This window comes from Schistocerca americana, chromosome 3 (genome assembly GCF_021461395.2).
Source record: "Schistocerca americana isolate TAMUIC-IGC-003095 chromosome 3, iqSchAmer2.1, whole genome shotgun sequence".
Taxonomy (NCBI): domain Eukaryota; kingdom Metazoa; phylum Arthropoda; class Insecta; order Orthoptera; family Acrididae; genus Schistocerca; species Schistocerca americana.
This window is the reverse complement of record NC_060121.1, coordinates 777,216,668-777,336,785: the sequence shown is the minus strand read 5'-3', so window position 1 is coordinate 777,336,785 and position 120,118 is coordinate 777,216,668. Positions and strand designations below refer to the sequence as shown.

The following is a 120,118-nucleotide window of genomic DNA, read 5'->3' as shown; positions in this document are numbered from 1 at the left end:
TGCGTTGTAGAAGTGGCACATGATGACAAAGACAGTCCAGTTCCCTAGGCTCAATGACGTTAACGAAAGTGAGAGATGTGAAGAGTTCATTGTGGCCTTGCAAGAATTTCAAGAATAGTTTTATAAAGGTTTTGAGGACACTGTCAGTCTTACATCTGTTTTTGAGACCGTTTGCTGTTTCAGTTAAAAGCTCCCCTGTGCATGTGCGAATGTAATTGCTAGGTAATTCCAGTTTTCATGACAAATCTTTTTACATTAAAACTAACCAGGACCTCTGCATTGCTTTCCTCAGGTAGATTTTCAAAGTCTCCATAATGAGGCTGCAAAAGTGCCACATTATTTCGAACGACATATTTATGTGTAAGGCCTTTTTTTGATTATAAAATTAAAATATTCACGATTACATGGCAACCGTATGCCAACTCTTCAGTGGGCTAAAAATAATTAATTAAAACTGAAAACTTGTTTTGTTTGTGCTCTGTGCTGTTGAGAATTGTGAAATATAAACTCAAATCTATGCAGTGTGACTGCATTGCCAGTTAAATGAGGGACATTCACTGTTTTCCACTCTTCTCCCTTGTAGCGCTCAGAAAGGGTGGTGTGGTGGTGGGAGAAATGAGCAGTGAAGCCAAGCACTTTGGCACTCGGGCTCTGGCGTGGCTTGCGAGCCGAAATCATTGCCATCCCTAATCTAGGCCAAGCATCTGTAATTTACATCTACACCTACATTCATACTCCGCAAGTCACCCAACGGTGTGTGGCGGAGGGCACTTTGAGTACCTCTATCTGTTCTCCCTTCTATTCCAGTCTCGTATTGCTCGTGGAAAGAAAGATTGTCGGTATGCCTCTGTGTGGGCCCTAATCTCTCTGATTTTATCCTCATGGTCTCTTCGCGAGATATGCGTAGGAGGGAGCAATATACTGCTTGACTCCTTGGTGAAGGTATGTTCTCGGAACTTCAACAAAAGCCCGTACCGAGCTACTGAGCATCTCTCCTGCAGAGTCTTCCACTGGAGGTTATCTATCATCTCCGTAACACTTTCGCGATTACTAAATGATCCTGTAACGAAGCGCGCTGCTCTCTGTTGGATCTTCTCTATCTCTTCTATCAACCCTATCTGGTACGGATCCCACACTGGTGAGCAATATTCAAGCAGTGGGTGAACAAGTGTACTGTAACCTACTTCCTTTGTTTTCGGATTGCATTTCCTTAGGATTCTTCCATCTTCCAATGAATCCCAGTCTGGCATCTGCTTTACCAACGATCAACTTTATATGATCATTCCATTTTAAATCACTCCTAATGCCTACTCCCAGAAAATGCTGGCTAACTGCTGAAAAGACTTGTAAAGTGGGCCTGGGACCAAGAAGTAGTCAGCATTGCCATTCTTCCTGTACACGCAACTCTCATCGGCAGCCACAAGGCAACCTGACCTGCGCCACAAGAGGTCACGGTGAACATGGACCTAATTTCCTCTGCATAACATGTGACTGGAACGAGTCCACAATGTATCCTGCAGTGGGCATCCTATGCACTGGGCAGCCCATGAGCTTTCATACTGCCACCTTAAGGACTCTCCTCCAGGAGTTGGATAGTAGACTGAGAAACTGTCATGTTCGTCCTGCAAAACAGCCATGTTTGCACCTAACAGATGTGCATATCGAGACTGTAGCCAGTTTACTGGCGAGTGGGGAGGCTGTGGCCAAGATTTGTGCAACTGAGGAGCTGTTCTTGGTGCTTCACTTGCCATGCTCAATTCTTATCTTGCCGCTGTCGGGCATCCTTCCTGTTCCTCCATAGGGAATTTGCAGGCCAGGACCAATTACACTACATGGACACCCACATCTGTTGAGGTGTAGTAACTGGCTCTGGTGTGGTTACCTGTCATCTGTGGAGATGACCCATGGCGGCACCAAAAACTGACTGACTACTAGTATGGGTTCGATGGAAAGTTACAGGGAATCCTCATCATTACACCACTGTGGCACTCGTCAGTGAACCTGCAGCCAAAGTTGTGCCACATAAACTGCAGCTAACACAAACAGGGTGAGGGTGCTGATGGTGCAGGAAGTTAGTTGTGATTAAGAAATGCTCATTATCGATGAGACAGGAAAGAGTCAGATAGTGGAGGAGAACTGTAACAGCAGGAGCAGATCATGGTTAATGTACAGACTGCGAACTCATACTCCACCCTGGAAAATGAGGACGTGGAAGGCAAGAGCAAAGTGCAGATGGTTAGGCATAAGGCAAAGGAGTGGGTACTGCCAATTGCCTACATTACGAAGGGAATCTCAGTTTTTCTCAAGAAGTTGCAGGAGGGGATGAAGGGGCAACTGACGCCGGTCTACCGCCCTATGACAACAAAGATACAGACAGACACCGTTGAGGACTATCAAAAGGTTAAAAAAAAAGAGACTGAGTTCCACAAATATTCGATAGACCCCAAGTAACCTCTGAAAGTAGTACTAGAGAATCTATCTGTTGGTGCTGAGGCGGAAGAAAGAGTTAATAGAGGAAGGGTTCATGGTGTCATCTGTACACCAATTCTCGAAACTTGCCTCGATAGGAGAGGAAAATTAGAGCCACAATAGGGATCTGGTCTTCTTGGAGGCATTAGACAGTAACGATGAGGCACAAAGAGTTTTTAAATTGTGACACCTACTGAGCTTCTGGATAACGGTAGACCAGTACAATGAGCCTGAAGGTCACTCTATTAAGAACAGCAACCTACAGCTGAGGTGTGTTAAATGTGCAACCCCCACCTCGCCAAGCTATGCAAGCAGAAGAGTGTAGCAACTGGGGCTGTTGATATTTTTTGTGAAGAAATAGCACATTAGCTGCATTAAAATTTTGTTTTTTAATGGAACGGGTGTGCTAGTTCCTCACATTGGAAAATTTGTTATTACATTCACACCTCCACCCCCAGTGCAATCAAACTTCTTCTTTTGTGCCACATACACTTGTTTCACACAGACAAAGAGAAATACTGGATGTGATGAAAGCTCAAGAAGTAGTAAGACTCCTGCACACAGTAAAAGTAAAATTATGTTCTACTACAATTTCAAAAGTACAGCTTCAAATACGTACCAAAAATTGTGAAAAAAATATAATATAAAACAGAAATATTGGCACTCGATATTGCAATTTTAATATCAATATATTGGGGGAAAATATTGATATTTTATCAACAGCCCTAGTGGCAACCTCAGTCTGTGCCAGCTGTAAAGGCTCTCACCCAGCTGACTACCATGACTGTGAAGTATGTCAGACATTGATACAAAACCATAGGGTGTGGAAAACTGCCCCTACAACCACAGCTGCTTCAAGTTTGCATTCAAACTCGCCAACAGGCAAAATTCCAACTGTGACCTGGCTAATTCCCAACTACAGCAGAAGGTAGAAAAGCCTTTACACCCCCCCCCCCCCCCCCACTGCTTCTACTGCAGTGGTGCCCCTTGTGATTGTACAGGAGACAACCCTGCCCCCACCGTCACCAATATGTACCACACCCACACCATAGATATCACCACCACACAAGTTCTAAAAGAGGTCGCTGTAGCAGCAAATGTTGCAACAGTCACAGTACAGGAGACATCTCAGGTGGACAGCAATCTCTGAAGTTTTCCAAGGGAACTCAGATAGAAGTTTTCCAAGGGAACTCAGATACATTGGGACACTGTTTGCAGGGCTCAGTCTGGGAGCAATAGTCCAAAAAGTGAGAAGAATGATAGCAACAGACTGTGTTGTGAAAACTGATTGGCAAAAATGCTGATAATTGTAGAAGCTGCTATGTCACTGTTCTTTAATGGACTGAAACGGAAGAAGAGAGTTTAAACTATTAACATGGAATGCCACAGCATATTGTCCAAAAACACGCAGTTAAGAGTTCTTTCTAGAACGGCACGCCAAAGATGTTGCCTACATACAAGAGACACGTCTGACTGATCAATTTAAGGTGTGTAATTACTCTGTCCACAGGGTCAATTGGCAAGTTCACACAGGTGGAGGAGTCACTGTACTTGTGAGGTGGAGGATTTGCCACCAAACAATCGATATGCAAAATCTGGCCACAACCGAGGCGGCCGGAATAGAACTTAAATTGGCAAATTATTAAGACAGTCTTGGGATACAAACCATCACAAAGAAATTATGGTCCACAGGACCTTCAGAGTTTGTGCGGCATTGATGAAAGAGTTATAATAGCAGGGAACTTGAACTCCAGAAATGTGGAGGGGGCTGCAACACTGTAAACGGTGGTGGTTGGAGATTGAAGTGGTTTATTGATGCTATCCCCAAGTGGGGATAATTGCTCCTGATGAGCCTACTCACATCCCATGTAACCCTCACTGTACACCAGGAATCCTACATGTCTTCCTGTGCAAGGGTCTGCCATGGATGGCTGCGCCACTGGTCCATTATAAGCTGAACACAAACCACAGTTTGGTTGTCCTGGAATGTGCCAATGTCAAAGACACAGACTGGAGGATGGCAAAAATAATGTAACAAATTAACAGGGAACAGTAAACCACCCTGGTGGGATACCACCTCCAGGAAATACAACAAATGTGAAATGAAAGAGAGGTGGACACAGCTGTCAGACAAGCACCAGGCTGACCACTGAACCTGGTGCCAGGGACCTGTCCCCTGATATCTGAAACCTGGCAGTCACTAAGCGCTACATGGGGAAGGACTGGTACCGCTACTGCGATCCTGCCAATTGTTGCTTGCTTAGGCAGCCTGAAGCCCAGGTAAAACAAAAGACTGATAAGAGTACAGAGGTCTCTACTGGGAAGAGAAACTCAGGAATGCCTAACAAGATGTAAACCATGTATGGAAGATAATGAAAATGCAGAAGGCTACTCCCAGGGTAGACAGGCCACTCTACGGCCCAAATGGACAAGTATATGATGATGAGGAAAAGGCATAAATACTGGTGGCATCACTAAATTCACGGTTCCATACTAACATCGTTGAAGATGACAAGAGTGACAGGCAGGAAGAAATAAGTCATATGAGCAGCTCAATGGAAGCAAGAGAAGGCAGAGACACAATTTACACTGGTTTCTGATTGATTTGTGTGTGCCTAAATCAGACACTTAGGGAACAATAAATCCTCCAGTCTGAACAAGGTCTGCTTCCCATATCTGAATCACCTGCCTCCTATCACAATCACATACCTCACCACACTATACAACCAGCGCCTCTCCCTAACCTACTTCTCAACTGCCGGGAGAACCGCTCAGGTCATAACCCTACCTAAACCCAATAAGAACCTTCTCTCTCTGCAAATTGCTATTGACCCATTTCACTCCTGTGCTTTCTAGGGAAAGTACTAGAGAGCCTTATCCCACAGCCCAATCAAAATTCCTACAAGGCAATAACATTTTCATTCCCGAGCAGTTTGGATTCCATTACAAACACAGTTCCATCCACCAACACCTGCATCTGGTCGAACACACGTGCATGATAAGATACTGAAAACAAAGCACAGGAGTGGTCTTTCTTGACATCGAGAAAGCATCTGACAAAGTCTGACATATTGGCTTAATTTACAAGTTATTCCAGTTAGACATTCCAGGATGTATGGTCAACATGACTGATTCATTTCTGGTGAGTAGGCAGCACTACATAAGGTGCGGCAAGCACTTAAGTACAACCAGGGATGCTGTGGCAGAGCGCTCAGTTCTGGGCCCCACGTTATACACTCTATAAACCAAGGCTGTGATAAAGTTGGCAGTTGGTGAGATAGCATGGTACGGCAACAATATGGTGGTTTACAAAATTAGCAGCAACCTCAACTTGATAGCAAGAAAACTACTGGAGGACCTTGACAAAACTGTAAAACGTTGCAACACATGGAAAATCAGGATAAATCTTGAGAAATCCATAGCTGTTGTGTTCATGAGAAAGTTGACACTCCCAAAAAAAAGACAGATTTCCGCAGCCAACAAATTAATAGAATGGAGCAACTCAGTTGCTTATCTTGGGCTTGTGCTGGATAAATGCTTAATCTTCACAAAGCAGATAGATAGATCTGGGAGCAGAGATTACACTGCTTTTATCCAACTATACTCACTCCTAAAGGGTTTGGGGCTTAACATAGAGGCGAAACAAAGAATACACAGGTCTGTTATCCCCCCTATTTTCCAAGGATCTGAGGTTTGGTCAATGGCTACAGATTGGCACCTTCAAAAGCTTCAGAGGCTCCAAAACGGAATTTTCCATCTCATCGCCAACACAGACCGATGCACTTCAAACACACATATTGAGGACGTCTTATAAGAACTGTTGATCCCACTTACATCAAGAGGAAGTCAGGAAAACTCTGTGAGAAGGCTCCCACATCGACCCACCATGTAACTCACCAGCTAGGTACACAATACCCTGACGCTTAAGATAGCTAACCAGACAATTTATGGCATAGCAGTTGCAGACAAATGGTCACACATACAAACATCATTTGGATAAACACACAAACGCTATTTCTCAAAATACCATTCAGCCATACTAGAGGTCAGACAGGCAAATCCTTGTGGTACTTCAGTGGAATATAAATATAGATAGGCAGAGGCTGGAAGGTGTTCACACGAAGTGAATCGCCTAAACCAGGGATCGAGAGATTACACTCTTCAGCAGTCAGGTGCTCCTTCCAGTGCCATTGTAACAGCCATTGCACTGTCCACTGTCAGCATACCTCCGAGACGTCGACCCAGGAACTCTTCATGTCCTCGACCATCCATTAAGGTTGCATGGTCTCCGATGCCACACATGAAGAAGCACCAGCGATATTATTTTGTTGTATAACGGGGAACAATGCTTTTTTTCCCCACATTCATTATTGTGGGCCTGAGAACCAGCCAGTAGATCAGTTACTTTATATGTCAGAAGAGACACTGTGTTGGCAGTTTAGAGTTAATCAAATCGGAACTACTTCTGTTCGTAGTCCGTGTACATAGCAAAATGGATGTAAAACTTTTTTGTAAACACATTACTATAAACTAAGTTTTACTGTGCGTTCTTGAGATGCATGGGGGAGATGTAAAAGCATGGGCTGTAAATAGTAGACTAATGGACTGTGATGCTGTGAACAATTTCTAAAGAAAAGGTTAGAGAATATGTGATGAGAATGTGGGACAATGATGAACACACATCGATAACAGTTACTGCATAATAAAACTAACAGTATGTTAGGGTGTGTTGACATGGACCACAAAAACTGAAAGACGGGTGCACATTCTATGATGTATTTTGAACTTACCTGGGGATGAACCGTGCTATATGCTATCTGCTCCTAGCATAGTGCTGGATGATGGAGTTTACAGTGTATGAAAAGAGACACCTGTTAGCACACTTCACTGACACACACACTAAGGAATTCACAGTTTCGACATGCGAGAGTCAATGGTACACTGGCGTGTTCCAACTGTCTTGAGATGTGGGATGGCACTCCTAATTTGTCACTGCAAATGCTTTATTTGCCTTCATTATAGAACTGAATTATATGTTTACAACAATAAAACGTGCCCTGGAGAGAGACTCACATTGTGCATGTTGTGGACATTAATTACAAAAGTGATTCGATTTAAAAAACTCATTCGCCACAAACTTTAGTAGTTTAATTTACTGTGGAATGAGCAATGAGCGCTTTGTAAATGAAACACAAACAGATTCTCCTATGTTAAACATGCTTCCATCTAGTATATTAAAGTTACACCTTGTTCTTTACTGTGAAAATTTTTTATTTGTGTCCTAATAAGAATATCTTTCAGTATAACCTGTATAGGTCATACACTACATAGTAGTAATTCAAATATAGCACTGCTTCATGTAACCTGGTAATAATGAAGTGAGGAAACCTTGACATTTAAGGAGAGTTGAGCAGATACTTCCTGCCTGCTGTTCAGGTCAATGACATTTCTATCCATGGACTGATCACTAAGATGGATCCTACTACAACTGATGATGTCGCATGCATTTCATCCTCAGATCCGTTGCACTGCATCATCGCTTACCACAACATCCAACCACTCCTACTACACAGCATCTAACGAACTGTAATTTCTATTGTTTGACAAACCAAAGTAACAATAATATTCCTTTTCTATTGTGACAACTTTGTGTATCATAACCCAGTGACTACGTTGCTTATAGAAATGGTTGAAATGTTAAATACTCATTGTAATAACGAAGCACATAAGATGTTTGCAGTTAACAGACTTATTGCAACAACTCAAACTGCTACAGTACAATGTGTTACGTTAATAATTGTAAATCACATACAGCAACTTGTCTTCAAATGCTCACCTACACAGTCTTGTGCTAAATTAAAATTTCAGCAATTCGTACTAAGCCATGACACCTAATTTTCTATAAAATGTTAAGCAGTCCTTAATGATTTCCTTGTCTAACCGAATGTCATGATAAGAGAATCGCTTCTTCTGCGTTAATTGTCTACAAGTATTTACATAAAAAGGGGAACTATTATGTGACAACTTACAAACACTTGATAAAGCAAATTCATACTTCCTACTAACCATAAAGATAACATGCTGAGTTGCAGACAGGCACAACAAAAAAGACTGTTACACACTTAGATTTCAGACACAGCAGTCTTCAGAAAAGGATATACACACACATTCATTCATACAAGGACGCATATCTCACGTGTACATGACCAACATGTTGGACTGGAATGCCAACCTGGAGTTTCCATTGTTTGATATCAACTTCATACCTCATTACATGTAGCTACGTAATTACTGCCTCAACATACCAACACTGTAATTAAAAAACAGCCCCTGCATAGCACAACTGAACAACTCTTCCAAGATCTGTAACAGACATTGCCTTAGTTGTTCAAGGGAGCATTGTAACAAAGTAATATATCTCACTATATTAGAGATCATATTGTAATTTGTATTGTTGCAAATGATTAGCATCACCTCTGTAATTCCATGTTACATATTTTTCACAATAACTCCGGCACAGAAAGTGTCATTATTACCATTCATCTCGCGACTGCATTTCTTTATTGTCTGTAATAATAACATTATCTAAGCTCATTTATGTTTTTATTTAGAAGCAATTAGTACATATTATTTTACTACTGTATACAGAATTTTACTACTGTATACAGAATATGTTTGTCTTTCTGCTATTTAACTATATTAGGAAGCCATTGGTTTGGTGACGTGTCAACTGCGCACCATCTACATAGAGTTCCTTTTCTATAAATTGAACTTTGCAACCTAAATTTATTAATAAAAAGTTGACAACTGTTTCTGTGTAATGCAAATCATTTATTGCATTATACTTTATATTATCATGGTCAGCTGTCACCAAGCTTTTCAGCTCCCCAGTGATGACACTGCTCCTGAAGAAAATAGCAGGTAATGGAGCAGTCTTTGGCCTAGTAGGAGTCTTAATACAAGTTAACATTAAAATTTTGATTATCCATATTTCTTACTGTGCTACTGCTATGGTCACTGTGATGTGTTCCACCTCAAACAATTAGCTCTCAGAGGGTTAAAGTTAAGTCATTTCATAACACATTTGTTCTTTGAGACATACATTACACCAATCTCTGTAGTAAAACACATTTCAGGTTGTTGTAGTCTCTGAAGCTTGCCCTAATATTAGACAACTGATAAGGCTAACCACTCCTTTACTAAGGAACTGCTTCTCAGGTACAAAGAAGCTTTAACAGTCACTTGCAGCAGGCAAAAGACAGTAAAATAGAACTTTACTCAATGCCCAAATTCTCTAGTTGTCCAAAGTGAATAACAAACACTTTTCCCTAAAGATTGCAGTTTGAAAATATACCTTTTAAGAAAAGTCAGTTATTCTTCTACATTTGATAATTTGCAATGTTCCACTATTGATATTTCTTGGAGCTACTAAGAGATTCTCCATAAAAATTGGTAAAGAAAGTCCTGTACTTACTCAACATTGTATGGATACTTAGAGCCAATTTTAAGAACATCTAAAAACCAGTTGAAACACCTGTAAGGACACCAAGATGGACTGACAACACACACAAAATCTTGACAAATGTATTTTGCAACATTGTAGGACAAGCCATCTGCAGTTAAGAACTTTGGGTTAGTCATCAGCCATGCAAAACTACAGAAAATGAGTATGAATGTAGTATACCTTCCCAAATATTATACTGCCTCAGATTATTATTATTATTATTATTATTTTTTTATACTCGCAGGCCTCTATCTTATCTAAGAACCATTCGAAAGAAAAGAAAGTAATGTCGGGAATGTCACAGTGAAATATAGTAAGGCTGAAATACTCTTAAATAACAATCAATTATTTGTAAGTGCCGAGAGCAGCACACACTGAGTTTGCTGATGATTCTGTTCTCTTATCAGTAAGTAACTGCATGGAAATTGAGATCAATCTAGATAAATTATCAAATGGCAGTGTTTCTTTAACGCAATGCAGAGAAATGCACTTTGACTGGAGAAATGAAATGTGGCTGCATTGGAGTACAACATTAGTGGTATGATACAGAACTCAGTGGTGTTCACTACGTATCTAGAGATAACGTTGCAGAATATTATGAAGTGGAGCAAATAAAACAAAATCAGTTGCAAAGAGAGAATGCTGCCTGACAGAATTCATCGTAAGTTTAAAGTATTTGGAAAGGCTTTCCTGATGAAGGGTAAGGTGTGATGTATTCTTGACACTATAGAATGACTGACTGTTAAACACAGCAGAAGTACTTAGGATTCAGAGTTACAATAAAAGGAGAGTTTGAAAGAGTTCAGAGGCTTAATCACTGTAACTGTAAGTAACTGATTCAGTTTACTATAAGTAAATTAAGAAAATACGTGGCAGCACCAAAGGAAAAGGGATCCTTTTGAGGTTCTTAATACTGTAAAATTCATTCATTTTGATACAGAAAGGTTACTAAGGCTAAGACAAGAAAGAAGGCACAGTATAAAGAGGCACACATATAATTATTTCTGCTGCGCCTCATCTGAATGTGGAACAAGAAACGGGGTAGCTAACATTGATATGAAGTACCCTCTGACATGATTCAGAATTATATTCGTACATGTAGATGTGAATTCTGTGTCCTTTGTGGTATGCCCACAAAGAAATGTACATTCGGAAAACATGAATAAAGGTAGTAAATATTTAGACAAAGATAGAGCTAGTGGAAAGACGAGGGCTGGGGAAGGTCATTGGAAAGTCAGAGAGGGGGATTGGTTGAGAGAGGAGACTGTTAGAAAAATGAATTAAGGTCAAAGTTTAATGCCCCACTGACAAGGTAATTACAGACAGACCACAAGCTTAAATAGGCAAAGGTAAAGAATGAAGTCAAATGTCTCCTTTACAAGCAAATTACATTAACTTTTGGCTTAATTGACTTGAGAAAACTACACCACCCCCTTGCTTAGTGAAATTAACACAGGATCAAATAAGATTACGGAAATTTAGGATGTACTATACGAGGCTGTGCTGAGGGAGATTCAATAAGCATGGCTGTTGTAGCACCTCTCAATTCCTCAGTGTTGAGGCGTACGTGTACAGCAAGGGTATGTTACAGTTATCACTTAGCCGCTATCTCACAGTGACCATGTACGCAAATTTACAACTGGCAGGCTTCACAAGGAGCGGCAACTTATCTTGGATAATTCTTTCCTGTGACTGGTCTCCAACACAAAATGGGTTTACAGGACAGGTCCTATGATATTGTCATTCACAAGAAAATGACCCTTCGAAAGCAGGGGGGCATCGAGACAGTCTATGTTATTGTACAGACAATGGAATGCCATTTTGGTGTGTGTTTATATATTTAAGAAACATGAGAAGCCCTAGTGAAGGACATGACCAATTTTTTAAGACTGTCATTATATATAGCTTGAGCATGCCACAGGGTTACGAGTAGCACTGTCCTCCGTTCTTAAAGAAGAATACTACAGTGTCATACGTAGTTCATTTATTGTATCATACACTCCTGGAAATTGAAATAAGAACACCATGAATTCATTGTCCCAGGAAGGGGAAACTTTATTGACACATTCCTGGGGTCAGATACATCACATGATCACACTGACAGAACCACAGGCACATAGACACAGGCAACAGAGCATGCACAATGTCGGCACTAGTACAGTGTATATCACCCTTTCGCAGCAATGCAGGCTGCTATTCTCCCATGGAGACGATCGTAGAGATGCTGGGTGTAGTCCTGTGGAACGGCTTGCCATGCATTTCCACCTGGCGCCTCAGTTGGACCAGTGTTCGTGCTGGACGTGCAGACCGCGTGAGACGACGCTTCATCCAGTCCCAAACATGCTCAATGGGGGACAGATCCGGAGATCTTGCTGGCCAGGGTAGTTGACTTACACCTTCTAGAGCACGTTGGGTGGCACGGGATACATGCGGACGTGCATTGTCCTGTTGGAACAGCAAGTTCCCTTGCCGGTCTAGGAATGGTAGAACGATGGGTTCGATGACGGTTTGGATGTACCGTGCACTATTCAGTGTCCCCTCGACGATCACCAGTGGTGTACGGCCAGTGTAGGAGATCGCTCCCCACACCATGATGCCGGGTGTTGGCCCTGTGTGCCTCGGTCGTATGCAGTCCTGATTGTGGCGCTCACCTGCACGGCGCCAAACACGCATACGACCATCATTGGCACCAAGGCAGAAGCGACTCTCATCGCTGAAGACGACACGTCTCCATTCGTCCCTCCATTCACGCCTGTCGCTACACCACTGGAGGCGGGCTGCACGATGTTGGGGTGTGAGCGGAAGACGGCCTAACGGTGTGCGGGACCGTAGCCCAGCTTCATGGAGACGGTTGCGAATGGTCCTCGCCGATACCCCAGGAGCAACAGTGTCCCTAATTTGCTGGGAAGTGGCGGTGCGGTCCCCTACGGCACTGCATAGGATCCTACGGTCTTGGCGTGCATCCGTGCGTCGCTGCGGTCCGGTCCCAGGTCGACGGGCACGTGCACCTTCCGCCGATCACTGACGACAACATCGATGTACTGTGGAGACCTCACGCCCCACGTGTTGAGCAATTCGGCGGTACGTCCACCCGGCCTCCCGCATGCCCACTATACGCCCTCGCTCAAAGTCCGTCAACTGCACATACGGTTCACGTCCACGCTGTCGCGGCATGCTTCCAGTGTTAAAGACTGCGATGGAGCTCCGTATGCCACGGCAAACTGGCTGACACTGACGGCGGCGGTGCACAAATGCTGCGCAGCTAGCGCCATTCGACGGCCAACACCGCGGTTCCTGGTGTGTCCGCTGTGCCCTGCGTGTGATCATTGCTTGTACAGCCCTCTCGCAGTGTCCGGAGCAAGTATGGTGGGTCTGACACACCGGTGTCAATGTGTTCTTTTTTCCATTTCCAGGAGTGTATTTGATGATAACTGTATTATTCTAGTACGTCAACGGTGGGAAGTATGATGTTGCATTCGTTGTCATGCAAATAGCATGTGACTTGCTGAAAAAAGTGTACTCACCACTTGGGTCCACAGAGAAATGACACTGCCCTCAAAATAAAGAGAAAAAACTGGCCACCTGGAATCACCATTATTTATTAGAATTTGTACAACAATGTTACAGGCAATGAAAGCGCTGTTCATTTTGCAGGTAATGGGGTTTTAGTTAGTTGATGAGAGATGTTCAGGAGCAATCTCAAATGTAGTAAGACAAAGCAACCATTTTCAGTAAAATTTTTATCTCCTGCCAAGCAGATGAGTACCAACAACTACTATTAAATGTTGGTAAAGTTTCAATGGGATCTGAAACTATAGGAAAGACAAAGTATGTAATTGGATTCAGAGTTTTGAAATGGTGTAACGATATTCATTGAAGACTTAATGATCAGTTAATTTCTCATCTTTGACTGAAAATAGACCTCATTATTAGTTGATGGAAGACAGATACCAAGGAACAGCTGAGAGACTATAACACTTGAACGATACTTTCATTGTCCTCAACTGCTGGCTTAAGGAACTATCAATAAATTTTGTATTGGAAGCTGTTTAGTGAGAAATATGTCTGAAGTGGTGAAGTTTCATTTTCTATTTTAGTAATGTAATGGTGGTAGAATTCATTTGGTTTATAAATTCATGACCAGGATAATATTATATGAAAGTGTATTATAGTGAATGGTTGACATGTCTGGGTGCAGTACAAGAAAGGAAAAAAAATGTCCTTGTTACTTTTTAACATAATTACCTGGTGATTAATCTGACTAGTATGTATTATTGAATAATATTAAAATATTATTTCACAAATGAAAAGGGGTAAATATAGTTGGTTGGCGGCAGTATTGGTAGTAGTTTTTATGTGTGTGTGTGTGTGTGTGTGACATAGTAAGTGTGGGCACTTGCATGTACTTGTCTGTCTGTCTCTCTCTCTCTCTCATTGGATATGAGAATCAGCTGTAGTAAGCATTTTCTGACAGTTATACGATTTGTAACTGCCGGAGTGATAAATACTACCCTCAAGTTACTCATACATGAGATTTTTTGTGTATCTGATTTTAAAAGTACCAGAGGAGGGATCAAAAGGTCTCAGGTCGAGTCCTCAATCAGTCCCAGTATTTTCTTCTGTCACTGATCACTTCTTTCATCGCTGGCCATAACGTGAAAAATATCAAGCTGATTTCACGGTTCACAGTGCCTGTTACACTGTGGACTGCGTGTCAATTCAAAGATCAGAAGGAAACAGCTTGCCACCTCCTGTGAGACCATGCCCAGTAAAGCCCTGTGGTGTTCAAACCAAGCTTTACTTTAGTTAATGAGTAATATTTTCAACTATTGGACTTATTTGTTGCAGTAATATAGCATATATGGATGTTCTATAGAAGTAGGTTTAGCAGTTATAATCTCTATTTACTATAGCACACTGCACTGCCAGTGTATTTCTGCTGTTCACTGTAGAGGCAGCATTCAAAAGTGCCCAAGTTAAAAGGGGAAGGAATTTCTGACTTTGGGTGGGTCACAGCTGTTAAGTCAGGGATACTCTTCGTGATTAATCGTTTGACAAGAACAGAGGTTTTTATGGAGCTATCAGAGGGCAGACATCAACATTCAGGGAGGTAGCTCGCTGAGCTGAGAAAGTCCATGTGAAGCACTGATCAAGCAAAATCTGTTCTAAAATAGGTTTTCAGGTTCTGGAGGAAAGAGCATTGGGTCTTCTTACCATCGTTCCAGGTCATGAAGATGCCAATGAATCTAAGCCAGATAATACACACATACCAGCTTCACTGCATCTTATCAGAGAATTTTACATGGTAATGACCACCAACCAGCTGTCCACCCATATGAAAGGCTACCTTCACACTTTTCCCCCATTTCTGTCAAACAGTAATAGATGAGATGTTCTGAGGAGACTGAGCAGCCACACCCAAGGAAAAATAAAAACAAAAGAGGCTTGCAAAACACGTTTTATTCCTGGTGGTCACAAATACACACATTCTTTGTTATATATGCTAATTATTAAACAATTTAGTGAAAAATATATACCACCAGTTAGGCTCACAAAACAAAACAAATTTTATTTGTATACCGTGGCAAGACAAATTAATCCTGTACTTCAATAAAATTTTATTGCTAAATAATAATTTGCATGTTTTGGGGTGTTACTTGGCTTAGTCAATTTCAATTAATAATATTTTAAAGTAGCAGTTTTCTCATGCAATAAGATGATTATTATTTAGGGCTGAATTCCTCAAACAACAATGAGTTTAATTCAGAAGTAGCTGTCACCAGCAGTACATTAAACATTCATTCTAGGCAGGTGTTCCAGAAAAACATCTCATCTCAATATTTCCTCCCTACTTAACTCTCATACACTTGGAAGTGCTATGTACAATGAAACTTGAATTAACAATTATATTTGTGTAAGACATTTCCAAATACTGTACAGTCTACCGAGTTAAACCTAACACCTGCAGGCCAATGACATACACATATTCAATGCTATTGGTGTCACATCTTATCTTTAAAATGATCAAATATATAAACTGTAGCTTCAGCTGCAATTCAAAATCAATTTCATTAAGTGGTTCATTAACCACAAATTATCTTTCCTTTGCGATGAGTAGCACAAAAACTACGGAAAAACTTAATAACTGCTTGACCTTATCCTTTATTGTAATGTTATCTGTCAATGAAATCTCCTTGGCACCTAAGCTCCATCAGTTCTTGTTATATATTCAGCCTTTTAATAGGCACTACCATAATCTTCTCCAGAAGATGCAAATCTCTCACTATTGTGAAATCTTCATTACAAAGTGGAAGCTTCAAGCCCTACAAAGGAGGAAGTGGGAATCCAGTCTTTGCAACTGTGTGACATGCATTTTCCTTAATTGATCTCATGGAGACACTGAAATATAACAGATCACTTCACTGTGTTCCAACCTAACATCTAATTTATTACAAAAGTATATAACAATGAATATTTCCATGTTCTTGTCACATATCAAACTGTTTAATGAATATATAATGAAAATCAGTTAACTGGTTTTTATGAACATCAGTAAAATGCCTTTTCAGGTTTACCTGCACCACACGAGAGCCAAGCGATCTCCAGTGACTATAAACTACAATTCAAACTGAATCAAGTCACACAAAACTACAAAACACACAGATCAAATGAAATTATGGCAGAGCTAACTACACAATTTCCTTTACACTCTATCACAACCATCAAAGTAGGCTGTATTCTAAAGAAGTGTGGAGTTGTATTTACCACACACATTTTATAAGACAACGAAATACATATATCGAAGTTATATTGATATATAACAGTCACAATGGGCATATACACTAAAATTTAATGACCTGTGGATCCTGATCCCACACTGCAAAGCTGTCACCCTATCATTGTCAATATTCCAGACATCTTTATCTTACTATTTTCCACATAGCACAATAACTTGCTTAGATTACTTTTACCTTGGCTTAGCAATGCTATTATCGATTTTGCAAGTGAGGGACTGACAACCTTGTTGTTATCTCCATGCAACCAACCACCCAGCCAACTTCAAGTCTCACAGTCAATGCCAATAATGTTGTGGATAAGCATACTCTGCACCAGGAGAGAAGAGCTCAGACATTTAAAGGCGTATTTTGGATCACAGGTCTTTCATTACACTATTACACAAGGTCAAGACAGCAAAAACTGAAAAATTCTGGTGACTTGACACTCTGCAGCAACCCTAGAATGAAATGCGTAAGAGAAATCTGAATTGATGAGGATGTCTCCAGTACCCCCTGTCTGCCTAGATCGATGTTTGGCCATATTCAGTCTGTTCCAAAACAGTTTATAAAATTTCAAATATACCACTGCAATGAGGTTATCTACTAATCAAACATATCTACAGATCAAAGCAAACTCTTTATGCTAAGTGACTGTAACGATCTACATTCAGCTGCCTGAAGGTGTGTTAATGGCTGTGCCAGTGGTGGTTCTGTACTTACATCAACTACACCTATTTGTCCAATGGAAGGTACCATCATTATTTCCACATGAAAATTTTGGACACACTATGGCAAGAACTGGTGATACTCACCAACACTGATTATGACAGAGGTAGTCACTACTATAAATGTTCACTTAGAGCAGAAATGCCATAAGAAATAAGATTTTATTAACCATAACACTTCAGCAGAATGTGTGTAAGAAGGCAGGCACATCAAATGATATTCACAGTGGTGCTTCAAACTATATGGAGACACTTTTAACTTTCTCTCAGTTAAAAATCTCACACTATGTTACTTATGAATCCACTCAACCTGAGAATTAATAATAATTGTTACATTTGTGAATAAAATCTTCGATTTTCAAGTCACATAATTTCAAATAAAACACTTGAGCTTTGATGACTAACTCTGCCACCATCAAGTATTTTACTCAAAATGCCATTGCTTAAAAACTGAGAAATTTATGTCCACTTCTTCTAGCAGGCTCTTTTTTGTTTTTATTATAATTTTTATTCTCCTGTGAAATTGTTGTGCTGTATATTACTCTAGCATGTGCAATATTTTTAGTAGATTTGTGGACAGGAGCCACCTCTGAGATGACATGAGCAGGGGAGAGGGAGTAGTATAGGGACAACTTGTGTTAGTTTTGCAGTGAATGAGACAAAATATTTTTTCTAGCATGACTGTGTAAGTCTGTCTGTCTGGTGAGGTAAATTACACAGCTGCAAAGTTCCTAAATCACTACACTGCCACCTGCCAATCTAAGATTTCACAAAATTGCCCTGGCAAAGGAAAACCTTACAGTCACGGATGATTAACTTTTTTATGAATAAGACAACAAAATTCCATTTGCATAAGTGTCAAAAACGAGAACTATCACATCTCAACACATCAGAAGTCTCTTCTCCATCAAAAGTCCAGCACAGGGTAAATGTACCAAATCTGCTGGTAGGAAAAAACAATGTTGAAGTTAGACAACAAACACTAGTACCCTACATCAAAGATTTATTGTTTCTGTGATTTCCTGCAGTACATACTTATAACTGGCTGGATAAATCATTCACACATACACGAGAACACAATGAGTTAACTGTGTAAAAATGAAAATTCAACTCCGAAACCTGTTAAAAATCACTAATAGGAATAAAGACTGGCCAATACTTACCTTCACGAGAGAGATCTCCCAGTACAGTTGATAACAACACTTAATTAGAACACAATATATTAATATCTGGAACATGTTCCTTCCCAGGGAGGTGAAAGGATGTGGTCTGGGGGAGGTTGGAAGGTGGTCTGGGGGCAAATCACTTACAGCTGAGGTGGGTCCCTCTTTAACTTAAGGTCCCAGTGATCTGCCCCTTTTCTCAACCTGCCCCAAAGAATTCCTCTTCCTTCTCTAAAGAAGATGCCTTCTTTTCCAAATGTTAATAACACTGCATTCTATTTGATGTTTATCTATCAGTGTCACTGGGAATTTCATCTCCAAAAGATAAGTACTGTCAAGGCTTAATCTGTCTGTGGTTTTAATACAACGTGTTGCCTCCACAAAGGCAGCAAGACTTTTGTGCCTAGTAAAATGCAGTGATGAAATGTTGATGCTGTTGTTGTTGACGATGATGATGACTGGTTTATGGGGCGCTCAACTGCGTGGTCATCAGCACCCATAAAAAGTCCCAATTTTCCCACCGTCCAATTTTCACACAATCCAATCGAGCCACTGTCACGAATTATGATGATGATGATGATAAAAGGATGAGGACAACACAAAAACCCAGACCCCAGGCAGAGAAAATCCTCAACTCAGCTGGTAATCCAACCCGGGACCCCGTGATCCAGATGCAGCAATGCTAGCCACTAGACCACGAGCTGCGGACATGTGATGGTATGTTTCTCAGTGTTGGAGTTGCGTGATGAGCCCTTGGGTGTTCAAGACACTGCTACTGAGCTGTACAATGAGCAAATCTACTATCATATGTTATCTGCATCTGAAAGAAAACTAGTTTCATTGAGAAAGAACGAGTGGACATGAAAGAATGCCTACTTAAAATACTGTGTACCTGTCATTATGATCTGAAAATAGCATGTGTAGGTAAAAAATAGAGATGACAAGACAGACAGAATAGGGCCTATGTAAGTATTTACTTTTAGTTTATGGACTTACTTACAGAGGTAGAAACAATTACTTTTGTACATGAGAAACACACACAATAAATATGGGCAGTTAAATAATCAAGTATGAGGAAATTATTCAGCTCATTAGTCATCATACAGCTGGTTATAAATTATCTATGTCCTAAAACATGAAGTATAAGGAATTTTCTTCGGATTATGAAGCTTTCCATACATATAATGGAATAATGATAGAAAACAATTAATACTAAGAATAAGGCTAAATTGCACGTTACACAAAAGTTGCATTCTTTTTAAACCTTTGTAGCAGATTAACACACTGTTCCAAAATTAGCCTTTTGATATATTAATATTTCCACAAAATGTTCTAGGATAATAGGTGGTGGAGTAACAAATGAGAATGGCATAAATTTGGGTTGAAGTTCAAATTCAGAAAACAATTTAAACTCATATGAAGGTTTAGAACAGTGAACACTTCACTGCAATCTAAGAGGATTTCGGTCTAAAGCAAAAGTGAGCCTGGTGACAGCCGTTAAAACACAAGACACTGAAGCTCTCAGAATTAGTTTTGTTTGAATGCAACTTCCTACCATACCTGTCAATCCAGTCAAATTTTTGTGTGCCGTTTATACGGCTATTTCACATTTTCTGAAGTATTCTTTTTCAATAAGTATTTTTCCTTTATTCTTAATTACAGGCAGTGAAATTACATTTCCCAGCCAGTGTGTAAACAAGTAAAATAATGTTGCAACACAAACACCAAGAACAGTACTTTCACAGAGAAAACATTTATTACACGTATTTACAACAGTATCTGCAATTATTTTATTGTAAAATTATGTTGCATCCAGCTCACAATGTTTAAGTATTTTTACAAGCCAATTCTTGACTTCCACAATACACTTTTTGTTACAAATGATGCACAAAAATTAGGTGGTCAATAACCTTATCCCCCACCATTCTTAAGAAGAAATAATCAATTATGGTAAGTAACAGATTGTTAAAAAATGCACTTGGAGGGGTTCTGAAATTGCCTGATAGTTTGTAGTAATCATATCCAAAAACATCATAGATTAGACATATAAGATATTCGTCTGATTATAACATTCTCAGCGTGTTGCAGTTGCTGGACGTGGCAGTGTGAGTGCTGGTTGTGTTGCTGTTACAGTCAACTTCAGGCGTTCTCCATTCTGTGTCTGCATATGAGCATGCCACGACAAAGCAAGGCAATGTGAAAATGCTTTTTCCTCACATTCTTGGCAGACGGGGGGGATATCACTTGCAGGAGAATCAGCGCTTCTTGTAACAGCTTTTCCACACACCTGAAATGGCATGTAATCAATAAAATTTCAGCAACAGGGAACAAGAAGAAAGACTACCACACAAAGATAAAATTTACTGATACTTCAACCACGTAGGTTTGTTCGTGAAATCAAAACAAATTGTAAGACTTGTGTATATAGGATTCTTCTCACACAAAATCACCAAACGCAAAATGTTCAAATGTGTGTGAATTCCTATGGGACCAAACCACTAACGTCTCGGTTCCTAGACTTACACACTACTTAAAACTACCTTATGCTAACACCACACACACACACACACACACACACACACACACAGAGAGAGAGAGAGAGAGAGAGAGAGAGAGAGAGAGAGAGAGAGAGAGAGAGAGAGAGAGACTTGAACCTCCGGCAGGAGGGGCCGTGCAATCAGTGACATGGTGCCTGTAACCGCACGACCGCCAAACGCAACATACTGACTTACTTCCCACAAACTTTTCAAATCACTGGCATAATAGTGTTAAAGACAGAGAATATGAACTTCATTTTAATATGTTTTAAGAAAGAGATCAACTGTTTATTTCTTATGTATGTTCCTTAATGCTTGAGGAAGTGCTTATTTGTCTTTTTTAAACAGGTCAACAGTCTGGAGACAACATATGCTAGCAGCCTAACTTAATTTCTCCAAATACCTACTTCTACTGTTAGCAAACCATAAACAACACACCCATCACTAGTCTTCTCCTTTTACTTACAATTTTGTGCATTTCAGACTTAAGCTTTATGAGTACACTAGTGGACAAACCTGGCTTTGCCCAGGATTTATTTATAACTGCGTGCCCACTCCCGTCCCATGTCGCTTCTGGCATTGTGCTAAATGTTTATGGCATCATATCTCATTAACTGTGTTTCGTACAATGATATCATATTGTAGTTTCATTCAATGGCATATTTGGATACTGTCTACAAAACTTATTGCGGATACGGTGAGTAGCAAAGAAGTAATGAAGTTAAATATCATTCATGATACAGCAGTTTTATACTGATCTCACTGTGTATGACATCATACCTCCTGAAATATACAGTGTCAAATGATATAATTTTGCATTTACATTCAGTGATATATATACATACTGTCTGTAAAATGTGTTGCGAATACAGTTAGTAGTACAGAGAGAATCAATACATATTATAAAAGTAAGTTCATAATGTGCGCACCACTAAAACTCAGAAACGAGTCCCAGTAAGATTTTGTGAGTTATATGGTGTGGTAGCCCTCAATTCCCCATCCATGAAGAACGTTCCTGTTTTTATCTGAAGGGTGTACTTTTGAAGATATAACGGCTGTGAAGTTTCAACCTTTTGAAATTTCCAAAACATTCTGGAATGTTCCACAATGATCCAGGACGTTCTGGAATAGTCTGGAACATTCGGGAAGATTCCAGAATGTTCGGGATCATCCCAGATTATTGTGGAACATTCCAGAACACACACTAATGTTGTGGAATATTCTGGAATACTGTGGACCATCTGAAGCCTTTCTGGTATGTTCAGGAATTCGTCACTGATGGGACTACCAATTGTTAAGGGTATATAAAGCAGAACCCATCGTGGGTTTGAAAGTTAGTTTCTTATCAGTGATGAATGAAGGAATCAAAAAAGTGGTGCAGTGAGTGAATAAAAACAAACAGTGAAGTGTGAGTAGTCAAACTGACAGTGATTAAATATAAACTGAAAATAAAATGTGAAAAGCATCTAAAGCATACTTAGTGTATTTGTTAGTAAAAAGTTGATTTGATTTATATTTTAGATAATGCTCAAATGTAAAAGAGGAGGCGATGTTGCCAAGTCTGAGGCATAACAGCAGAAACAGAAAGAACAGGGGAAAAAAAAATGAAACAGACTAATGGCGCAAAGCACGCTGAAGTTCCCGACAAATGACAATGAGCACCTTGAGAAGCAGAACAACCAAAGAACAATGAAATGAACGGATTGAACAATCTAGAATTGCAACACTATCTTGTAATAACAGACTGTGAACTCAAGCCAGTCCTGAAAATATCACCCTATGAAAAGTGCGGATGAGGAGAAGTAAATAGTACAACCTAACAAATGCAGCATTCCACTACGACCCGGTGAAAGAATATAACACACACAAAATAATTAAATACCTAACAAACAAAATATATTGTGGTAAAATGACTAATTCCTATTCCGTGAATAAATTACAGTGGCATTACCCGTCCTCGAGATAATACCGTCACACTTCACTACATGGCGGGACGAATGAAGACTCGAGACTTTGACAGAAACATGATTGTTTATTTATTGAATAGTTTCATTTGTTACATATGACGTAGACACTAGAAGATGTTTCAATCTGTTTTTCACAGTTACTTTTATTATTAATTCGTCAGAAACACTGTGAGATACATACTTCTAAATGTAACAACAGATAGCACAACTAAATCTTTTCATACAGCATATTTTAAGAGTCAAAACATTTCTTGTGGAAAATGTAGAGTATTGAAATGATAAAATTCTGTATTTTACAGTTGATTTTAGGCACATTATGCATTACAGATATACGAGGGTTGACTGAAAAGTAATGCCTCCACCTTCGTAACTCTTCAATAGTTGGCAGAATTGGTCCCGTAACCTCTTCTCTACAGCTCCAGTTGGCGAGAAGCCTTAGCCTTGAACGATTGTGTTGTTACTATGTAACGTTTGGAACCCTGTGCAGACTGTCGGTCAACACAATTTAAGCAATGTGCAGTCATTGAATTCTTGACAGCAGAAGGTGTCACCCGAAAGGAGATTCATCAAAGAATGAAAGCAGTTTATGGTGACTGTGTTGATGTGAGTACTGTGCGTCGTTGAGCCAGTAAGTTTAAAGATGTGGGGAAATTTCAAGTCTGTGCGCTTTCATTTCAGGAGACAGCATCCAGGGCACCCACTGCGCACAGGTCTTCCGATAGCCAAGCGAAGCAATAATGTGACCAAAAATTTTTGTGAAATGCTGATTGTGCTTGCAATTTCTCTCTCCGAGTGATACGACGATCATCCTGAATCAATCTGTCATCATTTTGCTGGTGAAACTCTGCAGCTGCTGTCACAGGACATCCAACACTGTTTGTCACGCAGGTCAGATGTTCCCGCCTCAACATCTTTAAGCTTACTTGCCCAATGACGCAAAGCACTCATATCAACACAATCACCATAAACTGCTTTCATTCTCTGATGAATCTCCTTTGGTGACATCTCCTGCTGTCAAGAATTCAATGACTGCACATTGCTTAAATCGCATTGACCGACTGTCTGCGCAGGGTTCCATACTTCACATTGTAACAACACAACCATTCAATGCTAAGGCTTCCCACCAACTGGAGCAGTAGAGAAGAGGCTACAGAATAAGCCAGTAGCTGCCACATACCAATGCTACCAACTGTTGAATAGTTACAAAGGTGGAGGCATTACTTTTCAGTCAACCCTCGTATTACTTTAATTTGTAATTTAAAAAGGAATTAAAGCACAATCTAGGAAGCAACTGTTATTACTAAACTTTTGCTCTGAAATTGGTGTATATTTGTGAAAGTCAGAACTGGAAACCTAGAACCCCATACTATGAATGCCACAGGTGATCAAGTATTCTTTCGACGCATTCTGTTGAAACCCAGTGATTCAAACATGTGCTTCGATTTAAAGCGGTTGCAGTTACCCATGTGGCTTGCAGTCGCTGTTAAGTATCAACAAGGCACAGGGCCAGTCACTTTCTGTAGTAGATATAAACATCCTGGGCAACTCTGGGCACTGCAGCTAGTAAATTACAATGTTACGTCTCATGCAGTACATTTATGGCATGAATATGGGAAAGTAGGAGGTGATACACATTTTTCCTTCCATAATTTTGCATATGTTATCAGCAAGAAACAATTTTGTAAAGGTTTGAAATTGTGTGTTAAGTTTGTTGAAGCTTGCTAAGTACTTTCATTCTCAAATACTGGATGAGTAAATTCTGGGAACTCCATTGTTCCTTTTTCACCCCCACACCTTTGACAGATACTTGGTTGCTGCCTGACAGTTTTTTTACACGTACCAAGTTTGGTTGAAGATTCTGACACAATATAATGTTAATACAGAGATATGAAAACAAGTTTTTAAACTGCAAACCCTTTCAAGGAGCAGACGTGGTCTTTGAGCATGATTTATTAGTTAATAAATGTAAATTAAAGTGGAAGAAATTCCAGAAAGGTAGAAAGTTAAAGGAGATGGGACCCGGATAGGTTGAAAGAACCAGAGGTTACAAAGAGTTTCAAAGGGAGCATTAGGCAACCACTGGCTCAAATAGGCATCAGAAATACAATAAGATGAATGGATTGCTGTGAGACATGAAACAGTGCAAACAGTAGAAGAATACCTAGCAAAAAGACATGGCTGAGTATGAATCCTTGCACAAATTACATTAAATTTAAGCGATGAAAGAAGAAGATACAGAAATGTGGCAAGTGAAACGAACAAAAGAAATACAGATGTCTAAATATGAGATTTGTGTAGAGGCAAAGCAGTAGTGGCTAGAAGAAAAATGCAAAGAGGTAGAAGCACCCATGAATATAAGAAAGACACTGCATATAGCAGTTGTGTGAACAAGAGCTCAAATGGCAAGCAAATAAAGAAAGGTTAAAAGGTGGAAGGAATGTATATTACTATATGAAGGAAAAAACTTAAAAGACAATATTATGGAAACTGAAATACATAACAGAGGTGTCGGAGGCACAATATTGTGAGAAAAATTTGTAGCATTTGTAGGTTAGATAAATGTTTTTGACAATGTTGATTGTAATATACTCTTTGGAATTCTGACATTATCAGGGATGAAATCCTGGGATTAAAAGGTCATATACAAATTATACAGAATCCAGACTGCTGTTCTGAGACTTAAAGGGCATGAAATAGAAAGCAGGGATTAGGAAATCAGACAGGCTTGTACCCATATCCCTCGTGTTATTCAAATCGATAGAGAGAGAAAACATTAAAAGAAGCCAGCGGGAAACTTGGAAAATAAAATAAAAGTTCAGGGCAATGAAATAAAAACTTCAGGGTGTCTTCATGACACACTAATTCTGTCAGAAACAATAAAAGATTTGGATGACTGTTTAAATGGGATACATAGTGTTTTAAGATGATCAACAACAACATTGCAAAATTGATAATAAAGTGAATCAAATTAAATCAGGCAATGATGAGGGAATTAGAGTAGAAAATATGACCTTAAAGCCATAGATGAACTTTGCTATTTGGGTAGCAAAATTAACAGACGATGGATGCCACCAGTCAATAGAATATAAAATGAAGACTTTAAGAGGCAGGGAAACTATTTCTGAAAAAGAGAAATTCACTAACAACAAATATAAATTTTTCTGTTAGGAAGCCTTTTCTGAAATTATTTGTATGGAGTACTGCAATATATCAAAAGACAAAGAGTACAGGCAAGAGGAGAACAGAGATGTTCGAAATGCACTGCTACAGAACAATGCTGAAGTTCTGATTGGCAGATCCAGTAACTTATGAAGAGGTGGGGCATCAAGAAGAGAGTTATATGGAAGAACTTGGCTAAAATAAAGGACAGGTCACAGCCTAAGGCACAGAGGAATAGCTGATTTGTACAGGCTACACTAACTTGGAGAGCTGCGACAAACAAGTCTACAGACTCAAGACAACTACTACAATTAAACTCTATTACCTCTTCTTAATCCATGACAAGGAACAATGAACAAAGGTAATAGTCATATTCATTTACAGGGCTGTTTTATAAGTTGTTCACTTTATTTGAAAATCAGCATTGCACATAGATCTAAATTTCCAAACTGTATGGAAGAAATGTGAGAAAACAACTTTCAGACATCAGCTGCTGCAATTCCAAAAAATAACAAATCTAAATTAAGAAAAAATGTGATGAGCACAAAGGTTCTCCAAGTACCTGGCAATGCAAATTGCATATTTGCTGAGAAAGAAGAAAACATTATTATCTAAAACTGTAGTGCAATCATGGGGGGACATTTGCCATTAGTCTTGTATAATAAATTGGAAAAGTCAACATTTCATAATTTGCAAGTTGTATCTGAAACACTGCAGTATAAAAATCTTCCGATTTGAATTTTAATGTACCATGCTTATGGAAAGGGTGGAGAAAATAAGAAATAAGGACGATCATTAAGTTAAAAGCTCTCTGTCTACGAAGATATCATTACAAGTAACTTCACTGTCAAATTGCTTTCACACATTCAGCAAACAATGTACTTTTCTGGCAATTGTTACGAAACTAGCTGTTTCCGGCCACGCATTGCTGCGGTTGAGTCCGGTTAATTGGAGAAGTAAGAAAAGGGAAAGCATACATTTCTAATATGAATTGGAACTTCATATACCTCTTAATCTCCTCCTCCCTCTCTCTCTCTGTCTGTCCATATCCTCTTCCCTCTCTTTCTGTCCAACTCCTCCTCCTTCCCCTTATCCCTGTTAATTAGTCCTCCCCTTTTTTTATTTATATAGGGGACAGAAGGAACTGCCATATATTTGCCAGTGTCACCACCTACTTTTTTTGCTGTTCTTTTTTCATGGAGGATTTCAAAGAATGAGTGCTGAACAGGGCCTCCGTCCATACATCCTGTTTCTGCAATTACACAGATTACACATTTCGTTTTGGCCCCAATGCGGTGAGATGCTGCAACAGTTCACTGATTACGTGGATAGTATAAACCGAACATTATATCTAAAATTGGAAACAGAAAAGGATACAATGTTGTCTTTCTTAGCTGGGGTGGTTGAATGGAAACCAGATGGACAGCTCAACCACTCTGTGGCTCGAAAGCCGATGCATATCTCAGGAAGCACAGTGTTCACCACTGAGCTCAGAAGAGAAATGTGTTCAACACCCCAATACACAGCACAAGGTCAATTTTGGACAAGCTTTCTTGGCTGTGAATGTACTCATCTGACGAGTGTTCAGAAGGATTGGGTATATAGTCTGTGACATTACAAAACCAAGACAGTACCTTTCAAAAAAGCCAGAAGGGCTTACACACCCCCCATGGTGCAACAAATAGAAAGATAGATAAAGTTTTTATCAGGCAAGACATGATACACCAGATCCGTATTCAACAATGTGTTCAAGCAGGTATTTATCAAAGACAGGTCACAGAGGAATACATTGAACAGTTTAATATCCGATATGAGCAGTGATGCTACAGGCTACATTGGCCCATGAGCACAAATGCTACCTCTGGGTGCAGAGGAAACTATATCACCATTTGCCACCTCCATGATTCCACAATGACATCTACATCTACAAACATATTCCAAAAGCCACCAAGTTGTGCACGGCAGAGGGTATCTTGTACTATTAGTATTTATTCCCTTTGCCATTCACATTCAAATGGCGTTGCCAGTTCCTTGTACTTCTCAATAATGTTTCACGAAAGAGACTCTTCCCTCCAGGGATTCCCATTCGAGTTTAAGAGCATTTCCATAACTCTTGCACATCAAGCGATCCTACTGGTAGCAAATCAAGCAGCATGCCTCTGAATTATTTTTATGTCTTCATTTAACCCGACCTGGTGGGAATCTCAAACACTCTAGCAATACACAAAAATGGGTTGCGCATGTATTGCATACATGGTTTTCTTTATAAATGAGCTACACTTTCCTAGATTTCTCCCAACCAACTGAAGTCCAAAATTTGTCTTCCTTACCACCGATCTAAAGCGCTCCTTCCATTTCGTATCGCTTTGCAATATTATGCCTTGATATTTAATTGATGTGGCTGTGTCAAGCAGCACACCACTAGTTCTGTATTCAAACCTTACAGGACTGTTATTGCTACGCACCTGCCGTAACTTACATTTTTCTACATTCACAGCAAACTGCCATTCATAAAACCAATTAGAAATTCCATCCAAGTCATCCTGTATTCTCCCCGTCACTAAATGACGACATTTTCCCAGACACTACAGGGTCAGCAGCACATAACAACAGACTGCTACATGTATCGTTTATCTGTAAAGGGAAGAAAAGTGGTCCTATCACACATTCTTGGGGCACCCCCGAAAATTTCCTCGTGTTTGAGGACACTTGCCGTACAGGACAACATAATGGATTCTATAACCTAAGAAGTCTTCTAGACGCTCATAGATCTGATAACCTATTTTACATGCTTCAACCTTCTTTAATAGTCTGCTTGTGGCCTTCATTCATGGTTTGCATGATGTGCAAGAAAAGAACAAACCGACTTTTGCTTAAGTGATTCTTTCTAAATCTATGCCGATTTCTGATCAGAAGCTTTCCTGCCTCAAGCAAATTTATTAAATTTACTTAAAATACGGTCAAGAATTCTGCAGCAAACCAACATTTAGCTTTGTACTTTACACCCAGAGATTTCTGATAAATGCAAGCTAAGCAAGGGCCCAATGGTAAATTCGAACTGGATTCCATACGGACCTGGTGACTTACTGGTTTTTAACTCTTTCAGTTGATTCTCAGTGCCAGGGACACCTATTTTATGTCCCTCCATACAGGATTCTGTGTGATGGTCGAACTATGGTATGTCTGAGCAATCCTCGTGTGCATTGATTTTTTTAAATGCAAAATTTTAAACTTCAGCTTTCCTTTTCCTGTCTTCTTTAGCCACACCAGACAGGCCAACAAGTGAGTAATTTTATATAGGATCAGAAATTTCTCCGCTTCTTGGCAAGGTATTTCGCTAAGCTGGGCAATCAGATTGCTTTATCTGGGCACGAGGTTGACTGGTTGCTTCACCAGTTTCATAACAGCCTGACTTTGCACTGGCTATAATGACGAAAACTGTCATTGAAATGTATGACTTATCCTAATTTGACATGGAAAGTTGACTAAGAACTTTTTATTCAGGACCCTAGCACATTAGACCATGTAGACGAGTTACCCTGTTGCCCGGAAACACACACATCTACGACCCACAAGCCACTTTACATTCTGGGGAAGAAAGGGGAGAGATTGATGAAGACTATTTTACTACTGTACTTTCCCCCTTTCACGTCTGAGTCACAGGAAGAAAAACTTTTGGCAAGTCTCTTTATGAGCTCTGACTTCCGTTTATTTTCCATCTCATTATTTTGGAAACATATACCAAGTTTATAATATGACCGAAAAATACAAAACATCTATTAATACAAGAGCTTACCTTATTTGAAAGCTGTTTTTTCCCAAAACTCAGACTAGATCTGAAGTCTACAAACAAGCCACGAATTACTCAAGGAAAAAGGTATATCAAATATTGTAATACAGACAGTGCAGCAAACCCATTAAGAAAAAAAAGGTATGTCAGGTAAGAAAGACAATATGGGATATACGAAGATGGTATGTGTTCTTTCAGACATGTCTGAAAGAACAGATACCATCTTCATATAGGTAAGGCTTACCGGCCACTGATCTTCTTCAGTGCAGATGCCCTCACATTGACCAAACTCTTACGGGAATCAGTAGATTGACTGCCATGAGTAATGAGTATAGTGGGCAGGGGACTACAAATGTAGTGTGTGGACAGTATGCTGGAAATGTGAGTCTCACGGGGAGTGTGCCAGAGATAAGTCCCTGCAGTTGCACTATCCTCTGTGTCCTCAGTGGCTCAGATGGATAGAGTGTCTGCCGTGTAAGCAGGAGATCCCGGGTTCGAGTCCCTGTCAGGGCACACATTTACAACTGTCCCCTTTGATATTTATCAATTCCTGTAAGCAGCTCAAGGTCTGAATTTCATTGTAATTTCAATATGGGATGTAGTGAAGGAGGTGGCTTGCATAAATATAAATAAGAGGAGCAGATACCTTTAGAAGTAAGCGATAGACTGGTAACAGATGTAATGCAGTGTTGCAAAACTAACAGGCATTTCAAAACTGTTACTGAAAAGATAGAGTTGTCAGGTTCAGCAGATGCTACTGTGGACTATCTCACACCACCCATTCATTCAAAATAACTTCAGTAATACAAATATGATCATCACAACATGAGAAGTAGTAATGCCACCACAAAATGTTTAAAATAAAAAAAAGAAGTCTTGTGGTTATGATGAAATAACAACAAAGTTTAAAATTGTTGTTCTGAATTTTATAACATACCAACTTACTTGTGTTACCAGTCATTTATCAATGGAACATTCCCTGACTGACTGAAGGAAGTTTAACTTAACCTTCTTATATGAGAAAGAAGATGAAGAAATACTGCCAGTCTTCTGCGCAGTTTCATTTTAGCCAGTTTTTTCAAAAATTCTAGGAAAGGTATTACATGTGTGAATTCTTGGCCATCTAATACAAATAGTATGTTGTCAAAGTTCATATTTTGAAAGGTTTCCAATCTTGAGATGCTGTTCACATGTACAGTGAGGATGTACTTAACTCGTTAGATAAATTACAAGCTACTATAGTTCAATTCTTTTATCTTGGCAGCTCGCGCATGCCCACCCAGACGCGGGAGGTTGCTGCGTTGCCAGTTGCACACGACGCACGCGCCAAGAGAAGCAGCGCCATAGTATAGCATAGTTCGCAAGCTTATGTTTAGGGGGGAGCGCGCAGTTCATGAAGTAAAGCCACCACGGCCGCATTAACCCTTTCCCTGCTACAGAGACGTGCTCCCCTCATTCCGCGCTGTGCGCGATTTTGTCACTGCACTGCTCGCCTGTGCTGACACATGGTGTTCCGACTGCTTTGATACTCTTTATCATTCAATTCCACAAAAACTATTTGGCCTAAAAATTAGATTTTTACACATCTTCTTGACTGATACCTTCCCCCATAAATGACTTAATTTTGTTTCAATGTTCAATGCCGTTATTATGCAGCATTAAATATAGTAAACCATCGCACGAAATTCTGAAGAGTTTGCAGAGGTAAAAGTCCATAGAGTATACTTTCTGTATGGTCGATTTTAGTTGCCACAATGTTGAGAATGAAATGTGGACAAGATACCTAAATTTCATATAAAATTTACTGTATAACTATATCTCATTTAATTTAAGTACCACATAGGTGTCGTATGTAATATTGTGAAATATTCCGTCTTTCGCGACTGTAACAAAAGTTTTATTTACACCGGACACGTTTGGCTTTATTTTAAAGCACTTCAATCAATGAAAGGTATGGCACACACACACGCTATGGACTTTTACTTCTGCAAACTCTTCAAAATTTCGTGCAATGGTTTACTACATTTAATGCTGCACAATAACTGGGTTGAACATCGAAACAAAATTACGTCATTTATGGGGGGAAGGTATCAGTCAAGAAGATGTGTAAAAATCTAATTTTTGGGTCAAATAGTTCTTGTGAAATCGAATGATAAGTGTGTCAAAGCAGTGGGAACACCATGTGTCTGCACAGGCGAGCAGTGCAGTGATGACAAAATCGCGCACAGCGCAGAATGCGGGGAGCACGTGTCTGCAGCAGCGAAAGGGTTAATGAAGAGACAAAGCACTAGAAATTTCAAAAATTTTCATTCAAACGAATAAAATTCGTGCAGTAAGACACTTCAATATTGTTTTTAAATAAAGAAAATATCAAGCACTGCACAGGGTTTGAACTCTTCACCTTTCGCATACTAACCCAACACCTTAACCGTTACGCTAACGCAGCTTGTCGTACAATGTAACTCCATGAGGATTCTAAGAGGACACACAAAATACTGACAAACACTATTGGTATGACTATGAATTACTCAAACTTCATCGAAGTACAATAGGAAATAAACAATTACCGCTGTTCTTTCTTGCGAAAAGCGGTTCGTGAGATTGATGCAAACACCTTTCCTTGCCATCGCTTGAATTAGGAGTCTTATTGCTTGTTTGGTTTAATTAATTAATAAAATATGAAGCAATTGGTATAAAGAATGCTTTTTCGAAACTTTCTATAAAAGAAATCTGCTACCAAGACATTGCTTTTGTTCTATTACTTTATTTATGACTGAACGTTTCTAAATCTGAAGACACTCGTCCGTGCTCTGCTCTGCAGTCGAGATTTGGCAACGTCGTTCTCTGTTCATTGGCTGGCTGTGTTATGTGAAGTCAGATGCGCAGAATGAACCTAAACTCGGCCGCCAACATAAATGACGCGCACTTTAGCATGCTCCGATATGCCAAAGACATTTTAATATGCAAATCACAATATCTTTCAAGCAAATTACAGTATTATGTTGCAACAGGAAATGCTGCAAATGATATTTCTCTGGGAATAAATGAAGTGGGCCTTCAGAAAACATTCATGCAACTTAAACCATAAATTTTCACTCTATGGGGACTATTTAAAAGTGTCTGATAAAGTTCCATTCTGGGCACCCTACTTTCCCTTGTGTGTATTAACAATCTTTCATCAGTACCATTACTAGACACCAAGTTTGTTTTGTTTGCAGATGATGCAAACATTCCAATAACTACCAAATGAGTATAGTTTTTGAAAGACCGATTAATGAAATTTTTAGGAACATTAATAAATGGCTCTTGGCTAATTCTTTGACACCAAACTTTGAGATGACACATTATATGCATGTCTAAAATATGACTACAAGCAGATAGAAAAGGTTGACAGCAGCAAATTTTTTGGAACGTAGCTTGTTAAATACAACTGGGAGGAGCACACCACAGAACTGCTGAAGTGCATAAACAAATCTTTATTTGCAATGCTGTTAACAGACATAGGTGATATGAAAATAAATAAAAACCAGCATAATTTTCTTACTTTCATTCCATTACGTCACACGGAATCATATTCTGAGGTAAGTAAATTTAAAGTTTTCAGAATCCAAAACTATTTAACATGAATTATTTATGCTATGAACCCAAGAATGTCCTGCAAAAGCCAGTTCAAGGAAATGGGGATACTAACTACCGATTCCCAATACGCACAGTCCAGTCACATTACTGTGACCAAAGCCTACACTTGATTTCAATGTGCAATAGCCACTCACAGACAGCAGGCGGCAGCACTAGCAGTGGAGGATATATAAAGTGTATCGGACGGATGAGGAAAACAGTGCAATCACTGTCGCAATTTGGAAGCAGAGCAATTTACCTGATATCCAGTAGGGCATGATCATTGGCTTTTGGGCCCCGGATGGAAGCATTGCCAAACTGTTCATGGGCTGCCACAGCTAAAAGTATACTGCGTGTGGCAAAATGGTGCTCTCTGAAACCAGTGCCAAGGCAACTGTGGTGCACCACTGGTGATAGATGACAGGGGTGAACAACCCAAGTGGAGAGGTGTATGGGTGAGCAGACATGCAACTTTTGAGTAACTGACCACTCAGATGAACCAAGGGATTACCAACAGTCTCCTTAATGACAGTTCAGTGAACACTGCCGCATATGGGCCTCCGCAGCAGGAGAATGGTTTATGCACACGTGCTGACTGCTGTTCATCGGCAACGAAGACTGGAGTTTGCACATCAATACCGCAACAGGACATCCACTGAGTGACAACGTAAGGCCTTTTCAGATGAATCACGTTTTATGCTCCATCAGACAGATGATGATGGTGTGTACGGCATGAAACATCTGAAAGCAAACACCTTGCAACAATCTCTGGAAGAGAGAGCCTTGTGGTCTGGATTATGCTTTTGTGGCATTCCCTGAGTGATCTCGTCATTCTGGAAGCACACTGGATCAATACAAGTATGCATCAATCCTTGGGGTCCACGTCCAACTTCACGTGCAATTTCTTACTCGTAGGTGTCATGGCATGTATTAGCAGGGCAACGCAATGTCACACACAGCTCACATTGTATGCTTGTGGATCGAAGAGCACCAGGACAAGTTTACGATACTCCTCGTCTCCAAACTCTCTGAATTGAAACCCAAAAGGTGGTTACTCAGCCCTTTGAAAGAGGGACACAATAATGCGACTGAACAGCGTATTTAATCCTTAACGAAATTTGTCATAAATAATACATCTTTATTTCAAGCAAACAGCTCAGTTCCTAGAACAATACCAAAATAAGAATAATCCACATACAGTCACATACTTTGGTTTAGAAAGAAGCCCATCACTCAGAAACACACAAACTTACCAACAGTCGCAAAAAATTTAGCTACTAATAAGTTTAGCTTAAGAGGAGTGTAAAGAATTTATTTGTAGGCAACTCTTGCCCCACGAATGTTTTTTTTTTGTGCAATCAACTGATGTATGTACAATTTGTAACATCAAACAAGAGGAGTAATGTGATCAATATATCTAAATGTTGTAACTGACTTTTGTTTGATGATTGTGTGCCTACAATAGCATAAGGATCTCATAAGCACTGCAGTGTACTAGAAATTTATGTACGAGGGTCGGTCAAAAAGTAATGCCTCCCATTTTTTTTCTACTTAAAGAAATTAAGTTAAGTGAAAAATTTGAATTTGGCGCCATTCCTCAAACCTTCTTCTGCAATCCACTGCAGTAGTAACTTTCTGTGTCAACAGGTGGCAGCACAGCAGAAGTTTGTAAGATGGCCGACATCGATGTTCGTTTGAGACAGCGTTGTGTGATTGAATTCTTGAATGCAGAAGGTGAAACGCCCATACGCATTCATGAAAGACTGAAGAAGGTGTATGGTGTTGTGACAGTGGATGTCAGCGCTGTTAGACGATGGGTTCGTCGTTGTAAGGAAGCTGAAGGGCAAACACCGTTGACTGACGAAAAGCGGAGCGGCAGGCCGGTGAGTGCAGTGACTCCACACAACATTCAGCAAGTTGATGACATCATTCGTGGTGACCGTCGGGTGACTGCAGATGAAGTGTGTCGCATTATTTCTCTTAGTAAAGGCAGTGTGATCACGATTATTAAACAATTGGGGTACTCAAAAGTTTGTGCACGGTGGGTTCCAAGAATGTTAACCGATCAGAATAAAGAGGCAAGGAAAACAATAGCCTCCCAACACTTGCAGCGCTTCCGTTTGGAGGGAGATGAGTTTCTGAAAAAAATTGTGACCGGGGACGAAACATGGGTGCATTTTTTTGAACCCGAATCAAAGAGGCAGTCAATGGAGTGGCGTCACACAAGCTCGCCGAGGAAGAAAAAATTCAAAACTGTGCGATCGGCAGGGAAAGTTATGGCAACAGTTTTCTGGGATACAGAGGGTGTGATTCTGGTTGATTTTTTGGAGCAGGGATGCACAATAAATTCTGTTCAATACGTCACAACCCTTAACAAACTTAAAGCACGTCTTCAGCGAGTTCGCCCAACAAAATCAATGGCAGATGTTCTTCTTTTGCATGACAATGCAAGACCACACACCAGTCGTCACACCTCTGACGAGATTGTCAAAATTGGATGGGAAGTTTTGCCTCATCCCCCATACAGCCCTGACCTGGCACCATCAGACTTACATCTGTTCGGGCCACTAAAAGAAGCTCATCGTGGGATTCATTTTGAAGATGAGGAGGCCGTCAAAACATCCGTGCGTCAATGGCTTAGGAAGCAGAGCTGTGATTTTTACCGTGCTGGGATACATGCCCTTGTTCAAAGATGGACCAAAACTGTAGAGATGGGCGGAGATTACATTGAAAAATGACAAAATGATCCTCAATGTTGTGGTTTTCAACCTATGTAATTGCATTTAAATTTCCTGACAATTAAACGTAGAAAAAAAAATAGGAGGCATTACTTTTTGACTGACCCTCGTATTTTGTAACAAGTTTGTTCTCTTTATAACATCCTTGTGGACAATTTCACATAAGATCTGTGGAAGGAACACTACTATCTCTCTCTTTTATCAACAAGTGATCTTATTTCATGATATTCTCTTGCAGCCTTCAGGTTCTCCTTCTTGTGGACCTGAGGAAGTAATACACTGCTTCACTCTTCTTCGATTATACACTCTAAGAGTATGAACAGTAAATCTTTTTGTGTTGCACAATGCTTCTCTTGTATCTGCCAAAACAGCTGATCTTTTATAGAGCAAAGCACACCAAACTAACCATATACCAGAATGTTTAGTACATAATGAATAAGAGAGAGCAGTTGGGTGCGTAACTACACGAAAATAACCACATTTCTTCATAGCGTATGAACTGGGTTGTAAGGAAGATGAACATATAGACAAATGCTAAATAATTACAAGCTCATAAACTTGTTCTGTAGGAAGACGCATAAAGGTGATCAGGTAGGCATTTACAGTAAAAGTGATATAGCAGGTGAAAAAGTCACATGGACTGACAACCTGGGCAATAAAATGGTACTAGAAGTTGCAGCAATAAATTTAAAGCCAGGGAACAACAACCTGATTATAGCAGCTATCTTTATGTCACCTGGAAGCAGCACTGATAATTTTTTAATTGGCTGGAGGACTTGCTGGAGAAGAATCAGTGTATATCAAACATGTTGTGTGTTTTAGAAATCAACACCGACCACCAAACACAGAAAGTTAATTTCCGAAGCAATGATATTGAGAGTGTGTTGTGCTTTTGTAAGCTAATCACGGCTCAAGTAACTTGATCTCGCCAGCCAATGACAGCAGATATTCAGAGCATAGGACACGTAATGTAGTCACGTAGCAGCAACAGCATTGTTTAGTAGTGCAAACAAACGAATAGAAAAGTTAAGGGTTTGAATTGATATACATAGTGTAGCTGCAAGAAAAGCTAAGCTTTCACATATAATACTGGTCTAGAACATTAATAGCTACAAGAAAAGCTATAATGTTGGTCTTTTATTGTGTGTGTTACACTTCAAGATACATTACACAAATGTATCCAAAAATTTTAAATAATGGGATAAATGTCTGGTCTTCTGGGCTCGAAATTCTTTTACATGGCTGGTTTTCAAAGAGTTAAGTTTTAAATGAGAGTCAAACACACTGTGGTTTAAGAAAGCTATCGCACATTCTCATATGTAACACAATACATACTGCATAAAAGTAAATTTACTTTGAAAGTAACAGTTTTCAAACCACCACAGACAATATTTTCCTGCGGCCTGCTAGAAATACAGGGTGAGAATTATTGAACTATATGAAAAAACTATATTATTTACAAACTATGGTGTGCACACACTTTATTCAACATGTAAATGTCACTACAGATATTCGAATTTAGGTTATTACATGTTAGATACGCCTCGCATCATTGGCAATGACGTGGCGCGCATGACTAGCGCAATTCTGCGTGACCCGCTGGAGTGTCTGAACATCGATGCTGCCGATGACCTCCTGAATGGCAGCTTTCAGTTCAGCAATGGTTTTAGGGTTATTGCTAAACACCTTGTCTTTAATACAGCCCCACAAAAAGGAGACACACGTGTTCAGATCTGGAGAATATGGCAGCCAATCGAGGTCCTTCCAGTGGCCTCTGGGTACCCCTGAGCCAGCATGCGGTCCCCAAAGTGTTCCTGCAGGACAACAAACACTCTTCTGCTTCGATAGGGTCTGTCACGCACGAACCACATCTTGTCAAAATCAGGGTCACTTTGGATAATGGGGATGAAATCATCTTCCAAAATCTTCACGTACCATTCAGTAGTCACTGTGCCATCAAGGGATATTGCACAGATTATTCCGTGACTGGACATTCCACAGCACACAGTCACCCGTTGAGGGTGAAGAGAGACTTTTAGATCGCGAAATTGGGTGCTCAGTCCCCCAGATGTGCCAATCTGGCTTACTGATGAACCCATCCAAATGAAAGTGCACTTCGTTGCTAAACCAAACCACATAGCCCACACTAATTTCCATCATGCCCTGTGGACAACTGTGAAGTTTGAACATCTTAACACAAACCATTCAGAAGTCATGATGATTTTATTTCACACAGTTTAACAACTGTCACTCTGTAGGTTCATTTCAACAGTTGCTAGAGAGCGCCAGAAAACAGGCGCCTCTGTATGTGCGCAGCCACCATGACGTAGGAAGCCTGTATGTATGTATAAAGCATTACGAGATCTTACATCATGTCATAAAGGAAACAGGTCATCAGAGGATACTCCAACAGCACCGGAATTTCGTAAACCATACTAGAATGGATAATATGGCTTAAGGTGCACATTTGTGTGTCCATATTCATGAAGACATAGGCCCCAACTTGATATTAAGCTTTTCAATGTGGTTTTGGGATGTAAATTTTCTAGGAGTACCAGTACTGTATTATCTCGTGTTTGGTTCTTTATTACGGCACAATACCATACGTGCTCTTGAAATTCAGCGAACAGTTGAAACTAGCCAGTAGTACGGAATGAAACACTTCATTTCAAATAACCTGACTGCCTCGAAGAGATTAATAAAAGCCAAATTTCTTTATCAGACTGACAGAAGTGACTTCATTGTTCTGCAAGGTGAGTTAGGTCAAGCATGTCATACCCAAAGTGTTTTGAAGTGCTGATTATTGAATGTCATCGTTGCCACACAAACATTTTGTACACCCATATGATAGCAAAGTACTGTAAAAATTTCAACATTGATGTTTGACTGTGAACAAAGATATGAATTCTTGAAAATGATGAAATAATTGACATTACACTACAGTTGATCTTATGGTTGTTGCCTATGTAACTGGCTTATTGCTTCATTGTAATAAAATTTAGTTGGAACTTATATTTAGCTGACACTATCACCCTGTATGCAATTAGTATTATTTATTATAATAATAAAATACTGAACAATAAGAGTTTTTGTTTCAGTTCTATGTTAAAAAATTTGCCCATTTACATTTAGGTTTATTCTCAAATTATGAAAATGATAAAAGTAAAATAATAAACTTGTGAAATTTGTCTGTTGTTGAGAAGGCTACAGTTTTGTGCACGAGTTTAGTCCTCAAGAAAAGTGTTTACAAGAGTTCAGTCAACAGGTTTACAAGTCTACGCAGGAGCCCAGTAGTCAGTGGCAAGTGTCTACATAAACTGTGTACACCCACTACATTTGCTGAGTGTAGTGGTGTTGTCAGTCTGTTCAGAAACCTCTGTTAGAGTGGATGCATGCACTTAGTTGAGAGTGTAGAATATTTTAAATGCTTCTCTCGTGAGTGTAATTTTTAAATTAATTAACATAATTTTAAAACTTAATATTAAATAAAATTGAATGACTAACTGGAATGCAATGAAATGGCCGAACAGAGCTCTATTGTACAACAGTAAGTGAGTGTGCCACGAAACAGTTTATGGGTTCAGTTTCAAAAAAAACTTAAAAAATGTTAATTACTTTCATGAAGAGAGATAAAATTTGTTTAAATTACGAGTTGGTTCTTCTGTATTAAAATTTTTGTGGGTATCATGAGAAAAAAATATATTCTGAAACGCAATCACATTTTTTGTAAAAGAGCAGTTATTAAAGCTTTGAGGGAAATAAAACTTGAACATCTGTTCTTGTGCAGTGCAAGTAAAACAGCTTCCCAAGAGAAAGTTAATGTGATTCCTGGAAATTCTCTGTGCTCAAATTTTGACTTAAAAGTACTTATCATGAATCCAGGATCAGAATCGTATAACCTTGTCAATGACATTTATATTCCTAATTACGAAGCTAGTAGCAATTTGGATTTGGATTGTTCTAATTTACAGTTATCTCCTACTTTGCAAATAAAAAAACTGAGTAGCAGAAACAGAAAAGCAAGGTGCAATAAATTTCAGACAAAATTAGAAAAGACAAACAGTAAGAATCATGCTATAATAATGCAGATACCAACAGTATTTCTAAAAAAGAAGAAAACCTACCTCCAGGATGACCCAACACTGAATATTTGAGCTTAATTCAGAAATTGAAAAGCAAGCGTTCAGTGACACCTAAAGAGGAAAAAGTTAAAATTTTAAGTTTGCTCCCTGATTCATGGTCAAGAGAAAAAAATGGTTCACAAGTTCAACGTTGTTGATCATTTGGTTCGATTAACCCGAAAATTAATGAAAGAGCAAGGCAATCTACCAGTTTTAGGAAAGAAGATAGGAGTAGATGTTAAGTGAAGAAACAACTGAAAAGATCCAGCAGTTTTTTTGAAGATGAAAATGGACCAATGTGCTCAGGCAGCAAAGATAGCAAGAGTTGTTATAAACAAAGTAACAATGCGATAACGACTACTGCTCTAAAATTTAAATGAACTTTATGTAGCTTTCAAAAATGCTGATCCTGAATGCAAAATTATAAGGTCAAAATTTTGTGACCTTCACCCTATGTGGTTTATTTTGACTGGATCTTCAGGAACATACACTGTACGTGTTTGCTTATATTCTCAAAATGTAAACTGATGACTCCAGGAGCAAAACTCAATGATGTTAGCTACAAAAAGTTACTAGATTTAATGGTCTGTGACACTAACAACTGTGACTTCATGATGAGTTTGTATGATAAATGCCATGGTAAAGAAGCTGCTTTTGAATTCTATAACAACTATGAGGAGTTACCTTCGAACAGTGGATCACAACTGACAGGGCTGAAATGATAACAGTCGTTAAATCTCAGGAAGATTAATTTGAATCTTTACTTGATAACTTAGAAAATCTCAACACTCACCACTTACGTTTCTAAACTCGAAAGCAAGTTTTTGAAGGACAAAAAGGCACAACTTTATGAAACTGAATGCATAGTCTTAGCTGATTTTGCAGAAAACTTTACATTTGTGGTTCAAGATGAAATAGAAAGGTACCACTGGGTCAATGACCAGGCCAACAGTGCATCCATTTGTTCAGTACTTCAAAAATGAGAGACAAAGTTTGCAATTCATCAATTTGCATTCTAAGTGACTACTTGGAGCACATCACTTCAGCTGTCCATGTGTTTCAAAAGTATGTAACAAATTACATTAAAAAATTTGCCCAAGGTTGAGGAGCTCATATACTTCTCACATGGAAGTGGTGGTCAATACAACAACAAAAAGAATTTTTCAAATCTTTGCAAACAAAAGCAGATTCCAGGTTGCAGACCAAATGGTACTTTTTGTCTCTTGCAATGGTAAAAATGCATGAAATGGAGGAAGAGATACAACAAAATCTGAAGTGAGTAAAGCCAGCTTACAAAGAAAGAATGCAGACCAAATTCTTACAACGGAGGACATATATATGTGTTTTCCAAAGATAATACTAAAGGCATCACATATTTTCCCATCAAGAAAGAAGAGGTAGTTCTTCATATCAGAACAACACTTCAAACCAGATTTGAAATCTGTATATCAATAAAAGAAACAAAGCAATTCTACAAATTCCTTGGCATTGCTGAAAACTTAGTTCAATGCAAAGAAACATCAGAAACTGAAATTTAAGAGGACCACAGTGTCGGCAAAATTAATCTCAGTCTAACACTGAATGACACAGTGGCATGTGTGTATGATAGACAATGGTGGTTTGCACAGATTGAAAGAATATATTTGGAAAACGGTGTTTTTGTTCATTTTTACCACCCTGCCAACCCATGATCATCATTCAAAAATGTACTAGTAACGAAGTTGGGTACCAATGAAAACCATTAAGAAAGCTTGAACTTACCACAGCAACTGGGAGGCCTTATTCTATATCACTAAAGCTCTTTGAAGAAATAAGTGTTCTTAACAGTCACTCCTAGGATTAGGAAACACCGCATCTCGAAAGTATGGTAATTGAAAAATACAGCTTTGCCATCATATAGACATAGAAAATGTGCAAAATCAAATTTTTATAGTGAGTCCCATCAGAGATAATAGGCCCCAAACTTCACAAACAAAGATTTTCAAATTTCAAAAATTTATAAAAAATTAAGGAAACATTCGTCAATTTTCATGCTCTGTATAAGTCTATTAGTTTACGATATCTAACCAGAGGGAAAAAAATACACTCTGATTGATCACTCCTTCGTTGTTATTTTTGGGTCTAAAAAGGGCAGTTTCCAAGTTTTCAATACCAAAACTTTTGGAGGTCATTTTGACGGGTTATTTTTGAATTTAGGGTATTTTGAGTAATAAACACTGTTGTAGAGGAGATTTTCCTAAAAACAATCATGTCAACTGCAATGCTGTGACTTAGCTCAGTGCAGAGATATTAAAATTAACACTAATGTCTCAAAATTGAAAAACTGTTGTGCACTTGCAAGTAAAAATGGTGTACGGTAAAATTTAAAAAAGTACTGAACTTCACAGTTATAGAGCAATCACACATAAGAAAAGCAAAATATTTAAAAATGGTCAAGAAGCCAACTTAATTTTTAATCTATCACTTCACATGGATTGACATTTGATGATAACACAGTGACTGGCTTGAACTGTCTTGATATCCAGGAGATGTCACTTTTTCCACAACTTCAAGAGGACTACTGATTTCACGCCCCAACAGGATGGAGCCTCACCACACTAACAAGAAAGTACACTAATTTTTCAATAATACACTGCCACATTGAGAAATCATTGTGAAAACTGCTTCAATTTGGTAATGTCTTAAGTGCCAGTTTGCACTGAGGTTTGGAGTCCACATTAAGCTGTAGGTGGGGAACTGTAACTGGGTAGGCAAGTAAGATCAATAGCCATGTGAAGGCAAAGGCGGATCATCTCCAATAGCAACATGCTTAGTAAATCGTTGTGTACAAACCAACAGTCAGGTTGATGACAGCTGAATGTTACATTGTCTCCATGCAGGATAGGGTGCACAGGAACCCACAACATCAGTCTACATTCTTGGCTTTCGAGATGGCAAGGCATGATCCCATGTGACTTTTTCATATGGAGATACATGAAGGAACATTCTCACTTCCCCTTCAACTTGTGATGTTAATGAGCTCAAAAACAGAATACAAATAGCTGTTACTTCTGTTGAAGAAATCTTACATAAAGATTAGCAGCTGTCTACACACTGACCTTCTGGTTGATAGTGGGCACACAGCATTTGTCGTAACACAGCAAAGAACAATTTAAAACAAGTTTGTTCTTTATTACCAGACTGTACTTAATAAGGAAACACATTATTCAATGCAGAAACTTTAAAGTGATTTTCTTCTTAGACAGTTTGTGTCTTAAAGTCGCAATCATGAAGACCTTTACTACGAAATTTTGGACTATGTATATAATACCTTGGGTCCAGTCAGATAAAACTGAGTAAATTGGGAGCTAAACTAATTAAGAAGCTCTGTTTGGTATCACACTTGAGAGCATCTGCTGTATGTTTGGTTGAAGACAATGGAGTTAACTCATCTAATATTTTCACTATCTGATGTCTCATGGCATTATCCTGGGGCAACATAGCTAAACTAAAGAAAGTATTCATTCAATGAAAGTGTGCAATACGGATACTGTATAATGTAGACATCTACAAATCTTGCAAAGACCTTTTCATTTATCTGTTTTTACATGCTCCTCCTTGAACATTTCCTCTTCAACTGACTACAGTTTGGCGTGAGTTTAAGCGCTCGAGTGTTAAATTCTTCAACATGTAACCCAATGCATGAAATAGCGTCTGCTGCATAACAGTTGTGATTACGAAAAATTTTTTACAACTGCAGCGACGGCCAGTAATAATAATAATAATAATAATAATAATAATAATCTGATGAAAGAAAGACTTGTTTTTGTGAAATTTTATTGTTTTGTACATAATTTAGTAGGGTTTCGGACAAGAGCAAAATAATGTAAAGTTTTCACTACTAACAAAGATAGAGGGGCTGGCCAGTACTTACCTCAGCTCAGTACAGCCGATAGATACACAAAACAGAACAGAAAATTTACGTATCCTAGCTTTCGGAACTTTGTTCCCTCGTCAGCGAGGAGAGAGGGGAAAAAAGGGGAAGAAGGTAAAGTGGATTCAGTTACTCACAATCCAAGTTATGAAGCAACAGGGGAAAGGTAAACAGGGAGGTAAACCTTTCCCCTGTTGCTTCATAATCTGGGTTGTGAGTAACTGAATCCACTTTCCCTTCTTCCCCTTTTTTCCCCTCTCTCCTCACTGACGAAGGAACAAAGTTCCGAAAGCAAGGATACGTAAATTTTCTGTTCTGTTCTGTGTATCTATCGGCTGTACTGAGCTGAGGTAAGTACTGGCCAGCCCCTCTATCTCTTTCTTAGTATTTGTTTCACACCTTTATGTGAGATTTTCCATTAATCATTAAGTTTTCACTACTCTCCATCTCGTCAGCTAAATATTACTATTGCTTAAGTTTTATCACTCACCAAATCTCAGTTTCTGAATCAGGGAACAGGCATAACCTCTTCTTACGAAATGTCCTATTCTTCCGTATAGTCCACACAAAAGTTAATATTAATACACATTACACTGTACTGTAGGTATATATTAAACAGAGAAAACTACACTGCAGCATGACTGACATTGCCTATTTATAAAGAAAATCCATGCGTCTGTTTTCTAATCGAGCAAATGTCTCAATCACTCTATGATTGAAGTCTTTAGTATGATTAACAAACTTTTTCTCAATTGCGAGCATTGCCAATGCCGAAAGCCTGTTCTCTGTCACTGTGTTTCGAAGAAAGGTTTTTATCCTTTTCATTGTTGAGAAACAACGTTCAGGTTCAACTGTTGTAAGAGGAGTAGTTATAATTATCCTCATTAGTTCACATAACTGCGGAAAAGTGTCTAGATCCAATTTGTTGTCTAATAGAAGCTGTAGAATTGCAACAGCACCACCTGCGCGTTGGAAGTCTTTTCTACTATAGAGTACTTCTAGCTCTGTTCTCAGCTGCACCTTCGATAACCATGGGTACATTTCAACAGTAATATCAAGTTCTCTCTCAGGAAAATTTGTCGAAAACAGAGAAAATGAGCTCACATCTAACAATTTTGATGCCACAAGGTGATCAGTGAATGAAAATCTTTCATTCATATGACTTATTATGGCATCACAAACTTCCTTCGCATCTTCTACTTTGGTTTCTGATTTTCTTTTCTTCTGAATTTGTTCTTCACACGATGACGAAATTTCTTCAGTGGCAAATGAAATTTCTTCAATGGCAGTATTTCTTATTCTTGTAATTACATCTTCAAACTCCAATAAGTATTGTCTAGCAGTTATCGCTTCAACATTCTGTTGTTGTAGTTTCCTGAAGAGTATATCTGCATGTGGCATGATCCTATGAAAAAATTCTAGCCAAAACAAGAACTCAGGATTTTTCAAATTGGAGAGGAGGCCATAACTTTCTCGTCTGGTTTTGTCATCTACACGATCAGAGAGGGTAATTTCTCCTAAACACTCTATCATACTTTCCTTGTTCTCTCTAATTGTGTTGACTGTCTGAATGTTAAACACCAATCTTGTAGCTGCTATCCGTGGTAGACTAGTTTGCACAACTCTGTCTAGCACACATGTTCCGTGTGACGACCGGGAGAAAAAAGCTGGAAAGCCTGAGAGATTAGAAAAAAATATTCTAGCAGATTTGTTTATAGATGCAGCTTTTTGCAAAACCGGATTAAGTTGATGAGCGTAGCAGTGAATGTAATAAGCCCTTGGATACATCTGCTTAATTCTTGCCTGAACACCATTGATGCCTCCACTCATAACAGCAGCACCATCATAGCATTGTGCGATCACTTTTTCCTTCTTTCCATCTGCATGCTTTTGCAATTCAGACTTTATCACCTTAAATAGCGTCTCAGCATCCTGTGTGTCAGGGTTAAAGAAGCCCCAAAACCTCTCCACAACAGAGCCATTAAGTTCGTATCTATACACAATCACCAACTGTTGCATGGTGGACACATCTGTTGTTTCGTCTGCCATTATAGCCAAATAATGCGCATTTAAAATTTCTTGAGTTATAATTTCTCTGCATACACTTAGCATACAATCCAGAAGCTCATTTTGAACTGTTCTGGATGTACCTTTAAATACAGTTGCTGTTTCTAAGTGCTCCTTCATTGAGCCATCAATAGCACTTACTAAATTTACAAGCCCATGGAAGACTCCTGGGTTTTCTGGATCTTCCCTTTCATCATGACCACGTAAAGCTAACTCAAATGCCCCACAAAATTTTATGCAGTCTATTAACCTGGAGAGGATATGTCTATTCCTGTCCACTTGCTCATTATGTTTCCTGACAGACTCTCTGTATACACTGTCAAGCTGAGTACTGATGTTCACTTTACCAAGAACTGAGAGTTCAATGTTTGCATTTTTGTGTACATGGGATTTTTCATGCTTTTTTATTTTTTCAGACAAATGTACAAGATCTCTAACACCTTTATTGGTCCACGAATTGACTTCTGGGCTGAAAATCAGACATGGGAAACAATACAGTGCTTGTCTTAAGTTGCACCCACACAGCCACTTATGCTTATCATACAATTCTTTGTTAAATGTTCGCTTGTAGTCACGCTTAACTGATTTTGTCACATTCTCAATCAAGAGATCTGGTCTAGGGGGCCCTAGTTCCTTTGCAGCTAACTTATCCTGGTAATTTAGTTTTCGGTTAGCTCTTAAAATAGATTCAACAGAGTTCATCTTGACCCTGCACACAAAATCCGATTCACTGTTTCGTGTCCATACTGTCACCCACACAGCACCAAATCAACTTCAAACACACACTGTCTTTTATGGAACTGATTAAATTCAGGTAGTACACCTTAATGTCTATCAACATGGTCACCTGACTACAGGTAAATGAAACCAACTAAATTGATCTACTCTTCTGTTAGGAATAAAAAGGATAAATATAAGATACAATCCAAAACTTAATATATATATAACTCATTCAGAAACTCACGTAATAAGTTTTTTGTCAGTATAACTACAACCTATACTGACGTCCGATTTAATTTACTATACACCGAGTGAATTGGCACATCTGACAGGTGTGCTAGCACCTAATGGAATTGCCAAGCGAATGGAAATATGTGGGCGTATCTAGTGGCATTGACGTAAACTTCTAGTTGAGATGTAACGCATAGAACAAACCGTGCACACTGTTCATCTGATTCGCATGTATTTGACCCATAAGGCAATTGCGTCGGGCCAGTCGCGCATGCGCAGAAGCTGCTTAACACGCGCACAACAGAAGGTGTGCTCGCGCCCCTGACGCCGAATTTCACGGTACGGATAGGCTAAAATGCGATTTTCCGATATCGGTGATTTCTGTGAATGTTAGTTTTCGGTACTGCGATTTGTCACAATTCAGGATCGCAGTTAACGAATTCGCAACTTTTCTCCCTCCGATTTCTACCAAGGCCGTGCCCTAAGTGAGCGACAGAAGCCACCGACAGAGCGCGACAGCTTGAACACAACCGCATGTATAGTTCTAGAACGGACGCGACACTAGCTATGGAATACTATCATCCGATTTCGAGAAAACTGTTCGGTGAAAAAAATTGATTCTTCCGCATCTTATAGCTTGACATCTTTGCCCGATAAAGGTCTGAATTTATTTTCGTTATTCGTCATAGTTACTGTGCTGCACGAAACTGTGAAAACATGGCTGCACGAAATTTTTAAGAATTTGCAAAGGTAAAATCACACTGTGTAGACTATCCGTATAGCTCATTTAAGGTCATACATTATTGCGTATGAAATGTGACCAATATATCTAAATTGTATTTAAAGTTGAGACCGGAATGGTACGTCTTTTCGTTCTTGAGATATTGGCTGTTATATCCGCGGATGGGTCGCTCGCGGCGCGTCCGAATCCTTTCCTGCGCTTCGGGAATCAAGTGGTCGTAAAAATCGTCGTTATCTCCTAAACGGTTCGAGATATCGAAACGACGTTTTTTGGGAATGACAATACGCAGAAAGTGCTATTTTTATCATATGATAAACACTCGATAAGTTTTTGTAAACGAGTGAGCTGAGCGAAAACATGGCTCCCTATAAATTACAGCATGAAGTTTTGTCCGAATAGACCTCTGCGATCTGAAATGTCCGATAAGCGATGGCGTCCCGGCTGTTAAAATTTTCTAGACCTGCAACTTTATCGACTTTAGGTCCACGTACTAAATAAACTTCCCTCTCCTTATCCTTACAAAAAACTACACATTACCTATTGCATCAGCCACACGGCATTGACTCTGTGTGAGCGTTGACCTCAGTGATTACGTAACTGCTTATCGCTCTCTGTTTACAAACATGACAAGCGCAGACGCGTACTGCTATAAAGACTACTATAGCACGCGTCCGGAATAACATCCCAGACTCTGGGCTTAGAAAATTCTGACCGCTAGCGTTAGCCGAGAACCGCAAGATGTACATCGAGAACCGGGAGGCTCGCCGTGCAAATACAGTAAGAAATATATTCTCGCCTGTATAGGCGATTACCTGTCAGGACCTAATGTTAACGTTTCAATAACCCAACTGACAAAAAGTTACATGAAATGGTATTTCCATCGATTCTTCCACAGCTATTACATGATATACGAATGATACGCTTGCCCAAAGACAAAATTTCATATTAAAAAAAAGTCAATAGTAAGTATGTTTTACTTATGTTCTTCCTTTGACTTTAATTTTGTATTAATGGAACAAGTGTGAAAATACTGATAGAGTGGTGTTGAGAATCTTAACACAAATTACTACATCTACATTTATACTCTGCAAGCCACCCAACGGTGTGTGGCGGAGGGCACTTTATGTACCCCTGTCATTACCTCCCTTTCCTATTCCAGTCGCGTATGGTTCACGGGAAGAACGACTGCCGGGAAGCCTCCATGTGCGCTCGAATCTCTCTAATTTTACATTCGTGACCTCCTTGGGACGTGTAAGTAGGGGAAAGCAATATATTCGTTACCTCATCCAGAAACACACCCTCTCGAAACCTGGACAGCAAGCTACACCGCGATGCAGAGCGCCTCTCTTGCAGAGTCTGCCACTTGAGTTTGCTAAACATTTCTGTAACGCTATCATGCTTACCAAATAACCCTGTGATGAAACGTGCCGCTCTTCTTTGGATCTCCTCTGTCAACGCAACCTGGTACGGATCCCACACTGATGAGCAATACTCAAGTACAGGTTGAACAAGTGTTTTGTAAGCCACCTCCTTTGTTGATGAACTACATTTTCTAAGGACTCTCCCAATGAATCTCAACCTGGCACCCACCTTACCAACAATTAATTTTATATGATCATTCCACTTCAAATTGTTCCGTACGCATACTCCCAGACATTTTACAGAAGTAACTGCTACCAGCGTTTGTTCTGCTGTCATATAATCATACAATAAAGGATCCTTTTTTCTATGTATTTGCAATACATTACATTTGTCTATGTTAAGGGTCACTTGCCACTCCCTGCACCAAGTGCCTATCCGCAGCAGATCTTCCTGCATTTCGCTGCAATTTTTTAATGCTGCAACTTCTCTATATACTACAGCATCATCCGCTAAAAGCCGCATGCAACTTCCGACACTATCTTCAAGACCATTTATATATATTGTGAAAAGCAATTGTCCCATAACACTCCCCTGTGGCACGCCAGAGGTTACTCTAATATCTGTAGACATCTACCCATTGAGAACAACATGCTGTGTTCTGTTTGCTAAAAACTCTTCAATGCAGCCACACAGCTAGTCTGATATTCCGTAGGCTCTTACTTTGTTTATCAGGTGACAGTGCAGAACTGTAACGAACGCCTTCTGGAAGTCAAGGAAAATGGCATCTACCTGGGAGCCTGTATCTAATATTTTCTGGGTCTTATGAACAAATAAAGCGAGTTGGGTCTCACACGATCGCTGTTTCCAGAATCCATGTTGATTCCTACAGAGTACATTCTGGATTTCCAGAAATGACTACCCATGCTCTTTTCCAATCATTTGGAACCTTCCATTCCTTTAGAGACACAGTACATGGCTGTTAGAAGGGGGGGGGGGGGGGCCAACTTCTTTCACATACTCTGTGTAGAATCGAATTGGTATCCCGTCAGGTCCAGTGGACTTTCCTCTGTTGAGTGATTTCGGTTGCTTTTCTATTCTTTGGACACTTATTTCGATGTCAGCCATTTTTTCGTTCGTGCAAGGATTTAGAGAAGGAACTGCAGTGCGGTCTTCCTCTGTGAAACAGCTTTGGAAAAAGGTGTTTAGTATTTCAGCTTTATGCGTGTCATCCTCTGTTTCAATGCCATCATCATCCTAGAGTGTCTGGATATGCTGTTTCGATCCACTTACTGATTTAACATAAGACCAGAACTTCCTAGGATTTTCTGTCAGGACGGTACATAGAATTTTACTTTTGAATTAACTGAACGCTTCACGCATAGCCCTCCTTAAGCTAAGTTTGACATCGTTTAGCTTCTGTTTGTCCGAGAGGTTTTGGCTGCGTTTAAATTTGCAGTGAAGCAAATTACAACACAGTAACATAAGAGTAACAGGTTTAGAATACGGATTCTAACCACATTCTTATGTTCACAGGCACCTGAATCACATTTTTCTGTTGCACAATATACCGATAATTTGAAATACCATTGGCAGAAGAATTGGAGAAGTTGCCACAGCGTCCTTACAACTTCTTCATCAGAAGTAAGGTTAGTTTCTAAGTTCATAAAATAATGTAGTGATATCGTTTATGCAAAGTGTGAAATCCCCCCACTCAACTTCTTTCATTACCAGACATATTAGCAGTTTTATAATGTAAATTATATTGTTAGCAATTAAAAGCAGTATAAAAGTTTAATAATTCCATGATTTTCCAGACTCATTTCCCATCTTGATTACTGGCTGCTCTATGTACCTCTCCACATCTAGAAGAGAGAATTGTGAAGATTCAAGACGACTCTTGAGGAACTCACAGCTTAAGAGAGCCATAATTTATAACATAAGTGTGCAAAATCAGTACTGGTATAGTGGGTCACTGAAGTCATTATGTGATTTGAAAGGGATAATAATTAAATGTGAAGTACACCTTATTTAAGTCACCCTTTACCACAGAATTTTCTGCTGTGATAATGACTTGCTAGTGTGTGATATTGATCTGTCCATCTCTCCCACCTTGAAATTGTGGTTGTGATAACAGACTGACCAGCCATGGTCTATGTTAGGTTGGAAGACTGCGTGTTTTAAGGTTGATAATGTGCAAGAGAAAACAGTGGAAAATACTGATCTTGCAGTTAAAAGTTGGCACTAGATCAAGTATTTATGCAATATTTGAAAAATACAGACAAATGTTTAACTACATATTGTACTGTCTGAAAAAAATATCCGCCTTGTGAATACAGTTGTTAAAACATTTGATAAATTTACATAATAGACACCAGATTGCATTTTTAGTAGTTTATGTTCGACATATGTGTGTAATATGCATCAATATACTCATCAGAGCCTTATCCATTACCTGTTTTCTGAAATTACCCTACAGTTTTAGCTTTTATTATGAAAAATATGTTTAAACATGTCAAGAAAATTTCAGGCTACACTATAGGTCTACTTATTAGCACAACCTTTATTTGGCTTTCACACTCATTGGTTGCACCAATTCTCAACCGAGTATAAAATTTGTCCCAGAGCAAATTAGCATCTTGGTTAATTTCTTCGAGCATAAGTACGTAATACATCCATATCATGAGACACAAGGTTCTTAGAACGAAATACGAATGTAGGTCAACAGATGCCATATGGCATCTAATATTAACTGCACTTTTTAGTTGCTACTTGTGACTTGTCACAGAAATCACAGTTAAGACTCGATAGCATGTTGGAAAGAAATACAGTAGTACGAACTTAAGCCATCAGATGGCACATGGTGTTGAATGTTAAATGCCCTTCTTACTATTTGTCACTGAAATCCCAGCTAGACTCCGTAGCATGACGCAAGGTTCACAGAAAGAAGAACAAAATTTGGCCAACAGACGGCACACTGCATTTACTGTTAAACGCTACTTGCGACTCCTAGTTGTGACTGAAATTGTAGTTAGAGTCTGTAAAGTTGTTATTGTGATATTTGTAACAGATACGCGATTTTGGTTCACCCCTATTTCAAGGAGTTTAGAGTTGTAGTGCAGAAGATTTAAGAGCCGTATATTCCAGGTTACTGCATCTGCATTACGTTTAACAGCAGTCAATGAAAAGTAACCAATAGATCCCAAAGTGTCAAATGTTTGGGTGTTTATGTGCTCTTACACAGCAGCCACTGTTGGCTACAGACAGTTTTTTCTACACAGGAATTTACTAAGATATAAAACCTTTCAAAGATATATAGCTTAATCCAAAAAAATAGTGATCGCCAGCAAACTGAACCAAAATAATTAAACACCTTGCAAGATGACAATGTAGTTGTACTGTGGCCATGCTGCTGCTGCTGCTGCTGCTGCTGCTGAAGGTGTGATCTGGCATGCTCAGCCAATTTTGTAGCTGCAGCAAAAGCTCGAGGGCAGCAAGGGCAAGCAAATGCCCTTTCATCCTCCACACCACCATGTGTGCGGCGGTGGGCAGCAAGATGTGAAGAATGAGAGTAGGTCTTGCCACATTCTGAGCAGGAATATGGACGTTCTCCTGTGTGAGTACGTGAATGTTGTGCCAACTTTGATGATTCTGCAAATGCCTATGGAAAGAAGTTAATATGCAAACTTAAGTATCAGTGAGATATGAGAGAGAGAGAGAGAGAGAGAGAGAGAGAGAGAGAGACACACACACACACACACACACACACACACACACACACACACACACACACACACACACACACCCCTCCCTCTCCCCCTCTTAGTACAACACACGTCAGTACATATTACACAGGAGACTGCAATTATGGGCAAGTATTACAAATTGGAAGTAAAACTTGCCATGATAAAATTTAGTGGAGAATAGCCACACAAGGCTGACTCTAAAACTGTTCTGCCAGCTGAGCTACCTGTGAATGTGCACCGCCAAGTGAGACAAAAAATTTAGTGTAATTACTTCTTGACTACTTAACATATTAGGCTCATGCTGCTTAGCTAACCACATATGTTTATACCATAGGGAGAAAGTCTTGAAAAGAGTACTGCATGGACACAGTTCAAGAGTTTACTTGACCCCAAGTTCCATGCTGTAATTTCATTGCCACATCCTGTCAAATCCCTGGGAATAAAACTTATATGATGAATTCCATTAACATATCAGATATTTACTGCTTTGCGATAAACTTGCATGATGCGTACACACAGGGCCTTTTTCTGTCCAACTTTCCTCATGTGGATGAAATTGTAAACTACCGCTTCTGTTTTGCTCTTTTCTGCTGATGGGTAAGCCTGTGAGCCGAACGTATAAATGAAAAATTTTGCACAACGGATTTTACAATGCTAATTTGTCACCCTGACACTTATGCACTCTCCAGAAGGGTAAGTTTATCCTTTGCTCTGTATGTGACATCAAGTAGTCGTATGCAAGTCTGGTTGGTTTCTAACCATATCCTCAGTATATGCTAGAATGTTCAGATGTGCTGACCTGCAAACACTGCCTCCACCAGATGGTTGCAAACATGAAATACACAAATAAAGAGATAATAAAATGAAAAAGGAAAGTACTAGTTATGAAATGATACACTCAGTAGTGTTAAATTCTTTACTGTTCTGCAATTTACTCTATACAAGATTACACAGTACGAGCAACATTTTAGTTCTGCCTATTCACATTTGGCAATCGCTCTGTCTGGCACTGTCCTGTGATATATTCGCAGTCGTTAATTCAAGTGCGGAATACTGACATCAGCTATGGCAATTGCAATTATATTTAGAACTACACTCGCGACTAACAACGTGAAGCCTCAGCATAGAATGAAAACGACACGTGATCAGCAATTTACTTTACTTCCCTAACCGCCGTTGCGAATGTACGACCACTACAGTGATCTAATGCTTATCGCTGCAAAGGTTCTCGCCTCAGCGAGATATAAATTCTACCTCGCCAAAAGCTTCGTAGGCACCTCCACGGCTGCCATGGAACACCAAATGATCCTGAGGCTCTCGCTACAAGTACTCTGTCCCAGTAACAAGGTCGCACACCTCGCCAGAACCAACCTCTCTCGTCGACGCCCCAGGAACCAGTGTTTCAAAGTCGCTACGGTTTTTTGTAGCTCCTGTTCTTTTTTCTTCCCCCCTTTAATGTGCGTGGCCAATCATGTTGTTGGAAGGTGTTCGTTTCTGAGCACCGACCAATCTCAGTTTTGCAATCGACCAAAGCTTCTAGAAGTTTCCAGACTGTTCCAGAAGCTTCCGCTCTGACCGTTAGGAAAACCACCTACATGCCGCCACGCGTTTTGTGAACGAGCCCCTGTGTCTTCTCCTTGTCCTCTGCCACGTGGCTCCTGCTAAGCCACGGTCCACCCACCTGGGGTTTCCAGGAGCTTACGTTTGCTGTTGTCTTCAGCTCTTTAGGCCTGCCTGCCTTGGTTGTGTCTTTCCCGTTCTCCTGCCAGCCTCCCATCTCCGTGCGCTTCACTATCGCCCAACGTGCAGATATTCTGTTACAAATTAAGATCCGTAGTCTATGTCAGTATCATTAATGGTTTCCTGTCTTGATGTTTACTATTAAAGGGTCTTCTTTCTGGAGTGGTAGTTGTAATGTTGCTCAAAATGATGCACCTTACAAAATGCGATTTTGCTTGTATTTTTTCCATTTTGTTTCTTTACATATATTTACTACTGTTTATTTTGCGAGATACAGTTATACATGTACGATTATGATGTATTTAGGAGGAAAACACATAAAATAGACACTGTCATTTGTTGCCTAATAAAACAGGGTGTACCACATAACACTGGTATGCCTCACGTACCAGTTAATCATCTCTAGTCGAATTGCCTGTGAAGTGGCAACACTGCCTCAAACATTGGCTACTTTACACTGTGTATTTTATTTAATGAGCTTGCTAAAAAGCAACGTGTATGCTGACAATCTTCATACAATAGACAATCTTAGATGGAACGTAACTACAGAAATTCACATTCATACTATTATCTATTCATTTTCAGTTAGTTCATTGTTACTTGAATCTCGGGTGTGAGGTGTACTAGTTTTATGTGGAACACACTGTATTATTGTTTCTAGTTTCAGTGTACGCTGCAACACAGTACTGCATAGTAAACAAATGGCATTTCCTTTCTTGTGTGACATGGTTGGATGCTAATCACAGCTCCACTGTAACTTTGTTTCATGAAGTTGCAAGTGGGATTTTGCAAGATGGCAGCCTTCGGGCTATGTGCAAAAGCATGTGTGGGAGCTCACTTACAAGTATTTGAATACATATGGTTATTTTTATTTGTCAAACACCCTGATACCACACAAGTGGAAGCTAGTTGGTAATGGATCAAGTCTTTGCATAGTTTACAGAATGCTGATCAGAAAATTTATAAATGAAGTACACAAATGAATTTACAAAATAAGAAAAATATTGAGACAATATACAAATAAACAACACATTGCAGATAAAACTTCTCAACTACCGCAAGGAGTTCCTGTGTCCTGCAAGAAAACCTTTCAACTTGAGTACTTTGAGTTGATCACTTTTTTTTTTCAATTGTACTGGAAGCCTATTGAAAATGAAATCTACTGTACAGCTGCACACCTTTCTGTACTGCCATAGCAAAGCATTATCTAAGTGCATATCGTTTTTCCATCAAGTGTTCACTAAATGTTTTGCATTTTCTTCTTACGAGTCAATACTGAAGATGATAAATTCCATGATGAAATCTATACATAAGATGGCAGAGTTGGGATTCCAAGGCACCTGAACAATAGCCTACAAGAAGTGATTCTTTAAATTTTCCCGGTGTACTGAATTTTTGATGAGGTTTTGGGATTGCAGCCGGATCATGCCGATTTCTTGCCACAATATTTCGGCTGGCAACCATCCAGCCATCTTCAGGCAAGTGTCTGCCACTCACCTGAAGATGGCGGGATGGTTGCCAGCAGAAATACTGTGGCAAGAAGTCAGCATGATCTGGCTTCAATCTGAAATTTCATCAATAGCCTACAAGAAGTTCACAAACCGACACTACAAATCTGTTGTCTGACTGCCCATTTCCGAGTGTTTCTTATAGTGAAAGAAGCAGCATTCAGTTTCTGCACGAGATCTTGAATGTGATTCAAGACAACTTTCCATGTATCCTCAGTCATAAAATTTCTGTTTGCCCATCTTGGGAAATCAGATTATTTTTAGAAGAATTACATGTCAGAAATTGTGTGTATCGTGTCTTGTTGCAGGTAACAGTTAATCTTTTCTCTGAATGCCAATTGCCAACATTGCTGACTAACCCTTTTCCTTTCAGGCACATGGAAATATGTTCCAAACTTTTGCTACATCCCTACATGTGATTTTTTCCCTAGTTGCAAAAAAGGAAACACATACAGTACACTCAATACATTTTTAAAAATTATGGAATGACTATGACATATAAATTTTAGAACTTTATTATGCAAGGCTCTTTAACAGAAACAAGCATAAAGCATGAAATAAAACAAGCTTATTACTCTTAAACAAGAACATGAAAAAACCGCACAAAGTACAAAGAACACATTTTTTTATGTGCAAACTATGATATACTAATCTCACAAAGCTAATCATGTAAGACACTTGCATAGAAACATAAGAACATAGAATTATGGCTCTTAAGCAGGAACATATAAAATAAACAATAACATCAGAAATGTAAAAAGACAAAATTTAAAACTAGTGAGATACTTGTCCCTGGTGATTTTTGCAAAGTAGATCTATGCATGGAGGAACTATTGACACACACACACACACACACACACACACACACACACACACACACACACACCCCTCACTGTCCATGTCCAGGAGCTGAGACCTATAGTCACATTTTATAGTCTTCAACAGAGAGAATCCAGACTCTCACATGGAAGACACTACAAAGGGCAATAAATAACATATAGCTTTATTCACGACACCCAGATATTCATTTTTATTGAGATCCAAAAAACAGAAAGTATTTTCTATAATTTCTCTTTTTTGAAGCTGTTTAATTCTGCTTTGGATAGGTTTTCCTCATCAGATGCAACCAACCAAACTAAGCCAACAGTCAAGATCAAGGGTAAATATTTTGACTTAGGTATGTGCCCTATAGTGTGTTCCTTTATTTGATTTTTTCCTTCTGTATTCAAGTCACTTTATGTGATAGCTGTAGCTGGAGAAGCTGTTAGATTATTCTCTCCTATGTCAGGGAAAAAAAAAACAACCCCATGAGCTGATTTCATCACTTGAGCATAAGATCGTTTCATGCTGTCCCAGCATACTTGAATTCAAAGCATAAAGTTTGTTGAAAATACTGGAAGAGTTCCCCATCTCAGAACAGCAAATGAGGTTTTTGGGGTTGTTTGGGGGAAGAGACCAAACAGCGAGGCCATCGGTCTCATCAGATTAGGGAAGGAAGTCGGCCGTGCCCTTTCAAAGAAACCATCCCTGCATTTGCCTGGAGCGATTTAGGGAAATCACGGAAAACCTAAATCAGGATGGCCAGACGCGGGATTGAACCGTCGTCCTTCCGAATGCTAGTCCAGTGTGCTAACCACTGCGCCACCTCGCTCGGTAAATGAGGTTTTAGGAGATTCACATTAACCAAACTTATCATCATTAGTTTCACAAAATGCAAGTGTTTGTCTTTTAAAACTCTGGTAAGTATCTTCCCTTTGGAAAGCCAATGGATTTTGCTGTGGAATAACACTACGATCCGCATCCATTTCTTGACAAAGTTTCTCAAACAGTCACGATTTTCAAGGACGAGTTTCTACATTATTGGTAACTGAATCAACCATTTGAATGGCATCACCTAAACCATTTCTGTCGGTAGTCTTCAACATCAGAGATAGTATGTAAAAAGCAATGAGTAGTTATTACTGATGGGTTTTTATTCTGCGCAGAAGTTAGAAGCACCTTTGTATTTTCTCTCATTGTAACTATGCCATCAGTACACATAGCAAAGCAATCCATCAACCTTGAGTCCATTATCTTGAAAGAAACTCTGAACAGCAGCATTTACACTGAAGAGCCAAAGAAACTTACACCTGCCTAATATTGTGTAGGGACCCCACGAGCACGCAGAAGTGCCGCAACATGATGTGGCTTGGATTCTACTAATGTCTGAAGTACTGCTGTAGGGAATTGACACCATGAATCCTGCAGGGCTGTCCATAAATCTGCATGAGCATGAGGGGGTGGAGATCTCCTCTGAACAGCACATTGCAAAGCATTCCAGATATGCTCAATAATGTTCACGTCTGGGGAGTCGGGTGGCCAGCAGAAGTGTTTAACTCTGCAGAGTGTTCCTGGAGCCACTCTATAGGAATTCTAAACATGAGGGGTGTCGCATTGTCCTGCTGGAATTGTCCAAATCTGTTGCAATACACAACGGGCATGAGTGGATGCAGGTGATCACATAGGATGCTTACATAAGTCTCTTCTGTCAGAGTAATATTTTTAAGTACCAGGGGTTCCCTATTACTCCAACTACACGTCCCACACCATTACAGAGCCTCCACCAACTTGAACAGTCCCCTGCCGACATCCAGGGTCCATGGATTCACGAGGTTGTCTCCATACCTGTACATGTCAAGCTGCTCAATACTATTTGAAACGAGACTCATCCTACCAGGCAACATGTTTACAGTCATCAACAGTCCAATATCGGTGTTGGGGGTGCCCAGGCGAGGTGTAAAGTTTTGTGTCGTGCAGTCATCAAGGGATACGAGTGAGCCTTCAATGCCGAAAGCCCATTTCGATGATGTTTCATTGAATGGTTCACAAGCTGACACTTTTTGATGTCCGAGCACTGAAATCTGCAGCAATATGCAGAACCGTTGCACTTCTGTCACACTGAATAATTCTCTTCAGTCATCATCGGTCCCGTTGTTGCAGGGTCTTTTACTGGCCGTAGCAATGTTGGAGATTTGATGTTTTACTGGATTGCTGATACTGATAGTACACTTGTGAAATGGTCGTACAGGAAAATCCCCACTTCATCGCTACCTCGGGATGCTGTGTCCAATCGCTCGTGCGCCGACTATACCATAACATTCAAAATCATTTAAATTTTGATAATCTGCCATTGTAGCAGCAGACTGCGCCAGACACTTCTTGTCTTATATAGGTATTGCTGTCTACAGCGCTGTATTCTGCCTGTTCACCCATCTCTGTATTTGAATATGCATGCCTATATCAGTTTTTTTGGCACTTCAGCGTGTATCAGTTCCAGTGGGGATTGTTTCCGGTTCTCGACAAAACAGGAATTGCTCAATAACTCCTGATTTACACAAAAAAAAAAAAAAAAAAAAAAAAAAAAAAAAAAAAAAAAAAAAACCCCCTCACAAGATAATAATTAAGTGTTTTTAGAAATGTCACTGCTTTCATTTAACTGTAGTGCAAATTACATGTTAAGTTTTCTCTAATGTTACTCTGAATATCAACTAACATGCCCACAATGCAGCGATTAACTATATCATAGAAGTATTTTTGAAATCTATTCCAACTGCTTCCTGTCCCAACCCAGGGACAAAAATCTCTTTACATGCGAGTAAAATAAGCTTGCCGACATGTTGGGGTTTCTGTTTCTTGTCAATCATTTCAGAAATTTTGAATGATGCCAGAAGGACTTCACCTGAGAGTTTAACTCTTATTTCCATCATGACAGAAGATGAATGAATGTACACATATGTTGAAAATACTCTAGTGGTTGTTGATAGATGGTTTTGTTGCCAATGCCTTTTCAGCTTGTTATGTACCATAAACCCATTTGACAACACCACATTACACCAATCATTTTGATGTAGGCTTGCTTGCCTCATCTGTCCACGTAAATTTGAAATTTATATATTCTTTATAGTGACTGTACTGCTGGAGCTTGCTTGATACTGGGTTTACATTTTTCTGGTTATCAGATGACAAAGATAGCACAATTTTTGTTCTCTTTCAAATATTAGTATATTCATCACCACTCTCCTCAGACATAGAAAAGCTGTCAAAGTTGGAGGCTTTCTTTTCCCCCATTACAAGTATAAGTTCAAAAGTAAAGCACACATGCTTGTAAAACACAAACAAAACAATTAGGAAGACTGGGCAAAAAGTATATCAAAGTACAATTCTTAAGCTACAGAGTCATGTATTTCTTTTTCAGCATATGTACTATTATGACTAACACATTTTTCTCAAAGTGTGCCAAGTTTTCTTATTTCATCACTGAAAAATTCTTCAGACTTTTCTCGAATCCAGGACTTGCAGTTGCCTTCATCTCACTGTTTGCGGTGTAATGATTACCCCTGGTGTCTCTCTTGAGTAGAGGGGAAAAATGAATAAAACAAACACAAGACTGAGGATGTAAGGAGGGCTTGGAACCAGCTGAACTTTCATATTTCGCAGAGCCTCCTCAGCTGCACGTAACGTGTGGTCAAGCACTATCAGATTGCCAGATTATTGGTGCTAGGCTGTGTCTAATACAACAAACTTGACGTTGGGGGTTTTAGCGTCTCTATGCACTAAAGAATTTTCCGTTATCCCTTATAACAGACAATCAGTCATGTAAACATGTGGGAGCATCCCAAAACACAATCAGAAGCTTTTCGTCTTTTTTTTCCTTTTTTTTTTTGGTGGGTGGTTCTGTTTTGAACTTTTTCGCCTGAGGAGAAGATGGGTGTCTATATTCAGTGCTCTGCCTATTTATTTATCTACATGTCTAGTTCTGTAGGACCAAATTGAGTGGCAAATCTCCAATGTCCTGGAATGTGTCAGTACATGAAATTACAACATAAAAGTAATAACAGATAAAATAAAACGTTTATGAATCCAAAAAAGTCAAACCATAAGTTTAAGTAAACGCAATAAACAATGTGACATGAGAATTAGCTTAATTTTTCAAGGAACTGCTCGACAGAATAAGAGTGACCCATGACGAGACTCTTCAGTTTTGATTTCAAAGCACGTGGCCTGCTAAGATTTTTGAATTCTTGTGGTAGCAGCAGTATACTACACATCTTTCTGCACAAGAGTTTAGGAAGTGCAATCCAAATCCAGATAGGATTTCTGCCTAGTATTAACTGAGTGAAAGCTGCTAACTCTTGGGAGTAAGCTGACATTGTTAACAAGATACTACAGTAAAGAATTTATATAATGAGAGGCCAATGTCAGAATACCCATACTAGTGAACAGGGGTTTGTAACAACAACAACGCTGTACTAGTGTACATACAATAATTTTTTCTTCTGATTTTCGATAAATTAGTGTAATCGATGTTCTGATTTCATTTCTTTTTTGTTTCATGCCATTATGTTAAAGAAAACTGTAAACAAATTTCGATGTGAATATTAATGTTTATGTCAAATTTCAAGCAATATTGCAATAGAATTGAAGTGTAACAATTGTTGAGACTGTTGTAAGATGTTAAAATTGTAGTTGTGCGTCTGGTCCATGCGTAGGCAATGTATTAGAATATGTAGAATGCAAAACCTTGGGTGAATACCCTGTCTGTAAGGGAGAGGTAAAAGGTGGATGGCAGGCGAGCGCGGGAAAATGCACACAGGCGCTGCACGGTATAACGGGCTCAGCAGTGGTAGTCGGAGTTGGGCATTGGTCTGAGCAACACGTTCTGGATCGAGGAGGCTCTCCCGGAGGACGTAGTTTCATTGAGCCTCGGATATGCCGTTCCGATGCCTATACAGCATGGCAAAATTCCATAGGCACTAAATGTAAAAGTATTGCAACGCTATGAAGAAATAAAGTGCCGATACATCAAGAGCCATAGCTGTGATTGTATGTGTGCCCTGTGCCTCGCCATCTCGCAGCCCGCCAACCGCCACATCGATACAAACAGGTTGAAACTTTTAGTATTGTATTCGTGTGGACCAGTGTTACTTTTATTCCATACTGTTCAATAACAAATTTTACCAGAACTGTCCTATCATTTAATTATCCTCACAACTAACCTAGCCAGGGTCCTTTCCAAATGTTGTGCAATCCGAGTGTCCCGAAATGAAGAATTAAAGTTTATGTTAATAATAATTACCTGCAGACCTAGCTATGTTAGAATGAACTAATAGACGAATAACAAAGGTCTGACAAAGTTGGAAGATAATTTTGAAATTGATTTAGTAATGAAGTTTAATTATTTCGAGACAGATATAATGGTATTTAAATGAGCAGGAAATAAGACAAAAGGAGTAGTAAATCATATATTGGAAATCTTGATGCATAATGATTTCAGTAATTAGTTGTTTTAATAAAGTGATCATAACAGTGCCTCAGCGATACAGATAGCCGTACCGTAGATGCAACCACAACGGAGGGGTATCTGTTGAGAGGCCAGACAAACGTGTGGTTCCTGAAGAGGGGCAGCAGCCTTTTCAGTAGTTGCAATGGCCTTGTAACAATAACCAAAACGGCCTTGCTGTGCTGGTACTGCGAACGGCTGAAAGCAAGGGGAAACTACAGCCGTAATTTTTCCCGATGGCATGCAGCTTTACTGTATGATTAAATGATGATGGCGTCCTCTTGGGTAAAATATTCTGGAGGTAAAATAGTCCCCCATTCGGATCTCCGGGCGGGGACTACTCAAGAGGATGTCGTTATCAGGAGAAAGAAAACTGGCGTTCTACGGATCGGAGCGTGGAATGTCAGATCCCTTAATCGGGCAGGTAGGTTAGAAAATTTAAAAAGGGAAATGGATAGGTTGCAGTTAGATATAGTGGGAATTAGTGAAGTTTGGTGGCAGGAGGAACAAGACTTCTGGTCAGGTGACTACAGGGTTATAAATACAAAATCAAATAGGGGTAATGCAGGAGTAGGTTTAATAATGAATAGGAAAATAGGAATGCGGGTAAGCTACTGCAAACAGCATAGTGAACGCATTATTGTGGCCAAGATAGACACAAAGCCCACACCTACTACAGTAGTACAAGTTTATATGCCAAATAGCTCTGCAGATGACGAAGAAATGTATGATGAAATAAAAGAAATTATTCAGATTGTGAAGGGAGATGAAAATTTAATAGTCATGGGTGACTGGAATTCGAGTGTAGGAAAAGGGAGAGAAAAAAACATAGTAGGTGAATATGGATTGGGGCTAAGAAATGAAAGAGGAAGCCGCCTTGTAGAATTTTGCACAGAGCACAACATAATCATAGCTAACACTTGGTTTAAGAATCATGAAAGAAGGTTGTATACATGGAAGAACCCTGGAGATACTAAAAGGTATCAGATAGATTATATAATGGTAAGACAGATTTAGGAACCAGGTGTTAAATTGTAAGACATTTCCAGGGGCACATGTGGACTCTGACCACAATCTATTGGTTATGACCTGTAGATTAAAACTGAAGAAACTGCAAAAAGGTGGGAATTTAAGGAGATGGGACCTGGATAAACTGAAAGAACCAGAGGTTGTGCAGAGTTCCAGGGAGAGCATAAGGGAACAATTGACAGGAATGGGGGAAAGAAATACAGTAGAAGAAGAATGGGTAGCTTTGAGGGATGAAGTAGTGAAGGCAGCAGAGGATCAAGTAGGTAAAAAGGTGAGGGCTAGTAGAAATCCTTGGGTAACAGAAGGAATATTGAATTTAATTGATGAAAGGAGAAAATATAAAAATGCAGTAAATGAAGCAGGCAAAAAGGAATACAAACGTCTCAAAAATGAGATTGACAGGAAGTGCAAAATGGCTAAGCAGGGATGGCTAGAGGAGAAATGTCAGGATGTAGAGGCCTATCTCACTAGGGGTAAGATAGATACTGCCTACAGGAAAATTAAAGAGACCTTTGGAGATAAGAGAACGACTTGTATGAATATCAAGAGCTCAGATGGAAACCCAGTTCTAAGCAAAGAGGGGAAAGCAGAAAGGAGGAAGGAGTATATAGAGGGTCTATACAAAGGAGATGTACTTGAGGGCAATATTATGGAAATGGAAGAGGATGTAGATGAAGATGAAATGGGAGATATGATATTGCGTGAAGAGTTTGACAGAGCACTGAAAGACCTGAGTCGAACAAGGCCCCCGGAGTAGACACCATTCCATTGGAACTACTGACGGCCTTGCGAGAGCCAGTCCTGACAAAACTCTACCATCTGGTGAGCAAGATGTATGAAACAGGCGGAATACCCTCAGACTTCAAGAAGAATATAATAATTCCAATCCCAAAGAAAGCAGGTGTTGACAGATGTGAAAATTACCGAACTATCAATTTAATAAGTCACAGCTGCAAAATACTAACACGAATTCTTTACAGACGAACGGAAAAACTAGTAGAAGCCGCCCTCGGGGAAGATCAGTTTAGATTCCGTAGAAACACTGGAACACGTGAGGCAATACTGACCTTACGACTTATCTTAGAAGAAAGATTAAGGAAAGGCAAACCTACATTTCTAGCATTTGTAGACTTAGAGAAAGCTTTTGACAATGTTGACTGGAATACTCTCTTTCAAATTCTAAAGGTGGCAGGGGTAAAATACAGGGAGCAAAAGGCTATTTACAATTTGTACAGAAACCAGATGGCAGTTATAAGAGTCGAGGGACATGAAAGGGAAGCAGTGGTTGGGAAGGGAGTAAGACAGGGTTGTAGCCTCTCCCCGGTGTTATTCAATCTGTATATTGAGCAAGCAGTAAAGGAAACAAAAGAAAAATTCGGAGTAGGTATTAAAATTCATGGAGAAGAAATAAAAACTTTGAGGTTCGCCGATGACACTGTAATTCTGTCAGAGACAGCAAAGGACTTGGAAGAGCAGTTGAATGGAATGGACAGTGTCTTGGAAGGAGGATATAAGATGAACATCAACAAAAGCAAAACAAGGATAATGGAATGTAGTCTAATTAAGTTGGGTGATGCTGAGGGAATTTGATTAGGAAATGAGACACTTAAAGTGGTAAAGGAGTTTTGCTATTTGAGGAGCAAAATAACTGATGATGGTCGAAGTAGAGAGGATATAAAATGTAGACTGGCAATGGCAAGGAAAGCGTTTCTGAAGAAGAGAAATTTGTTAACAACGAGTATAGATAAGAGTGTCAGGAAGTCGTTTCTGAAAGTATTTGTATGGAGCGTAGCCATGTATGGAAGTGATATATGGACGATAAATAGTTTGGACAAGAAGAGAATAGAAGCTTTCGAAATGTGGTGCTACAGAAGAATGCTGAAGATTAGATGGGTAGATCACATAACTAATGAGGAAGTATTGAATAGGATTGGGGAGAAGAGAAGTTTGTGGCACAACTTGACCAGAAGAAGGGATCGGTTGGTAGGACATGTTCTGAGGCATCAAGGGATCACCAATTTAGTATTGGAGGGCAGCGTGGAGGGTAAAAATCGTAGAGGGAGACCAAGAGATGAATACACTAAGCAGATTCAGAAGGATGTAGGTTGCAGTAGGTACTGGGAGATGAAAAAGCTTGCACAGGATAGAGTAGCATGGAGAGCTGCATCAAACCGGTCCCAGGACTGAAGACCACAACAACAACATGCTCAAGTATCCTTACATACACAGCCTTTTTAATAACTTTAGCAAACTCTGATGGCATTGAAATAGGTCTAAAATTGTCTACATTATCCCTACTGAGTACTTTAACTGTTCAGGAAACCGACCATCCTTAAAGGAAAAACTAAAATTTTGGCTAAGTACAGGGCTAACAAGTGCAGCACAGTACTTTAATATTCTGCTAGGTATTCCATCATATCCATGACAGTCCTTAGACCTTAGTGATTTAATTATTGACCCAATCTCTCCCTTGTCACTATCACATAGGAATATCTCAGACACCAGTCTCTGAAAGGCATTTTAAAAGAGAGTTAGATGATCCCCTGTAGAAACTTAAGTTTTTACTTAATTCACCAGCAATGCTCAGAAAATGATTGTTAAATAGTGTACATATATCTGACTTATCAGTAACAGAAATATTTTTACTACGAACTGACTATTTCGTTGATCTTGTGCTCCTGACCAGACACTTACGCCACAACTGACCATATGGTTTTAATTTAGTTCTGTGAATTAGTTTCTCTATTTGCGTACCACATACTCTTTGCTTTCCTAAAACATTTTGAAGCACCTTAAAATACTGTTTGTAATGGTGTACTGTAACCTGATTGTGGATACTTGTAAAAATTTGATATAATTTCCACTTTGTTCTACACGATATCCTTATCCCACCAGTCAGTCACCCAGGCTGCCTTTGCTGCTAGTACCCTGTTTAGAATGCTCTAATGGAAAACAACTTTCAAAGATTATGAGAAATTTATTGAGGAAAGCATTATATTTGTCATCTATCTCTAAACATCCCGCCATTCCATTTCCTTAACGAGGTTTACAAAATTCGCTATTGCTGTTGGATTAGCTTTCCTACATAGTTTTTAATTATATGCAACATTTGTTTGAGTACAAAAGCTTTTTCGTGTTAAAATTTGTGCATCATGGTCTTTTTACTAACCGAATCCCCATCTAGTAATGAAGAATGAATAAAAATATTGTCTATGGCTGTGCTACTGTTCCCCTGCACACTGGTTGGAAAAAACACAGTCTGCATCACATCATACAAGTTTAGGATATCCACTTATATCCTTTTTCTTGCACAATCATATACAAAATTAATATTGAAGTCACCACATATAACTAATTTTTGGTACTTCCTATAAAGTGAACCGAGAACCCTCTCTAGCTTGAGCAAAAATGCCCTGAAGTCATCAGAGTTAGGGGACCTACAGACAACAACAACAACAACAATTAGAAGTTTAGTTGCACAAAATTCAACTGCCCCTGCACAACATTCAGATGCCTGTTCAGTGCACAGCTGTGATACACCTATGAACTCATGGACACTCCCCCCACTCTGCAAGGACCTCCTTGAAAAACAGCCAGCTAATCAATCTGTGCCATGGTAAAGGAAGCCTCTGGATTGTCAAATTATTTAACTGGTGCTATGATACACCAATAATGTCAAAGTCAATGTCTACAAGCACTTCACTAACTTTATCTCTACTACCTTTTATATTTCAATGAAATATGTCAATTCCTCCTCTACTTGGATACCTAACCACCTCTGAAGGTGATTCCTTTGTTAGAGGGACTTCCTTTAAGTAGGGTATACCTATCAGCTGACTTCAATCTAAGAAAGGTGCAGCTCTAACACCAACTACTACAGTAATTTTTCCACGAGTGATTCCACTATCATCCACTACGCTGTTACCTGTAAGTTTTGCCAGCCTCCCCTTCCAATACCTATTGAGATGCAAGCCATATCAAGTGAAACCTGATCTATTGATAGACTCAACTGGCCCCACTGGAATTTGAGCCATGCTCTCTGCCATTGGTGCCTTTTCTTCTGGGTTGTAATAATGGACCAATGTCTTGCCCACTGTCACAATATTCAAAAGGAAGTAGTTTCCTTCGTCATGGTAGCACTGTAAAAGTTTCTTGCAGTATTCCAATCAGTGCTATTAGTTCTTGTCTGTGAGAAGGCATGGTGCCCCTTCATGCACAGATTGTACAGTCAAACGGGGCGATTTCGGACGGTTTTGTCATTATTTTGATTGTAACTTTCGTATATATTGTTAGATTAAATTGATTGTTATGGTTATGGAAGTGGTAGGGTATATGTGTAACAAATAAAATATCCCAGAACCAGAAAGTGTATGTGTAGGTATATTTATCTGAGGCAGTTAAAGTGTCCGAAGTCACCCCATGGATTGGGGTGATTTCTGACACATGTCTTAAATCTCTGTCCAAAGTTGCAGTATATAGAGGGTGAATTCGGACAGTTACTGCCTTTTTTAAAAAAAAATTCTACATGCTTTTTATTTGATTTTGGTGGCATTTCAAGACAGCCCTTTGTTACGAATAAGTGATATGGAGTGATATATGAATTTCATATATTACAGATAAGTTTTTATTTTGCAAGAATTAAAATAAACAGTCTCTTTGTTCACTTTTGTGTGAGCTGGTTTAATATTTTCGCTTAAGCGAACTGAAAGATCTTCTGACTGATGTTTGAGGAATAAATGCACCTATTCTTCTCCTGGCAAATTATTTTGAAATTTCTTCTCTTTTTGGCCAGATTTATCAAGGTAGCCTTTAACTAAATATCTAATATCCAATTTAGTGAAGGGAAATCCCCAATGTGCAGCCCTCAAGATACCCTGCTTCAACATTTCTTCTTCTTCTTCTTCTTCTTCTTCTTCTTCTTCTTCTTCTTCTTTATTTAGCACTGGCTGTCCCATTTTTCGGATGTGCTTCCTGCACTTTATTTTGTAGGGTTAATTTAGGTATACCACACAAATCACATGCTTTTCTGTACGAAAATTTACCACTCTGAATATCACAAACAGCTTTATCTAAAAGTTCTGGGTCATAATTACACCGTACTGTAGCACCTCTCCTGCTCTTATACGTTCTTAGCATTGTCCGAAAACACCCCACACTATACACAGTTTTACAAAAACCGTTGTTATTTTATAACCTTGCACGAGAAACTCTCAAACTTGTACAGAAATTGTCTCAATGCTGTTAGCTACTGAGCGCGTCGACAATTACAGTTACAATAACTTCCCGCTCGGCGCAAAAATAGGAAGTTTCCACTTTACGATAATGAATGGATTTTTAACACAGACTGTTCCTCAATTATTCACCTATGGAAACAACTGACGCAAAATAAAAGTTGTGGAAAGTGGTAAATGCAATCTTGCGTTTAAAATAACTGGCGCACAGATGTTAAAATAAGTAACTCTTTGTTTCTATGCAGTAGCAAGGAGCAAATAAGCCATACTGTCCAAATTCGCCCCGGTATCCAAAATCACCCCGTTTGACGATACAGCATTCTTACACTTCAATAATGAAGTCGACTCCTTGGATACTCCAATGCAGTTTGCAATACCCTTAAGTATTTCGCTGGCCACACTGAATCAAAGTTTAATGTCTCTGGCAGTGATTGGATGTCTGCTGCATGTTCCATCAATAATTGTGACTTTTCCAGCTCACAACCATGCCACTGATTAACAGTAGACCTATCAACAGCATTGCCACCATAAAAAGCCTTTAAACCATGATGAATATCGCTAGGACTCACTTTCCCAATAATTAAAAATCTGATAACAACGTGCTGTTTAACTCACGGAACAGCACTAGAGCATGTCCCCATACTTCTGCTATTCAAAACACACTGGATAAACCCAACATATTAAAACCGCGCTCTTTTATACAGGGGAATGTTATCTGCATATGCCACCTAGAACGTTTCTCAAGGTCATTTTGATTACATTCTGCAAGCAGGTGTACATTACTTTTCAGCTTACCCTCACACAAATTGTCCACAATGAGAATAGTGGACTAGAGAATTGCACGCACATTAAACTACTGAAACTAGTACAAAATTTTACCAAGCAGTAAAACTAAAGACATGTGAAGATTGATTACCAAGAAAAACTGACTGAGATGATGATGTCAACCTTTTTATACATATGTAGCGAACTGAAAGATGAATAATCCAGAATTTCCAGAAACCCCACTTTGAGTATCCACGAACATATTTTACTGACACAGCTGACAATACTGACAGAGTCTAAGACAATGGCGGCCAGTCCAACAAAAGATTGAAGGATGCTGCCAACCGCAATAAATGAGAAATTTTTGTGTGAAGATTTTTGATGGAGTGAGAGATAGTTCAGTCTGGAGATAAATGCAAAAAATGTATTTATTATAAGACACATATTTAAATGTGTATAATCTTGTATAATGACGGATGATTTATTGCACATTGGGCTACTCCAAGAAATAATTTGGTGATAAATCTTTTATTTTCTCGATACTTTATCTGCAGAAGTACAGAAGACACTAAAAATCTCGTGGCACATTTGACACGTATTTGCGACATACCAATGTATCACAACACGGAGGTTGAAAAACACTACTGGATACATCATTTATATTACATTCTACGTCTTTCAAAATAATGCTGCAAAGGGCAAGACATCAACGAAAATAATCAAATTTTGAAAATATAATATAAATCAGTGGAAAAATACTGCTACCAGAGCACAAAAAAGGTGAGTATGTTCCTCTTTAAAAAGACTGACAGAAAAGTGGGGAAACAGCTGCCTCAATCCTTATTTTGCCTCCATCATTAAAAATTTTGGCGTATCAACACATTCATGCTCTTTTAACAAAGAACATGCTAAATCATTTTATCCAGTCTCTCTTTGTAGTCAAACCTTCATACTCAGCATCTCCCGATCACTGCCACTGTCTATATACGTTTCTGTTCCACTGTCTCTTTTCTCCCCTAGTATATGAGGTATGCGGGTAAAAAATGAGACTAACAACACAGCAAGTGATCTGGCAATGCTGTGTTGTTCTACTTGTGTAAACCAGTGTGTTCATCCCTTCCAGATGCTCAGGCTGAATTTCAACTCCATACAACCATTACGTGATTTTTGAGACTGCCATTACTGAAGTTGTGATTCTGTTGCGCATTCTGAAAATGGAACAGTGGAATTTAGAACAATATTATGCAATCAAGTTTTATGTTAAGTTTGGGGAATCTGTGAATGTGACCTTTGAAAACTTAGAACAGGCCTATGGGGAACTTTCCTTATCAAGGGTACAAGTTTTACACTGGCACAAATCTTTTTTTGGACAGCTAAGAACACATTGAAGATGAATCTCACTCAGGCAGAACTTCAAGTTCGAAAACCAACAAAAAAAGTTGAACGTGTGTGTGCTCTTGTGAGAGCAGACCGACATTTAACAACAAGGACTTGTTAAACACTTTCACTGTGTCAAATTTTCACCCAAGTTTTGCACATGCGAAAGATTTGTGCCAAGAAGGTGTCGAAAAACCTCACAACTGAGCACAAGGACAATCAAAGAACAATGTGTGTGATTATTTTGAGAGGACTGCAAATGGCCATGAATGGTTCAGTTGTTTGACCACAGGTGATGAATCCTGCATTTTTTAATAGGATCCCAAGATAAAGCTGGAAATTTAGGATTGGCACAATGCGACATCTCCTTTACCGAAAAAAGCTCGACTACACAAATCAAAGATGAAAACAATGCCGATTTGCTTTTTTGACAGTACTGGGTTTGCGCATATATAATTTGTACCTCCAGGACAAACTGTCAACCAGGTGTTTTACAAAGACATCCTTGAAAAGCTAAGGGAAAGGGTGGCTGAAATGAGACCGGACATTGCATCATAACAATGCCCCAAGTCACAAGGCCGCTTCCATCATGGGATCTTTAACCTCAAGAGGTGTTCCTGTTATTCCACAGCCTCCCTATTCACATGATCTGAGCCCTTTTGACCTTTCTTCTTTTCCTAAATTAAAATATGTCTTAAAAGGATGTCATTTTGGGACTTATAAGGACTTTCAAAAGAATGTGACTGACATATTAAAGGCCCTACAAGTTGAAGCCTTTCAGTGTTGCTACGAAGACTGGGGACAATGACTCCACCAATGCAAAGTGTACAGCTGCCAAAGGGAACAACTTTGTGGGCAACAGTATTGTTGTTTGAAAAAATAAAAACTTTGGTAGATACAAAGTGAATCTCATTACTCTTCTCAAACACCTTGTATCGCACTGTCACTGCCTCCTCTCTCACACTGTCTCCTTGTGCTGTTTTTCCCATTGCCTCTATGTGCACCATACCTCAGCAGCTCAAAACTTCTGAAGGTCCAACTTCCTTTTCCCCTATACCCAAGTTTTTAAAATTGTGGTCCAACTGACCATCAATATCTCCTCTCAGGCTCCTACACTGTTACTCTCTTCACCCCCCCCCCCCCCCCCCCACTCTCTCCCTTTTTCTCCCACTGGTACTGTCTCTTCTCTTTTTCACTGTGACTGTCTCCGTTACTCTCTTTCAGCACACAAAAGTGTGAATATGTTTGCATTCCAAAATTTTTTGTGACAATGGTGGAATGAGAATTGGGACAGCTGTTTCCTCATCTTCCTGTTAATCTTCTAAAGAGGAAGATATTTACCTTTTATTTGTGCTCAAACAAGAGCATTTTTCCACTGGTTCCCTTCTTTTCCATGCTACAGCAGGAAGTGCTGCTTACATGAAACAAATTCTATAGAACAGTAAAGTTTTGACAGTTTATATACTTCGACACATTTACGTACTTCAACAAATATAAATGACACATAATTACCATAATATAAGGTTAACACAAAATCATTTGATTTGCATTTTTTCTGGATACTTTGCTCACTGATCGCAATTCATTGAAAATGCCTTGCTTACGACTTGTATCTCAAAAAGAGTAAAAATGTAATCAGAAATATTTGCAGTCTTCCCAATTTTACATTGTTTTTGGCTATCATTTTAAGTTCTTTTTGGGAATGCTGAGACCCCTTTTAGTCCATTTTTTGTCACTGCAGTACCACATTGCGCATATTTGTATAAGCATGAAGTGCTCATTACGAAGAGGCAGCATGTCAAATTTTTATTTACTAAAAACATAGTTTGGTGACCTGAGATCCCTTGCAATGACCCTAGAACCCTTGCCACGTGTTCACTGTAACAGTTAGAACTACATTTATGTCTCAGATTGGATACTATTTGCATAAGTATGATAGTTTCGAACCTCTGGATCTCGGTAATGGATAGTGATACTGAAGATGGCTTCAATGAGCTTCAAGAATGTAATCTTGAGAACATAGTTTTTTTTCTCTCTCTCTTCTTTTCCTTTCCAGGAACTGCTCACAAACAAATGGTGCTTTTGTACACCACCAAAGGGCCACGCTAGACCACACGTAATGCGAAAGAACCAACCAATCTGCTAAATTGTCCTGGGATAGAAAAAGTGCATAATGTTTAAATTTTGACCCTGTACAGTAGGATAGCTACAGTATGTCCACTCTTCCATAGGCATACAATTGGTTACTAGGCCAAGGGCTATCCAAAACACTTAACCCCCTATCTCTGTGATCAATAGAGCCCAAGTTATGAGCCCCACAAAAAAACTGCATTTTCACATGTGGCTTTTTGGAACATATTGGAACTGTGCACTATCATGCATGGACTGACTGGGTAGATAAAAACCCTACTCACTAAGTGGAAGCAGGGGAAAACACGCATAAATGTTAGTGTTATAGAGTTTTTGGTCCATCCAATTATACTGTACTGCAAAGGGATAAAATTTTTCAGTAATTTTTCCACCAATCAGAGTAGTATGCTCCCTCCCACTTTATATGACCCCCATCAGATATAAACTTTAACCCTATTTGGCGACACTGGAGGACAACCTACTTCCTAATGTTACAACTTATGGTCCGTAAAATCAAATGCTTTTGTTAAATCAAAGAAAATACTTACTGTTATCAATTTATCTGTTAGCCTTTCTAGTGCCTCACAAATACAAGAACAAATTGCATTCTCAGGATACTTCTTTCCTGAAACCAAACTGTGACCTGTGTCATTACTTTCTTATAATACACTGTTTTCTCAGAACATTTCCAAAACACTCATAGCAAAAAAAAAAAATTGCTGTTAATGCTCTAAATAATCACTTTCACCATTTTTAGTCTTTTCACAAATGAGTGTCTCAATCTGTGAGGATACTGACGATACCTGAAAGACATATTGCGCATATGACTGAGTACTATGTATTTGTCCTGACCTCCACAATCCTACTTGAAATTTCATTACAGCCATGAAAATGTTTAATCTTTAGTGTTTTAACAATTGGTTTTATTTGACCTTTGCTTGTTTTCTGTAGCTGCATGTGATCTAGTATTCTTTTACATCAGTTCTCAAGAGTTCTTCACACTAACCAGTACCAGTAATACTGCAATTCAACTTGCTGACTAGAGGGAAGAAGTGATTATTAAATATTATGCACAGCTCTCGTGGATCAATAACACTTATTTTCACACAAGAGAGGAGTAATATGCGAAGTAATAGTTTGTGTAATCATGTGGTACATCAACAGAAAGGCCCCAAAGAAAGAAAATATGACAAGGCAGTATGTGATAGCCTGATTTCTTCACAAGCTACAGAGCATTAAAGACAGATAAAGGCTTATGAATGAAAATTTGTAACTTTACAAAGTGCAGCATGGACCTGAACAGTAAGTCAAATTAAAGATGACTTTAAGAATCAAATTGCAAATCATTAACTATTCCTAGGCAAAATAGTGAATTTCTTATGTTTCTTGTATTTTTAGTAGCACAGAATCAAGATGACCAGGAACCAATTCGCTCAACATTTCCGTAGAATGCTGAGAGGTGTGGGATGTCGCTCCATCTTGCTGGTACCACACTTCTTGATCTTCATGATCTGCAATAAACTGGTTTAGCGTAGGCTGGAGGAAGGTCGCTAGCCTGTGAAAATAACAGTTTGAAATAACCGTTACCGTGTGGCCACCTTCTTCGAAAAAATATGGTCCCCACACAAAACATTCAGCAATGGTGCACCAACTGTCACATGAGGGCTGTGTAGTGGGCACTGATTAATTTCACAAGAGTTTTTTGAAGCCCAGTAAGGGAAATTCTGTTTGTTTACAGTTCCTGATAAGTGAAAATGGACCTCATCTGAAAAAATAAAGCGCAAAGTGGAATATTTTGAAGAATTTCCACACATGCAGCTCTGCGAGTTTCAAAATCTTTTTCATTTAATTCCTGGGTAACCATCGTTTTGAAGGGGTGCATATGAAGTTACCTATGAAGAATTCTTCTTACACTCCTATCAGATAATCCCAGGGCAGCTGCATGTTTAAGTGCTCAACGCACTCGCGACTGTTGTGTGCGCGCGCGCACGCACACCATATTTTCTGGCGTTGTTGCTGTCCAAGGACAGCCAGTAGGTTTTCTTTTCAGTGCTGAACCTGTCTTCCTAAGGTTTGACACCCACAGCTGAATAGGTTTTCTATCCATGACACAATCATGTCTGCCAAGTTCGAATCATCTCCGAAATGCTAGCTGAGTACCAATCACAGAACAATCGTTACAGATAAATTCCTCCACAGCAAATGCACGATGCTCACCAAGCCACGCCATGGTGCACACCTAAAATTGGACGTACACTGGTTTCAAACAAAACAAACTCCACATCCGTATCCTCACTACAACTCGCACGCTTGCTACATCAAATGCGGTATGTTTTATTGCCGGACCCTGTAGTTTAGTAAGACAAAAGGCATTCCATTCTTTCAAACATTACTAAAATGGTATCAATCATATCAAAATTGTGAGCATATTGGCAGATGCATGGCAAAAAGAAACATCTATTGATAAATTTAAATAGGTAATCAAATATGTTTTTAATGACAGTAAGCTTTGGTATCTTTAACAGCCAGTGGGGCAGGTGTGGAGGGCAGTCTGTAGTTAACAGATTTTTTTTAGTTTTTTTTGTTTTTGTTTTTGTTTTGGGGCGCAAAACTGCTATGGTCATTAGCGCCCATCTGTGACTTAGGAAATGGTTTTTTGTTGTTGTTGTTGTGGTCTTCAGTCCTGAGACCGGTTTGATGCAGCTCTCCATGCTACTCTATCCTGTGCAAGGTTCTTCATCTCCCAGTACCTACTGCAACCTACATCCTTCTGAATCTGCTTAGCGTATTCATCTCTTGGTCTCCCTCTACGATTTTTACCCTCCACGCTGCCCTCCAATACTAAATTGGTGATCCCTTGATGCCTCAGAACATGTCCTACCAACCGATCCCTTCTTCTGGTCAAGTTGTGCCACAAACTTCTCTTCTCCCCAATCCTATTCAATACTTCCTCATTAGTTATGTGATCTACCCATCTAATCTTCAGCATTCTTCTGTAGCACCACATTTCGAAAGCTTCTATTCTCTTCTTGTCCAAACTATTTATCGTCCATATATCACTTCCATACATGGCTACGCTCCATACAAATACTTTCAGAAACGACTTCCTGACACTCTTATCTATACTCGTTGTTAACAAATTTCTCTTCTTCAGAAACGCTTTCCTTGCCATTGCCAGTCTACATTTTATATCCTCTCTACTTCGACCATCATCAGTTATTTTGCTCCCCAAATAGCAGAACTCCTTTACTACTTTCAAGTGTCTCATTTCCTAATCAAATTCCCTCAGCATCACCTGACTTAATTCGACTACATTCCATTATCCTCGTTTTGCTTTTGTTGATGTTCATCTTATATCCTCCTTTCAAGACGCTATCCATTCCATTCAACTGCTCTTCGAAGTCCTTTGCTGTCTCTGACAGAATTACAATGTCGTCTGCGAACCTTAAAGTTTTTATTTCTTCTCCATGGATTTTAAAACCTACTCTGCATTTTTCTTTTGTTTCCTTTACTGCTTGCTCAATATACAGATTGAATAACATCGGGGAGAGGCTACAACCCTGTCTTACTCCCTTCCCAACCACTGCTTCCCTTTCATGTCCCTCAACTCTTATAACTGCCATCTGGTTTCTGTACAAATTGTGAATAGCCTTTCGCTCCCTGTATTTTACCCCTGCCACCTTCAGAATCTGAAAGAGAGTATTCCAGTCAACATTGTCAAAAGCTTTCTCTAAGTCTACAAATGCTAGAAACGTAGGTTTGCCTTTCCTTAATCTTTCTTCTAAGATAAGTCGTAAGGTCAGTATTGCCTCACGTGTTCCAGTATTTCTACGGAATCCAAACTGATCTTCCCCGAGGGCGGCTTCTACTAGTTTTTCCATTCGTCTGTAAAGAATTCGTGTTAGTATTTTGCAGCTGTGGCTTATTAAACTGACTGTTCGGTAATTTTCACATCTGTCAACACCTGCTTTCTTTGGGATTGGAATTATTATATTCTTCTTGAAGTCTGAGGGAATTTCGCCTGTCTCATACATCTTGCTCACCTGATGTCAGGACTGGCTCTCCCAAGGCTGTCAGTAGTTCTAATGGAATGTTGTCTACTCCCGGGGTCTTGTTTCGACTTAGGTCTTTCAGTGCTCTGTCAAACTCTTCACACAGTATCGTATCTCCCATTTCATCTTCATCTACCTCCTCTTCCATTTCCATAATATTGTCCTCAAGAACATTGCCCATGTATAGACCTTCTATATACTCCTTCCACCTTTCTGCTTTCCCCTCTTTGCCTAGAACTGGGTTTCCTTCTGAGCTCTTGATATTCATACAAGTGGTTCTCTTTTCTCCAAAGGTCTCTTTAATTTTCCTGTAGGCAGTATCTATCTTACCCCTAGTCAGATATGCCTCTACATCCTTACATTTGTCCTCTAGCCATCCCTGCTTATCCATTTTGCACTTCCTGTCGATCTCATTTTTGAGACGTTTGTATTCCTTTATGCCTGCTTCATTTACTGCATTTTTATATTTTCTCCTTTCATCAATTAAATTCAATATTTCTTCTGTTACCCAAGGATTTCTGCTAGCCCTCGTCTTTTTAAACGAAAATGGAAACCAGCAGCAGTGGAAACGAAACTCAGGAAATTGGAGAAACTAAAAGCAGAAGGAAAGCTTAAAAATCCACTACAGAAAGGGGTTGGTTGTCCCCAAAAAGAGCTTCAAATGACTGACGTCATCTCACTGGCACTAATAAACTCGAGAACGCGATCGGCCGAGCGCATGTCATCTGCTAAAATGGACGATATATCAGGCGACAGCTGTAGACGCGCGCATAACGGAGAAAAATAGGGGCACTCAATTAAAAGGTGTCTTATCGTCCACAGCTGAGAGTAGTGGGGACAGAGTGGGGGAGGATCGCCGCTTAAAAGATGTCGATGGCTAAAAAGGCAGTGCCCTATCCGGAGTCTAGTTAAAATTACCTCCTCCCGACGACGCGTTCGGAAGGAAGAGGTCCAAGCACAGGGAGGAGCTTTCACGTCCCGCAATTTATTATGGGGAAGTGTCGACCAATGTGGGTGCCATAAAAGAACAACACGACGACATAAAACACTCCGTAGATCGGCGAAGGGAATCGATCGAATAGCTGGCCGAGGAAGAGAGACTGCAGCCTTGGCCGCTATATTGGCCGCCTCATTTCCCACCAATGTGTACTGGGAATCAGAGGAATGCCACCGAGACGTCACCCCAAGAGGAGCAAGCGCAGGCAGTCCTGAATCCGGTGGACCAGAGGGTGGACAGGGTAGAGAGCTTGGAGACTGAGGAGAGAGCTGAGAGAATCTGAACAGATAACATACTGTATCCGCTGATGGTGGCGGGTGTATTGGACAGCCTGGAGAACAGTCTAAAGCTCCGCAGTATAAACCGAACACTGGTCGGGAAGCCGAAATCGATTTGGGGTGTCGCCAACAATATAGGCACTCCTTACACCTAACGATGTTTTCGAGCCGTCAGTGTAAATAAATGTGGCTTCCTTCATTTGTGCACATAGAGCAACAAATGCCCGACGATAAACAAGTGAAGGGGTACCATCCTTGGGAAATTGACAAAGGTCACGGAGCAGGCAGGTCCGGGGACGGAGCCAAGGCGGTGCTGTACCCCACGTTGGCAAGAACGTTTTAGGAAAGCGGAAGGAAAGAGAATGGAGCAGTTGACGGAAGCGGACTCCCGGTGGTAGTAGGGAGGAAGGGCGGCCTGCATACCCTACATCCAAGGAGGCGTCGAAAAAATGTCATGGGCCGGATTAGCAGGCATGGAAGACAGATGGCTAGCGTAATGACTCAGAAGGACTGCTCGCCAATTGGACAGCGGAGGTTCAGCAGTCTCAGCATAAAGGCTTTCCACATGGCTGGTGTAAAAAGCTCCAGACACTAAACGTAATCCACGGTGGTGTATAGAGTCGAGACGCCGAAGAATAGACGGCCGAGCAGAGGAGTAAACTATACTTCCATAGTCCAATTTCGAGCGCACTAAGGCGCGATAGAGGCAGTGAAGGACCACTCGGTCCGCTCCCCAGGAGGTACCATTCAGGACACGGAGGGTGTTGAGGGATTGCAGACAGCGAGCCGAAAGATAGGAAACGTGGGAGGACCAGCACAGTTTTCTGTCAAATAATAAGACCCAAGAATTTAGCGACGTCGGAAAACAGGAGGTTGACAGGTCCTAGATGTAAGGAGGGTGGAAGAAACTCCGTACAACGCCAAAAATTAACTCAAATGGTCTTACTGGGAGAAAAGCGGAAGCCTGTTTTGATGCTCCAAGAGTGGAGGTGATCGAGACAGCCTTGAAGACGTCGTTCAAGAAGGCTGGTCCGTTGAGAGCTGTAGTAGATCGCAAAATCGTCCACAAAGAGGGAGCCTGAGACATCGGGAAGGAGACAGTCCATAATTGGATTTATGGCAATGGCAAACAGTACAACACTTAGCACGGAGCCCTCGGGTACCCCGTTTTCTTGGGAGAAAGTATGGGAGAGAGTGGTGTTCACCCGCACTCTAAATGTGCGCTCTGCCATAAATTCGCGAAGAAATAGTGGCAGCCGACCTCGAAAGCCCCAAGAGAACAGTGTGCGGAAGATGCCTGTCCTCCAACAGGTATCGTATGCTCTCTCCAGATCAAAAAATATTGCTACTGTTTGGCGTTTCCGGAGAAAATTGTTCATGATATAAGTGGAGAGAGCAACAAGATGGTCAACTGCAGAACCATGCTTTCGGAAACCGCATTGGGCAGGTGTTAAAAGACTGCGGGACTCCAGCCACCAAGCTAAACGGCAATTCACCATACGCTCCAAAACCTTACATACACTACTCGTGAGAGAAATGTGGCGATAGCTAGAGGGGAGATGTTTGTCCTTTCCAGGTTCGAAACAGGAACGACGATAGCTTCCCGCCATTGTCTGGGAAAAGTACTGTCGGTCCAAATTCGATTATAAAGGCGAAGGAGGTAACGCAGACTATGGGTTGATAAATGCAGCAACATTTGGATGTTGATACCATCCGGTCCTGGGGCGGAGAAGCGAGAAGAAGAGAGTGCATGTTGGAGTTCCTGCATGGAGAAAACAGTATTATAGCTTTCACGATTTTGAGAGGAGAAAGCAAGAGGTTGCACTTCCGCTGCACATTTCTTCGGGAGAAACGCTGGCGGGTAATTTGAAGAGCTCGAAATCTCAGCAAAGTGTTGACCCAATTAGTTAGAAATTGCGACAGGGTCCACTAACGTATCATGCGCGACAGTGAGCCCAGAGACTGGGGAGAAACTAGGCGCACCAGATAACCGTCTAATCCGACTCCAAACTTCCGAGGAGGGAGTGAAGGTGTTAAATGAGCTAGTAAAGAATTTCCAGCTTGCCTTCTTGCTATCGCGGATGACGCGACTGCATCGTGCATGGGACTGCTTATAGCGGATACAGTTGGCCAAAGTAGGATGGTGGCGGAAAACGCGAAGAGCACGTCGCCGCTCACGTATTGCGTCACGGCATGCCTCGTTCCACCAAGGAACTGTGGGGCGCCGGGGCAATTTGGAGGTGCGTGGTATTGAACGTTCCGCAGCTGTAAGAATAACGTCTGTAATATGAGTGACCTCATCGTCGACGCTAGGAAAGTGACGGTCATCGAATGTCGCTAGAGATGAAAAAAGTGTCCAATCGGCTTGGGCAAACTTCCAGCGTCTCGGGCGCATATATGGCAGTTGTGGCTGCAATCGAAGGACACATGGAAAGTGGTCACTTGAGTGTGTATCAGCAAGGGCGAACCATTCGAAGTGCCGAGCTAGCGGGACAGTACCAACCGAAAGGTCCAAATGAGAGAAATTTGTCGTGGAGGCAGACAAAAATGTAGGGTCCCCAGTATTGAGGCACACAAGATCCGCTTGATGGAAGACGTCTAGCAATAGTGAGCCACGCGGACATGGATGTGGAGATCCCCAAAGCGGGTGGTGGGCATTGAAGTCCCCAATCAGCAAATAGGGGGGTGGAAGCTGACCAAGAAGATGAAGGAGATCAGCTCGTGCCATTGATGTGGACGATGGAATGTATACAGTACAAAGAGAGAAGGTGTATCCAGAAAGGGAAAGACGGACAGCAACTGCTTGGAAGGAAGTGTTTAAGGGGATTGGGTGATAATGGAGAGTATTATGGAGAAGAATCGTGAGTCCTCCATGTGCTGGAGTGCCTTCGACAGAGGGGAGATCAAATTGGACTGACTGAAAATGGCGGAAGACAAAGTGGTCGTGGGGACGCAGCTTTGTTTCCTGAAGACAGAAGATGACCGGCGAGTAGGATCGTAGGAGGATCGTCAATTCATCCCGATTGGCTCGAATGCTGCGGATATTCCAATGGATAATGGACATAGGGTGGACAGAAAATGAAAGAATGTGACCAAGGGTGCCGTCAACTCAACGACTGCTCAGAGCTTGCGACCGACAGCGTGGAACGGCACTCAGCCGAAGGCAAAAGATCCTGATCCATAGGTTGTTCAGGAGCAGCTCCTGCCACCAGCGATCAGCCGGTTGATCGGCCGCCAGCAGTGCGCCTCGGCGACACAGAAGACGGCCAAGGGCGGTTACCGCCAGGTGGTGCTGTAGATGAGACATGCCGTGGCGGAGAATGAGAGGAACTGGGTTTCTTATTAGCTTTCTTGGAAACATGATGTTTAGATGAAGGAGGAACCGATGGTTGTGAAGTTGGGGTATGTAAAAAATCTTCATGAGTATGCTCTTTTTTGGAAATCCGGGTGTCTGACTTTTGGGATCGAGATTTAGCAGAACCCGATGAAGGGTGAGCGATAGATTGAGCAGGCGAAAGTGGGGAGGTTGAACGGGCGATCTTTGCGCTGGCCGATCTGACGACCATGTCACTAAAGGTGAGATCATAAGTCTGCGTAGCCGCCTCCTTTGTTGGCCGAGGAGAGGCAAGGACAGTGCTGTATTTTCCAGTCTGAGGCACAGTGGGCTTTCGACTCGCGAATAATTTTTGAGCAGCGAAGGTCAACACCTTTTCCTTCACTCTGATTTCCTAAATGAGCTTTTCGTCTTTAAAAATGGGGCAATCTCAAGAGGAAGCAGCGTGGTCACCCATACAGTTGATGCAACGAGGGGATGGAGGTGGACAAGCACCCTCATGGGCATCCTTGCCACACGTAACACATTTGGCCGGGTTGGAACAAGGCTCGCTGGTGTGATTGAACCGCTGGCACCAACAGCAACGCTTAGGGTTTGGGACGTAGGGGCGAACGGAAATTATTTCATGGCCCGCTTTTATTTTTGATGGGAGTTGAACTCTGTCAAATGTCAAGAAGACCGTACGGGTTGGAACAATGTTCGTGTCAACCCTTTTCATAGCTCTATGAACAGCCGTTACGCCCTGGTCAGACAGGTAGTGCTGAATTTCCTCGTCAGACAATCCGTCGAAGGAGAGTGTATAAACAACTCCACGTGAGGAATTTAAAGAGCGGTGCGCTTCCACCCGGACAGGGAAGGTGTGGCGCAGTGAAGTACGCAGCAATTTTTGTGCCTGGAGGGCACTGACTGTTTCTAACAACAAGGTGCCATTCCGTAATCTGAAACAAGACTTTACAGGACCTGCAATTGCGTCGACACCTTTCTGAATAATGAAAGGGTTGACCGTGGAGAAGTCGTGACCTTCGTCAGACCGAGAAACACAAGGAACTGTGGCAATGATGGAAGAACTGTCTGTGGCTGAGACTCAGTGAACTTATGCTTGTGAGCAGACATAGTGGAAGATGAGGAAACCATTGTGGAAGAATCCCCCCATGATTACTGGCGTCTCCGATGGCACGCTCCTCCCTTGTGGGAGCCTTCTCTGAGGGCACTCCCACCTTAGGTGACTGTTCACACTTCAGGTCACACCTCCCGACAAACGGATGGAGGGACCAATCGGCACTTTCGGAAGTTATAAGCTCAGGTAATCGCCCTTCCCTGGGCCTGGCCGTTACCAGGGGGTACGTACGTGTCTACCTGTCTAACCGGGGCAGGGAATTACGCATTACCCCGTCACCAGCTACGCACGAAAATGCGTGGGTCGGCCTTCAGACACGCACAGGGAGGAATAAAGAGAAAGGGAAAAACAAAGAAAGGGAAAGGAAAGAAGAGAGGTCTCAAACACTGCAGCGGAGAAAAGGGTAAAGAGAAGAGGTAAGGAAAAGAGAAGGACAAAGGAAGGATAAAGACATACAAGCAGAGAAGGCGAGGAATGCGTTACATTGACGAGCGTCCGTCTCCGGACGTAGGCACAAACCATACTCCCAGAGGGGGAGAAGGGGAAGGAAAGAGCCAGAGGTGAGGGGAGGGGGGATAGGGTAGGATGCGGTAAAGGAAGGTATGCAGCCCGGAAAGGAAGGAGAGCCAGATTAGCTCGGGGTCCCGTGCTCGCTACGCACGTATCCACAAGAGTGTTGTGGACCCCCTGGGGGGGTTTTTCAGCTTTGTCAATATTCAAAGCACATTAGCCACACAGTCTGGATCCTGAAGAATTTTCATAAGGGTTCTGATTATTTTTTGGGGTCATGTTGGACAGTTTAATTTTGCACTTACTCTGAACTTAGTTTATGTGGTACCCAGTTTTGGACTTCATTTATGTGGAGTACTCAGTTTTGGACTTCATATATTTGGATAAGTCTGACTGCGATAATTTTTTAGACAGTATAAGAATCTGTTACTTATGCGAAGTCTGAATATTATCAGTCGTAGCCATCATGATCACTTTGGGGCTTTGAAGAATGCAAAGGTAATTGTATTTCTCTAATGAATGAACAGTTAGTTTGTTTATTATGAGTGAACATTTATCACTTATTATCACTTGAAGGAATTTCCTGTCCACAGACGAATCAAGAGCTGCTTAGCTGTTCCCAATTTTATACAGATTAAGTAAAATGTGAGGATACAGAGTTTGGAGGTGTGAATCACAGTCACAAAATGGTTCCAGTCTTACCTAACTAACAGGAAACAAAGGGGGTTGTTGCAAAATACTTGTGGAGTAAGCAATCAGTCTTCTTCTGATTGGGAATTAATTACATGTGGGGTTCCTCAAAGTTCCATCCTGGATTTGTTGCTTTTTCTTGTATACATTAATGACCTCTCATATGTTACACTGACAGATGCTAAGTTTGTTTGGTTTGCAGATGATACAAACATTGCAATAAATAGGAAGTCAAGTACAGATTTTAAACTTCTGGGGTTACAATTTGATGATAAATTCAGTTGGGAAGGGCATATCACAGAATTGCTGAAGTGCCTAAACAAATCTGTATTTGTACTGTGAATAATGTCGTACGTAGGAGATATAAATATAAAAAACTTGCATACTTTGCTTACTTTCAGTCTATTACATCATATGGGGTCATACTCTGGAGAAACTTGTCAAACTGAGCAAACATTTTTAGAGTGCAAAAGTGTGTAATAACACTCATTTGTGGTGTAAACTCAAGAACATAATGTAGAAACCTGTTCAAGAACAGGGTATTCTAACCACTGCTTCTCAGTATATTTATTAATTAATTAAATTAGTTGCAAATAATAGGTCTATATTTCCAAACAACAGCTCCATACCTAGTGTCAATACTACGAATAAGGACAATCTACATAAAGGCCTAAAACCAGAAAAAGAGTCCAATACTCAGGAACACAAATTTTCAATAAATTGCAAGCAACAATCAGAAACTTGGTTTCAGCTAAATCATAGTTCAAACAGAGTTAAAGACATTTTGGTAGGGAAACTCTTCCTAACCTATAGACAAATATCTTAATAGGATGTCAGACCAGTAAAAATGTGTGTTAGATTTCAGTTTCACGGCACTTTGTCACAACAGGCAAGATGAGGTATTTTGTATATGATAAATTTATTAAAAGTGCATAATCATGTTGCATTATGACAGTATATTAATCCTGTTAAATATTAGCAGTTCCACTTTACTGTAGTGTATTCACATACCTCGACAATATCCTGACCATTGACCAGGGAAGTGAGTATTATATTCAAATGTTCTAAGTTTTTTATGTTATACTTTTTGACAAGTTCCACACCCACGAGAACTCATTTTTGGAATGAAAACTGAATCTAATGTGAGCAATTCCTGTCTGGGCCCCCAAGAGCCACAGATTTCACAAGTCACAGTGCAGCAGACAGTAGAGTGGTTTAATAATACAGACTTTATCTTACAAAAATACAACACCATCAGCAAACCCAAAAGCTTTTATTTCTTTTCTCCCAACTAATTCCAGTTTCAAATTTCTCCTTGGTGTCCCTTAGGGCTTGCTATATGGCAGATCAAATAACATCGAGGATACATGTTATAAACCTATCTGATTCCCTTCTCAATCAGTCTCTTTTCATCCCCTGTATATGATATCTGTTACCTCCCGAATCTCTAAGAGTATGTTTCAGTCAATATTGTCAAAAGCTCTCTAAATTTTGTCAATCTACTTCTAAGACCAGACATAAGGTCTGTACTGTGTTGAATATTCTTACATTTCCCCGGAACCCAAACTGGTCTCTCCTGAGCTTGGCTTCCAATAGTTTTGCCATTCTTCTGTAAGTAACTATTGTCAGTATCTCTCATAAGTATGACATAATTAACAGCTTGATAACAGTCACACCTGTCAGCACCTGCCTTCTTTGGAATTTGAATTAATTGTTTTAGAAGTCTGAGGTTACTCAACAGTCTCATATTTTGCATAAAAGGTGGGACAATTTACTCATATTTTATGCTGTTCCAAAAATCTCAATAATTCTGAGGGCCTGACATCTACTCCCTCAGATTTTTTCACTGCTGTGTCAAATCCTTCTTGCTGTATCATATTACCTCTCTGATCATCTACTTTTTCTTCCTTTCTACAACATTTTTCCAAGTCTGTTTCCTTTGTATAGCCCTTCCACACATTCCTTCCAACATTTCCTTCTTTCCTTAGTACTAGATTGTCAGCTGAGCACTTAATATTCATTAGGGCTTCTCTTTTCTCCAACGGTCTCCTAATTTTGCACTTTATGTCATCATTTCTTAGACACCTATATATTTCATCTTGGCTGTTTCATTCACTTCATTTTTATATTCTCTCCTTTCACCAGTTACAATCCATATCTCTTGTCTGGTCCACAGACTTCTACTAGACCTTCTCTATTTGTCTATTTGATTCACTGTTGTCCATAGGATTCCATTACTCAGAGCTATGCATCCATCTTGTATTGTACTCATTTCCCCCATTTTGGTTGCATCCGTTGCACAGCTTAGTGTATCTTTGAAACTCAACTTCTGGTTCTTTTAAAATGTCCTGATCCTGTCTCCTTTAACTTTCTACCTTTCCGTAATTGCCTTAGCTTTAATCTTTTTGAAATCTTTGCGTTATCACTATATAATTTATCTGAAATCTTCCGGTTCCTCCAGGTGTATTTCATGTGTACAACCTCCTATAAGGATTCTTAAACTATACTGTTAGCAATGATTAAACTATGCTTAGAGCAAAATTGTACTGCTTTATCTCGTCAAACATTCTTTCGGTCTCTTCGTCATCTGTGAAAGTTGGTTTAAAAGAGGGGGGAAGGGACCAAACTACGAGGTCATCGGTCCCTTGTTCCGAAGGAAACAATGCCACAAGGGTGAGAATAAGTCAATGAGACTTACAACACAAAACAGAGTGAAAGGAAAAACCACAACAACGACTGAAGCACAACAAACACTTAAACAGACAAAAGGGGAGAAGAAAACCACAAAGAAGCACAAAACACGTAGAAGAGGTTAAAACAAGAAAGCAGGTTACCATGGCTGGCTGACAATGAGAATAAAAAAGGAGAAGCCAGCCACTCTGCAACACATTAAAATCTCCACCCTGAAAGCACTAGGGTGGAGGACACACACGGACAAAGAACATGTGCTAAAACTGAGAGCAAATGATAAAACTCACCCTCATGAATAAAACTTAAAACTAAAGCTGCTGTTGAGGCATTGTCGCCCAACATCGAAGGTAGGGTGCTGGGAAGGTTAAAAGTCCACTGCAGAGCAGCTAAAAGTGGGCACTCCAGCAAGAGATAGACGACTGTCATTTGTGAGCCACAGCGACACTGAGGTGGGTCCTCATGACGGAGGAGGTAACCATGCGTCAGCCACGTATAGCCAATGCAGAGACGACATAACTACGAGAGGTGCTCACAGAGGTCTTTCACACATTCGTAGTTTCCTTAATGGCACCTAGCTTGTTGTGCGTACTGGGGTTACGCCATTCTGTCTCCCAAAGCCACAAAACCTTGCGGCATAATACTGAACGCAGGTCAGTTACAGAGATGCCAATTTCCATAAGCAGTTTCCGCGTAGCCTGTTTCGCCAGCCTGTCATTGCCTGGGATTCCGACGAGACCAGGTGTCCAGACAAACACCACTGAATGACTGGACTGTTTGAGGGCATAGATGGACTCCTGGATGGTTGCTACCAAAGGATGGTGAGGGTAGCACTGGTTGATAGCCTGTAGGCTGCTCAAGGAGTCAGCAGACAGGAAAAATGACTCGCCTGGGCATGAGCAGACGTGCTCAAGAGCACGAGATATGGCCGCCAGCTCTGCAGTGAAAACACTGCAGCCATCTGGTAAGGAGTGCTGTTCTACATGTCTTCCATGAACATGGGCAAACCCAACATGACCATCAGCCATCGAGCCATCGGTGTAAACCCTTCATGGCCCCAGTACATGTCGAGAATCGAGAGGAAGTGACAGCAGAGAGTCGCAGGGTTAACTGAGTTCTTAGGGCCATGTGAAAGGTTCAGGCGAAGCCGCGGTCTAGGTGTACACCATGGAGGTGTTTGTGAAGGAACCTCAAGTACAGGTGGTAAATGCAAGGACTCTAGTTCAGGGAGAAGGGATCGCCCACAAACTGCAATTGTTAACCCTGACCTGGGCCACCAATGATGAAGATGAACCACCGTGGGTGGGAAAAGGAGACGGTAATTCGGATGCACAGAAGAACTACAAACATGTGCAACGTAACTGGAGAACAACTGCGCATGCCTAACCTGCAATGGGAGGACTCCGGCCTCCACAAGGACACTGGTCACCGGACTCGTCCTAAAAGCTCCTGTTGCTAGGTGAATGTCACAGTGGTGCATTGGGTCAAGTAAAAACAACACTGAGGGTGCTGCCAAACCATAAGCCACACTCCCATAGTCAAGGTGGGACTGAACAAGGGCTCTGCAGAGGTGCAGCAGCGTAGAGCGATCTGCACCCCAGTTGGTGTTGCTCAGGCAGCAGAGGGTATTGAGGTGCTGTCAGCACTTCTGCTTAAGCTGACTGAGGTGAACAAGCCAAGTCAATCGGGTGTTGGAAACCAGTTCTAAGAGTTGATAGGTCTCCACTATAGTGAGTGAATCATCATCAAGGTAAACTTCTGGTTCCGGATGAATGGTACGATGCCGGCAGATGTGCACAACACACGACTTTGCGGCCGAAAACTGGAAACTGTAGGCTAGAGCCCATGACTGCACCTTGTGGACGGCTCCCTGTAGCGATGCTCAACAACACCAGTACTGGTGGAGCAGTGCGAAATGCACAAGTCGTCTGCATAGAGAGAAGGTGTGACGGACGGCCCTGCAGCTGCTGCTAGACCATTAATGGCCACTAAAAATTGAGATACACTCAATACGGAGCCCTGTGGGACCCCATTTTCCTGGCTATGGAGGGGAACTAGGGGAGGCACCAACTTGCACACAGAAAGTACAAAGTGACAGGAAACTGTGGATAAAAATCGGGAGCGGTCCTTGGAGACCCCATTTGTATAATGTGGCAAGGATATGATGACACCAGGTCGTGTCATACGCTTTTCTTAAATAAAAAAAGACGGCAACCAGGTGTTAGCATCTGGATAAGGATGTTCGGGTGGCAGACTCAAGGGACACAAAAGTTGAGTTGAGCTGAATTGGGGGAAGAGACAAAACAGCGAGGTCATCGGTCTCATCAGATTAGGGAAGGATGGAGAAGGAAGTCAGCCGTGCCCTGTCAAAAGAACCATCCTGGCATTTGCCTGAAGCGGTTTAGGGAAATCACAGAAACCGTAAATCAGGATGGCCGGACGTGGGATTGAACCATTGTCCTCCCGAACGCGAGTCCAGCGTGCAAACCACTGCGCCACCCCGCTCGGTCAGGGCACAAGATTATCAGTGGTAGAGCGACCCTGGCAGAAGCCGCCCTGACATGGAGCCAGCATACCACGTGACTCCAGGACCCAACCCAACTGCTGACACACCATACGTTCCAGCAGCCTACAAAGAACATTGATGAGGCTGATGGGCCGTTAATTATCCACATTAAGCGGGTTTTTACCGGGTTAGAGCACCGGAAAGATGGTGCTCTCCCGCCATTGTGACGGAAAGACACCACCACATGTGGTTGAAGATGATGAGGATAGGTCACTTGTAGTCAGATGAGAGATGTTTAATCATCTGACCGTGGATCAGATCTGGCCCAGGAGCCGTGTCAGGGCAATGTGCAAGGGCACCGAGGAGCCCCCACTATGTAAATGGGGTGTTATAGGGTTCACTGTGGCGTGTAGCGAACAAGAGGACTTTCCATCTGCCGTTTGAAGATGCAAAAGGCTGGGGGGGGGGGGGGGGGTAGTTCTCCGATGCAGAGGCTCGAGCATAGTGCTCAGTAATCGTGTTTGCGTCAGCAGATAACACGCCATTGATGTTAATGGCGGGTATACCAGTTGGGGTCTGGTACCCAAAAAAGATGTCTGATCTTCGTCTAAACTTGGGCTGTTGATGTATGGCATCCAACGGTCGAGACGTATCTCTCCCAACACTCCTGCTACTGTCTTTTGATAAGCTGGTGAACACTGGCACAGAGCCACTTGAAGGTTATGAGGTGCTCCAGTAAAGGGTGCTGCTTATGCTGCTGTAGGGCTCGCCGATGCTCCTTAATTGCCTCAACGACTTCCAGCGACCACCAAGGGACTCCCTTTCACCGGGGGGGCACCCTAAAGAGCGAGGGATCGCGTTTTCTGCAGCAGTAACGATTGTTGTAGTCCCGTGCTCAACCATCACATCGATGTTACCTTGTCAATGGTGACCACAGAGGATAATGTTTCCCAGTCTGCCTTGTTTAAAGCCCATCTGAACAGGTGTCCATGGGTCTGACACCGGGGCAGTGACAGGAAGATGGGGAAGTGTTCACTACCACACATGTCATCTTGTGCTCTCCAGTGGATAGATGGGAGAAGTTCTGGGCTGCAAATGGATAAATCAGTGGCCAAGTAACTACCACAAGCCACACAAAAATGTGGCGGCGGCCCCAGTATTTAAGACGCAGAGGTCGAACTGAGACAGTAAAGTTTCAACATATCTACCTCGGCCAGTAAGCACGGTGCCACCCCACAAGAGGTTATGAGCCTTAAAATCTCCCAATAGTAGGAAAGGTTTAGGGAGTTGGTCAATCAGTGCAGCTAATACATTCAGGGATACTGCACCATCTGGAGGAAGATGTACATTGCAGACAGTTATTTCCTGCGTTGTCCTTATTCTGACAGCCACAGCTTCAAGAGGGGTTTGAGGGGGCACAGTGTCACTTCAGACTGAGTTCACGACATAAACGCAAACTCCACCTGACACTCGATTATAGTCGCTACGGTTCCTGTAATATCCATTATAGCCACAGAGGGCAGGGGTCCGCACGCATTCCCAGGAACCAGTTTTCCTGGAGAGCAATGCAGAAAGCAGGTGTAAAGCTGAACAGTTGCCGCAGCTCAGCCAGGCGGTGGAAAAAACCGCCACAATTCCACTGGAGGATGAAGTCGTCATGAGACTGGGAAGGTATGGAACATTCAATGAGGCAGTTTACACCTCTGGGTCACCTGCTGCCACTGCCTTATTGCCTGAGTAGTCTATATCCATCGAGTCTGAGGGTCCGGCAAGATCTATGTCCTCAGCAGACGCCAGAATCTCCAACTTATCCCCAGATGCAGAGCTTATAGGTAGCGGTGGTGTAGGTGCCACCGCAATTTCAGGACCTTCTTTTTGGACTTTTCTCACTGCTCCTTGGGTTTCTCTGGCTGGGAGGACTTCACTAATTCAGTCTCCGGGACTGATAAGTGTGAAGCCCTACAACCAGCTGCTTTTGGGCACTTCAGCCACTGGCGGGGGTCATCTCTCCCATTAGCAGAAACCTGGAAGGGAGTGACCCCTTCTTTGCAAGAGGAGCTGAAGAAGACTTAGGCTTCTCCGGCTGAGAAGTGGGGACTGGTGTCCCCAATGGTTTGGGGGGGGGGGGGGGGGGGAGACTGCTCCCAAGGTAGGTGGTGTGGCAGCAACAGGGGGGAAAGTGCCCCCCCACCATCAAGGGGGCAGGTGCAGCCTTCTGGCTCTGAGAGCTAATTGGAATTCGCAGAACTGATGGGGCTACAACTGTTCTTGTAGCAGTGGCATATGAGGAGGTCATAGCCACAGGATGTAGGTGCTCATATTTTCTCTTAGCCTCAGTGTAGGTCAGGCAGTCCAGGGTCTTGTATTCCACGATTTTCCTATCTTTCTATAAAATCCTGCAGTGTGGCGGGCAATGTGAATGATGCTCTCCGCAGTTGACACAGGTAGGAGGCGGGGCACATGGATTACTGGGATGTGATGGACGTCCACAATTGTGACATGTGACTCTGGAAGTACAGCGGGAAGACATACGGCCAAACTTCCAGCACTTAAAGTGCCGCATTGGGGGAGGGATATATGGCTTGACATCACAGCGGTAGACCATCACCTTGACCTTATCAGGTAAGGTGTCGCCCTTGAAGGTCAAGATAGAGGCACCAGTGGCAACCTCATTATCCCTCGGACCCCAATGGATGCGCCGCACAAAATGAATACCTCGTCGCTCTAAACTGGCGTGCAGCTCATCATCAGACTGCACAAAAAGGTCCCTGTGGAAGATAATACCCTGGACCATATTTATGCTCTTATGTGGCATGATGGTAACAGAAACATTCCCCAACTTGTTACAAGTACGTGACTGGGCAGAGGATGCTGTTTTTATCAATACTGACCCAGACAGCATTTTGGAAAAGCCCTCCACTTCCCCAAACTTTTCCTCTAAATGCTCTACAAAAAAAACTGTGGCTTCATCGAAACAAATGAGTCCCCATCAGTACTTTCTTGCATTGTACTGAGACTTTGAACACTTAGAGACTGCTGGTGTTTAATCACCAGCAAGTGATGACGTGGTATGCTTCATCACGTGTCATCTGCCCTGATGCCCCCCACTCCTACCAGGGGCCCTCCCCAGGGCACCACTGAGCTGCACAAAAGGCCACCTGGCAGGATGGCCACTGCTGGGAGTCCCAATGCCCCAGGGTGACAGGCACCCTGGCATGGTTGGGGAGTTAACGGCGCAGGCATCAGCAGAACAATCCCTGTGTTGTCAGGGGGCTACAACCAACAGGGTACATGGTGGCCTCACCACAATGGACTGGCTACCATGCTGGATATCAGGTGCAAAGAAGTCCACGGTCATCGTCGGCACAAGAAGAGACACTGCATAGTGCTTGGTGGAAAATGCACCCAGGAAGGCGTCCTCACCCAAGAGATGGTGAATGAGCTGGACTGTAGTCCGACGATGAGGAAGTGGGCTAAAAATCTCAAGGCACGATGGACACGATGCACCATGTAAGGCGCCCTTTCCCAATTGGCTCGCTCTTCAGGAAAATTTTGAAAAATGGAGGTCAAACCCCCACAGGGGATCATCACATAAAGGCCGAAACATGTGTGACTTCTTTTTGTCATCTCATACAATAGGCAGGCATACCTCGGGCCTGTTCTAACCCCCGGACCCGCAGGGGAGGTCTGTGAAGGAATAAACATGTACTACTGTAGTGGGTGTTGGTTTTGTACGGAAGTTGGCTACTGTAATGTGTTCACTAGGCTGTTCATACCAGTTTTTCACAATTCCTATTTTCTTATTCATTATTAAACCTACTCTTTCATTACCCTTTTCTGATTTTGTGTTGTTAACCTAGTACTCACAGAACAAAAAATACTTTTCTTCCTGCCTCCGCACTTCATTTATTCCCATTATATCTAACTTTAGCCTATCCATGTTCCTTTATAAATTCTCTAATCTATCCACCTATAAGGGTTATAACATTCCACAGTTTGGCACGCAGAACACCAGTTTTGTTTTTCCTTGTAACATCCTCCTGAGTAGGCCTGCCCAGAGAGCCCGATGGGGGACTATTTTACCTCTAGAATATTTTACTTATGAGGGCACAAAAATCATTAAGGCATATAGCAGAGCTGCATGTCCACAGGAAATTGAACAGCTGTAGTTTACCCTTGCACTTAGCAAGGAATTTTAGTTAATGTTACATAGCCAGATCAGTTTATTACCCAGACTGTTGTCCATAAAAGTACTGAAAAGGTTTGTTGCCTCTTTTCAGTAATTGGTCTAGCTTCTACAATGATAACCCTCCAAGGTGGTTGCATCCACAGTTTCTTGTATCTTTGAGGCGTGCATGCCCCCCACCTCAGCAAGATTCATGGTTTGTGAAGGGATGTACCTAATAGATTCATAAATAAATATTGTTTTGATTTGATTTATTTTTGGGAGGATGGAATACACTGTATAAAATAAAGACATTTTTGCTTATGAGAAGCTTATGTGTGCAGCTGAGCATTCCTTAGCCTTTTCCAATCCTCTATTGTACCTCTGGGGAGTTTGGCTGAAGTCTCCTTTTCATGTAAATTACTCTGTAGAGAACCTGGGAGGTGGTGTTATGAACCTTGATAAATACGATGTACTACATTCCACTGAAACATCTGAACATTTGCAGGCACAAGGCAACTTCTGAAGTTGTGAATGATGCGATATCTCACTGTTAGAGGCAAACACTTTATATGCGGAGCTTCCAAACTGTATCAATATGAAGTCACTTTCGCATGGCATAAAAGATAAGAACGAGGAAATAAATTTCTAGAACTACTCTGCAAGCCACGGTGAACTGCATGGCAGAGAGTACGTCACATTGTGCCAGTTATTAGTGTTTGTTCCTGGTCCATTCACGTATGAGTACGAGAAGAGTCAGTGTTTGAATGGCTCTGTGTGTGCGTTGACATATATTCCTAGACTCATCATTTCAAGCCAATTCTTAAAACTTTGTTAATAGACTTTCTTGGAATAGTTTACGTCTATCTTCAAGAGTCTTGCCAGTTCAGTTTCTTCAGCATCAATATAACACTCTCACACAGGTCAAACAAACCTGTGACCATTCATGCTGGCCTTCTCTGTATATATTCAATATCCCTTGTTAGTCCTATTTGGTATGGGTACCACACACTTTAGCAATATTCTGAAATGAGCCTCTACTGTCACTCATTTCCTGTAGCAATAAGCCATATGCTTACATTCACAAGTGTCACACATCAAAAACCTCCTCTGTATTGATAGGTATCAGATGACACAGAAACTAAAATTCTGAATAGTGACCATGTCTTACAACATAACTGCTAAACTAAAATTATTCAAAACAAAAGAAAATAATAACTTGGAATTAAAATATTTATTATTGGTCAAGAGTTATTTCGGAGTACTGACCTTACCACAGTCTCGACAAATAAATGGTTTTTCACCAGTGTGAGACCGTCGATGTACTACAAGATGTGATGAGTACATGTATGACTTCCCACATTCCTTACACACAAATGGTCTCTCTCCTGTATGAGTACGGCGGTGATGTGACAGGTGCGATGATTGTGCGAAAGTCTTCCCGCACTGTTGGCATGTGAAGGGCCTTTCACCTGTGTGTGTCCTTGTGTGTACTGCTAGGTGAGATGAATAGCAGTACGACTTCCCACATACCTGCAAACACAAACAATTAGAATGGCAGTCAACACAGAAAAACAACATTCATTTTAATTCTGTATTCAGTCTCACACACACACACACACACACACACACACACACACACACACACACACACGCACACACACACACGCTGAAGTTGCCAGCCAATGCCGGATCAACAGAAGGGGGTTCCAGGGGCTGACACTTCTGCGAGGGGGACAACAAGCGGAGTCCCGCCTCATGATCGACCAAACTACTGATTACACCATTCCAGGCCACTGATCCTGCTCAATATGTCTTAACATGTCCTTCAACAACAGTCATCAAATGGAAATGGGATTTAAACCACCAGCAAGTCATCACAGCTGAGTCGCCCTATGACACACAGCCTGTGTCAGTCGTCACTGAATCTATGACACTGCCTTCACAGGACCACAAACCAATGACTGATGCTCGACTATCCAACCCGGGCAAAGACATGTCGTCTTGCTGCCACACTACCACCCCATCCTACGGTCATCAGCCGCCATTCACCAGCATACTGTGGTAGCTGGGCCACTGCTACTCCCCACGAGGAATGCTGCATTGGCACACCTGAGGGATGGAGATCAGATGGTTCGAACCATATTTGTTAGTGTTTATTGATAAAGTGATATATAAACATATTGGCTGTCCTCTTTGCCTTCTCCACTACCAACCTCAAATAGAGAAACAGTCGCCCACTCCTATGCTGCAATAAAAATTGTTACAATATTTTGTGTCAGAATACCTGCTGGAACTGTAAATGGTTGTCCAATGGGGCATTGAAGTGAAAGATGTGCAGCAGCAGTGGTGGTCTGTGCAAGTTTTTATGTAAGTGACAGAACAAAATGTTTTATTTTGGACCTGTCTCATTGTGTCTGTCCTTTCCTGTCTATTTTGATTAAACTATACGCTTGTGGTGGCAGTGTTGAGCGAAACGGCTGTACATGAGAAAGCAACAACCCAGGAAACAATTCAACATCTACTACATGAGGTAGCTAAGGCTAGAGCTGACGAGGTAGCTAAGGTTAGAGATGACGAGGTTTTGTGTAGAGGGAGAAAGAATGGAAGGCCATCTTCTGTTGTGTCTTCACCCATCCTTGATTCTGGTATGGCCTCATTGGTGATACTGGGATCTGGTGAAGGTAGTTTTGTATTTACAGACAGTTTGGACACGGATGTGAAATTAGGGAACTGGAGTGATGAACAGTCGTTAAGTGCAGCTCATTTAAAATTAGTAGGGAATGCCAAGTCATACACTATGTGCAATGAGAAATTGCAGGACACTCAGTGTTTCGCAGACTTTCAGAAAAGGTTAGTGGACATTTGTAGAAAGAAGAACAGCTTGCAGCATTACTGTGAATAATTTAATGATGTATCACAGCAGCAGGGAGAGTCAGTAAGAGTTTTGTGGACCATATCGGGCAAATCTTTGTCAATGCCTATGAATCAATGAGTGATGACTGTGCCAATAAAGCCACTTTGCTGGAAGCAGAACAATGTGCACATGATGCATTTCCGCAGGGCCTGCCATCTGAAATGTTACAGAAAGTAAGCATAGAGTTTCCAAGAGACCTGGACGAAGCAGTGACAACTGCAGTAGCTTTGATTCTGTAGAAGACCCAGGGAGAAATGGGTATCCCTTAATGCACTGGTAGACTGTTACAGGTATGGTGCTCCAGGACAAATTCAATTTTTCCATACGAAAGTACAATTTCAAATGTGGAGCAGCACTCTCTTCAAAAATGTTCCAACGCACATAGATGGCCAAATCAGTGCAACACTTGCCTTCTGCGTTAAATGGTCTGTGGGGTGATGTGACCACTGTGCAACGCTCCCAGTAAGTTTTGACTATGGGAGATCCTAGAGCAAAATCAGTAACAGACATTTCTCTATTTAGCTATATAAAGGAAAGGTCTTGTAAGTTGTTTTTGGATACAGGATCACAGGTAATGGTGGCTGGAGGGAGAGACTTCTGAATGTGCACGGAAGTTCTGCTTTTCGTGGGCGTTGCCTACGTCATCATTCTGGGTCTGGACTTGCTGAATAAACATCACACTAAAGACTATCCACAGCAGACCTGGAAACAGCTGAGCACAAAGGATGAGGAGCCATGGACTACTGCATTGCGGTAAATTACTGGTGGTCACAGTGGAAACAATACACTGAGGACTTCATAAAGAGCTTCATCCATTGCATTCAAAGATTTTTCATAGAGTGTTCGCAAATACAACTGCAAAGGCTGCATGAAGCAGATAAACCTTTCACTAAACATAATCAATCATTTTTTGAATGTACTTGGCCATAACTGCCATAACAAACCAACAATCAGACAGTAGCTCACGCTTTCATTAACCACTGGCTATTGAAATTCGGCACACCGGAAGCAATAGCAACAGACCAATGCACGAACTTTATGTCTGAATTTTTTAAGCAGCTATCTCGACTACTGCACATTAAGAAGTTACAAACTTGCCCTTCAAGTGAACAATAAAACATGAGACAGGGCATGGGACATTGAGCAAAATACTAAGTTGTTATGAGAATAGTAGTCACGATAATTGGGACACCCTGTTACTGCATGTCATTAGTGCGTATAATTCAAAAATCCTCAAAAACACATATATTTCACTCTACGAGATCCTTTTTGGTAGAAAAACTTCCTCATATTTTGAATTATGTCAACCTATTTCCAGGGGAGGATGTATCCTATGTTCAGAACGTTACTGAAAGGCTAGGCTAAAAGGAATAAGGTGTCAAGTGAAAAAAGGACACAAAGACTCTTGAAAGACAGGAAAACATTCACAATAAGAAAGCAAAATTATCTAAGTATCACACTGGACAGTGAATTATGATGTATAACCCTCATGTCCTGATGGGTAAAACAGAGAAATTAATCCTGAAATACTAAAGACCCTATCACGTAGTCTAAACGACATCCCCAGTTAATGTTAAATACAACTCCCTGCCCAAACCCACAGTTGTCCTTTGAGTAGAAACTGCCCATTTCAAGGTGGGCTGGAAGCTCTGCCTCAATTGCTGGAACTCCTTCTGAAGGGGGAAGGGACTCGAGTAAGGAAAGCACAACAAAAGGGTAGAAAATGACGCAGAGTGTACCCGAGATTGTTCCGCCACATTCATACATCTTAAGATCATGAGGTGAGTTGAATATTCGTAATTATTGGTCAGTTTGAATTATGCCTATATTTATGATGCGTTATTTCTACAGGAACGGTTCATGGAGGACATTTGCATATAGGAAATTGGTTATAGAACTGTTAATAGAACATTAGTGTGTCTAATTTAAATAAATTGTTTTGTTTTGTATGTAGCTGGTATAGTAACAGCTAAGCAGACAGAAAGTGGGTTGGTAGCAAGTGAGTGTATGTGTGACACGCTTTGGTGTGTAGCCCTAAGGGTTGAAGGTTCTTTACAACTGATGTTTTCTTGCCCATTTCAGCCATTTAAGATGAGGGATTTGAGGAAGTACTACTCTCCACCGTTGAGCCACTGGAGTGCTGTGCCAGGTAAGTCACTGTTTGCCCCACGTTTTGCTCTGAGAAGCCCACAACTAAGGTCAAAGAGGTCATTACAAATAAAACTGAATTTTTCCAGAAAATAGGGTCACACTGGCTGAACTCTAAGTACTGAAAATTATAGTAGTCATTGCCACCTGCTGTGACCAAGGACATTTTGGCAGTGCCCAGCACATGAAGCTACAAGGTCAGGGATTGCTAATGAATGGTACACAATGCAACATTTCAGATCTCACTTTCTGGTTATTAACAGAACCGCAACTCTAAACACCAGCTACTCATTAATTCATCTTCCGGACCCACCTTTCAAAGTCCTGCCCAAGGAAAACCCGTCTTTCCTAAACAACATGTTAGACGCACTTCTTCTAGCTACCCTGCACCAGATGACAGCAGCACAATATGATCATGTGACAATGGGAGATCTACTCAACCACATCAGGAAACATAAGAACAAATGAAGAGATCAATTCAAAACCATAGGGATTACCACATCTGCCATTTGTGTAATTCTGAACATAGTAAGTATTGTGTACTGCCACCTCGGATGTAGAATTGCCCAAATCCTATCCTTACCTTCCTTCAGGCAGCGGATCCACAACAATACAACAGTCATCCCAGTACCAGTGAAGAAGTGACTCAACCACAGTGAACATTAACAAATTGTGAAAGAAAAAAGGGTGTAGAAACTCATTGCTTAAGCACTGTAAGAGGGGAAATACTGTACCGACTGTAAATATAATGAAAAGGAGGACACAGCAGTCTTATTCAAGCAATGAATACATGTGAAAGTGTCTGGTTAGTCAGACCAACAAAACCAGAATCCAGAAGACTAGATTAGTCCAAGGAGGGAGGAAATGTAACAGCTCAAATACTGAGAGCCAGTACCACAGCCCAGCAACCTAAGTCAGGCCACAGTTGCTCGCCAATGCCCTGCCAGCTCAGCAACATCAGCAGACACAGCTTCTGTAGTCAGAGCTTTCACGTTAGGAATGTCACACCGACTCCCTTTGCATGACTGATCAACCCCCTGAGTGCGCTACACCAGTCCATCGACTGGTTACAGATATTCTGACACGGCCTCGTTAAACATGATCTTCAGCACATGGAAATGGGATTTAAACCACTAGGACCAGCCCCTCAGCAAGTCTTAACAGCTGGGCTGTTCAGCCTGTATCAGTCATCACCTAATCCATGACACTGCCTCCACCAGCATGTGAATTAACAAGTACTATCTTTAGTGTTCAACCCAGGCACAAAGACACTGGCTCACTGCTACACCACAGGAAACGCTTGCGTCGACACACCCTTACCCAAGTACTGGGGACCGAGGATCACCACCCATCATCTGTAGTCTGTTTCAGATGTCCTGAACTGCATCTGTTTGTGTTCATTAATAAAGTGTTTAATCAACTGACTGCTGCCTTCTTCACCCGCTACATCGCCAACCTACAGCTGAGAACCATTCACCTACTCCTACACTGCAGTAAACCACGTTACAAAATTGTATTGTGGCACTCTCTGTTAATGTATATTAATGTCCTTGAAGACAACACTGTAGTAACCTCAAACTCTTCACAGACAATGTAATTATTTATAATTAAGTGCTGCATGAAAAAAAACTGAACAACAATTCGGTCAGATCTTGACAGGCTTTCAGAGTAGTGCAGAGACAGGCAACATACTCCAAGTGTCCAGAAATGTGAAATTGTGCACATCACAAAAGAAAACAAAAATGGCTAGTATCCTAATACTACAATATGAATGAGTCACAACTGGAATCCATCAGCTCACATGTAGACTTGGTGTTACAATTTGTTGGGATATGAAATCAAAAGATCATTTGGGGCTCAGCAGTACATAAAGTATGTAGAAGACTTTGCTTCACTGGTAACATATTGGGAGAATATAATCGGTCTACAATGGAGACTACTTACAAAACACTTATCTACCCATCACAGAATATTGTTGAAATGTGTGAGACATGTAACAAATAGGTCAAAGGTTTGCTTGATCCAAGGAGATGCTGAAAAACTGAAATGGCAGGCACTTCAAACTATTTCACAAAGTCCTATTTATGAAGTTTCAAGAACCAGTTTTAAATGACGAATCCATAAATTTACTACAGGACCCTATATTTCGCTCTCATACAGATCATGAAAACAATGTTAGACTAGTTACAGTGCATGAGGTTGTGCTTTTAAGTGATCATTCTTCCTGTGCTTCATACATGGATGAAAGAACTGGTACAATGGGAAATCCCTTTCTGTACATTTCACAGTTGTCTGCAGAGTATAGATGTAGGTTTTTTTTATTTTTTTTTTGCTACATCATAACTGTTTACCACAAGGAAGGTTAATTCTTCCTATTTTCTAGGACTACTACACGAAGACACATGGCGGTAAGTGGGCGGACAGAGTTTGGAGATACAACACCTAGTCAAATTGTATTTAGCATCCTTCAATAAGCAAAGAAATAAATTTCATATGTATCCTATTGTGTTAATAGCAGTTGTATACACAGAAATATACAAAGAAACCTTGTAATGCTGTAAGAAAAATGTACAAACAAAATGCTTTTGTCATAAGAGGTTGTGATTTATATCCAACAAAATTAAGTAAACTTGCCCTTATTTGGCATACTAAACCTCTATCAGAAATGTTAGGGAGGAACTCTGATATAAAAACTTTGTATGGTGAACACTCCATATCAGCAACTAGCAATAAAATGACAATTTGCACAAAGGCCAGTACCTTGTCAGCAATGTCAAAATTTACTGTACACACTATAATCAAATTTTGGACAGGTCATTGTCAGCAGTTATAGTGCATCCCGCCGACACACAATCTGAATGCAGCTGGGTTGGAAGTGGAATTCCAATCCATGAACACCGCTGCGAATTTGTGTACTCTGTGTGTATTTTGAATTGGAAGGCTAGTTTTAGATGCTTGGTGGACAGAAATGCCACTCCACTTAACATTCATAAACCTATTGTGATGAGAATTAGAATAGAATGGAAAGGAAAGAAAAGAAGATGTGAATGATGAAGCAACATGAAGTCACGCTTCCCCTGAAACACCAGGCAAGGAAAGAAGTTTTGCTGGATGGATAACTACGAAGAACATATTCCAGCAAGACGTAATCTCTCAACGTGTGTGGTCATTATTAGGTAAGTAATAACCCACTTTTAATAAAGACAATTTACTGGGAGCAAGATGTCTCTTTGAAATTATCTTCGCAAGCTTGTTTTTGGCATTAAAACTTTTGTCCTTAATGTTTATCATCAACAGAAATGACATAGTAGCTCAGAAATGCCAGTTATCTTCTGTGAGGAGCATTTCATTTGAAAATATCATGTGGCTTGCCGATTGTGGGTGACTGAATGACACATGTTGACAAAAGACTGCACAGATTACACGACCAAAGAAACAACTAAAACATCAGGCAAATGTAGTAGAATACTTGGGCTTCATGTTGGTTTGGCTTCTGGCTGTGTTCGAAACTGCTTATTGCTGTGTTTTTCCAAAGTGACTCACGGTGTAATGAATGCCAAAATTTCCATTTCTGCTCCAAAATATTCCTCAGAATTCAACAACAGCAATGGACATGGGTCACACCATTCCATTATGTATCAAGTTCCGACAATGCAGCGGAGGTAAGCAGATATTTTATTTTTGATACAGAAAAGTGTTGCATCAGAGGACTCTGAACCTAGCACAAATACAGCAGAGTTAAGAGAACTTGTAAAGATGTCCCAGCCAAAAATCCCACACTTCCAGCTCGACGAAATGAATGAAGTGCATAGCAGAATTAGGCTTCCTGTATACCCTTTCTTTCATGCACTATCAAATCTGACTTATTTCAAATCAGCCCAAGTGAAAAGTAATGTAACATTGTTTCTCTGATAGCTGGGTAACACAACAAAGCACCAATTGCAGTAGGCAATTGGTAGGTGCATTCTGGCAACAATGTTCCCCTTCAATCATTCTCCACAGAACTGCCAAAATTGCAAGTTTTTTAACCTCACTATAGTGTCCCTTTGAACTATGACTATGAGAGGGTGTACCGCTATTCACCTATTCCATTGATGTGTGTCATTTTCCCCCCACAGAAGATTTATGTGTGTATGGAATTAGCTGAGATGCACCCAAGGAAATGAAGTACAACTAAGAACAACCAAAACTGAATCTGAAAGTGACTGCCCAACAACAACAAATACTGCATATTATCACAATGTTGTCTCTTACAGTTTTCATATGTACTTATTTGAACATCTGAAACAGACTCTACTCAGCACTTCAAAAATGAGAATGGAAAGTACATGAAAAATATTAAGCTCAAACAATGGAAACTCTTGGGCTGGAATATTAACAGTGTATGGGAAAGATAAATTGCAACTTGCCGTAAAGGTGACACATTGAGTTGCAGACGCACACAGATAAAAGACACTTACACATTAACTTTCAGCCACAGCCTTCATCAGAAAAGGACACACACACACACACACACACACACACACACACACACACACACACACACAAAAAGCAAGCAAGCAGGCACACCTTACACAACACGTGACCACCACCTCCAGCAGCTCGGGCTGGAACACAACTGTCACATAGAACTGAAGCAGTAATCAGGTGGTGGTGGTGGTGGTGGTGGTGGTGGTGGTGGTGGCGGTAGTGGTGGGGAGGGGATAGCAGTGTATGGGCCATGTGGGAGAGAAGAGCACTGTGCAGGTACTAGACTTCCAAAAGGTGCAGTGTTGGGAGGCTGTTGGGGAGGGATGGAGGGAGGGGAAACGGAGTGAGAAAGTAGAGGAGCAGGAAAAGATGCGGGGGTGAATTGGCAGCACACAAAGCGTGTGGGAGGTGAGAATAGGAGGTGACAGCACAGAGGGGGTGGAAACTGTTGGGTGGAAAATGTGTGGGCAGTATGTTACTGTACGTTGATGTTACCTTAGGTGGAAGCCGGAATATTTTCAGTAACATGCTGTCCCCACACCCTCCATCAAACAATTTCCACCCTCTCCTTCCTATCACCTCCTCACTATTCTCATCTCCCATCCTCTGCCAAAGCCCCTGCCCATCTTTTCCAGCTTCTCTCTGTTTTCACTATTTCCCCTCCTCCTTTGCATCCTCACCCCACAGCCTCCCAATGCTGCACATTCTTCTTTCCCTCCACCCATATACTTCTATTACTCACCCTTCCTCTCCAAATTGCTGCTTCCACTCTACATGACGGTTTCATTCCAGTCCGAGCTACTGGAGATGGTAGTCATGGATGAGAGAAATGTGCTTTGCTCGTTTGTATCAGTGTGTGTGTGTGTGTGTGTGTGTGTGTGTGTGTGTGTGTGTGTGTGTGTGTGTGTGTGTGTTTTCTATTTTTGATAAAGGCTGTGGCTGAAAGCTAATGCGTAAAGGTCTTCTAGTTGTGCCTGTGTGCAGGTCAATGTGTCATCTTTCGCTAAGCAGCAATCTATCTTTTCCTACATTGTAAATATTAAGCCCAAACATATCAAACATTCATGTTTAAAAATACAGTATTGTTATCATACCACAGTCAAAGCTTGTGGACATTGTTGGCAAAATGTTTCATGCAGCCTCCAGATTCATGGTAATCCTTTCTACTGCAAATATGCCTCCAAGTTAATTTGTGACTATCAGTATCCAGATTCACACGGTAGAGGTGTGGGCCAGCAGTTGCAGGAAGTGTTGGGGATTGAGTACCAGGTCATCAGCATTGTGAAGCCTAGTGCAGAGTTGGCTCAGATGACTGACAGCAAAGGGGAATTATGTAGGAATTTTACAAAGGAGGATCGGTTAGTGACAGTAGGTGGAGCAGGAAACAATCTCGATAGGGACGGGGAATATGATGTCGGTGGTGACCTGGTAAAGATACCTATTCAAACTGGTGGAGCTAATATGCATTTCCTGCAACTGCTTCAGCGTCATGATCGGCCTCATCTTAATGCGGCTTTTAGGCGCTGATGGCGGAGGGCATGGGTCACATTTTCGTGTTGCCAGTTGGGTGTATCAGTAAATCAGTTTTCACTAGGCATGGCCTGCATCTCAATAGGTATGGGAAGGGGAGGCTGGCGAAGTTTATAGGTTACAGTGTAGTGGGTGGTAGTGGAATCACTTGTGGAAAAATTCCTGTAGTAGTTGGTGTTGAGGTGCACTTTTCTTTTAGACTGAAGTCAGCTGATAGGTATACCTGCTTAATGGAAGTTCTCTAAAAGGGCTCACCTTCAGAGGATGTCATGTTTCCTAGTAGAGAAGCAATTACCATAATTCATAAAAATATTAGGCCTAGATGTATTAGAGATAAATTAGTGAACCGCTTATAGATGTTGACTCTGAAATTATTGGTATATCGGAGCACCACTTAAGTAATTTGACAGTTCAGAGGCTTCCATTACCAGGATACAGATTAGTTGGCTGTTTTTCCAAGGAGTTCTTTGCGGGGTGGGGGAGTGGCTACCAACGCAAAAAACATTTGGGTCCATAGATGTATTACGACACTGCATTGAACAAATATCTGAATGTTGTGCAGGGGCAGTTGAAAGTAGTGAAACTAAACTTCTAATTGTTGCTGTTTCTAGGTCCCCTAACTCTGAATTCAGAGCATTTCTGCTCAAGCTAGAGAGGGTTCTTGATTCACTTTGTAGGAAGCACCAGAAAGTAGTTCTATGTGGTGACTTCAATATTAATTTTGTACATGATTTTGCAAGAAAAAGGACGTTGGTAGATCTCCTAAATTCGTATGATCTGATGCAAACTGTGTTTTTTTCCGACTAGGGTGCAGGGGAACAGTAGCATAGCCATAGACAGTATTTTTATTCATTCTTCATTACTACATGGGCATTCTGTTAGTAAAAGACCATGATGCACAAATTTTAACACTAAAAGGCTTTTGTGCTCAAACAAAAGTCACATAATTAAAAACTATGTAGGAAAGCTAAACCAACAGCAACAGTGAATTTTTTAAACCTCGTTAAGGAACAATAGTGGTAGGATGTTTATAGCGCAGATAACAAAGATGATAAATATAATGCTTTCCATAACACATTTCTCATGCTCTTTGAGAGTTGCTTTCTATTAGAATGTTCTAAACTAGCAGTAACAGGCAGCCCGGGTAGATGATTAGTGGGATAAGGATGTCATGTAGAACAAGGTGGGAATTATATCAAAATGTTATAAATAGTCACAATCGAGCTACAATAGCCCATTACAAACAGTAATGTAAGGTGCTTCAAAATGTTATTAGGAAGGCAAAGAGTATGTGGTATGCAAATAGAATAGCTAATTCACAGGATAAAATTATAACCATATGGTAAATTGTGAAGGAAGTGTCTGGTCAGCAGCACAAGGTCGACGATATGAAGTCAGTTCGTAGTAAAAATATTTCTGTTACTGATATATCACATATATGTACACTTATTTAACAATCGTTTTCTGCGCATTGCTGGTGGATTAAATAAAAATTTAGTTTCTACATAAATCATATAACTTTCTCGGAAAATGGCTTTCTGAGATTGATGTCTGAAATACTCCTCTGTGATACAGACTGGGAGACTGAGTCAACAATTTAATCACTGAAGATTAAGGACTCTCATGGTTATGATGGAGTCCCTAGCAGAATATTAAAGTACTGTGTTGCAAGTGTTACCCCTGGATTTAGCCATATTTGTAATTTTTCCTTTAGGAATGGTCAGTTTCCTGAACACTTAAAGTACTCAGTAGGGATAATGTAGACAATTGTAGACCTATTTCAATGCCATCAGAGTTTGCTAAAGTTATTGAAAAGGCTGCATCTTTAGATGTCTTAACAACTGAAAATGCTATATTCTGTTTTCTCTGAAGTACTGGATGAATTAAACAAAAGGTTTCGAACGCTAGACATATTTTTTGATTTAACCAAGGCATTCGTGTTGATCACAAAATATTGCTCCAGAAGTTGGATCATTATGGAATATGGGGAGTAGCTCACAATTGGTTCACCTCTTACTTTAACAACAGACAGCAAAAGGTCATTATTCACAATGTTGATAACGGCTGTGATATGGGGTCTGCGTAGGGTACGGTCAAATGAGCGGTGCCCCAGGGATCAGTGTTGGGGCCACTCCTGTTCCTTATTTATATAAATTATATGCCCTCTAGTATTACCGGTAATTCTGAAATACTGTATGCTTATTTTCCATTCGCTTATGTCGTATGGTATCATATTTTGGGGTAACTCTTCCCATTCTAAAAGGATGTTTTTGGCTCAGAAATGGGCAGTTTGGGCAATAAGTGGAAGTCCATGAACCCCTTGGCCCCTGTTCACGAGTCTGGGTATTTTGACATTGGCCTCTCAATAAATATATTCCTTACTGTCATTTCTTGTTACCAATATTAGCTTATTCCCAAGAATAAGCAGCTTTCACTCTGTTAATACTTGGCAGAAATCAAACCTGCATTTGAATTGGACTTCCTTAAAACTTGTGCAGAAAGGTGTGCAGTACACTGCTGCATCCATTTTCAATAAGCTACCACTCAAATTCAAAAATCTTAGCAGTAATCCATGCGCTTTCAAATGAAAACTGAAGAGTTTCCTCGTGGGTCACTCCTATTCTGTTTAGTTCCTTGAAAAAAATTACGCTGATTCTTGTTGTATTGTTAATTATGTTTACTTAAGCTTAAGGATTGACTTTTTCAGGTTCATAAACATTTTATTTTTATCTTATTACTTTTATGTTGTAATTTCACGTATTGACACGTTCCATGACCTGTGAGATTTGCTCCTCAACTTGGTCCTACAGAACTTGACATGTAAACAAATATATAAACAAAGTTTTCCCTCTTCTGTAAATTAAATGTATTGGTAAATTGTTTATTAAGTTATTTTATTACTGTATCTCTATCACCATTCCATGAAATTAAAAGACTAACAGATATGTTCCAATTCAATAGCATCAACAGACAAAACACTGATGATGATACAAAAGACAGCAACAAACTGCTAATCACAGTTATACCTTATTTCTGGGCTGTGCACACCAGTTCCAAGTAGTCTAATTCAGTACTTTTCTAAATACTTAAAAAGTCTACGTATCAGCAGAGATAAAACAATAAGTATAGACACTATTCCTTGACAACAAAAAATATGGAGAAAACTGATATTACAGAACGCTTACAGAACACTGACATCACATTTGCCTGAATTTACATCCTATTTGCATTAATGCCTAAAATGCATCAAGAATCACAAACACAAAATAAAATAACTGGGGGAAACATCAGCCAATGTCAATGGAACAATTACTGAGCAAGCTACTAAAGTGAAAAAGATGAGCTGGTTGCAAATTTATGCAAAAGCAATACCACAATTACCAATACTTTTCTCTTTTTTCCTTAACATCTACACCAATACCCTGCAATTCACACTTGAATGCCTGGTAAGGGGTTCTTCGAAACACTTTCAGACTATTTCTCTACTGTCCCACACTCTAGAAGACAAGATCTGTACCCTTCAGGCTGAATAACAACACGCGAAATCTGAAATCTATAGATTGAAGGGGGAAAAGATTGTGGGAACCGGGTAAAGGTAACAAGCAATTGGCACAAGGGGAAGAGTTCAACTTTTTCACCAACAGCTGAGCTTGCAGTATTGAATAAGTTTAATGTTACCAGAAGTAGGCCACTGTTGAGTGCAGCAGACCTCTAGCAAAGAAACTCAGTGTAACTTGGTACCAACAGAGTAGGAAGAAGAGCCTTGCTGCTACATAGTAGCCACAGGAAGGATGTATGCCAGGTGGTACAGGACAGGAACAGGATCACAAGTATTGTGAAGCCATATGCTGTGCTTAGCCAGGAGACAGAAGATACAGGGAATTTGTGCAAATATTTTGGCACATAGGATCAGGTTATTGTAGTAGGTGGAGTGGGGAAAGTCTGACTAAGGACAGCAATTACAGTAATGGGACGACCAGAATGAAATAAGAATGGCAACTACACTCCTGGAAATTGAAATAAGAACACCGTGAATTCATTGTCCCAGGAAGGGGAAACTTTATTGACGCATTCCTGGGGTCAGATACATCACATGATCACATTGACAGAACCACAGGCACATAGACACAGGCAACAGAGCATGCACAATGTCGGCACTAGTACAGTGTATATCCACCTTTCGCAGCAATGCAGGCTGCTATTCTCCCATGGATACTATCGTAGAGATGCTGGATGTAGTCCTGTGGAACGGCTTGCCATGCCATTTCCACCTGGCGCCTCAGTTGGACCAGCGTTCGTGCTGGACGTGCAGACCGCGCGAGACGACGCTTCATCCAGTCCCAAACATGCTCAATGGGGGACAGATCCGGAGATCTTGCTGGCCAGGGTAGTTGACTTACACCTTCCAGAGCACGTTGGGTGGCACGGGATACATGCGGACGTGCATTGTCCTGTTGGAACAGCAAGTTCCCTTGCCGGTCTAGGAATGGTAGAACGATGGGTTCGATGATGGTTTGGATGTACCGTGCACTATTCAGTGTCCCCTCGACGATCACCAGTGGTGTACGGCCAGTGTAGGAGATCGCTCCCCACACCATGATGCCGGGTGTTGGCCCTGTGTGCCTCGGTCGTATGCAGTCCTGATTGTGGCGCTCACCTGCACGGCGCCAACCACGCATACGACCATCATTGGCACCAAGGCAGAAGCGACTCTCATCGCTGAAGACGACACGTCTCCATTCGTCCCTCCATTCACGCCTGTCGCAACACCACTGGAGGCGGGCTGCACGATGTTGGGGCGTGAGCGGAAGACGGCCTAACGGTGTGCGGGACCGTAGCCCAGCTTCATGGAGACTGTTGCGAATGGTCCTTGCCGATACCCCAGGAGCAACAGTGTCCCTAATTTGCTGGGAAGTGGCGGTGCGGTCCCCTACGGCACTGCGTAGGATCCTACGGTCTTGGCGTGCATCCGTGTGTCGCTGCGGTCCGGTCCCAGGTCGATGGGCACGTGCACCTTCCGCCGACCACTGGCGACAACATCGATGTACTGTGGAGACCTCACGCCCCACGTGTTGAGCAATTCGGCGGTACGTCCACCCGGCCTCCCGCATGCCCACTATACGCCCTCGCTCAAAGTCCGTCAATTGCACATACGGTTCACGTCCACGCTGTCGCGGCATGCTACCAGTGTTAAAGACTGCGATGGAGCTCCGTATGCCACGGCAAACTGGCTGACACTGACGGCGGCGGTGCACAAATGCTGCGCAGCTAGCGCCATTCGACGGCCAACACCGCGGTTCCTGGTGTGTCCGCTGTGCCGTGCGTGTGATCATTGCCTGTACAGCCCTCTCGCAGTGTCCGGAGCAAGTATGGTGGGTCTGACACACCGGTGTCAATGTGTTCTTTTTTCCATTTCCAGGAGTGTATATGCACAAATATGAGGTGGTGGTGGTCCCACAGTGCCTTGAACAGCCCGAGTTAACACCGCTATCAGCTGTGTTAACACTGAGTTGAAGAAGATGTTGCTAACTGAAATTAAATCAAATAAGACTGCAGTACCTGTTGCTATAATTGGGAGACGAGGATACACTAGACACGGCCTAAACCTGAATAGGAGAGGGAAAGATACATCAGCTGAGCTTCTTGCAGAAAACATACCGGGGAGGGTGGGAGCGGGGCAGTCGTGCACCATCCCATAAGCAAGACCCGTGTGGTTACTGGCGTCAGAGAGGTATCTTTTTCTAGATTAGAGTCAGAATTCAGGCAATGTGATTTGAAAGAAGTCAAAATAACAAAACAGCCCTAAAAATGCTTAAGAATACACAGAAAAGTAAGTTAGCTTATTTCATCTAAATATTAGATTACTGCGTAACAAGGTACAAGATCTTTCTGTCCGTTTCAAAAATTTAGAGTACTCTGAAAAGATAGATATTCGGTGCCTATCTGAGCACCCCACAACCACAGGGTTAGATCAGTTACATACAAAACATTACATTCTAGCATCTTACTCAGGTAAGGCTACAGAATTCAAGTTCAAAAACATTGAAACAAGTATATTTTCTAGTAATCAACACACAGAAGTGTGTGCTTGTGAATTAATGCTAAACAATATCTAACTTTTAATTGAAATTGTATATAGACTCCCACTGGGAAACTAAACTGTTTATGAGGAATCTTGATTTCTTAGTATGCTGTCACACAAGAGCAAGCAGTTAGCACCTCTCAATTTTCTAAGGAATTTTGATAGGAAAAGTGACATCGAAATATTTTTTGGATCCTGCAATTTGATCCCAGTAATTAAAGTTACAAAATGAGTGGAGAAAGACAGTAGGATCCTAGTTGATAATCTTTTCTTTGATAATGCTCAAAACAAGAACATAACTATTTCCTCAATAACAAATGCTCTGTCTTATCATGATGCACAGCTAGGATAAATATCAATGCCTTAAAATTGTCAGTGGAAATCAGAATACTTAATGATTTGAGGACAAATGATTTCATCAATAGTTTATGAGAGATGTCCTGGGATGAAATTTATAATGAACCAAATGCCAACATAAAAGTTAATCTATCCTGTGGTACATTCACATCATTATTTTAAAATAGCTTTCTGCATAAGCTAGTCAGAAGAGACATTAAACATCCATGTAAAGCATCATGAATCACTATGGAGATTAAAGTATCTTGTGAAAGGAAAAGAGAAATGTACCTTCTAGCAAGAACAAGTAGACATTATGCACTAGTTGTACACTAAAAAACAAATCAAAACTAGTAAGAAAAGTTATTAAAAACAAGAAACATGCACATAATGTCATATAGTAATTCCAACAACAGACAATGCTATATGAAACAGTGGAACAAGAGACAGGACAACCAGGCACAGAACAGGATAACATGACTACTGAAATGAATGGAGGGTCATGGGTAGCAAATACATGTAATAATCATTTCTTAAATACATTACAAACATCAGGGAGAAAAAATTCAAGAGAAAAATCACAGCAGTATGTTGACAAAGGAACTCTCATAAAATTCAATCGTATGAATGCACCAACTTCTCCTTCTGATATTAAAAAAAAAAAAAATTCCATTCTCTAAAAAATAAAATCTCATCCGGTTTTGGTGGTCTTTCCAATATAGTACGAAAGATTTGTTCCCACATAATAAGCTCAGTCTTATCTGAAATGTGTAATGCATCACTATCTCAAGGCATTTTTCCAGAGAAATTGAAATATTGCATTGACAAACCCCTATTCAAGAAAGACAATAGGAGAGATGTCATACACTAAAGACCTGTTTCACAGTTGGCATCATTTTTTCAATTTTTTTTTTTTGAAAAGGTAATGTGTTTTAGAATATTATCTCACCTGAGAAACAATATAATCATTGAATCACATTCAGGATTTCAGGAAAGTTGCTCTACTGAGACTGCCACTTACACGTTCAGTCACAAAATTTGGCAAGCATTAAATAATAAAATAGCACTGGTTAGTATTTTCTGTGACCTACCTACAGCATCTGATAATGTAAATCACAGTATTCACCTGTATAAATTGAAGTTTTGTAAAATTGACGATATAGCCAACCAGCGGATAATGTCTTATTCAACAAAAAGAATGTAGAAATTTGTACTTCATAATTCAACCAATAAAGACTGTGGTTGTTATTCTGACTTGTGTAGAAATCATGTATGGGGTTCCCCAAGGCTGGATGTTAGATCCACTATTGCTCCTCATATTTGTAAATAAGCTTCCGTCTAATATGCAACAAGCAGAATTAGTTCTTTTTGAAGATGACATTAATATTGTAATCAATCCAAGTACAGATACGAAAAAAGAAGAAATGGTGAACAATGACGTTTGACTGGTTTTCTGCAAATGGTCTCACTCTGAATTTTAAAAAGACACAATATATCGAGTTTTGCTCATCTAGGGATACTACACCAATTACATGTGTAAGAGGGCGAGGAAATAATGAATAGGGTGGAAATTTCAAACTGGAATAAGCACATTTTGGAACTCTTAAAACAACTCAGTTCAGCCACATTTGTACTTTGGATCACTGCAAATCTTAGGGAGTGGCAAATCTATAAGTTGACATTCAAATATGTCATATGGAATCATGTTTTGGGGTAACTGATCTTTTAAGAAAGTCTTCATAGTTCAAAAACATGCTGTAAGAATAATAACTGGTGCTGACCCGTGGACATCTTGTAGACATGTGTTTGAGGAGTTGGGCACTCTGACTACTGCTTCACAGTGTATTTATTCCTCGTGAAGTTTGTTGCAAATAATCCACTGCAGTTCAAAAGGAACAATGATTTACATAATGACAACACCAGAAAAACTTACACTCATTACTTCACATTAAGGTTATCTTCAGCACAAAAAAAGAGGTGCACAATGCTGCAACTAACATTTTTATCACTTACCCAGTGATATAAAATGACTGACAGACAGCAAAGTAAAATTTGAAAACAAACTGAAAAGTTCACATTTGGAGGATAAGGCTGGTGATTAAAATTCCATGAAAAGATCTCGTCACACTTCAAAAGACCTTTGTTTTAATTACTGCCAACTTAACTCGCTTATCATATACCTGACACTTTCTACCCTATTTCACCACAATACAAAATGAGCTGCCCTCCTCTAGACTTTTTCCAATGTCCTCTGTCAACCCTATCTGGTAAGGACCCCATACTGCAAAGCAATATTCTAGCAAGGACAAACAAACGTAGTGTGGGAAGTCTCTTTGGCAGACCTGTTGCACATTCCAAGTGGCCTGTCAATGAAAAGCAATCTTTGATTTGCCTTCTCCACAATACTACCTAAGTGATCATTCAAATTTAAGTTGTTCGTAGTAATTCCTGTATTTAGTTGACATGACAGCCTTTAAATTCAAGTCATTTATCGTGTAACCAAACTTCAACGGATTTCTTTTGTGATCTTGTGGAAGATCTTATCCTTAGAGACAACTGCAACTTTTCGCACTATGCAGATATTTTGTCTAAATCATTTTGCAATTGGTTGTGATATTCTGATAACTTTACCAGATTGTAAATGACAGTATCACACGCAAAAAGTCTAATAGTGCTGCTCCAATTGTCTCCTAAATCATTCATTTATGTACATTAGGAACAGCAGAGGGCCTGTAAAACTTCTTTGTGGTCCAAAATCTTTCTGCCAATTGATGCCAGTGAAATAAGTCTGTAATTCAGTGGATTACTCCTATTTTCTTTCTTGAGTATTGATGTGACCTAAGCAACTTTTCTGCCTTTTGGAATGGATCTTTTGTTGAGTGAGCAGTTTAAACAATTTCTAAGTATGGGGCTAGTGTATTGGCATACTCTGATAGCAACCCAATCAGTATGCTATCTAGCCCAGAACACTTGACATTATGAAGTACTTTAACCAGCTTTGTTACACTGAGGATATCTGCTTCTAAGTTACTAGGTTGGAAGTTGGGATTGTTTTTGAGGGAAAAGACCAGACAGCAAGGTCACCGATCTCATCGGATTAGGGAAGGAAGTCTGCTGTGCCATTTCAAAGGAACCACCTAGCATTTGCCTAGAGCGATTTAGGGAAATCACGGGAAACCTAAATCAAGATGGCCAGACGCGGGACTGAACTGCCGTCCTGCCGAATGCGAGTCCAGTGTGCTAACCGCTGCGCCACCTTGCTCAGTGTGTTGACAGTTGTTCTCAATTCAAATTTGAAACAATTTTAGAATAAAATATGGATAAGCAACTCATAAACACACCTACAGATTATAGGGTTACGGGAAAATATGCTGTAAGAGTGAATGCACTAGGAGGATGTATCAGGAGAGTGACAGGATAAATATAGAGAATGTGTAGGGAGGAGGACTGAATAAGAAAAATCATTAATAGAATACCAGTGCCAACATATATAACATTCTCACCTTGCATACAAACTGACGTTGGCCAGTATGAGTGCGGCGATGGTGGGTCAGATGTGATGACTGCATGTATGTCTTTCCACAGAACTGACATGCAAATGGACGCTCTCCGGTGTGTGTACGTCCGTGGTGTGCTAGGTGTGATGACTGTGCATAAGCCTTACCGCAGTGGCCACACACAAATGGACGATGGGTATGCCTTGGAGGTGTTGTCTCAGTGCCACGACTGACAGTTTGTGGCGCAGGTGGTGGAGAGCAGCCTGGCGGCCGAGGATCACCCACCCAAAGCCGTGCCAGCAGCCGCCCTGCACTTGCACCAGGTGATGGCAACATACGCTACAGCTACAAAATTTCTGCTAATGGCAGAACCATACATTCATGAAGAGATCCTTTCTAACTCATCTGCAACATTCCACTAGCAAAGAGAGAGACTGCTATCACCTGATATCATCAAAAGTAGAATGTTATTCTTTCTAAAGGGTGTATGTTGGTTTCTCTTAGCCGCTTCTGTTTCAAGAAGATAGCAGACTTCGTCATGAGTTGGAGGACACTTTGACGTTCTACAAAATATATAAGATTCCTTCGGTTGTGTGTCGAGCTGAGTGTGTGGGTACTCCACTGCACTCGACAGGTTAATATGAACTGTTCTGGTCGAACTTTTATTTTGCATTAGGACTCAATTACAAATAAGTCACTTATCCTCATACGTGTTACACAGGATGTGAAATAGATGCCATGTGTATGAGGGGCTTGCCCTTGTTTTCAAACTTGCTTTGCTCACAATTCTTGTTTTGCTTCCCAGGCTTCAACAAACAGCACATGCATGTTCTCGAACAGGGACAGTCTTGCATTTCTGCAACATATCAAATCAAAATCTCAGTATAACTTAATTTATAAAGGCTGGCTATATATCAAAAGATTCAAGCAATAACAAGCAGATATGATTACAGTATTGCAGAAGTATCAAGCAGCACATGTGCTTGATGAAACAAACTGTCTGGGAGGGGAAAAGGGAGGGGGGGGGGGGGGGGAGCTGGTACTATACTGTAAGTGATGAAACTAGCTGAGAACAAAATACAAATATTATCTGATAAATTAACACACACAGATTCCCATTTCATGATATTAGCAGACAATTAAATTAAAAAAGGCCTTCATTATATATCTTTACTACATAATCCACTTGCACTGTCTGAAAGACAGGTATTTCATCAACACGTGCTCGGATACCCCTTACCTTATAGTAATGTCACATGGGTCATTTTTAAAACTTTTTTGTTATTACCATGCACATACTTTTCAGTAGCCCTATATGGAAATCATTTACAGCACCAATCTCATCATACAGACCAGCTAATGAATACAGTAACATCAACTGCTGTGAATCTGGTAAATAGTTAACTCCAATTTTCTGCTGATATGGTCTTTTTAATCATTATTATACTACAATGGATAGCGTTGACCCAATTAATACGATGAGTCACTGAGGTGAGTTTTGCTCTTTATAAATATTGTGTGTCTTGACTACTATCACACAGGCTGCTGAATATACGTGAAAAACGGTAACTACTGGAAAAGTAGTTACTTCATAAACTATCTCTGCATTGTCTGATAGCACAGTAATTCAGAAATAGCAAGAAGGTAAGTAGCATCAAGGCCTGCTTAAATTGTGTTTTAATGTGGCACACTAACAGGGAGTGATGGTAACAGACCAGTCGCATTTTGTGTACAGTATCTTACATTAACTATAAAAAACGCAAACAGAAGCAGACAGGTATAACTGTAATCAGTTTTGAGCAAACTCTGCCACCACTTGGCTTGCTGCTGCTTCTATGTTGCTGTAATATCGGAGATTGTATAGATGTTCTATGAAGTAACCGTATTCTTATGCGTTCATTTGCAATGTACTTCACATTACATCCCTACACGTGTCATCCTTTCATTCTTAACGTTACGTACCGCACCAATATACAAGAAAGCTGAGTATCGATAAAAATGACGAAAATACATAGGTCACACGAAAATCCAGTTCTTTAACAGGGAGTGGTAGGGGAAGCGAATACATGAAACTTGTATTCACAGTGTTATCCTGTTTACTGTAAAAAAAAAAAAAAGTAAGTGCCAAAGCAAACTTCGGCTTTCAAATTATCGATCACAAAAAATAATATCCTACATATACATACATTCTAAACACCACATTAAAACTACGATAAACAGGAGAATATGTGAAGGCGCATAATAAATTATACACGCCTACGTAAATTAATGGATTTTTAGCTACTCAAAAGAACAATTTTCATCGAGCCCTAAATTTCGCTTGTACCGCTTGCACTCGAATTATTTACTACACAGCACAGTATAGAGGCGACGCATCTATTTTGCAATTTTAACTGTCGCTACAATCAAAACCTTGTCTGTCAATCAGGGGCATAAACCTTAGATAATTCCTACCTTAGATGTGATTCACATTTTCGTGAAGCAAAACCTACAGCACACAACTTCTTATACGTAACACAATAGCGAAAATTATGCCGTACTGACACTCCAATCATTAAACAATCATAACGCTGTACACAAATTATAGACTGCAAAGAGCTTTCCCTTGCTTATAAACAAATGACTTTTCGCAGGCAGCCAACGTTTCATGGTGTAATGTGCCATCCGGCTGCGACCTTTGTTTGTTATTTTCCTTTGAAGAAAATTACAGTCCAAAGTCAAAAATTAAAATTTTTTGTAAAGTTGTTAGTAAAATTTTAATGGACGCAGGAACATGTGATCAAATGCCACAATCGTCGTAGAAATCGTGCTCATTTTTCAATAACTATCACGTTTCTTGACATTTCTAACGTTGGCTACACATTGAACAAATGAAAGTGCAAAAAGAGGAATCCAGAGATCATTGCAGGAACCTGAATACTTTGTTACTGATCATTAAGGGAACAAATACTATGACACAAAATCTCATGTTTGAATAAGACACAATCGACTGCGTTCAGTTCGTATTCTTCCATGTTCATCAACAAAGCAACGAAAGAACCGAAAAGTTTTGTATATGTATATTTGATCAAAAAAAAAAAAAAGCAGGAAAATAGGCCCGAAAAATTGGGTCTGGTTGGGTTGGGAGTCGATTTCGGGAGGAGATCACACCGCGAGGTCATCGGTCTCATTTTGAGTTAGGGAAGGATAGGGAAGGAAGTCGGCCGTGCCCTTTCAAAGGAACCACCCCAGCATGTGCCTGGAGCGATTTAGGGAAATCACGGAAAAGAACCTATATGAGGATGGCCGGACGCGGGAATAAACCGTCGTCCTTCCGAATGCGAGCCCAGTGTGCTAATCATTGCGCCATCTCGCTCGGTTTGGGTCTGGTTGTGAGTCCTGCATGGATGGCCAAAGCTGTTAGGTGACCACTCGCGTAAAAGCGTGAACTCTGTGTTCGAGTCCCGGTCCATCATATATTTTCATTTTCATTCCCTTATACAGCTGATGGTTGTATGTTTCGCAACTGCCTGTTCCTTCAGACATGCATACGCCACAGGCACTGCAATATCGTACTCTCTTACATCGAACCAGTGTTTCACACATATAGTACATTTTTTATATCACAGTTATCTCAGAAATAACAGTTTTAATATGACAAGTAGTGCTCCAAAGATCTGAGTGTCTATATTGACAATGTGAGAAAATAATACAGACTATGAAATAATAAAGTCAATGGTGGCAGTGCTTTTAGTACTACTGCTGCTGCCACTAATAGTGATATTAGTAATAATTATAATGACAATAATAACAATAATAATAGTGGCATATATGAAAAGAATTTCTGATGTATCGAGTTCTGTGGAAAGGAAGTTTAGGAGACTGCACCAGCTATGAATACTGAGAAATAAAGGTTGGCTTATTTGTGGAATGAGATAAATATTCGTATTACAGGTTTGAGTTGCCATCTCTCAAATAGACTTTTAGTTTTAGTATTAATGTAACTTTGCTTGACTTTTATGGTGATTTTTTGCAGTTATTTTTGCAAAGCTTCAAGAGAATAATGGCTCTCGTAATTAAAACAATTAAAATGTTATTTTGTAACTTATGGTCGCTGGACAAGGAAACATATGACTTCGATGTTTAAAAGATACAGGTTGTTGGTTTAAAGGGACATACATTCTAATACGAGACCACTAACAAAATGCTAGTTGATGATCCTTATCCTTCGTCAATTACTCTGAAGAGCCAAAGAAACTGGTGCATATGCCTAGTATTATGTAGGACCCCATGAGCACGTAGAAGTGTCCCAAAACAACGTGGCGATGACTCGGCTAATGTCAGAAGTAGTGCTGGAAAGAATTGACACCATGAAACCTGCAGGGCTGTCCGTAAATCAGTAAGAGTACAAGGGGGGGGGGGGGGAGCGTGGAGATCTCTTCTGAACAGCATGTTGCAAGGCATCCTAGACTTGCTCAATAATCTCCATGTTTGGGGAGTTTGGTGGCCAACATAAGCGTCTAAACTCAGAAGAATGTTCTTGGAGCCACTCTGTAGTAATTCTGGATGTCTGGGGTGTTGCGTTGTCCTGTTGGAATTGCCAAGTCCGTCGGAATGCACAATAGACACCAATGGATGTAGGTGATCAGACAGGATGCTTACATACGTCTCACATGTCAGAGTTGTATGGACGTATAAGTGGTACCATATCACTTCAACTTCACACACCTCATACCATTACAGGGCCTCCACCAGCTTGAACAGTCCCCTGCTAACATGCAGGGTCCATGGATTCATGGGGTTATCTCTATACCCATACACGTCCATCTGCTCAATACAATTTGAAACAAGACTCATCCGACCAGGCAACATGCTTCCAGTTATTAACAGTCAATGTCAGTCTTGATGGACCCAGGCGAGGCATAAAGCTTTGTGTCGTGCGGTCATCAAGGGTACATGAATGGACCTTCAGTTCCAAAATCCCATATTAATGATGTTTCATTGAATGGTTTGCACACTGATACTTGTTGATGGCACAGCTTTGAAATCTGCAGCAATTTGCAGAAGGGTTGCACTTGTCACGTTGAACGATTCTCTTCAGTCGTCGTTGGTCCCTTTGTTGCAGGGTCTTTCTCCGGGTGCAGTGATGTTGGAGATCTGATGTTTTACTGGATTCCTGATATTCAAGGTACACTCATGAAATGGTTGTACGGGAAAATCACCACTTCATCTCCATCTCAGAGATGCTGTGTCCCACTGCTCATGTGCCGATTATAACACCACATTCAAACTAACTTAAATCGTGATAACTTGCCATTGTAGAAGCAGTAACCGATCTAACAACTGCGCAAGATGGTTGTCTTACATAGGCGTTGCCG

General features: G+C 40.7%; 1 protein-coding gene across 2 annotated transcripts; it reads right to left on the bottom strand.

Annotated features, from left to right (window-relative positions):
- Positions 1-19,592: 19,592 nt before the first annotated feature.
- LOC124606968 (zinc finger protein 239-like) lies at positions 19,593-117,397 on the bottom strand. 2 transcript variants are annotated; one of them, XM_047139106.1, is made up of 5 exons: positions 117,216-117,397; positions 114,768-115,617; positions 95,051-95,314; positions 52,973-53,260; positions 19,593-20,924 (listed from the first exon to the last, which is right to left on the bottom strand). In XM_047139106.1, exons 2-5 carry the CDS (start codon positions 115,095-115,097, stop codon positions 20,712-20,714), a joined length of 1,095 nt encoding a protein of 364 aa, XP_046995062.1. In that variant the 5' UTR covers positions 115,098-115,617; positions 117,216-117,397; the 3' UTR covers positions 19,593-20,711. The 2 variants fall into 2 exon arrangements, 1 of the variants encoding a protein (XP_046995062.1); XR_006978752.1 differs by lacking the exons at positions 52,973-53,260; positions 95,051-95,314; positions 114,768-115,617; positions 117,216-117,397 and adding an exon at positions 44,971-47,505 and having other exon boundaries at positions 20,791-20,924.
- Positions 117,398-120,118: the final 2,721 nt, after the last annotated feature.

Excerpts from the sequence above, each read along its gene's own strand:
- LOC124606968 (XM_047139106.1), bottom strand. The coding sequence starts at position 115,097 with ATGTTGCCATCACCTGGTGCAAGTGCAGGGCGGCTGCTGGCACGGCTT. Across the intron at positions 53,261-95,050 it reads TTTGTCGAGACTGTGGTAAG|GCATTTGCAGAATCATCAAA; the intron begins GTCAGTACTCCG and ends TTCTTTCCATAG. Across the intron at positions 20,925-52,972 it reads CTACATTGTCATCTTGCAAG|GTGTGTGGAAAAGCTGTTAC; the intron begins GTGTTTAATTAT and ends ATGCCATTTCAG.